At 33.9% G+C, this 144,179-nt stretch overlaps 4 protein-coding genes and 1 pseudogene across 6 annotated transcripts; 2 read left to right on the top strand and 3 right to left on the bottom strand.

Moving 5' to 3' along the window:
• Positions 1 to 4,890: 4,890 nt before the first annotated feature.
• LOC112127425 lies at positions 4,891 to 5,010 on the bottom strand (annotated as a pseudogene).
• A 26,686-nt stretch (positions 5,011 to 31,696) lies between these two features.
• On the bottom strand, positions 31,697 to 36,230 carry LOC106663403 (cysteine-rich with EGF-like domain protein 2). The gene is made up of 8 exons (XM_014388224.2): positions 36,062 to 36,230; positions 35,798 to 35,986; positions 33,519 to 33,665; positions 33,165 to 33,359; positions 32,718 to 32,892; positions 32,513 to 32,647; positions 32,350 to 32,445; positions 31,697 to 32,146 (listed from the first exon to the last, which is right to left on the bottom strand). Exons 2-8 carry the CDS (start codon positions 35,954 to 35,956, stop codon positions 31,926 to 31,928), a joined length of 1,128 nt encoding a protein of 375 aa, XP_014243710.1. The 5' UTR covers positions 35,957 to 35,986; positions 36,062 to 36,230; the 3' UTR covers positions 31,697 to 31,925.
• Positions 36,231 to 44,121: 7,891 nt separating this feature from the next.
• Positions 44,122 to 55,346, top strand: LOC106663351 (ubiquitin-conjugating enzyme E2 L3-like). Of its 2 annotated transcripts, XM_024228408.1 has the most exons (5): positions 44,122 to 44,415; positions 49,795 to 49,854; positions 50,152 to 50,247; positions 51,085 to 51,271; positions 53,831 to 55,346. In XM_024228408.1, the coding sequence occupies exons 1-5, from the start codon at positions 44,389 to 44,391 to the stop codon at positions 53,983 to 53,985; spliced, it is 525 nt and encodes a 174-aa protein (XP_024084176.1). In that variant the 5' UTR covers positions 44,122 to 44,388; the 3' UTR covers positions 53,986 to 55,346. The 2 variants fall into 2 exon arrangements, with proteins under 2 accessions (XP_024084176.1, XP_014243630.1); XM_014388144.2 differs by lacking the exon at positions 49,795 to 49,854 and having other exon boundaries at positions 44,126 to 44,415.
• Positions 55,347 to 96,536: 41,190 nt separating this feature from the next.
• LOC106663384 (polynucleotide 5'-hydroxyl-kinase nol9) lies at positions 96,537 to 103,604 on the top strand. Of its 2 annotated transcripts, XM_014388198.2 has the most exons (7): positions 96,537 to 97,303; positions 100,354 to 100,567; positions 100,729 to 100,871; positions 100,931 to 101,141; positions 102,362 to 102,472; positions 102,571 to 102,770; positions 103,209 to 103,604. In XM_014388198.2, the coding sequence occupies exons 1-7, from the start codon at positions 96,640 to 96,642 to the stop codon at positions 103,454 to 103,456; spliced, it is 1,791 nt and encodes a 596-aa protein (XP_014243684.1). In that variant the 5' UTR covers positions 96,537 to 96,639; the 3' UTR covers positions 103,457 to 103,604. The 2 variants fall into 2 exon arrangements, with proteins under 2 accessions (XP_014243684.1, XP_014243685.1); XM_014388199.2 differs by lacking the exon at positions 103,209 to 103,604 and having other exon boundaries at positions 102,654 to 102,756.
• Positions 103,605 to 104,348: 744 nt separating this feature from the next.
• LOC106663399 (m-AAA protease-interacting protein 1, mitochondrial) lies at positions 104,349 to 107,953 on the bottom strand. Its single transcript, XM_014388219.1, has 3 exons — positions 107,472 to 107,953; positions 104,922 to 105,123; positions 104,349 to 104,726 (listed from the first exon to the last, which is right to left on the bottom strand). Exons 1-3 carry the CDS (start codon positions 107,784 to 107,786, stop codon positions 104,482 to 104,484), a joined length of 762 nt encoding a protein of 253 aa, XP_014243705.1. The 5' UTR covers positions 107,787 to 107,953; the 3' UTR covers positions 104,349 to 104,481.
• Between the last annotated feature and the right edge of the window lie 36,226 nt (positions 107,954 to 144,179).

Raw genomic sequence — 144,179 nt, 5'->3', positions numbered from 1 at the left:
AGAAATGGTCATCCCATTACGTAACCACCGTAGCCAATAGCCCATTAATAGTTGCCATCCGTTCCTTCAGCACCATCTTACCTAATTTACTTACATTATTTAATTTTACCGGGTTGCGCTCCTCCTTTGTTTATAAATTGAGTACTGGCAGACCCAGAAATCAACTTAACCAAAAGGGGGAATCAAATCCTCTTGTCCTATTAACCCTCGTTATTCTTCCTGAATAAATTCATGAGAAAGGTCGATTTCGAAAACCTCTGTGCCCTCTGTTTCCGCAAATTGGTTCTCTCTAGATAGAGCCTCATCCCAAGTTTTTTTTAAAAGAAATATTTAAATTATATGAAAATAAAAAGAACTTCCAGTAACCAAATATAAACAAACGAGAGCTGGTACATGAAGTTTACGCAAAAACCTATTTTTGACGTTTTATTTAAATTGTTTTAGGGAAGTTCCAATGGTATATACCATAACAGGGATTTCTGCTATCTGTTCAACATTCTTACTATAGAAGCATTTCAAAATTTACAGAAATATTTTAAAAAATTAATTGAGTTGGGAGGTGCCGGTGATATATATGAAATATATATGAATATATGAAACATAATATAATTATTTTATAGACTAATTATTATTTTTAAATCTCGAATTAAGAAGAACCATTTGTCTTTTATTTAATTTTAAGTGTAATAATTTCATTTTTAACTGGTCTTAAGAGGGGCCAATTATTTTATATTTAAAAAGAAATACGCAAATATACAGGGATTTTACTTTACATGCTCACATTTCATACTGTCTGCTAAATTGTTTAGTGCTTTAAAGAATTATTTGTTCATTTAATCAATTATGATCCATCAATTATGGGTTCATTTAAAATTGAAGTGAAAAAAGGTTCAGTAGAAATTAAAAAGGTTAATTTGAATTTAAAAAGGATTTTATTAGTCGGAGAAAAGCTACATCACTTATCAGAGTTTCAATAATGTAGGGGTGTAAATAAATATTTAATAATACGCCATAATATTGTCATTGTTTTTCTTTGGGTAAATGAAATAATTATGGGTCTTCCGTAAAACCAATTTTTAAAAAGTTAGTTCATAAAAGCGTTGAGTTGTTGTCGGGAAGAAAGGCAACTTATGCCGTATGTCATTTTGCTTGATTTCCTTTGTGGTTTTCTCGGGTCGATTGAATGCCTAAAAGAGAAGAGGGATGGTGCGAGGTATGTATACTACTTGTAGCAGGGGGGCTATAAACCAGAATCGGAGGCTCAGATGTGTTTAGCACGCAGGCTTAATAAATAACACGCAGAAGGAGTCAGGTAAACAAAAAAATGGCCCAGTGTTCTCGCGTGAAAAGTGCGGATCTACACGATCCATACGGTAAGTTATCGGGGGTCGAGGATTGATGTGGCATTTTATCGGACTGGCGGGGTGGAGCAATCGCGATTTAAGCTCCCCTTCTCCAAGCAACCCTATCATACCATTCCCGACCCCAAACCAATAGTAAATGCACCAATTTAAACTTCCTCTTCCTTTTTACTTCGACTTTTTAAATGACCCCCAACTTTATCCCGACCCAAAGGAAATGTTTTTGTTTTCTGTATTAATCTGTCCTTTCTCTCAATTCATTTAATTTTAATTTGTTTTTACTTAGTTACTTCATCTTGATGAAACTACCAGGCTCTGGAAGAATTGCTACCTTTTTTAACCCATCGTTTTATTTATCTGGTCAGGTAAAACCTTCCTCCATTCCTTTAATTTATTAAGGCAAATAATGGTGATGCCGACGTCACAACCGTTTAAAATAATTGGAAGGAGAGAATTGGAATTTCTAAATGTTTAACCAATAAAACTTTTTTTTTATTTGTAATGTGAGGTGATTAGTGACCGTTAGTCGATGATTATTCAGAAATCATGAGATGCGGTCTGGTGTGATGTAGGTTTCAGAAAAACATTTTCTTTATCGTGCCAACGTTTCGATCTTTATTGAGATAATCTTGAGGGCCTGGGATTTACAAACACTGTTTAAATTTAACAAATACATGTAGGATGTGGAAAAAAGTGAATTTATACAATGCAAAAATATATTTTTTATAATTATTCAGAAATCGTGAAATGCGGTCTGGTGTCACGATTTCTGAATAATTATCGATTAACGGTCACTAATCACCACACATATATTTTTTATATTCACTCAAAGTGTTTGTTTTCTGCGTAAGTGTGCCAGTCGTGTTGATAGTGCCAGTGAGATATTGCTGTTTTATGTTTATATACGTGGGAAAGGAAGTCGGTATAGAAAGACATTTTTGTATAAGGAGTCGGCGTCTTTGAGGTGAACAGAGCAGACGAAGGGAAAAAACGTTGGTAATAGTTCGGCCAGATTATCCTTTCAGGATTATATAGACGGGGATAAATAGGAAAAAGAAAGCTAAATTGTTGAAAAATTAGACTATGTAAAAATGTTTGATGTGTGGAATGTTTTATATGTTAGATTATACGTTTTGTGTGATGTTATGATATTATGAAATGTTGGCACGTTAAAGAAAATATTTTTCTGAAACCTACATCACACCAGACCGAATCTCACGATTTCTGCATAATCATTTATTTGTAATGTGCGACAGTTTAAGCATCGGATACTTTAAGTCGGCTTTGAGGAGGCCAGCAGCAGGACTTCCACCGATACACGAATTAGTCGAGAAACGTCGTCGAAGTTTAGAGCCAGCAGAATAAACACGATTAATGGGGTTAATGCAATGTGCCTTGCCCTGATTAATGCCAAAAGTAAGTAGATGAATCTGCAAGGTAAATCTATCGTGTTCTCGAATAATCTGGATCACGGTATTGTCTTGTTGAAAATGAAAATTCAATTGGTACTGTAACAAACTGCTGTTAAGTTTTCGACCTACTTTAAGGTCATCGTCAGTGCCTACATTAATTACACATTATGAATACATTTGTACAGTTGATTCAACAATCAATCTAACTATATGGATATTACAAAACAATCGTAAAGATGTCTACAAATTGACATAATTAAGTTTTTAACAGACTATTTCAAATTTCTTTGAAGACCGACTCAGTCTCAAGATTGCCAAGGTCTGTAACCGTATTGCGCCCTTAACCATGTTAATGAACATGTGTATGTTAAAACGTTTTCATCAACACAATGTACCGTGTTCCAGATTATTCGTGAGTCAGTCAAGTGGTCAATACATCTATCGTATTCACCCTCTCTTGCCTTCATATTCGCATTCTTTGCAATAGTTTACAACAAAAACGTCAATAGCGTTTACATTTTTTAATTAATTCTTCAAAATGAAATGATCATTCTTAAAATTAAAGCTAGATAACTCCGGGTCACTAATAAATGAAATAGAATTTGAACTTCCCCCTCGACCAATTTGAAGCCCCGACATCGCTCCTATGAGGTCTTCTGACGGCCGAGAGAGGGTTTAAAGAAGAACAGGAGAGCAATATATGATTTATTATATTATTATATATTTTAACTTCGGAGAAGCTATGGAGGTTATGTGTTAAGTGTTATGGTCTGGGCAGGCGTTTCTATGTAAGGTGGCATAAATTTGATCTTATCAAGGATTCCCTAACCACTGCGCGATACATTTAAGATGTGTTATCAGAAGTTGTTCCTTATATGCCACTAATTAGCAGTGGTTTTATTTTTGTGCATGACAATGCAAGGCACTACACAGCTAGGATCGTTGGTGACTAGTTGGAACTGTTTTTAATTCAATGTTTGCAATGGCCAGCATGTAGTTCCGACTTAAACCCTATCGAACACCTTTGGGACGAATTGTCAAAGAGGGTAAATACTGCCCAGTGATGCCTGTGAATTTGCAGGAATTAAGAATGGTGCTGTTGGAGAATTATGAAAAGGCGTGAAAATATTCCACAGCATGAATTCAAAACATTTTAAAATCGATGCACCACGGTGATGAACGCAAAAGGAGGAAATACTCCATACTAAATTGAATATTTTCTTCATTTTCCATAGCAACATTTTTAGGAAATTGTTTTACTCAATTTAATTTTTTATTTAGTTATATCTTTTTTTTAAAGATCCATTAAACAACAAGAAATAATTTAATAAATAATAATTGGAAGTATTTACTTAAAAAAACGAGAGTGGCCACTTTTTTGCCTCTCAGTGTATTTAAAATTATATTTATACATTACTTAGGATTTAATATAAGAAGATCTCTAAACACCAAAAGAAAATATCTTTAGGTTACTATTTACTTTTTAACTCCATTAATATTACTCAATTTAGCTTCTAAGTAAGCACTAAAGTCATCTGAGTACGAATTTATTTTACAGGATTTTAAAGCATCTTGAATGTTATTAATAAAAAGTGAGGAAAATCAGCGCTAACAGGGTTGACTCATTGATTAATTAATTACGATCCTGGATAATTGTACCTTGTGAAGTGTATGCCACCTATTTTCAAAAATACGAATAAAGTCAGTTTAAAACTGTAGCACATAAATAATTAGATTTTGCAATTTATGATTTACACAGTTAAAGAACTGACTGAAATATATTAATCTATCTAATTTACTTTTACCTGCCCTCCCCAAAATACATATATATATAATGTACACTTGTTTCTGGACAGTTATATTTATAATGAGTGGGTGTAGATTTGTCCAAGTGGTTTACAAATGATTATATTTATTATTAATTATTCGTATTCGATACTGATATTACATTGCTAATAGTTATACTAATTGTTAAGAGTATGGATTGAAATGATAAATTAATAATTTCGGCAAAAGTGTTGTTTAAACTCCTTTGTTTTTAGTTTCATTAATCCTTTCGTTTCCTTCCATATTCAATCCCTAGTCTAGAGTCAGCCGCAGGATGATCCCTTTCTCTGCATCCAATATTAACTTCAAATTCTTTACCGTGTTTTATTAGTTCTGTAGAAATTATCAACTAGCAATATTCGCATCTCAGTAGAACTTCATTGATTACGAAATTGCTACTGCACAAGGTTGATAGAAGTTATCATTTTCGTTATTATTTATTTTTATTCTGGCGAGTGTCCTGGAGACTATTCATCCGGCGAGTCAACTACATCTATCCAGTTTCAAAGACGCCCAGCGAGGTTCGGCCTGAGCCCAAAGGTATTTATTTTGAAATCCAAATCATGAACTTTATCTAGCCAGATTTAGGGCGGGTTTTGAGCTTCAACACGGCTTTTAGGCCACAAAAGGGTAATCTGGAACTGGCATGTGCTTGTCGCCCTATATACAGCTAAATTCTAATTTCATTTTTCTTATTTTTACTTAGTCATTTTTTTCAGCCGTAATTTTCATGCTTGCGGCCGACGAGTTTCCCTAACAAGGAAAAGAGAGAGGAGAGAAAAAGAGAGAGGAGGGAATAGAGAAAGAGGCAAAGATAAAGTGAGAGAGAGAAAAAGAGGAAAAGGTAGAGTCAGAAAACAGAAAAGAGAAAGTGTTTGTTTTAGAAAGAGAAATATGAAAACCTGTGAAACAGAAAGATAAATACAGGGAAAAATAATAAGAAAGAGATTTGGCCATAGAGATCGTCAAAAAGGAATAGAGAGACAGAGTGAGAGGGGGTGGGTGAGAAGTGATAGAAAGAGAGAGAGAGAAAAAGAGAGATATAGCAACAGAAAGCCATAAAAATAGGTAGGGCTCAAGAAATAGAGTAAAGGCGATAGTCGTAGAGTTAGAAACGGAAGAAAATAAGAAAATCATAGAAAGAGAAAATCAAAGAACGAAATAGAAATTGGTAGAGTCAGAGAAAATAATTCGACAAGCAGAAAGCGCGACAAAAATAAAGTGAAAATTATATAGACACAGTGAAAGAGTCAGATAGATAGAGATAGTGATTGATAGAAAGATATGCAGATAGATAGATAGATTGATAAATTAGAGAGAGAGAGAGAGTGAAAATAGAGGTGAGAGAGAAATATAGTCATAGATATACATACAGCTCGAGAAATAAAGGGATAATGCAAGATAACAAAATGAAAAGAGAGGGAGAGAGAGAGAGAGAGAGAGAGAGAGAGAGAGAGAGAGAGAGAGAGAGAGTGATAGAGAAATACAGGCATATTTTTAAATAAAGTCCGAGAAATAAAAAGAATACGAAAAAAAAGAAAGTGAGAGAATCATAGAAAGAGAGAGAGTGAAGGGGGGAAGGTAAAGAGAGAGATAATAGTGCTATTTGAAAGTAAAGATGGATTGATAGATAGATAGGTAAATAGATAGCTAGATAGACAGATATAGAAACAGAAAGGGAGAGATGGATAGAGGATAGATAGATAGATAGTGACAGAAAGAAAGCTATAAAGTGTGTGTGAGAGAGAAAGAGTGAGAGAAATAGATTTAAAATGAGGTGTGAGAGAAATACAGTCATAGATTTAATTAGAAGCCTATCAATAAAGAGAAGGCGATAGAGTCGCAGAAAAAGCAAAAAGTGAGAGAATCATAGATAGAAATATAGGAAGAGAGGGAGAGAGAGAGACAGAGAGTCGGAGAATGATAAAAAGAAAGTGGAGATGTATAGTCAGACAAATAAAAAAGAAAAGCAGAGAGAGAGAGAAAGAGAGAGTCAGAGAAATAAAGACGAAAATCGAGAGAGAAGGAGTGAGAAAGATGAGAAGCCAACATCAAAGTTATAGAGCAACAAAGAAATATAGTCAGAGTGAATTAGAGGGATAGATAGTGAAAGAGAGAAAAAAACGAAGAAAACAATGTACTCCGACAGTTTAAAAATCTTTGACTTTTATTTTTAATGAAATGTTTCACACATTTTACGGCTGAAGATATAATTTTTATCAATCATTAGATAAAGGGTGCCGGCGTTATTTCGATTAGAACGGTCCTGAAACTTCAATAAGTGAATTCCGAAAGACCTTTGGCCAAATTAGCACTGAATTCGGTCGTTCCGCCTCCCCTGCCCTGAGGCGAGAGGGATTCAGATTCAGGCTTGGCAAAGTCCCTGGCCTGTCTCAGAGCAATTACGCCACTGACACGTGAAAAGCACAAGGAAACGTAATTTTTGTATTTAAAAAAATTAAGCTAAAAATGACAAGGAAAAAGCAAGATTCAGTGATGTTCGCTCCGGGAATGTTGCTTAGGAATTTTCAATAAGACGTGACATCTGATGAGAACGCGTCCTAACATGAGCTTTCTTTACTGAAACCCTCTACTTGTCAAATTACAGCAAGGGATGCTTTTAACCCTGCGTATTATTAACCACAAACTCTGATTACAGCAGTGGCGTAATTAACAGGAAGAAATGTTTTAGTTAAAAGTGTACTGTTTTATTTGAAAGATTAAACTTTTTAAACTAATTAAACCCTAACCACCCCTAAAAGTTGATTGTGATACTTTCTTAAGTATGTATATAAATAAAGTTTTTTCTTCTTCTTCAGTCTTGAATGGTTTAATATGTTGGATAAGGAAGAAATTAGAATTCCAGTCTGTATTATTCATTTTTGAAGAAGACTGGCGTGAAATGCGGCCCATTTTAATTTTTCATTCTCCACATGGCATTTCTTCGGTTAACCAAGAATAAACAACATGACCCTCTTGTCAAACTCTTCACGCCTTGGTGTTGAAATAGACCCCTTTTCATAGCAAATCCTTCAAGAAAATAAAAATCAGAGGGCATTATCAGAAGAGTAAACACTTCAACCCGCTGAGGCGATTATCCGCGAAAGGTACTTCTTCAGCCCTTGAGAGGATTAATTCCGGTTTACATTAGCATGGTAAACTTTAGCATTTACAGCTATTCTACATGCTTCCCAAAACTATGACGGCCTGAATTTACTTTTAAACCTATTTCTTCCTTTAGTTCAATTTTTGTAGGCAATGAACCTTTAGTTTTTATACCCTTAAAACGCTCACTTTTCATACAGTTCTACACGCACAATTACACATTTCCATCTCAATCTCGCTAATAAATACTTTCTCCCAACAACCCAATTACTCTACTCACACATTCCACGCACTAACTCCTTTTCCAGACCTGTCGTATATTCCTAAATTTTGATATACATTCAAATATCTTTTTAATAATGTAATAAATTTCAACATTTTCCGGCTTGTCTCCCCATGCTTCCAATATTAAATTTGAATCATCATAATTTTCCCTATATTTCAAGAATAATAACATTCTATTATTATATGACTAACTGACAAGAGGACATTACACCTTTCACATCGTGGACCCCGCACATCGAATGTTCATGTGTTATGGACGGGTGTGGCCTATTCTCAGTCGTTTTAGTACCACCTCTTCCCTTCGTCTATTCCTTAATGATGGGGACCAGACTCGCACCGTATTCTTAATTGTCCTTAATTTATTTTCCGATAGTGATGTCATTCCTGTAGCCAACTTTGTTCTATTTCCTTTTTAATTTTTCGTACCAATCCTCTGGGGCATTCACCTACTTGTCACGTCCACAATTGCTGTTTCCTTTGCTGTTGTTTCTGCTAACATACTCGTTTTAATTCCCTTCCATATAAATATCACTCTTGTCCCTTCTGTTTTAAGTTAGATGACATGTACATCTTGAACAATATTGGGCGAATAGAAAAGATTGTCTTAAGTAAAAAAAGTTCACATTTTAAACCAACACTGCCAATTTTTTTTTTTTTTAATTTCAATCAACTACCATGTCCCTGAACATATTTTAATTCTAAATATATTGAATTTTATGCGGTTTAAAATTAAAAAACTAATTGATTATTTATTAGAAAAATAAGTATGTTTTTGTACTATAATCTCAGTGATTCTATTCAAGTATTAGATACTGACGGAAGAATTTCCATCAAAAGGAATCAGAAACCAAAGATTTTCCAATTTGGTGGATCTCAACCTTACAGAATCATGAAGATCTTTAAAAAGGAAACATAATAAGCTAAGAATATGTTATTTTTATACCCGAAAGTGTCAGCATAAAAGACTCATCACCTTTTATAAACTGTTCAACACAAATGATTATTCTGCCTGCAGGCGCCTAATCTCCCCTTAGAACTTCTGAGACATGCACCCGGACATCGTACTCTCGTACTTATTTCAGATCGTTAATTAAAACCATGTTGAAAACTTTTATTTTTTCCTTGACTAATAACAGCAATTATTGAAGAAGCTTCGTTGCATCTTTTTACCACAATTTATTACCACGTAAATTAAAATAAATTATAAATTACAAGGATTATAGAAGCTACAGATTACCCAGACTAAAAAAATTATAAAATAAGCACTACTTATAACTAATGCTTGGTGTGTAATCTAATAAAAAAAGGTATGCAATATGTATTTACAGACGGGTTGAAATTTGCATGGGGTAATGTGCGGAACATACTTTCTTCTTGGGTTTCACCATGTACTTTTATTTCCGTTTAGTGTCGACTTCCCCATAGATCCTTCAATTATTACTGACAACAGATAAAACTAACCAAATTGCATGACATTTTATCGATAATAAATATTGTTCATTATTTTATTGAACGTTTTAATTTAGCATATTACAAACCTAAAAAAGAAAAATTCAGCTAAATATTCACATTGCAACTAATAATTTTCAGTTTTCTCAATTATAAAAACACCTGCAACAGTAATAATATTTGAGAGCAACCCTGGAGCATTCTGCTCTGTATGATCTAGCTGCTTGGGTTGATCCCATTCTTCTTCTACAGTTTTTGTACAAGAAGACTTTATGAAGCCTTTAGTCAAGTGTTAATAATCTTTTATTGTTTTGAATATGAAATAAAAGAAGCTGACGCGTCTGACAGCCATCACAGCGGAGATAGGCAGACAAAAATAATGAACAACGACCAAACTACGTCACCCGCAGACCCTAAGAGGAAAACTCATAATTTTATATGTGATTATTAAATTGAAACCTATCATTAGGCAGATCGATCTGCGACCTGATGGTTGTGTCCGGCCCTAAATAGAGAAAAGAACCCAGAATCGGTGTTAAAGAGTCGCAAGAAAAATTAAAGAAGAAATAATACGAAGTTATCCATGTCTCCATGCAGGAGGACAATCCAAACTACCCATTGGGTGTTGCGGGTGAGCGGCCAAACCAGTTGCCAATACTTAATACTTTTATTACCAATTAAAATCCCATTGGATCTGCCGAGATTCAAACCCAGAACCGCTGGGCAAGTACAGATCGGGGTTATTGAGTAAATTTTTATGTAAACTAAATAAGCAATGATTAATTACTTGGTGTATCATCTTCTTAGGAAACATGGGACCCCCTCCCAACCGGACGTTCAGAAGCTTCATCGGCTGAAGCACATTTACCACCACAAATTGAGAACAAGAAGACACCTGGGCCATTTAAATGTGTGACTTCCCTTCCAGTCGGAACTTCTCTCTTGACCAGTAAGTTTAACATCTCTCACTCAAAAGTCTGTCAGCGACTCCTCTTACTACCCCGCATTCCACACCAATCTGCAAAATTATAGACATTTCAATTACACCTATTAATCCACTGTCCAAATCAATTCTTTTCTTAAAGTGTGAAAGTGGCAGCTAAAGATTTTGGCTCATTGGACGGCAATCTGTCGAAGCACTGCGCAGTTTTGGCTCTGACATTTCAATGCAGGTTTTCATTCGAACTTTTAAAATGCGAAAAGAAAGACCAAGAAGAAAAATCTTGATTCGAGTTGTTCTGAGATTTAGGTCTGCAAAAAACAAAAGTAGAAATGAACAAACTGGCAAAAAGCATTGTTAAAGTTACAAAGGGTAAAACCCCAAGTAATAGGATTGTTGCAGGTCACTGGCATACGAAAAAACACTTACACCACATGGGTATATTTAATGATGACCTCATTTGTAGGGTATGCAATTGAGGAGGAAGAAACTGCCACTTATTCTTCGAATAGAAGCAACAGCTCAAAGGAGATAAACCTAGGGTAACAAGATGATCTGGGAAACAGAATTACAGTGGTGACACTCAACGACCTTCTATCTCTTATAATTCATTTGAACTGAACTAAGAAACAAGGGAAAGTACAAGCCAAAAGACTGCAATACTTGGAGAACACAAAACCCCCGGTATCATTCATCATATAATGCTTGTAAAAAAAAGGCTGAAGAAACGGTCGAATCACCTCGATCAGGTCACCATATAGAGGTTGGTGATGCTTAAGTAAGTACAATAAGTACTCCAAGTAAACTTCCAATTCCTTATTATCGGCCAGAATTACGGCTAATCATCTTATAAAACTTGGTGTGGGCTAATAGCGCCCCAAGTCTTAAGACTTCATTCAACAAGAATAATAATGATAATAAGTTTATTGTACTAACACACAAAAAATAAAAACAATTCAAACAAAAGAATTAACATAACTCGAGAAGGATAACTATCTGGCAGAGTTTGGATTAATTATTAAATAAATCCTACAAAGTAAACATACAAATATACTAGACTAAATAAATATAATGATATACTAAATAGTTACTAATACATGGGCAGTATATAAATGGAAATAAGCAAAATATGAATAATAAAAATAATAAATAATATATACAGACCAATCAGACTCAAAGTAAACAGAAAGAGAGTGTCAAGGGCAGTTTCAATGAGGAGTACAAGTTGGTGTGCAGTTTGGGAGACTGTTTTCAGTCTTTCAGTTTTCAGTGCAGTTTTCTAATGAAAAACCACAACACTCGTTCCACCTCCTTGAATTCCTCCGTTCCCCATAGTATACAGGGTGTATCATCTTCTATAGTCCACCCATTTAATTCGGGAACGATTAACTTTAGCAAAAAATCATCTTATACAAACCCAAGTTAATTTTGGCTAGGAATCGCGTGGTAGTAACAGATTTAACATAACTTTCTCATCTAGCTGGGAAATGACACACGGTATGCTTTTTGTAACAACAGATGGACCTCCCAGTTTTAGATTTATAATGCAAGGGTTTTATACTGTGCCTTTTTGCTCATACCTGAGCATTTATTATAAACATAAAATTTAATAAATGGCCAAATCTGCAACAATACATAATTACAGATGAGAGTCATTTTAGAAATGAAATGGGATCTATGATGATAAAAAATCCTTTTTAGCAAAAAGAATGCTTTTTTTCAAAAATTAATGTAGGCTAAGCGTAAAAACAACCCCATGATCCCTACCCTATTCTGAGACGATTCCTATCCTAAATTAACTCGCTAATACTAATTGTTTTAGAAATAAGCGGGGAGGGCCATCCTCACGCGTCTTCCGTCGAGCATAACTCGGAAATGGTCGATCCTATCAAAATTTGACTTTCAGTAAAAGTGGCATAAAGTAAGCTCTAGAATTGAAATTTACAATAAAAATATGTGGATTCTCATTTAGAATAACAAAGTTACTGTCTTTCCATTTAGAAGAGAAAGTTATGTTAAATCTGTTACCACCACGCGATTCCTAGACAAAATTAACTTGGGGTTTGTATAAGACAATTTTTGCTTAAGTTAATCATTTCCGAATTAAATGGATGGACTATAAAAGCTGATACACCCTGTATATATATATGGTAATATTATTTTTAAGCCTCGTGGATTGCCAGCAAGGATTACAATGACGTCATCGTACATGATTTTTGTCTCTTCTTCCCACCACTAATACATCCTCCAAATCTTTCTATAATGACGCATAGGGCACTTTAATAAACTTGTCGAACCCCACTGCCAACGTTGGTTACTATCATGGCCCATCTTACTATTGGCCATGATAGTCCCCTGGGCTTGACTCCACACACTGACTCCACACACTGACTCCACACAATAGACAAGTAACGATAACGAAGACAAGTAAATCGCTTCTGCAGTTTTGTGTTTGGCTAGGGTGTATAATTGCTATTTACATGTTATTGACTTAAACCTGGTTGGAAACAACAAACAATGGTCGACCAATGTTGGCCCAGTGTGTGGACCTATCTACTGCACACATTGTTCTCACATTTTGGCATCCTTTGATGTGTTTAGTGAGACCGCTCTCAAAGCCCGTTTTTAAGTTTGTCGGATTCGAATGCACGGTCCCTTTATGGCCGGGACCTCTACCTACAGTAATGAGCGCCGTATCCACGCCTAACCGTTGCGGCCACCAACTATTTCTTTTTACATCTCCAAAACATCTGGATTACATCTTGTAGCGTTGTTTACAATAAATACCTCTTTCATTTTGCAAAATGTTATTACACAAATTATTATTAAAATGAATATTATAGTGTACAGGAATACATCCCACAAACTTGGGTTAGAATAGATAGTAGGAATTGTGGGAAATACATTTACAATGTTAATAAGAATTTTTTTCAAACCAAGTCTTTTGAGGGTGACTCTGAATTCTGGAACTTGCTGCGGCGAAAGACTCGTTAATAGAACCAAAAGGTGTAGATTCATAGATGAGTGGACTGCCCCTGAAAACAAGGCTTTCGCTTTGATGAGAAATACGCATGTTAGAGTTTTCGTTTCTGGAAAATCAAGCTTCAAACATGGAACTGTTTCCGGATCTACAAAATAGCCAAAAATTGATTAATCCGCAAAAAAAGTTAATAGATTGTCCTGAATTTCCAATTCATTGTATGTAGAGATTCAGATGGAGCTTTTGTCCTTCTTGCATGGGGTTTGATGGATGGAAACCAGTGTTTATGGAAAATGATATGCCTTGTTCTTTCAAATATTATTTCGATAAACAATTTTGTTATTTTCTAATTTTAATACATAAAGAGTATGTGGGATAATTGTTTCAAATTTATTCACCTATTTATTCCGGACAGATTGCATGTTAAATTGTTCAAAATGATGTTCAGAACAAATTGGATGTTGCATGGATCACTGATCCACTTCAACTTTACAATATATTTTCATCATATTTTCATAAAAAAGGATAATATTTATATGAACATCTAGGTACATTTTATTCCATAATGATTCTCAACTTTCTTTAATCCTGAAAACAATACAGGTACTCTAATAATGGAATGGTTAATTGTCCTACGTTTACAAAAGACAAGAAAATTTTCAATTTCTTCTAGTGTTCAACAGAGGTGACATAATGTCTGCATATCGACCAATTAAATTTATTTTTATTTCCAGCTCTTCACCATTCGTATGAAGTGTTTTAATAATTTCGTTGAAATCGATTATTATTTTATTATTTATGGAATACGTTAAATTTAACTGATTCTTCAAATTACTTTCATTGGATTTTACACTACCCATAGATTTGATAAAGGCTTCTCCATCAGAACTATCGAGACTTGCGTATATTACTTCTATCAGGATGGCAATCCCATTAATAAGACCTCTATTATTTCTGTTTGTTGAGTGAGCAAGTAAATAATTAATTTTATTTACTATAAACGTTCTAGTATGGTTGAGAAAACAAAAAATAGGTTTGGTTGTAAAAATAAGACATTTAAAAAGAAAATGTTTATTACCTAATTCCAAAAAATAAAATTATTGAGTAAAGAAAAAACACAGAAAATTCAAAAACAAATAAAACGAAACAATAAACTTATTTTGTCCCCTTTACTTCAGAGTATTTCCACCTCAGACACGAATCATGTAAGTTAAACGCCTTGCATTCCTTGGAAAAGATTTCTGGTAACATGCTGAAGAATTCTTCTCCATTCAACAAGAACAGCTGTTTCCATCTCTTCTAGAGTATTAGCACCTGGGTTTCGCCGTCGTACTCGTCGCTTAAGTTGGCCCCAAATGTGTTAGATTGGAATCAAATCTGGACTTCGAGCTGGGCACACCAAGCACTCAATTACAACCTCATTCAGGTTGTCATCCACAATACATGGTCTTTGGGGCCTGGCATAATCATGTTCTTCGATTAAATCCTGTAATTAAAGAATGAACCTCTGTGAAGTTAGAGATCTTCGGGTCCAAGGATATGCCACCCCAGAACATAGATGATCCACCATGGAATACCACCTGAGGGCCAACTCTCACCTCAATTCACTATTTTTCGTGGTCCGCTTGACCAATTAATATCTTTCAAATAATTAAGGTTTTTAGTTGAGATTAAAAGGAGGGAAAATTCCTCCAAAAAGTTGGTGTTGAGATAGGAAGTTAGTGTCCGAGTGGATCGACGTCACGATAGCTCAAGTGGTATAACAGCGGCATATCTAGCCGAAGATCGTGGGTTCGAATCCCGCTCGTGACACTGAATTTTTAATCTCAACTAAAAACCTTAATTAATCTCACCTCAATTGTTAAGTGAACTCGTTCCCAATCTTCCAATGTCCAATTTACATGTTCCAGTGCGAATTGAATCCTGGACATTTTGTGAGTTGTGGTAATTAGTCCACGAGCCGTGTGCCGGGCCCTGAGGTTACTTTCATTGAGCTTCCTGCCACACAGATTCTTGAATGTAGCGTGGCGCAACTGCGAGAAAAGGTATTGCAGCTATCACAGTCGACACAGTCTACGTTCTGCTTCTTAAATGAAGAATCAATTTAACTATATCTCAGGAACTAGGAAAAATACAATAAACCAGAAAACTACAGTGCTTGGGTAGTACCAAACCCCCACTTTCTAGTATCCTACCCTTATCATCATCATCATCATCATCTTTACTATTTCATTGTTTGAAAAGATTAAGCAGATCGAGGAAAGGCGCGCCTTTAATTTCAGTGAATTTTGCCTGCATCGAGAGGGTGATCTGCAGGAGCAATGCTGCAACATTCAACGTTATATCGGCTGATCTGTGGAAGTTATTCTACTTTTAAAACAATTTTGTACTTTATCGATTGGTGAGGTATAACCTGATCTGCAAAGTATTTTGACACTTCTACTAAATCCTAACCTCTCGTTGATTAATTTTCCTTGGGGCACCAAAGGGTTAGGGGTTCGTATCACTTTAAAAATCGATACTTAACATCGATCCGTTTGGGCCTGTATTATTCCAAAAATTTTATAATTTGATGCTACAATTTCGGACGACGATCCACGGTTGATGTTAAACCAATTTAAGAGAATTTAAGCATCATCTCAATGCTTGTATGATCGAGTGTAATCTCGAATGTTTGCTTTGTTCAATTTCTTAATCATCTCCTGCCGCAAATTATCTTTCATGTACAGTCGTAGACGTTTTTTTCTTTCTGACCTTTTCTTTGCAATTTTAATAACAAATGTAATGCAAAGAAAGCCAAGGTACATAGATGAATAAAGTATTAGTCAAAGCAAATAATGTAATAAATTATATAAACAAAAAGAGTAAAAAAAGTATTAATATTTGACTAAGGATCTAATAATGTTTTCATGCACAAGGACTTTTGTATCAACTTAGTATAACGGTCGAGATAATTTCAACTTGCCCTTATACCGGAAAAACCGAAAAAACACGATTGCTGTAATCCTTAATATATTCTTATTAACAAAAGTATTCAGAAGTCTTATTATGCCCCAATTTATAATTAGTATTACTTATTTAAGAAAGATTTTTAAGACTTTAGTAAATATTATATCTTAAAATATATAATGTTTGGTGTTTAGTGACCGTTAGTTAATGATTATTGAGAGATCGTGAGATGCGGTTTGGTGTGACGTAGGTTTTAGAAAAACATTTTCTTTATCGTGCCAGCGTTTCTATCTTTATTGAGATCATCTTCAGGGCCTGGGATTTATAAACATTGTTTAAATTTTACAAATACGTGTAGGATGTGAAAAAAAAGCATTTATACAATGCTAGAAATTTTAGATTTAATCAAAGTATTTTTACTCACTCGAAGTGTTTATTTTCTGTGTAGATGTGTCATTATTGTGTGTCGTGTTGGGAGTGCCAGTGAGATATTGATGTTTTATGTTAGAAGGCAGCGAAATTGTCATACGACGGTTTTCCTGGTTTAGGGGTCATGATGACCTCAGCGATCTCCTATGTTTGTTGCGTGATTTTAAGACGGAAGGCTGGCATTGATGATCTGGTAATCTAGTCAATTTTTCAAGTTATTAAATTATTTCAGTATATTTCATTAAAATTTTGATAAAAACAGAATTGGTGAGACACTTTGATGTCTTGTATTTGGGTGTTTTACTACCCTAGTTCGTCTAACTTCCCTGTTTTAATCTGTCAAATTGAAATTCAAAGTCTACTTGTGAATAAATTCAACCGCCTCTCTCCACCTTCTCAGTAATTTCATTATTCCTTGTTTTCAAACCTTGCCCATCTTTGTGGCGGTGTAATTCCTCAGTGGCGGAGCGTGTGTTTTTGGCATCCATCCAGCGAATCTAAATGCTTAACGTTAAATGAATTTTATAGATTCATGAATAGGTCGGATAAGACAGTCCAATACATATACTAATAATTGTCGAGGTGCGCGAATACGGACTTTTTTTCGTGGTACCAAAGGATTCATCACTTAATTGATTGTCTGACATATAGTAAGCTGGGGGAACGATTTTCGGTTAGTTTTGGAATGAACTAGATAGGAAACAAGTCAAAAGATTTTCTGAGTTTTCCTTCGCTTTTCCTTTTATAACTCATAGACGGCTTCTTCGATTTTCGTACCGTTTTTCTGTTAGTTTTCATCCGAACTAAATGGGAAGCCATTCAAAAACAGTTTCTGAGTTTTCTTCCGCTTTTCCTATAATTACACTGACGGACAAATTTAACACACCACTCAATTTATTTAGTTTAAAATTAAGTCCATTATCTTTCTACATTAGTTACTGGTAATTAGGTGCTATCGTAGTCCAAATAAACAGTAAATAGTGCTTTGTTTACGTTTGTACTGATTAATCCCATTTGCACAAAAAGTAGCATTGTACCCTTCCATTCTGCTACGCCTAAAGATCGCTTTCAGTTAATCTTTTTCCTTCATTGATTTCATTTGATATTATTCTAATTATTAAACATTTTTTCAATGGGTCCAGTCAGGCATTTGAGTGAGTATGACAGTGTCAACATTATTAGAGGAAGGCTTACAGCCAGCGCGAAGTCGTCAGGAGGGCTGAGTGTAAACAGGCAACAGTAGGAACTTCGGCGCTACAGAGAAACAGAGCTCCACTCTAGAAGGCCAGGAAAAGATAGACGATAAAGTCATCCGTCATCAGGCTCTACGAAACCGCAGCATTACGGGAAATGAGATAAGAAATCTTATAAGACTTCCGAAATACTCCAGGACTGTAAGGAGAAGGTTCAATGAACATACCCTCAGGGCCCGGCATCCCGGCTCGTGGACCACTTCCAACTACAGCTCAGAATATGGCCCGGCTTCAATTCGCACTAGAACGTGGACATTGGGGACGAGTTCTCGTTACAGATGAGGAATGAGGTGGTCGCAAATCTTCAGATAGGCGTAATTTCATGTTGTGTGGTTCCTCAGGTGGCGTTCCATGGTGGATCATCAATGTTCTGGGGTTGCATTTACTTGGATGCCCACAACAAATTGGTTGTTGATCTCTAACTTCACAGAGGTACTTACAAGATATATTCGAAGAACATGTAGTGCAATTTGCCCTCCCCCCCACTTCAGTGAGAGATTCTTGCTGATGCAGGATTGTGCCAGGCCTCATAGACGACGTATTGTGGATGACAACCTGAATGAGGTTGTAATTGAGTGCTTGGTGTGCCCAGCTCGAAGTCCAGATTTGATTCCAATCTAACACATTTGGGACCAACTTAAGAGACGAGTACGACGGCGAAACCCAGGTGCTAATACCTAGAAAAGTTAGAAACGCTGTTCTGGTTGAATTAAAAAGAATTCGTCAGCATTTTATCAGAAATCTTTTCCAAAGCAAATGCGTTAAACGGGCCTGATTGTGCCAGAAGTGGAAATTCTTCTGTATTAATCGAGTCAACAATTGTTTTTTCTACATTTTTATTTGTTTTTGAATTTTCTGGTTTTTATTGTATTTATTTATTTTTGTTCTTTTTCTCTAGAATTAGATAATAAACATTTTTTTTAAATGTCTTATTTTCCCAACCAAACCTATTGTTGGGTATGCAAAATAAGAATAAACCTAAATACGTGCGTTTGTTTTGTCCATCGGTGTTTTACACACTCGAACATATTTTACTGAAATGTATATATTTCACCTGTAGAAAGAACGTTTATCGGTACGCCCGTCGACATTGTTTACGAAGAATTAATTACAGGATAATATACTCTTTTCCTTTAAATCAGAGGAGCTTTTATACGAGGTTATGAAGAGTACTCCTGAAATCTACAGTAACCATGCCAAATATCTGCGTTCGAATTATTAAATTATTATTAAATCTTCGAATGAATTATTTCACTTGTGTTTATTTCGTGCAAATAAAACTTTACAGTTTAGAGGGAAATAAATAAATTCTTACGGAGATCAGCAAATATGCAGGATCTCATGAACAAATTATACTGCCTACTTCATTTTTATCCTGTTTCAAACCTTTACAATAAAAAAATGCACAAGAATTTAACAACTTGAACAAATTAAATTAAAAAACAGAAGGTTTTACTGGTTTTAAACTAATCATGTTAGGAAACAAATTCAATTACGCCTTAAGAGACCAGACCAAGAGACTCCTTGATGACAAATGAAGAAGCTTGTACAATGTCGTACAATGGATTCGATCAGAACGACTCAGAACCTGTAATGCATGTTAGAAGACATAGAACTTGGATAATAGCATTAAGTTCAAGTTGGTGTATTACCTACTTAAGTTGGTGTGTGATTACCTAAATATTATTAGGTAATTTTCCGTTCCAAAGGGGACGGTCGTTAGATTATTATCACATGCGATTAATAGTAAGCAAATAAGCCCTTACGTTATTGGAGATAAGAAGGTGAATATCTAATGCTAATTTCTAAGTTGGTAAATTAGAAGGAAAACGTAGTCAAGTGTTAGTGAAATTCCGAAACTATTCATTGGTTTAAAAGAGATTGAAAACGTACTCTCTGTACAAACTGGCTAATATTTTGTGCAACTTTTTTTACCAAGACGACTTTAAAAAGAATTTTGATGTGTTATATGGTGGAATTTGCATCCTTAGAAAAATAAAATCTATTGAGAATAGTTGACTACTTCAATTCGTAGTATTACTGAGTATCTACTGATTTTTGGGGGGAAACTGTGGTGTTTTATTGTATATAATACGGAAAGAGATCTCGTTTTCTGTTCACTTTTGTGTATATTGAGAGTAAATGTATTTATTTGCGTGAGCGTGTAGTGTGAGATAGATGGCCTATAATGGAAACTCTGTCACATGCCTGTCCGGTCTTTTCTATGACTCATAGATATCGCTGATCCGTTCTTTCGCAGTCAGAGTTTATAAGCATTTAATTTACAATTCGCGGTCTAATTCTAAAGGACATATTAACTAATCGTAATACTATACCTGCAATATACGCCAATTTTACTTTTAAGCTTAGGTTTTTATTTAAATGTATTTTTTATTTACTGACTGTCTTATGTGGGGATGAATCCAGTTTGCACTTCTTTTTTTTTCATTTATAGCCTATACATACATATACTTATTACAGCCTATACTTATTACAAATGTGATCACAGCATTACATAGTGCATCACTAACACTAATGCCAGCGCTCCACCCGTAGAACACATGCGATGAGAAATCAGCCAATGATGGCACTCAGTATGAGGTATTAAGTGATTAAAGGGTAAGGAGGTCTCGAGGCCATCATCGCCATTAAGGAGAGGCTTAGGATGGATCGAGTAGTTGGTGTGAAACTTTTGTAATTGGAAAAAGATCACTTTGTTGACAAAAGGAATGTTGAGGTTGCGGATAGTGAGGTTAGTGACGAAGTATGGAACTTTGACGATTTGTCTGAGGACTTTTGATTGGAAGAATTGTATGCGCTGGAAGTTGGATCCCTTGGCGGAACCCCATAGTTACACTCCGTATGTTCAAAGTAGTAGCTGTAAAGACTTGTATAAGATTGGTTAGGTGTTGACGGCCAACACGGATTTCGCTCCTAGAAGTCTTTGTAGTTGTCCAAGTATTATATTAAGTTGTTGTCTTTTAAGTCTTGTGTGGGTAATCCACGTCAGTTTGCTTTCTAGGTATAGTCAGTCTTAGTATTTGACTTTAATAGAAATCAGTAACTTTTTGTTGTTGTTGTACAGTAAAGGTCAAAACTTCTTCAATAATTCTTCAATATTCTTGTCCCCCACTTTTTACACCAGTCTTTGATAAGCTTAAAGTGTTATTGGATGTAGGAGGTGGCTTGCATGGGATACAAGTTGGAGGACATAATTGTGGTGTCGTCCCCGTTGGTGGTGGTGATGGTATTGGGGTGTATAGGTAGGTCAGCAGTATAGATTATATGAAGTATCTGACCCAGAATGCTCCCTTGTGAGATGCCAACTTGCATCGATCCTACCTCCGAGAACTTGTTGCGCACTTCACTCCGAAGCAGCGGTCGGTTAGTTTGGATTTCAAGATAAAATAATAAGGACTGGGTAGGAAGCGTTTTATTTGATAAAATTTGCTCGGATGCCAGACCCTATCACAAGCCTGTGCTACATCTTTATAATAAAAACTCCCGGAATTATTCAATAGAAATAAAAATTTAAGGAATATTTTAAACCTTTGCAATACCTTGTTTGTAACTTAGATTGATATTCAAACCCTCAAATATTTATTTTATGTGTGACAGAATAGACTTAGTGCTTGTCACATTAATGCCAAATATTACGATATTAATTATATTATATTATTATAACCATCTTTTCTCTATGCTGATGGTTGCTTTCTTTGTCGCATTTTTCTTATAAGATTTTATAATTTTTTGTTTTATTGTCACATTACAACAGAGCTAGAATACTTCAACAAACTTTGTTGACTTTATGAATTTTATATTTTAAGAGTGGAGATGTAACCTATTAATTACACTCCTATTCACTTTCCTCACTATGGAGGGAATCACAAGGTTCTTGGCCCTTTAAGTGTCTAAGGGTATTGTCATGATGGGTTCGGGATGAAAGATGATGGTCTAAAGGGTTGAGATGAGGGTCAAGGATATTATGTAGGCGTCTGTCTTTACAGAGAACAAATGGAGTTTGAAGATCTGAGTAGTAAGGTTGGAGGATGCGAAGGATGGAGCTTCGGCAATGGTTCAGAGGATTCTGGGCTGGAGTAAGTGGATTCTTTGAAGGTCGGAAAGATTGAACCCCAGATTGATTGTAATGGTACTTTGTAAATAAGGAGTTTGTTTTGTATTGAGAGTATCGATCTGTCATGTAGTTTTTAGTAGTCTGAACCTCCATTTCTTGAACCCTGGAAGAATCCAAACAGGAGAGATAGTCCAAGAGGTTTGAATGCCATTATGGGGTCGGGGCTGGGTTTGCTGATGATGATGAAAGATGGGGTATCGTCTGCAAGCAAATGTGAGAAGTCATGATTGACAGGAATTTCTGCAGTGTATATTGAATGGAGAATGGGCCCAAGGACGCCGAACACCCGCTAGTGCATGGAGAAAAGGATGATCCGATTCGTACTTGACATAACCTATCGGACAGAAGGATTTTAGAAAGAGGTAATTAGTGAATGGAAGCATTTCAGTTTCCAGAAATTTAAAAAAAAATCAGTGGAAACGTCTTCCGAAATTCCAATCAAGTATTGAGTGCAATAGGGTTCCATACTTGGTCGTTTCTTATTTTTAATATATATTAATAACTTCGTACGGGCACTAATGGTGTACATTTTTATCTGTTTGCGGATGAAGCGGTAAGCACTTCCGATGAGTTACGGTTCGAAATTAAACACACAATGGATAAAGTCGTGGCTTAGGTTTCGGAGAATGGTCTTTCTCTTAAGACGAGAGTCTCCATCGGACCAGTCTCACAAAGGGTGGGGTATTGTCCCTGACAGCAAGTTAACACGGGCGAAACATTTTTTCCAACCGCAACCTAAACTCGGCCGATTTTGTTTTGCTGTAAGACTTGTTAGGCAATTGACAAGTGTGAATTATCAGAGTAGTTAGTTATAGCAGTTTCCAGCCAATCCCCAATTACGGACTGATTTTTTGGGCTGTAGCTCGTGAACTTAACACAATTAAATAAGGTTTTTCTAATTCAAAAAATAATTATTCGTGTTATGTGGACTATCGCGATTCATGTAGAGAGCTTTTTAAAAAATTAAAAATCCTAAAACTGCCATGCTTTTTCATTCTCTCCTTGGTCAGGAACAGAATGGGTATGAAAGTAGAAAGGCAAACGATTTTCACTACACAATAAAAAACACGTGAATTAATAGTAGAAATATGTTTGATAAATATGGGATAATTTATAACGCCCTCCCACCAGATTAAAACTGTGATAACATGTCTTCATTTAAGCGTCGTTTGAAGGATTTTTTTATTTCAGAATGCTTTTTACAGTACGGAGGAGTTCGTAAATTTTTAATCCGTAGTATTACATGTAGGCAATTTGTAAATTATGTATTTTAGTTGACTTAGCCATGTACTTTGTATTTTACGGCAATAAAACTTTCTATTTATTTACTTTTGTATTTCACTAGGAAAGCACCCGAGCAGAATTCCTTCCGCTCTAGAGAAGATGCGATGATGTATATCTCTCTGGCACTGTTAAATGGTATAATGATGTGTGAACTGAATAGAAGGGGCGGAATGATATTGGAGCTTTCAAGGGCAGAATATAGGTGTTTCAGGAGAGATTTTTTTTAAAGGATTTTGCTATTAATTGCATCAAATTGATAAGGCGATATGAAGTAGAGAAAAGATACTGAGCTTTTTGAGGTTTGGGGGTTTTATGATTTAATAATTTTACCTGGATTGGGAATTATGTATTTGTAAACACTGAATTGTAAAATGGTGGCACGGAAAATGATAGCTTTTTTAGGAAGTTATTCAGAAATCGTAAGATGCGGTCTGGTTTGATAGGTTTCAGAAAAACATTTTCTTTATCGTGCCAAGGTTTCGATCTTTATTGAGATCATCTTCAGGGCTCAATAAAGATCGAAACGTTGGCACAATAAAGAAAATGTTTTTCTGAAACCTATCACACCAGACCGCACCTCACGATTTCTGAATAATTATCGATTAACGGTCACTAATCCACACACTTTTTTAGGAAGATTTCGGGGATATGGTCAAAACCAGGAGAGCCGAATTTGACGTCTGATGGAGTGAAGGGTTACAATTTTTTTTTATATATTCATTTACCTTGGTAATTATAACTGATGTTTTCTCTGAGGTAAAAACGATTTTACGTTGAATCTTGCTGATATCTGCCACGAATTTTTTTTTACGTTGAATCTTGCTGATTTCTGCCGCGAAAAGTTAAGGACAGATAAAATTAACGAACACGATTGAAAAATAAATCATAATGTAAAAGTCACTTACCTTCAAATGTACGAAGTTCTAATATGGCAAGAAGTGGTTAATTTCGTAATAAGTGGTTAATATCTCATACTCAGACAAAAATGTTCTACTAGAGAAAACATTACAACAAAGACGCATCAAATATACAACTACGATCCAATTGTTCATATTGATTACTTTTTAATTTTACGAAATATTTACTGTGTGAAGGAGTTAGATGATAATAAGCTCGACTAATTAGTCGCATATTTCTTACAATAAAATCTTAATGAGCATGCCTTTTGTGTAATTTCCAGCTTTTCGTGTGTGAGAGATCTGACATTTTTCGACTGACATTTACTCCGTCCAACTGACCTTACGGAAAAATGCATCCACCAGGTAGCCCAACAACATTTAGACCATACAATGGTAAACTACTCTTTTGTCTTGATTCTTGCCCTTAACCCTTCTTTGCTAAAATTGGCGTTAAAGCTTGTACCCACTCATTTTGACCAAAGTGAGTCAGAAAAGAGTTTAAAAAAAGTAAAATTATTTACATATTATTTTGTATCATTTACCTTTAAAAAATAGCAATATAAATAAATTACACTTAAAAATTAAAAACTCACAACTGAAGATGTCCAAACCCGCCTTACGGCTGGGATTAGCGAGGTAATAATTCGTCTGACATTCCCACATTTGTAGCCCAAGGGAAAATCCTAGATCCAACTCTAGATTTCAACTCTTCAATTCAACCCACATCTCATATCATGCATTATAAAATTATTGAAGGAATCAAAATCGTTGTAAGGCTTGACAATCTTACTCATAACATCAAATTATGCATCAATTCATGGAGACTGGAAGGAATAAGGATCACCCACTCATATTTCTTCCAGTTTCTATGTATTAATGTCTAATTTGAAATGGAAAAGTGACAATGTTAAAAAGATTATTTTAATGCCATATTATTTGCCTAGGCAAATAATAACAATTCATTAATGAAGTATGAAATCATAGAGGGATTGTTTGCTATAACTAGGCTTAAAGCATTATTTCTTATCATTTAGTCTGTTTGTTTGTCATTCATTCAGTATACAGCTTTTTTCTGTCAAATTAACCCTTTTTAACTTCAAAGTAGCCCTTTCTTTAAAGCAATTAAAAGTTTTACAAAATTAATTATAAAAATTAAGGTAGGCCTCGAGAAGCACCCACCTCGGGTGTTGGCAGTCCAGGGTCAGACGTCAGTTTTATCCATCTATTCGCCAAGGCTGGGTCTGGATGCTACAGCTAGGCCAATTCAGCAGTGCACCCTGCACACATACAGTTCCAAACCCATTCACATTCACACTCATTTACATACCATTCATTCAATTAGGGTGGTGGTGTTATGTATATTAGTTACAACTAACCTAATTGAGGGTCAATGGGGTACTCGATATTCCACCATTGGCCTTCTCACATTACACATTCACGCTAATAAATGCATTCATTCACTGCCATTCTTAGCACAATTTTCATATCAGGTGGCATTCCATCATGTTCTTGGAATGGAGCCAAGGAATCACACCTTCAGTTAGATGTGACATATTGAACAAGCTTTTTCTGCATACCGAACACTTACACAAGTTTTGGTCCAAAAGTAAGTATCCATGTGACAATCTCACCTATCCTTTATCAGGTGACGATGAGCCTTCTTCTACGAGTTAGAAATCTCTAGTCATCCTCAACACACATTAGTATACAACTAACCTAATTGAGGGTTGATAAGGTACTCAATATTCCACCATCGGCCTTCTAACATTATACATTCACACTAATAAATGCATTTACTCTCAACACATGCTAGGGACACAAAACTATGTACAATAGTTTGTAGTTGGTAGTACAACCCTGTTTCCACCAAGAACTGGAACAGGGGATCTAAATACTCACTGCCGTGCTCAAGCACAATTCTCATATCAGGTGGCATTCCTTCGCAATCTCTGTATGAAGTTTAAAAAAAGTTAATTTTAATTTTTTTAAAAGTTAATTGAAATTAAAAAGGTTAATTTGAAGTTAAAAAATGGTAATTTGACGTTAAAAGAGTTCATTTGACGGAAAAAGCAAAGCAAGTGCAGAATGACTACAAAGCAAAATACTCACAAACTTTATGCATGTTTAATGCTAATGCTTCTTCTTTTAATTCTAAATTTCTGACATCATACGCAAATCATCAACGATCAATAGTTTCAGCTTGTTAAGTTAACCAAGTTCACCAACTTGTAACTTTTCACCCGACTTTATCAATTTCACTTAAAAGGTAGTATAAAGTGAATTATGTCACTAACATTATTAGTAATACAGTTAACTTACAAGACAAATAAATACAAAAAATTCAGTATTTTTATTACATATTAAATATACATAATATAACAAACACAAACATCTAATTCATTTTTTTTCTTTCAAAATTTACATAATTTCTTTGAACAAATATGATCCTTAACTTAATATCACAAATAAATTAGTATAAAATGAGAGCAACTGTGTCACAATTACTATAAAATTTTAGCCATATGATATTTCACAGTTTAATAAACAACAAAAACTTTTATCTCCAAATAATAAATCATAAGCATCTATATTTCTATAACAAACAACTAAAGTTTGCAAATGAACTAAAATGTATAACAATTGTGGAACTAGCTACACTTTTAATGACAATTAAACATAAAACAGTTGAAACTTGTTTATGTTCATGATATCCTTTTTCTTTAAATAGTATTGCATGTTTTTAAGAGAATTTACTTTTTAGTTAAATAAAAACTGGTCACTTTAGTTTCCCATATTCATTCATCTTTATTCTCTTAATCAATTACATAGATACACATTGAAAAAGTTGTCTTGGTTTAATTTCATACCATGTAAGAAGAGAATTATGTTTTGCCCCTACATTAAAAAAACACTCATCATACAAATCAAATCACCCCAAATTTAAAAAAATAATAATACATCATACAAATCAAACCATAAAACCAATAGGGGTACCCTAGGCTAGAGCAAACAAAAAATTAATTTATAAATGTGACTGTACATGAAAATTCACTGATAAAATCGAATTATCGTTGATATAATATTTAAATAAGAAGAGGTACATTAGAAAGGTACAAGAACTCTTTAGTAAACAATGTCTATATTCAATTATCTTGTTAAAAGCAAACCATATTCAATTTACTTGAAATAAATATACTCTACCAAAGTTAATGCCAAAATTATAAGAGGCATTGCTCCTGTCACTAGAGGCTTTTCATATGTTCCTAGCATGTTTCTTCTTGTTCCTTTATTATAAATTTGACAAACCAAGGTAACAATGAGAGGTCAGCAAGTTAAGAAAACAAGATAGAAAATTTGAGTCACTGAGAAAGATGCATGAAAGAAAATGCACAATTTTCTATTTTAGGAGCAAAGAGTCAGTGATGATCACTCGGTACTAATATTATACTACTATACTATAAACAAATATGTGATGAATGAAACTTTACATTAAAATGGTATTTCTTAAATTTTGTTAAGTAATGGGCTTGTCAATAGAGTAGAAAAATTTCTCTAGTTTACTAACTTGGTTAATCACTTTTTAGTTGGTTGTTTGTTTGTATTTTGTTTAAATTTTTTGGTTCTTGAATTTGAGTTCTTTAAGTCAGAATTTTGTCAGGCATTATTTTTTCCCCCAAATTCTACCTGAACAAATAAAAAGCAAGAAAAAAAGACACAATACAAAATATACATATGTAAGTAGGTATAAAATAATAGTATTATATTTTTAACACCAATGAATGAAGCTATAAGGAACAAGGTTATTATTGTTTATCTATAATTTGTTAGAACAGTTCGACAGACTGTTTTATATCTTTAAAAAAATTGAAGCATAAAGTCAATTAAAACATAAATGATCAAATCTAGAGGAAAATTGAGTTTGTATGAATCAAATATCTAAAAAACAAGATAATCACTTGGTCACCTGAAACAAACTACACTCATGCCAAGACAAAATTTGGAACTTTGATAATTATTATGCAGCAGAGAAATGTATAAATTAACAATATATATATGAAGCTTAAAATTTAAATTAAATTTTAACATAAATGCCACAAAATGAAAGTCAATAGATATAACCACTGAATTTAAAGTTGAAAATTAACCTTATAAATTAATATTTTTATTATAATTTACAGTAATTATAAATCACTTTTCCATTATTAATGGTGAAAGACAGAATTTCTGCTAAAGAGCAGAAATTTTTCTTTATTAGTTATTATTACATTATCTGTACCTAATTGCACATTATACTTGACATGGCCAAGAAATATTTGATCTTTACAATTTAGTGACACTAATACAATGTATTATAAAAAGTTAAATATTTACTAAAAAGAAAGATACATCATTCAGCAATGACAAATCCAATTAAAATTATTACGGTAATTTTTGTTTGCTAAGAGATTATTGACAAGACAGATATCTAATAAATAGAAATAAAAACTTATACTCTTGCAATTAGCACTAGAATAATTATACATAAATATAATCCTACATGTAAACTAGTGCAATGTTTCATTTGAAGTTAGCTGAATATAAAATAGTGCCATTAAAAACACAATTGAATATCTCTATTGGCAATCAAACCGAAAAAAATCAATTGTATAAATTATATTTTTTTCCTCGCAAATTTATATTTTTCACACTGTTGAGTGTAAGCAAAGAGGAGTATCTCTGGTATTCTGGAAAGAATTATGGTTAAGGGGGTTCTCAGAATCCAAGACTGTCTGACTTTTGGCTCATAATTTCCTGAACGCTCCCTTTCCTCTCCAAAAATATGTACAATATGATTCAATCATTCCTGGCTAATATGCAAGACATAAGAACATTAAAAACAAATTAATTTTTAAAACTATGACGAACATTAGATGTTATCCAGATCAAACTGATGGAATAACAGAATTCGAACCCGACATACATTCAGCTTATGACAGTGCTTACAAATGGGATTTTTCTTTCAAATACACTGGCCCTCTGATGGTTCATGTAGCCTCATAGTTTAAATACCCACTAAAAATAATAATAATAATAAAGAATAAATACAACCAATACTTGATTGTAATTTATGATCATTCAAAGTTTAGAGGGAAAATAAAGTTCATTTTTAACATTGATGTGTTTGGGCTGAAAACCGTTTGGGTGGGTTAGGTTAGGTAGGGTAATGGTTAGGTTATGTAGATTAGGGTTAGGTTAGTTAGATTACGGTTTGGTTGTTTACACTATTGAGTGTAAGCAAAGATTAGCTTAGGGTTAAGTAAAATAAATTAGGGTTAGGTTAGGTAGATTATGGTTAGGTTAATTACGTTAGAGTTAGGTAACATAGATTAGGGTTAGGTTAGGTAGATTAAGGATATGTTAGTTTAGGTACATTCAGGTTAGGGTTATGTGAGTTAAATTACATTTAGGATAGTTGGATTAGGGTTATGTAAGATAGATTAGGGTTAGGTTAGGTAGAATGGGGTTAGGTTAGTTTAGGTAGATTAAGGTAGGTTAGGTAAGGTGATTAGGGTTAGGATTACTTTATATATCTATAGTTCAATGTCTTTCTGTAAAGCAGAGAAAATGTGTGAGTGTAAAGCATGTGTTTTGTATAGCACTTCAGAAGTCACGGACTCCTCACCCTTGCTTTGCACAAACATAATTTTTTTAACTATGGTTAGCAATTATTAGGCTATATCAACCCCTCGGGTTTGGATTCAAAGCCACTGTGGACGTTCCATTGAGTCGCCTTGTCAATGCCTTAACGATTGCAATCAACAAGCGCCCCCCAAAATAAAGCTTCATAATTTCTTTATAAATGCTTGTTCACCAAATTTTAAAAGAAAACTTTTCTCAAATAAATTATACTAACATTACTTGGATTAGTACATTTTATAATACCTCTTCTTTTCTAGGTGTGCTGTTAAATCAGGTCGATAAAAGTGATGGTTAATATTAAAATAGTTTTCATAACTAAAATACATTTCTTATGAGGAACATTTTCTTGAACAAATTGCTATGTACTGCCTTTTTCTTGGAGTTACAATACTATCACACTTTAAAACGGTGTACAATTATCTTGTCCTTTGCAGAAGACAACAAGAAGTACAATTTTTGTTAATACTTACATAAAAATGCACATTAAAATTACTTCATTTTAATATTGTAATTAAACTTGAGAAAGTTGGATTTTAAAATGCAACTTTTAACCCACCATGGGGTGTGCTATTTGGGGGCCTCTACATAAGACACATTGGTCAATTACAATATGGCATGCCATGGCCAAAAAACTCAGTGATATATATATATACACATACAGGGTGTCCCAGTTCCTTCTGATGAAACTCAGGGAATCGATTCTAATCTTCGTTTGGAGCAAAAAATGCTCAGGAGAAAATTTTCGGAAAGTTCTCTATTTTGAAGATATTCGTCAATTTAGGTTTTTTCTACTTTTCACTACTTTACCACATAAAAACTCTTAGACTTCCAAAATGTTGAGACTACAACAAATCCAATTACACCATTTGAAAGAACGCTAAATTTGCTGTAAGATACTTCTGTTTGCAATAATCTGAATGACATAAAATGTTAGCCAATATCAGTTGGAACATGTCAAAATTACAAAATTTAAAACAAATAAATAATAAATTTTATTTCACAAAGCGAGCTCTAATTGATTTATTTGTACACCCCCTTCAAATTTATCTTAGCTCACGTTTTCGAACATTCAATTGTTATTTTTCAACTCTACTAGAATGTTATTTAAAAACCTGGATATATCAATGTAAAGTATATTAGATGAAGAAGTTTTTGTGAAATTTGACAAGTTGTAGGTATTTTTTGTAACCTCAGTAAAACGTGCAATCATGACCAAAATTTTAAATTTTGTAATTTTGACATGTTCCAACTGATATTGGCTAACATTTTATGTCATTCAGCTTATTGCAAATAGAAGTATCTTACAGCAAATTTAGCGTGCTTTCAAATGGTGTAATTGGATTTGTTGTAGTCTCAACATTTTGGAAGTTCTAAGCGTTTTTATGTGGTAAGGTAGTGAAAAGTTGAAAAAAACCTAAATTGACGAATATCTTCAAAATAGAGAACGTTCCAAAAATTTTCTCCTGGGCATTTTTTGCTCCAAACGAAGAGTAGAATCGATTCCCTGAGTTTCGTCAGAAGGAACTGGGACACCCCGTACATCATCCAAAGATACTGTGATGTACGAGTAAAAGACTGTAAGCATGCCCCAGGGCAGGTTAATGACTATATTATGTAAAGCAAGTTTAAAAATAAAAAAAAATACTCTGTACACAGAAAAAGCAATGTTTACATAGTAATTTTAACAATCAGGCTGCATATTATATATATTTTTTTTTTTTTTTTTTTGTGTGTCTATGTGTTAATTATTGCATCCCTCTTTATAATTAAGGTAACTTAAGGTTTTAAAGAAATTTAACATCTTCACTTGAAATAATGTGGCACAGGGTAGGAAATATGGAATTATTCCAGAAAAACTGTTATCAATCATTTTCTTACTTTCACTGAAACATATATAACTGGACATTTACAAATCGAATGCAAGACAATAAATTAGTCTTAGTTCATATTTTTTAAAAATGAATCTATGCTATTTTGAAAAAACTGGTTTTGATTAGTTAAAGTACTCAGCATGTACTCAGAAACTGCAACATAAACAGCAACCGATAAACCTATAACACTTGCAATGAGCGTGTTCTTTTGAAAAATTATGCAGGTTGCTATACAAAGCCCAAGATACGTTAGGTATCTAGTCCAGTCTGATGAACTTGTCTGAACACCTAAATTACAAAAAAAAAGTTTGAAAAAATAGGTATATATATTTTGTAATTTATATAAAATCTTAACATATGTCTAAACAAGGTCATTTGTTTTTAACCACTTACACGCAATGTCTTGATTCTAATAGTGAATAGAATTTTATCAATGATAATAAATATAACTACTATAAATTTTCTACAGATGAATAAATGCTTTAACTTACCAATACAAAGACCATCTTTGAGCACATATCCACTTGCACATTTGTTGCACATGTCTGGCCCATCACCATGACATCCCTCACAAGAATTATCACAAGCTGTAAACAACATATTAATAATAAAATGATAACATTAATGATATTTTATAAATAGGACATAACATACCAAGACAGGAATATGATCCATCGTTATTTACACAAAACTGGTTTGTTTTACAAGAATCCTTAGAAGTACATTCATTTATATCCACACAACCACGTTCTCCATCCTTCATCCAACCACTATTACATTCATTGCATCCTAATCAAATAAAAAATATAGGTCTTTTTGTGATGGTGAATAAATCAATTATATGTGAAATATACCTTACCTTTATGCCCAGCTTTTGAGCAACTTCCTTTGCAAGCTGGGTGGCATTTGGAGCAAAGCAGTTTCTTTTCATCTCTATACGATTCATAATATTTTTCTGCACATTCGCTGCAAGTTGGACCACTGTAACCAGCATTGCATCTGCAATCACCATTTCCTTTCCTAGTGCCAGAACCCTGTAAACATAATTGAAAATAAATTTCAATGTTTGAAGAGTGATAATTTTTTTAATGTTTTCTCAAACATCTTTCAAAGGATTTAAGTTTTTAAAATTATTTTTGTTATGATTGACTTAAAAAGATCCAAATTTGTAAATTGAGGATTATTCATTAATCACCTCAACAAGTTCCATGTCAAGATGTTTTATGTAAGAAAGTACTAACGAATTGTTATTTGATGTTCTATTTTATTTCATATTGTGTATTAAATGAAAAAGAATGAATTTTACCTTGCATTGGCCATTGTTGTTACACACATTGTCCGGAAAGCCCTCACATGGTTTGCATTCCGGCCCATAATGATTATCGGGGCAACAATATTCTACTTTTTTAATACAAAGCCAAGAATGAAGATCTCCAAGTTCTTTCTGTTTAAACCACCATTCTTCGATTAGCTGTTCCCATTCCTCAGCTAATGAGTAGCACTATAATGTTTATAACAATTATAACAACATAATCAAACAAGATTTTATCGAGAAAGTTTAAAATGAATAATTTACAAAACTTGCTAGCAATCGGTATTGTGATTTCAAATCACAAAACGTACATGTTCTCTAATGTCTACTTTGAAATGGTAAATGTACCTGATTTTGACCTCTTTGAACTTCAGCACAAAGTTTCTCTTGTATTTCAACTAATCGTACTTCACTTTGGGCATAATCACCTAGTTTCTCTTCCTCCCAAGCCGTATCACCTCCACCAAAATGCCTTTTATTGGTCCTTGCCATGCCCTGAGAAATTTGTTTTTGGAAATAAAATTATATAATAGTAAAAAAAGCCCATATTCATATATTCAAAACAGGTAATACTTTTCCTAATTGCATAAGTACAGATGTATATTTAATGCACAAAATTTACACCCACAACCACTCTTATAAATAAAATAACTAAATAAATAAAATAAAATAAAACTAAATAAATAAATAAAATAAATAAAACCCAACTAAGGTGGATGGGTCTGCGGTGTACTGTATATTCTGGCACAGACCACTCATACATACATGAGCATTCAATCTAAGAAATACATTCATTCAATATGTACAGATAAAGTTAGGGGACTTACTGGGATATTTGATATTATGCCAATGGCTCCGCCCCCCCCCCTTTCAGGCTAAACATAATGGTTAATGTGCTCGTATTTGCCAAGCTAGTGACTCTAGGTTTGAATCCCAGCACTGACTTTGAAATTTTATTTGAGATTAATTTGCAAAAAGTATTGTAAAGTTGTTCTGCCCCTTGTCCATGACACCCAATGGGTAGTTGGACGTTAAGCCTTCTGGTATGATAGGAATTATTTTACATTTGTAAGTTAATACCACTAAAGCTTTTATGCTAGATATCAGCATATATTTTAAAATAAGCAAATACAGAAGAATATTTTTAAAAAAAATATTATTTGTTATACCTACCAAAACTTTTATCACTAGATACTCAAATTAACGCCGAATTTTCACCCAAGGATTAAATTTTGTTATTCAAAGGCTAGATGAGCAAAAAACCTTCAATTCTCACTAAACAGCCTTTGAATATCCACAATAATCAAGAAATTATCAGATTTCTTGAGATTGCAAGAATACAAAAGAAAGATAGTTCTTGAATACAAGTTCCAACAAGTTGAAAATGTTCTACATTCGGTGTTTCTACTACAGCATCTAAAACTAGGACGTGTTGGGCTCAAAATATAGTAGGACTGCTTAATGAACACTGAATTCTGGAGGCATGTATATAGACTTGGAGCAGCAGAAACAACCCTGTGCAGATATTATCAGGAAAAAGAAGAAACATCACAACAAAACATCACCTGCCCTGTTGGTTCAAAGAACTATGCAGGCAGAAATTCCTACTCCTGGGGTAGGAAAAGCTAAGGCCTGAAGGAAACATATGGGAGCCCCTTAAAAAGCTTTGGGATCTGGTAAAAAGCCTTAAGCTTAACAAGAGCTCTAGATAATAATGGATATTGCATAATAGACCAACATAGGTCATGAAGAGGCAACCTTATTTGACCTTTAGCACGTCCTACCTGCAATTTGTCTTATGATAGAGAAAGTCAATTACCCATATTTAACACAAAATTATTTTTCCCAATAACATTAGTAAGAAAAGTATCAGTAAAAACTATTTAATTTAAATACTCATTGTCCCATATTTCACACAAACATACTTGCAGTAAAATAAAAACAGGTTTAGAATGAATTTTAAAAATACTTCTAATTTTGTATTGTTCAAACTTCACATGACATCAAATTTTGCATATTGCAAAAGTTCAATTAGTACGGAAAGTTGTACTAACTACCGAATCACTTGTAATTTGAATGAGTTTCTATTTTCAGTTCACTGTTTGATTTAGTAATAAATTTAACAAAAAACTTACATCTTGCAGTGCAATTAGTAAGAAACTGTTGACTAACTGCAAAAACCATTTGTAATTTTGTATGCACAACATTTCATAGCATTATTTGATTATTTATGAGTTCTACCTGCACTTCACTGCATGATTGGGTAACTAAATAACCCATATTTAACACAGAAGTACGTTTTGTAATATAATAAGTAAAAAAAGTATTTAACTGCAAAATGGCTTGTAATGTTGTATTTGTTGTGTTTGTTTATTTCTTGCACTTCTTGTTTGATTGGGTAACTAAATTATTCATATTTAAAACAAATTTTCTTTTTGCAGTACAATTAGTAAGAAAAATACTCCTGACATTAAGATTGTTTGTAGTTTTGTATGCACTGTAGCTGCAATTCACCACATAATTTAGAAAATAAATGATCCATATTACATGTCACCTTACTTCTTGCAGCAGAATTAGTATGGCGATATTACTGAATTGAAATTTCATATTACTAAACTATTACTCACATGTTGAACGCTGTTCACCACTGTTTTACAGGCCTGGCACGGTGGAAGTTTTTCTGCTTCCTTACTATCCGGGTTCTTCGGTTTTTCAATACCGTTTATGTGGCTAACAAATGACATCACCAGGATTGCAATGAAGATGCGGCATTGCATTAAGGCCATCGTAGATTATAATTTTCCAGTTTTAGGTACCTGTAATCGCAATTAATTGAGTTTAATTGGATTCGGTATGTTATCAATTATCATCGTGCAAATGTCAATTCGTACCTATTTTTGAAAAAAAAAACACAAAACCACTACGAAGGTATGGTTGGGAATAATTAGAAAAGGCTACGGCAATGAGAGAAAAGGTGAAATGAAACCAAGAATTAAATAAAATTTAAGATGACCTGCCGTGTGAGGATTGGAACCTACGATGCTGTGTCAACAGCTGAGAGGCCGGCTGGAGGTAACGAGAACAGTACGTCAACCTGTCCCCTTACAGGTTGTCTCGACCACAATATCATATGACGTCATTTTTAAGGAATATGAATAAAATAATCTAATGGCTTTCATCTTCATTATTTTAAATTGAGTTATTTTTAAGCAAATTTAAAGACATAGTTTTATTCCGTCAAATTAACTCTTTTAACTTCAAATTGCCTCTCTGAATTTCAAATGAACTCTTTTTAATTTCAAATTAACCCTTTCAATTTCAAATTAAACCTTTTCAATTTCTCATTAATTCTTTCTTTAAAGCATTAAAACAACATAGATGGTATGAAGTATAAGAATTAAAATAAAACCACCAATCAATTGTAATTGTACGAATTCCATCTGATCTATTTCTATTTCTGTAAAATAAAATTCCTAAATGTACTGACAGGCAAAAAATTCCACCCACTTGCAACTGTGATACAACTTGATTCGTATATATTTTTATATATTTTTTAACGTGTAATAATTTAGTCTTTGTCTAAAAATAAAAATAAAAATGTAAATTGCTAAGGAAAATGAAAAATGAAAAAAAGACGGACAGATAAAATTTGTTTTAATTTTGTTTTAGATTTTTAATTATCATTTCAATTCGCGTATTTCCTCCTCTTACCTTAATTACACCTCGAAAACGCCTTGGTATACTTTTTACCAGTCTGGAAATGTCTCTTTGCTGGAGGTTAGCCCATTCTTCACGAAGAGTCGTTTCAAGATCGTGGAGTGTAACGAGAAGTAATGGACATTGTCTTACTCGTCTTTTGAGGTTGTCCGATAATTTTCGAAGGGGTTAAGTCTGGAGAACGGGCTGGCCAGGCTAAGACCCTGATGTTATGTTGTTGAAGTACGTTTGTACGATGCGAGCGTCATGTGGACGGGCATTATCGTGCATTAGAAAAGGATTGTCGCCAATTTCATCGAGGATAGGCAACGCATTATGTTACAATTACCCTCGACGAACAACAACCAACTCTGTGCGACTCTCCCTCCCACACCATCACTGAGCTACGTTGGATTGGTTGGCTCTGAGAAAAATTCCAGGCTTCGTACCTTTCATTTCGCCTTCTCCACACTCTTTCACGCCCATTTGGAGCCCGTAGAACAAATCTACACTCATCTGTAAAAAGTACAGCAGACCAATCGTCCAAAGACCAATGGCCGCGTTCTCGAGCAAATGCGAGCCGTGCAACTCTGTGTGCTCTGGTCCATTTTGGTCCTCTTACGAGGCGAAAAGCCATCAGCCCATACTGATTTAATCTTCTTCGAACAGTGCGTTCATAAATTTGGACACCTCGAATATCCTGGAGCTGATGAATCGCTTGAACAACAGTAAGGTGCCGATTTGGAATGGTTAATTATGCTATGGTTAATTATGGTTGCATTAATGTTATATAACATAATTTTAATTGTAATTAATTTTCATGTAGTATTTTAGGTAGAAACCCATTTTGTAATTTTTAAATTCAAATTAAAAGAAGAGTCGATTTTTTTGTATTTAACATTATATAAATTTTAATTTTAATTCATTTTCATATGGTCTCCTAAGAGCCCAATTACTTTATATGGAAAAAATATTCACAAATATACAGAAATTTTACTTACATGCTTACACCCTTAAACATAAAACTGGACAACGGCGTATTTTGTTGTTTATCTCAAACTAGATGTATTTTTATCGTTATATTAATTACAACATACTTATTTTAATGTAAGCCTAATTAAACGAGATCACAAGTTCACGAGTTTTAATAAAAAGTGTTTAATTCTGATGGTTTGAAAGAACACCAAACACCGGAAAATGATTTAGCGATAGAATACTTTAACTAAAATTTATTACCTGGTTTTGCTCTTTGCTGAATTTTTTATGACGATAAAAATACACAATGATAAGCAAAAAAGCGGATACCCTTAATATTTTTAATTATCCTTTAGACAATCGTCCATTGATTATTATTAAAACAATATTTTGCCCGTTTTTTCCTGAAGACCCCCCCCCCCTACATTTACAGAAGGTGACGCGAGGAGACTGTACTCTAATTCTTCGTTTATGGGAGTTGAGGAAGGTTCGGAGCCCTTCTCAGTTCCATAGGTTTGTTTTTGGAATCTTCCTTTGCAAGTTCCCTCGGTAATTTTTGTTTTCTCTTGGTTTTTCTATATGGTTCCCACGAGTATGAGGATATAAAGGTCCGCACCGGAGGAGCCCTCTCTCCGGTGTAAGGTTGATTACTCAAGGGGGTCACCTGGTACACTTGAGGCTCCGTTATTGGTACAGTTAACCCTGTATCATCCATCCATCCATCGGCACGGGTCGCATAACACCGTAGATTGAATGTGAGATTAGGATTGGGTTTGAGGTATGAAGAGGGGTAGGTAAGGTGTGGGGTGTTGGGATTAGGAGGTGACAGGTCATATCTCCTCTTCCTCCGTACCCCTTTTTCCGTCTATTTAATTAACAGGGTACACCCGCGTAAGCTTCATAAAGGTGGAAAGTCGGAGTTGAGTATTAGAGGCCGTTAGATGCGCACAATACCCGTTCGTACCCCTGTCAAAGAGGGTAAAAATTCGCCCAGTGATGCACACGCATCTTCTCCTGGTGCTGGAGAAGAAGCTTTTTGGAGTATAAAAATATTCCACAGTACCACATTCAAAACTTATAAAATCGATGCCACATCGAATACATGCGGTGATTAACGCAAGGGGAGGAAATACTTAATTTAATATTTTCTTCATTATTTCCATAGCAACATTTTTTGTAAAATTGTTTCACTCAGTTTAATTTTTTTTATTTAACTACATCTTGTATTTTTATTTAAACATATCCAGTAAACAACAATAAATCAAAACTATAACGATAGAACGCTAGTATTAACTAAAAATCGAGAGTGGCTAATTTTTTGCCTCTCAGTATGGTTTGAAATACACAACAAAATACGTCCAGTGTACGGTTTTTTGGCCTTTGAAAATATTTCATACATCTCCCAAATTTTTATTAATGCTTTAAAGAACGGGTAAGTTGAAATTAATAAGGGTTCGTTTGAAATTTAAAAGGGTTAATTTCAAGTTAAAAGGGGTTAATTTGAAATTAAAAAAAGTTAATTTAAAGGTAATATGACAGAAAAACCTATGTTCCTTTTTTATAGGCCAGAAAAATAAAAATTTTCACAATGGAAAATAGAAGGGCAAAAAGATAAAGAAGTCTATATATATATATATATATATATATATTAAACATAATACAATAATAATATTAATTTTATTTATATTTTACAGATATTTACAGCTATAAAAAATACAAACGTAAGACAAAGTCGTTTTGTACATTACGTACTGAGGCTTAACAAAGTTAATTAAAATATGAGATAAAAAATATATAACAGAACTTAAAGAATAATATAGTATATCTGCACCCTCAGGGAAAAAGTTCAAAAACACGTCTGTTTCAGGATTACAATTTTAAAGTTTAGACCATTGGTACAAATTCACTTTTTCTACCGTACCTAATTAATTTTTGTTTTAACTGTTTTTATTGTGTTCACGTTTCATCAAATTCAATGTAGGTCAATGTATCTTGCTAGGTGGGTAAAATGGGACAAAGTCAAGTTGTATAAAAAACGACTATAGTTTACAAGTTCATTTGCTATCGACAAAACAAATGCTAAAACAAAAATGAATAAAAACATATCTAAACTATGTCGCACAAAGTGGGGAAGAAAGGGTTATTTTGGGCTTCAGCATGTAACACAAAAACATGGAAAAAGTCCAAGTATATATGTTATACGAGAGCTTAACACAAATGTGAAGTGGGAAAGTTTGGTGGGTAAAAATAAGAAAAATTTAGAAATAAATTCTATTAGACGGTTAGTAAAATTTTATGAGGTATACAGGGTTCAGAATGGAAAGATTTGTCCTCTCCTCAGTCTAGAAGTTAGGGAAGACACCTTCACATCATTGCGATTTGCAAAATTTAGCCTATCCGAATACAGAAGGTTATTTATTCTTCATATGCAGTCTGTAATTGAGAAGGGTCTTTGTAAATTTGGTGGATGTATCCAAAAGTGGTGCACTGGCGCAGCAAGAGCAGCTTGGATTTACAGAAAAGATCCGAAACATGAATTTATCTATTTTTTTTAAATTTAGTTTTATACTTTTTTAATTTTATCAATTCTATTTATAACAATTCATTTATGTATTTGTTTTCAGAGGGATAGCTACATATATGTATTTATATATTATTATTCTTATAATTAAAACATTTCATTAAAAATATCCTCTGAATCCTTTTCAGTTCAATGGTATTATTAAACACATCTTTAAGAATTGGGTCGGTTTTCCGCTACAAACATAGGGTGTCAAAAGCTTGAAAGCGTTATGAAATGAATAACATTTCAAGGCAATGGAAAGTTTTTGCAACGCCGGTTTCTCAAGGTGCTTATGGAAAGCTGAAACTCCTCTTTGCCAAATAGTTTAAAGAAAATGTATTTTCTTTTGTATAAAAGCAAGTTGTTGTTATTTTAATAAGTTTATCGTTTGTATTATTTAAATCGTATTATCGTAACGTTTAAAAAATCGCCAGTTTTATTCCCGTTAACAAGTTTATATATTGGTTATACACAAACGATATATTTTTATAATAGGTAAGTAACAATTGTCAAAAAAAAACAACGCTAAATTTAATTTTATGATTTAAAGCCAACATTGCAGAGTTGGAATCTTACTTTTCTTTGAAAGAGTGACAAGTCTAATTTTTTTAAATACGAGGATGTATGATTTTAAATCAACGAAGCACAATCATCAAATTACGATAACATTTTTTAAATTAAATTTAAAGCCCATAATTTTACAAGAGGAAGGCTACGGACGTTTGGATTTCGATGAAAAGTTTTTTGGTGATACTAAATAGGTCTAAAAATATTAAAGCGTGTTCGAGAGTTCTTGCCAATGAGCCCTAGGAGTTGAAAAAAATTAACTAAAGATGGTGTTCTGCTATTGTTGTACATGTATTTTAAGGTTATTTTATAGCAGTCCATTCATTTTTGTACGTTGGATAAGAAAGTATGAAAAATCGTTTAAAATGAGATTAGATAAATAAAAAGTTACAAAAACGAAAAGTAATAGACATTTAATAATAGACATATTTGGGCTGGAACAGCCGGGGGCAATTTATTTTTCTACTATGTCCGATGTTCCACTTAAAAATTCCTGACTCCACTTAATTTTGTCCTATGTCCAGGTTATTTTACAACCGTTGGAAAGATGAAGTTTTCTTCCCTCAGCCTGTGCTAGCAACATTTAGATTTTTGTTATTATAAGCGAGAAAAATAAGGATGAAATCAACAGAAATCAGCTTAGGCTTCATTCTCGCTGCTAAGGAGCTAACTAAAGGGTTAGTAGGATTCTGGTTTAACGTCGTTTAAGGTAACGTGGGAGATTCCGGAGATGAACGATAGTGGTCTAAATGTCTGATTTTGGCCCAACCAATATCTGTTCAGTTCTTGTTGTTGGCATATATAGTTTAGCGCAAGTCTGTATTTTTAACGTAAAAATGAGTTTTGGTGCGTAGCGATATTTCTTAATAATTTTGGTAAAGTTTGGAAAATATGAACAGTCAAACTCATTAGGGATTTATGCTGACAAGACCTCATAAGATCAAACAGCCAGCCCTACAAGCATTAGCATGTAAAATGGTCACATCCAAAATCTCCAAAACCTGGAAAAACATAACAAATTGACAGTCAGTAAGACCAGCTATTGGCCCAGAACCTATAATTGGGATAACAAGATCAAACCTTGAATCTTGCATCTCATAATCGGCCTACACATAATTAAAGGAGCAATAGACGAACTCCAGAGGTGCAAGGCGTAGTAAACTCGTGGTTAAAGAAACCTCGCCAAAATACATTGTTAGAGTTAGATAGAGTAAAATAGGAATATACACCGGCATCTAAGCGAACACCTACCCAACATGAATATGTTCATTGGTGACCACCCATGATTATATTCCAATAATTTAAATAATGCGAAGCAGCCGCACAATGGAGACATATCCCGTAGTACTAGGAAGACACCGAAAAAAGAATTGTAGCAATGGCAGTCAATAATCTAATTCTTCTTAAAAGAAGGATCAAGTCAACTGAACTGAACTAAGGAATTAGGAATATATAGTACTAAGGCAAATGGTTGCAGTGCTCGGTAAATACCAAACCATAGTTTCCTGGTATCCTCAACACCATCATTACTATTTCACTTACTAGATCTGTGTCACACAATAAAGTTGTATGTCCTTGCTCCCAAAATAAGAGGTATTGTCATCACCAAACTAAATAGTATTCCATATTTCAACCAGTTATCGTAGCGTTTGACAGAAAAACACAGGATAGACAGACCTCGGTAAAGGTCAAATAATAGGTTCATCGCCCCGCAGACTGCAGGAAAAATCTCACGAAGTTATCCTGAGTGAAATAGATCGAGATTTTTAAATGTATAAAACGTTCGATTCAAGCCACTAGATGTATCAACGCAATTGCATGTTCTCTATGTTCAAAAACGAGTAACCATCATAAATATTTTTCAAACTCTAGATCCCACCCACTAGAACTTTAAGCAACATAACTGCAGCTAACATAACTGCGTAATAAACTGGAACCCTCCAGATGATGATGGACTTACTAAGAAGCGGGGATTTTGTATTCACAAAGCACTGCAGCCATACTATCCAGTCTTCTTATACTTTTCCAAGTTTCTTATATCAGAAACTTATTGCTGCAATTATTTTCTCTGGGTCTTCTTGATTTCCTTGTCCATTGTGCGATTGCCTCACATTCCAAGATGATATGGATGGTATTTTTCCTCATCATTGCATAACCTACAAATGGGGTCATTGTTGAATAAGCCCATGTTGTGTATCCATATAGTCCTACTACTCCTATAAGTTTTACCCTTTCTAACTTAAGCAATGCGGTTGCGAGTTTTGGTGATGGTTCTTTAATCATAAGTTTAATGTGGCTGGCACCTCTAGAGTTCGTCCACGTCTCCTTTTGTTTTTGTGAAACCATTATGTGATGAAGGAGTCTGAGGTTGCTCTTGCTATCCTAAGAAGGTTCTAGGCCTATATATGGTCTGCATGTCCTCCTTTGGCCAGTTTGTCAGCTTTAGGTAGCTAGGAATTAGGTAGCTTCACCTACATGCTAGCGAAGAAACACAATTATTGAATTACATGTTAGATACATATTTCATGTATTTGATGGGCAAGAACCTGTAACTATGCTGTACTGCAAACAGGTTTGACTGACGTAAAAATCCTCATAAGCTGCCAAGCTGCCATAAAAGCAGAATACTCATAAAAAAGTCACATATGAACCCTCGGGTGCCCGTGAAGCACATTTTAAAGTGTGTAGGTTTCGAATGCACGGCCGCTGGATTCGAACCCGGGACATTTACCTTGCTGTGATGAGCGCTGTTTCAACGCTTAAACCGTTCTGCCACCGGTGCACCTAAAGTTCCTTTTGAACGTTAGATTTCTATTTTCAACGGTATAAACGCGCACTAAAACGACAAATTTTAAATTTTTACTTTTTTCAATCTATATATTTTTAAAATGATTTAGTTTATCTAGAAAGCAGAGAAATTTAAATTTTTATAAAAATCAGATGATTTTGTGTAAACAGTCACAACTGTGAGCATGTCAGGTGCCCTTCCGAAATTTATCCTCGGCTTAGCCGGAGCTAAGTCCCGTTCAAGACCCCCAGTTTTAACATCAGAAGGACTTAGAAAGGTCCATGTTTTTCCCCTTGCGGTTTCTAATCGGCCCTTAAAAAATACAAAAATGAAAAGCGAAAAGGACTTAGTGCAGACGAAAGGACGACACGTCTGGTGGGGAGCCGGACGAAAACGGTTATTCCCGATTGGAAAAGTTGTCGAAGAAAAGTCGGAAGTGCATTTCCAAGAGTGAAAAAAGAAGAAAAAATACAATACGAAAGAAGTCTTTATATTATCGGACCTTTTTAAAAGGGGCGTAACGGGACGAGTCGGATTTCTCAAATTACGTATCTCGCGCTCGCTCTCGCCTGTGACTAGGCTCCCCAGTCGCCACTCGCCAGTTCCAATCCCACTTTTGACACGGAAAGATGTCTGCAACGCGTAGGTTACAAAAGGTATTAATTATTTAAATCTACTTGTTTTCGTCTTGGGATGAAGGATTTCGTTTTATTTAAAAAAAGAAAAACAGATTTTTCGTTTACCCAGTCATTTTTCATTTAAAAAATGCTGGGATTATTGGTTTGTATGTACTGTGAAAGTGACTTTTTCCTTTTTCAACGGTCCGAAGTGGTTTTTTCCAAATTTTCGCCTTGTTTCGAAGGGAATTTAAAGAAAATAAAGTGTTTTCGAAGTTCCGTTGGGCATTCGTGTCTCCAGCTCTTAACAAACGGATGAAAAATCACGATTCATACATAGCATTTTTATTATTGATTTATCCCCTGTATTAACCATTCGATATTGGCTGAACACGATGGCCTTCCACTTCACCGGACAATCGATAAAAGCTTTAATTTGGAAACTTTCTTCTTCAATTTCTGTTAGTTGCACATGAAAATAAGAAATTGGTTTTCTCTGAGTTGGTGGTATGTCAAGACTCCCACTGAGAATGTCTTGAATGAGTGTCTTTTCTTGTCAATTTCCATCTAAATGTAACTATTTAACAGCCTTCAAATATATTTAAAAAAATATTTTTTTATACCCACAACCAGGAACACATGTACTTTTTTTTGTTGATTTATTTATTATGTTACAACAGTACCAGAGCAGAGCAAGTAATCTCAGTTGTCCGCTATCACAACACTACTCTCATTCCTCAGAGTGGAAGTCTTTAGGTCTTGGAGATTTATGCGTCTTAGAGGATTGTCGAGAGAGGTTCGGATTGAAAGGGGTTGAACTAGAGGACTGGGATAAGGTTCCAGGGTTTCATGGAGGCGTTCTTACAGTTGCAAGGACGGGATTTGGAAGTCTGGGTATACAGAGGTGCATTCGAAGTAGGGACCTTGGGCAGTCATTCTAAGGATTTTTGACTGGATTCTAAGTTGAACAGACGGACATTATTTTAACTGACTGGAAACCGAAGTTGCATGTTATAAGAGGAATTGTTAAAGGAGTTGATTATTCTGTTTTTTCTTATTTTAATGTCCTTCAAACATAACATATTAGCCAAAGAAGACATGTGTATTTGACGATGCATTGTATAAATGGGGGAAGAATATCATGAAAAAAAGGGCCAGGGGAATCGAACCCATGACCGCAGGGTTTATGAGCCAAGAGTCCTATTACACTGACCACTCGGCTACGCTGTTTTAGTTGGTGTGTATCTGGTTATAAGCTGCAGGGCAAGTACTTTTTAATATAATTGAATATGTTAAAAAGTGTTTATTCACGTAGCAATTAACAAGAAAAGACACTCATTCAAAGACACTGTGGGAGTAATGACAAATCAGAGACTTTTATAGTCTTATTTCTAAGATGATTAATCATGATTAACATAGTGTTTTTGGTATAATAACCATTATTAACCAGAGTAATGATTTTAATTGATTTAATTTTTTTTGCAAAGTTTGGTTGAGTTGAAAAACTAATGTTATGAGCGGGACTCGAACCCATTACATCCAAATCAGTAGCCGAATATTAATATTTAATTATTTTTAAATAAATATATAACTATGTAATATAGTGATATTTGAATATTGGCTGAAAAGAGGGAAGAAGTCATGGTAGTTCAAGTGGTTAGAACGCCGAGGTACTGATATTGATGTCGTGGGTTCGAGTCGTACTCATGACACTAATTTTTCAATTCAACCACACTATGCATAAAAAATAATAAATCAATTAAAATTACTCACTATGATTCCCATGCTTTAATAGGAAGGTATCTTGGTCTGGACTGACACATATTATTTTATTATTATTTATAAACATGATAAATCTTTACATGACAGTTACCAAGTGGGGGAAAACAAAAAAAAGCATTCAAACTTTTTCTTTGCGACTAGTGATTAAACTGGATGTTTGAAGTTCATTCAAATTGTTAAAAAAATGCAAAAATTCTCATGAAATATTGTTCTGGAAGAAAGAGTTTTAAATAACCAATGTTATTTGCAATCAGTGGAATTTGTAATGTACACTCCCCATCAAAAACAAAAATATCGCACCATCACTTTAGGCTTCACAGAGGATTGTTGAGGATGGTTCCGTTTGAAAGGTGTTGGACTAGGGGTTTGGCATGAAGTTCTAGAGTTTAATGGAGACGTTTATATCAACTTCGTATTGTTTCGAGGACAAAGCTTATTGAACGGTATCCACTGATGCACTGCAAGTCATTGTGAGGCAGCTGCTCATAGACATAGCGATAAAAAAATATGTGCATTATGGGACATCAGGAATGTTATAACACCCAACATCCCTGTCAGCGCACTGAAAGAAGCAGAGGAAGGGCCACAAATGAGAGGCAAACATGCTGGAATGCAAGCTGTAAAGGACAACACATGAATGCTTGACAGATATAAGAGAATGAATTAAAAATAAGATAGAAATTAACAATACTGTTTCACAATTTGTATTTATACATGGCGATTTTGCTGGAAGTTACATTTCTTTGCCAAAAATGATAGTCTAGAATACCCATGTCAAAGAGAAGTAGAAAACGTTAAACACAACGCAGTTTTAAGATGCAGTCTCTACTATCGAGAAAGAACCAGATTGTTAGCCAGAATGAATTTTGAAGGCATTCAACTATCTTGGAACGAAATGTTCAGCAAGGAAAACAAAGGCATCAATAGAATTTGTCATTAGTGTGATGGAGAAAAAAAGGCTGGTCTCAACCAAAAGGTGACCTAGTTAAATTTATTTCTGTGGTTAGTCTTATGAGCATAATTATTTATAACTATTTATTTATTTTGTTAAAAATATTTATTAACATAGAGGATAAATTATAATTTATTATAATGAAACAAAATTGTATTTATTACCCTTTTAATTGAAAAAAAAAAAAAAAAAAGTAGCCCCCTTATAACCGAGATACCTACATGTTGATTATCCTGTGTGCAATATAATTGCACCAAAGATTTCAGAAGGAATTGGATAATAACCTCAGGCAGCGCATATTTTGCTGAGGAGTAATCTCTGATAGTGCCTCTTAGGCCAAGGCAAGGAGCAGATAAAAAAAAAAAGAGAGAGAAAGATCTGACTGTATCAAGGAAAAATGGGATTCAGAAGTCGGTGTAGATCGAGTTGGACACAAAGTAGGAGCGTTGTGCACTGTTTCGAAGGATTTTGGGCTGGAATGACTGGATTCTAAGTTTCCAAGATAAATTAAATAGGCTGAAATGTTTTAACTGACTGAAGTTTCTTATATCATTGGAATTATTAAAGTCGGTGTATACTTTGCCATAAACTGCAGGATAAGTATTTTTTTATATTACAAAATTTTAATATAATTGAATATGTCAAAAAGTGTTTATTCACATGGCAATTAACAAGAAAAGACTCTAATAATAATAATAAACATTGTTTTGACTAAACATTTTATATATAATAAGTTTACACATTACTAAAAGAATCATTCAAACAAAAAACTATGATAGAAATTAATATTGCACAACAAAATAATAAAAAGATTGAAATACTTAAAAATTAAATTTCTCGATGAATATATTTCTGTACAATGATAGACATTTTAAAAATAGGGCCAGATTAATCCAATTATTTACATTGTCTAAATCGAAAAATTCTGTCTGTGGGACTTCTTATTAAAAACTGCACCATATAATAGTTGAGGAGTGGGCATTCACCAACAAAGTGGAAACAGCTTTCAGGTTTAATGGTTCAGGTTAAATGAATACTTAAAGTTTACTCCACTAATCCACAGCTTGTAATTCGGATTTATCATTTCATTTCTTAGCCTAATAATGTTTTTTTTTTTCATGACATTTAATTTTAAATTATGATAGATTTTGTGATGCTGGTAGTATTTTGCTGAGAATAGGAATCCCTCTTTTTCTTTTGTGTTAATAGCAGCTTATTAGAGTTGGTGTGCTCTTTCCTCTTGTAACTCGGCCTGTCATCTAATTGCAAGTATCGGCCAGCTGTAGACAGCTTTCATACCAAGATGTTATATGTTTTATAATTTCTGTGGTTACTAGATGGGTTAATCTATCCCTCGAATCATTTGACTAGATCTGTAATACATAAGAGAAGTGCAGCTTAGAAAGAAAATGAATGTAGTATTCCTTCCCATTTCCAAATGTAAAAAGGACATTAGTGTATCATTAGGCAGACAGAATAACTGTTTTATAAATACTCTCTGCATTATCTCAAGCACCTTTTAGTGCTCATGTCCCTATACCTGACAAGCATAACAAATAATGCCCGCAGCACTGCGTCAAAAATTTTATATTTCAAAGGAATACTTATTTGATAGTTGTTAACAAAGTTACGCTAGATGGAACCCATCGCCTGCCTGTTGTTAATTTATCTTTTAAATTAAATTCAAGGAAATAAAACTATAATTGAATCTTATTTGTCACTACTCCCACAGAGAAAGGTTGAAATGAGTGTCTTTTCTTGTTAATTGCCATGTGAATAAACACTTTCTAACATCCTTCAATTAGACTTGCCCTGCAGCTTATAGCCAGGAACATACCAACTTAAACTGAGAATAATCTAACTCCTAATGATTACTCTGATTTCGAGCAACTCGAATCAGTTAAAATAATTTCTGTCTGCTCACTCACTCATGGACACTTTTGTTCCTTTTAACAATTTTAATACATCTTCAAATGTCCTGATTGTAATTGTTAATTGCTGAGAATTGGTGTTCATATGTATATTTATTTGCCATAATCAAATAATACTTGTCAGTCCTAACCAAGAAACAGCCAGTTATAAATAATTAATGATAAAACTTTTTAGATGTAAGAATATATTGTCACTGAGCTGTCACGATTCCCCAGAGAAATTTCATTTACATTTAAATGTGAATAAACCATTAAATTAATTAATTAATTAAACCATTAGTAAAATTTTTACTTACTTCAAATCAAAAAATCATCATACAATTTGCTGCCTAAAATGTGCTCGTACAAAGATAATACATGTTCATACATTTTGAAAATTAAACTCGGTAATTAAAATAATGCTATTCCTGTCTCTGAACTGGTGAGTTATCATGGTTGTTCCAGAGAAAGGATGGTGTGAATAAATATCATTTCTTGTGCATTTTTAATTAAATAAATACTTATTAACTTTTTTCAATTATAATTTAAAAATATTTGCCCCCCCACACACACATACACACACCAACCTAAAAGTGTAATAATAAAGTCAAAGATTTTGACCAACTTTGACATTGCTCCTGTTAACAATTTTAACAAAGTTTGATATGGCATGTTTCCCCTGTGCTGTGCTACTACATACTCCCCCCCCAAAAAAAAAAATAAATAAAGCTGTTTATTGACATTTAAATAAAAAGAAATATTTAATTTTTTCAGAAAGCGACAATGGTTAACAGCTGTCTGTCGCCCCCAAAAAATATGTTGGCAAAAAAAAAGGTTGGAACAATCTGTTAATAATTATATTAGCCACATCTCTCATTAGGGTTTAATTTTAATTTTAATTATAGATTTTTCATGTTATCACTAAATAATGATTTTCTGGTTACCAATACTTTTTTTTAATAGGAGTCAAAGGGATTATGCCCTTTTGCACTTAAAACAATTGATCTATGTTAAAACTATTTCTGAACATAGTGTAAACATTTCACATTGCTTTTAAATCAAATTGTCATAGATTTAACAAAATACATACATTTTTATGAGATGTGTAATATTTTCAAATTTTTTTTACAGGAGTTAAATGACATACGGTCATCTGGCCTTAGGTCCTTCAGAGATATACATGTAGATGATACCAATATTTTATTATGGACTGGCTTAATTGTACCTGTAAGTATAATATAATACATTGTACAGTAAAAATGATAGTTGCCAATTATCGGCATTTACAAATTGACTGCAGCCTATGCTTGTCCATTTTGGTTGCTCACAGCGGAACCCAATTTATCATGTAGGCTCTCTAGTCTGGTGCTTTAAAATAACGTAAATGATTTTTTAACATATTTTATTTCTTTTTTATTATGTTTATTGAAGTGATATAAATTGAATGACACAACAGTTGTGTCCCCGAACCTCTAAGTAAATGAAGTAAACTACTTGCAGAATGTTTGTTCAGTTTGGGTGTGTAGTTGAATAAAAGTTGTTAACACATTCTACAATAATTTTCCTTTATTTTACACACTCATACAAAATGGGTAAATAATTAATTTAAATAACCAAACACACACAAAATAATAAAAAAATAAAAAAATCGCTTCCAATAAATTAATAAATAAATAAAACAAATTGAAATGAACGCAGGCAGTGACACCCTTTCCAAGGCAGCTGTAGGAATTTTTTCTATAATAATTTTTTTTTAAATCTTCAACCTTGAGGATCTATTTTATTTCACAATATGTTATTATAAGTGTCATGTTTATTCATTATTTTACATTATTATATTATTTATTCATTATTAAGATACATTATTTTACAACATTACAAAACCAAAAATACAATATTAAAAATATAATGACAAAAATACGAATGGGAAAAACAGAATTTGTTTTATACCTTATTATTTTAAATAATAGAGATTTTCCACAAGAGAAAATAATTAATCCCATCATCATTTTGTCTGACTTGTTTAGGTTTTAAGTAACAGAATATTATGATTTGTTGTTTTAGGATAACCCACCTTACAATAAAGGCTCATTTAGGATTGAAATTAATTTTCCTGCGGAGTATCCTTTCAAACCACCAAAAATATGCTTCAAGACTAAAATCTACCATCCTAATATAGATGAAAAGGGCCAAGTATGCTTACCTATCATTAGTGCGGAAAACTGGAAGCCAGCCACAAAAACAGACCAAGGTGATGAATGTTTTACTTTTTAACTGATTACTATGATAATTCTAAATTAACGTTTAAAATAAATATATTCATGTCATATGTTATCGATAAGTATTTTCCAACGATTTACGAAAAAATATTTAAAAAATCATCAAATTGTTGGCATTCCGGTCTTGATCGCAAATAATTTTAAATTTATTTGACGGATCATACCGCAATTTTTTGTCCTCTAACCCAAATCTTATCCAAAAGTCAGTGTCCCACAAAGGTACTCTTGGTCTCATCCTGTAAAACATGTACACTGCTGAGTTTCTTACACATCCCAATACCATCATCACCACCTATGCAGACCACAATATGTTCTAACTTGAATCCTATCGAACCTCCAACATCCAAGAACACCTTGAATTTATTAAAGACTGGTGCACAAAATCAAGCAACTCTGTATATACGCAGTTACATTTACATTGAAAAACAGTTGCTCTTCACTGCACATCACTAACAAGGAACTGACTTCCACTCAAATCAGACTTTACATAGACAACAGACTACTGACGTAGAATCACATAAGACTTAAAAGGCAGCATAACAGAAGACTTGAACAATTTTAAGACCAAAATCTGTTTTGACTGTTGCATCTTAATTAACTTTATACAAGACGCTGTGACATAGGCTATGAAGTGGAACTGTGGGATCCATCATTCAACACATCCAATCCTTCCAATCAAAAGAGTTCAGGCAAATTGTCAAAGCTTCTTACTATGTTTCTAATCTCCACACTAACCTCAACATTCCCTTTGTCAATGAACAGATCTGATCCCAATTTCAAAAATTTCACATGAAGCCCTTCATCCATCCTAACCCCACTGCACAAGCCCACTCTACACTTTCCTATTCAAAAAACCCACCATGTCACGAGATTTCCTTGTGCATTAATCCTTCATATTAAGTACCAGTGTTGGCTGGTTTCTTTTAACATGCTTCCTTCGGGTGCAGTGCTGGCCATAGTGTCATTGTTGTGACTGGGAGGAAAAAAATACACATATTTGTAATAAGTATTGATAAGTGCAGGCTACAAATAAATTATTTTCAATACAATCCTGTACTTACATATTTAATTTTAAACGTATTCCTTATTTTTTGAAGTATCTCATCTTAGGCCTTGCGTCCACTAGGAGTTGAAACATTCAAAAAGGCCTGAAGTCAAATTTGAGTGAATAACCAAAAACAGGTGAACAATCTAAAATAAAAATGACACTTGTTTGACTGGTTGAATGAAAAATTCTGGATGGGATCGAAGTTTAAACAATAATCATCACAGAATGTATCAGATAGGGTGTGTAACTGAAACATGATTTTGTTTGCACAAGTGTGTGTGTCATTTTTATTTTACAAAGCGAGTTCTAATTGATTTATTTCTATCCCTGCCCCTTCAAATTTACCTTAGCTCACGTTTTCGAATATTCTATTGTTATTTTTCATCTCTACCAGAATGTTATTTAAAAACCTGGATATATCAACATAAAGCATATTAGATGAAGAAGTTTTTGTGAAATTTGACAAGTTGTAGGTATTTTTTTGTAACCTCAGTAGAACGTGCAATCATGACCAAAATTTTAAATTTTGTAATTTTGACATGTTCCAACTGATATTTGCTAACATTTTATGTCATTCAGATTATTGCAAATAGAAGTATCTTACAGCAAATTAAGCGTTCTTTCAAATGGTGACGAATATCTTCAAAATAAAGAACTTTATGAAAATTTCTCCTGGTCATTTTTTGCTCCAAACGAAGAGTAGAATCGATTTCCTGAGTTTCGTCAGAATGAACTGGGACACTCGGTATATAAAAGCGAATTACCACTTTTATTATTATTATTATTATAATTAATTTTTAAGGGCATTTTAACGGCTAAGGTCATTTCACGCCCTAACATCCCAAACCTTCTATCTTAATTTAGCTATATCCCTTAAGACTCCAAACATTCACTCGTAGACTAATTTATCCTATTGCCATCACTTTTATTATTATTATTAACATAAATACTACCAGGTAACCAAAAAAGTTTGTGTGGTTTTTCATTAGTTAATGTTTTTATACCTTTATCAAGGTTTCTATTTACATAGGAGGATTAGGTGTTTAAGTCATGTAATACCAAAGAGATAACGCGCCAGTTCATAAAGAAAAAGTGTCTTGAAGGGTTTACTGTAAATTATAAAACATTTTCTTTCTCATGGCTTCAAAACTTGTAATTGGTGAGGTAATTTTTGTATGTATCTAAGCTAAAAGTTGTCTGCGATAACCCCTTCCATATTGCCAGTACAAAGTTTGAACAAATACTGCTGAATTGACAAGGAACGTATGCACCATTTAACACATAGAGATTAACAAACATTAGCAGTTCGTAGCATTCTGCTCTCAGTGGACATGAGGTCTTATATGGCAATGTAATATTTTATGGTGATAAAATGTAATACCAATGATAACTATTTGTTACATTGCTTGTAATTGTGTAATATTCAATATTTAATTTAATCATCTAATATTCAATTGTTGAAATTAACTTTTATGTGTTGCAGTTATTCAAGCATTAATTGCTTTAGTGAATGATCCAGAGCCAGAGCATCCTTTACGAGCAGATTTAGCAGAAGAATTTAGCAAGGATAGGAAGAAGTTCTTTAAAAATGCTGAAGATTACACAAAAAAATATAGTGAAAGGCGACCGACCGATTAGAACTAAACCTAGTCAAGCCTATTGTGATTAATTGATTAAAATTTTTAAACTTTTGTCACTAAAATGGAACTTTAATTGATTGCTACACACTTGAACACAATGTGTGTAAATGTGAGTGGAAACTCAACCACAAGCACAAAACACTGGTATTGGGAAGAGACATAAAAAAAATAATAAAACAAAAAACTTTATATATGTGTATATATATAAAAATGGGGATCACTAAAGATACAATTTGGCTGTCTGCTAAATAACTCCCAATAATACAATTTATTTACATTGGCAATATAAATTTTATTTGTTGTTAAACATTAATTTGGTATAATAGATATTTATATTAAAATAAATAAATCATTTCATAAACAAAATAATCTTTCAAAAGCATATCATTAGATTTAATTTAGTAGTATGTAAATGAATGTACTACATTTAATTACAAAGGGTTTTAAAAAAATGGAAATACATAAAAATAATGGAAATAGATGAAGATAGTTTCTAAAAATATTAATATGAAATAATAAATAATTTCTAGACAGCGTGGAACACCTGCGCTGGGGCTCTGGCACTTACACATTTTATGAAATGAATTCAAGCCTTCTGGGCAAAGTTGGCATTTTCACCAAAAATATGATTTTTTTAAATCTATACTGTCAGTAGTACTTAAAACAGCATAAATTGAAGTTTAGAAAGTGGTAAATTTCTTTTGAAATATGTGTGTATAATTAATATAGCATGTGTTACAACACTTAATGCAATACACCAAATGCAATAATATGCTGTGCACACTGCCCATAGTTCTGTAAAAAATGCCTTGTAAGATAAAGAACTTGTGTTGTACAACTTAGATTATTTTCCCAATACCTGATTTGGGCAACAAAAATAAAATATTAACATTTTTTCTGTGTATATTCAATTTATTATGCCTAAGCTTGGCTTTTAATCTTCTACAAAACTATTTTTATCTGCAATTTTTTTTTTTAATAGTCAATATAAGGCATTTATCATATTGGGTGTAAATTAATTTGCCATTCTATCTAGAAATCACATTCAGTTCAGTATATTTAGAATGGATAAATATGGTTGAATGATTTGATTACACTTTTTGCCTGAAAACTGTTCTATACATGCTCAAGGCCAATTTGTAGTGTAAACTGTTTTTAATTGGAAACTAGTTATAACACAAGTCAAATACTTTTTCTACTTTTTATAACTGAAGAATTTGAAATTGAGTTTTGTTTTACAATAAAATGTTATAATTTGTGATATTATGTAACTAAGTTTTATAATTGATTAGTTGTTTCCTGTTTAAAAGTAATGCAGATGTGTAGTCAAAATAATAAAAAGAAATTAAGTATGTTCCATCTTCAGTGCTATTGACCGATACATCATTACCTTCCAACCAAAAAACAATGCTCATGCAGCATATAATAGTCTATTTGACCATTTATTTAAAACAATGGGCTTAAATATTTTTGTCAATAAATATATTTCCACTTTGGTAACATGGTCATTATGATTCAAAAATGTTTTTTTTTATATTGAAAAAATTGCAATTCTTTCCAAATTGAAGTGAAAAACTCCTTTCATATAACAGGTAAGTTTGAGCAGTTTTTTTATTTGTCATTGTTTTATTGTTAATCCACATTTCTATTAGGAGGATTAGGTGTGTACATAATGTGTAGAGATTAGTGACCGTTAATTGATAGTTATTCAGTAATCGTGAGATGCAGTCTGACCGCATCTCACGATTTCTGAATAACTGTGTACTAATGTAATACCAAGAGGTTAGTACATCAGTTCATAAAGAAAAAAAAATGTATTGAGCAGTTCACTGTAAAATATAAAATATTTTCTGGTTAAAAAACTTCTGTTTTTTATAATTTCCTGATTTATTTTTACATTAAAATTTTTGGACGTTTTGGGGATTTACTTAAGTAGTTGCCAACACTTCTCCCGACATGAATTGTAAGAGTGAGAATATTGAGTTTGTAACTCCTTCAACCTGATAATGATGAGTGTTTAATGTGCAAAATCCAAATCATAAAAAATAAAAAATAACTGTTGTTTGGAGTACTAGTATATTCTTTAGACAAAATATTTGGAAAAAAATACTGTTACATTTTAATTTAATTACCATACAAAGCTTAATTAAGTATGTTCAATGAATGAAAGAATCTCAAAAATCATAAATCAAAATAAATTAGTTTAAGAAAATAGATTTTTTTTAATGATCATGCCAAACTTAATAAAAAATTTCTCTTTTATGATTTGGTCTGATCTCAAGAATCTATTCTACATACTTCTTTCTCTTAAGATAGAAGAAGTCTTCTTAAGTAGTAATCCACTTTTTACTAGTGGACAGCAAAAGTGATGTTATTCATGTCAGACAACAGAAGCTATATGTTTTCCATTTGGAATCGTAGGAATTTCCCCCATTAGCATATAAACTTTCGTTCTTCTCAGGGGTTTGGTATCAAAGTCTATATTGCACAAGGGCTTTCCTATATGTTCTGTTATCTCTGTCTCCCTAGACATGGGTCATCTGCTAATAGTCCCTCTCTTAGGTTGGAGTGAAACTTTTGGAATCAGTAACTGATCAAATCATTGTCAAAAGGAATGACAATTTGTCTGAGCCCTTTTGATTGGAAGGATTGAATGCTGTGATGTCAATGGCTTGGCTGAACTCCACAGTCCAACTCATTCTTGGTTGACCCACACCAAGTATATCCCCACTCAGTATGTCCAAAATGGTCACAGTAAAATCTTGCATAGGGTTAGTTGAGGTTTGACGGTCAAGACAAATTTTGGTCCTAGAAGTCTTTGTAGTCGTCCAAATCTTAGGTTAAGTAACAACTTCTTAAGTCTTGTGTGGGTATTACACGCCAGTCTGCTGTCCTAAGTATTTGACGAATGGAAATTTGGACCTCTTTGTTCTTGATGTGTGAGGGCTGTTTTTTTTTTGTCCCCCACTTTTAGCACCAATCTTCGATACACTCAACGTGTTCATGGATGTTGGAGGTAACGTGGATAGGATTCGAGTAGTAGACAAAATTGTGGTATCGTTTGCTAGGTGGTGATTATGTAGGATGTATAAGAAAGCCTGCATTGTAAAAGTGTTACATGATGAGTCTACAAATGTATCCTTGTGGGACAATGAATTACAATTGAAATTAAATATAAAAACAAAAGATTCTTCTATTAATTCGTGTTTTTTTTAATATAAAATAACTATTTTATATTTTTATGAAATCTCACATTAATGAAAGAATGATTTGTTTTTCATTTATTTTTATATCATTTTATCTTAAATTAAAAGATAAATAATTTATTTTTATATTTAATTTTATATAACATTTAATTTTAATTGTAATTAATATAGTCTTTTAAGAGCCCAATTATTATTATTTTTAATATGCACATATTATTTCATGCCATCTTTTAAGTTTTTTTAATGCTTTAAAGAAAGGGTTAATTTGAAATTAAAAATGGTTACTTTGAAGTTATAAAAGGTCAATTTGAAATTTGAAAAACTTAATTTGAATTTTAAAGGTCCATTTGAAATGCTAATTTGAATTTTAAAAAGGGGTAAGTTGAAATTAAATAGAGTTAATTAGTTATAAAAGGTTAATTTGAAATTTGAAAAGCTTAATTTGACGTTAAAACGGGTCAATTTGACGGAAAAAGCTATCTATGTATTAACGAGTGATTTCAGTGACTGGCCGATGTAGCTTCTTTAGAAAGTTCATTAAAAATGGGTTATAACAGAACAGAAATAAATAGACGTCTATGAAAACTAAATATTTTACTTTTGAAAAATTTAATTACGGGAAGACCAAAAGAAAAAATAGGTAGAATCTAAAAATCTGGAGAATTTTAAATTTTATTCATTGAAAAGTTTAAACTGACATTCCGTTTGGGCCAAACGTCTGCTACGAGGACACATAGACACATGCACCAAAAAAAAAGAAAAAAAAAAGAAATGAAATCACGGGCTTTCTGTCATTTTAGCACGGATTTTGTGGGATTGGTTGCGGAAGTGGGTGAGAGGGGGATGAGGAAGTATAGTCCCATTGAAATTTCGTTGCACTGGTTGAATAGAAAAAAGGGATCCGCTCTCCCCTAAAGGGTGGACTAGTTAGTCACTTCCTAACGGATTTCTGCCCACCCTTTTTTCTTTTTATTATTATTTAAACAAGTCGAATGGAAGGGTAGCCCAGGTGGCCTCTGGCACAAAGATGCAATCACCGCGTAATGTAACACCAGACATGCACCCCACATCTCTCTATTGTATGCAACGTGAAGGAACATATTTACAAAAAGTGCCCTTAACAACGATACTTACTAATTTCCAGTCTTCTTCTTGTTCCCTCTATATTTCGTTTGTTTAAACGGTCGTAGCAATTTATTTATTTTTTTCAAAGTGCAAAAATTATACTGTAAAAAATTCTGACTTTTTGACTCTATGTTGTAGAATTGCATTTTGCTGTTGTTTCAAATGCCACCAAAACGACAACTTATTGTTAGTACAATAATATTAATATTCTTACAAAAATTCAAAGGAGAGGATGTGCTAATACAACCTATACCAATGATACCAACAGAAGTGCCTTTCCAATTCAAACGATTGCAATTTCCAAATAAATTGGCTTTTGCAGTAATGATAAACAAATGACAAGGTCAATCAATGTTATTATGTGGTTTTTTTTAGTTTGTTGTTTAGTTTTTGTTAGTAGTTGTTTAATAATATGTTGGATTCGTGAGGAGCGGTCAAGAATGAAGTAGTTTAAGAAAACACCTTTTTCATTTTTTGCCCTTGTTTCGACCTTTATTCGAGTCATCTTCAGCGCATAAAGTGTGGTGCTATTCTTGTGGAGTCATGTTGGCGTTGTGTGAAATTGTTGTGAAGCACACATTTGGATAATCCATGGTTTTCTCATGGACAATTATACATGCTCCAGGCAACCAAGGAATTTGTTGTTTGTATATATGCCAAATGGAATCACCAAAAACATTATATATCCAAGAACATTGCAATGAATTTAACGTTTAATACAACAGTAATTACAATTTAATACAACGTAATCCAAAACAAAAATAATATTGCATATGTAAATATCTATACCATGACTACATACAATTATTGATATCAAACATTCAATTGTGTTCATTTAATTTATGTATAAGCTCCTATCTAGCAATAGCAATTTTCATACTCAAAATAATGAGTTATATAATACTTTATATTATCCCCCTGTGCAACGCCGTGTTGTAAAGCTAGTTCAATATCAAACCACAAAAACATGCACTTAAAAAGTAGAGGTTAAAGAATAGACGACAATTTGGGCTATAATAGTTCTCATTTTGCGTATAATAATAGTATAAAGTGAAATTTAAAGTATGGATAAGAAATAAAGATAAACAAGACCATTCATTTTATTTTTAAAAAATAAGCACACATATATAAAACAAACAACATTTATGAAAGTTTGACAATTTTAACTATTTTAAATATAATACACAGTAAAGTATAAACACATTCGATTTTAAAGCTGTTGTACTTTCACCCCGAAGTTTGTCATTCCTCATATGCTGTCCTTCTACCTGAAGGGAGTACAGCTAACCCTTTTATGCGGTTGGGTCGCTAATATCCCCCTTAAGCCAAATGCCCAGGAGATTGTCGCTTCGCGACCAACGGGGTTAGACTCCGGCAGGGGGTTACGACAGCTAGGTCATTTCAACCCCCAACGCATGCAAACTATAATCTAGCTTAAAACTAACTTCTATAATACAGTCGCGCAAATAAATACATTCACACCTATGTACATTGCACTCATTCTGATTAGTCGGTAGAGTACTAGATATTTCTCCATCGACCTACAACACAATATTAATAATTTAATCTAAATTAGGGTCGATGGCGTACTTTTATAAATATTCCTCCATCGACCCTAATTTTAAAGCAATTTTTTTTATCTGTTTGTCAGCCCATCAATAAAATAACTATACATTAAAGAAACATTGTCACATCAAGATGACTTAAATTTTCGTATAGAAGACAGGAGAAAAATACAATCGAACGATTCCCTGCATGGCGAAAATGGCAACAGATGTAGAAAAATTGTATTTTGAACATGGCCATTGTGACTATTTCAAATTTAGACACCGTCTAAAAGTCTGCTAGAGCTCCAAGAAATTCAATGGTGGGTAAATAGCTGAAACAGTCAATCTTAAGCAAAAAATTATAATTTAAAACTCGCTGTCGAAAAAATAAATTCAATATCTACCATTATAAATGGAAATTAATTGATGTACATAAATAAATAAAAATAAAAAATTAGGATTTTGACGTCGTGGACTTATTTTCAAGAAGATCGTCGAGATTATTTTTCCATTCAGAGATTTTATTGATATCTTAATTTATGTGGGGTGGAATATTCGCTTAATAAGCCTGTGTGAGAACCAGAAGGCATTGATTGATTTTTACAATTTCATGGATTTTTAGTAGTAAATTACCTGCGCAGTGACTGCTAATAGTTGCTTCTTACCTAGTAATTAGTCTTAGTAATTAGTTTCAAAGGTACTAATATAAGTACTATACTTATTTAGTATTACTGACAACAGTGCTAACTGAAAGAAAAGATAGATTGATAGATAGTTAAATAGGTAGCGAGTCAGATAGATATGGAAAGAAAGAGAGAAAAAGAGAGAGTCCTTATTCCCCTCTTATTGTTAGCGGGTTGTCGCTGTACCACTTTATCCACGGTTTTTCAATATTCCGTTGGTCAGACGGACTAGTAGACATGTGATAAACGTTTTGCATCCTGGACACACCCGACACGACTTCACAATTAGGTTGGAAATTACCACTGTTCGAAAGTACAACAATAACAGACAAGACAATATTCTAGAAAGGTGAAATCTAACGATTATTCGTGGTCTAATTGAAGTATGTTGAAAAAAAGTCTGTTTATAATAAACATTCTTAGACGTAAAGAGATGATCAAGAGCAGAAGAATCGTGTAGAATTAAAAACACCTTGGTATATTTGTAAAACCACTAAAATACGAATGTTTTGTTTAAACAAGTTTTATTTGTTTTTAACAGGCATTTAACTGTTAAGCGGCCCTTACACGATCAATGTTATTGACAATATCAGTATTGTCAATACAGTCGCTTACTCCTTGAGGGTACCACCGTCAATATCGTCATACCCTACACGGTCAATATAAGTGTCAATAATTGTATCAATAAATGTGCTCAGTACGTTTGTTTCCACCATTCGGACAAGTGAATTTTCGTGGTGTTTTGAAAACATGGACAATCGAAAAAAAGGTTGTGTAGCCATAAGTATTCGTCGAGTTCAGCGAAATCGATGGATGAAAGAGTGGTTGAAGAAACGTGAAGAATATTCTCATATGAGGCTGCTGAGGGAAATCAGATTGACAGATGTGCAAGATTTTCACAATTATTTCAAATGAAAGAAATTACGTTCATAAAATTATAAAAGTTGGTGGAACCATTTTTGAGAATGCAGAACACAAAGGTAAGGTAATGCATTCCTGTTAATGAGAGATTAGCATTAACTCTGAGGTACTTAGCTACAGGAAGAAATTTTGAAGATTTGAAGTTCTCTGTCATCATGTCGGCGGCAACTATCAGCGAAGCTATAATTGAAACGTGTGAAACTCAAATTACTCAATAAAGGTCCGTAGGGCTTCGTCTTGTGGACGCTCAGTCCCCTCGTCGCATACATTATTTCTTCCACCTGACTCGTTTACCGTTTAAAAGTCTTCAGACATTGTCTCAAGGTCACTCGTATACTCATACATAATACTCCACACAATACATACGCATAATACTCCGCACAAAAATCAATTCCTTTCCTACAAAACGCGGCAACAACTGAGTATTGACAATATTAAATTCACTAATTTCATGGTACGCTTGACCAATTAATATATTACAATTAATTAAGGTTTTTAGTTGAGATAAAAAAGTCAATGGCATGAGCGGGATTCGAACCCAAGATCTTCGTCTAGATACGCCACTGCTCTACCACTTGAGCTATCCTGACCTCGATCCACTCGGACACTAACTTCCCATCTCAACCCCACCTTTTGAATTTTCCCTCCTTTTTGCCATTTTTCAGTTTTATCTCAACTAAAAACCTTAATTAATTGACAATATTATTGAATATGCCCATAGACGCTCAATAATATTGACAATATCCTCTCCACTTCTAAATATTGACGCCCCGAGATCAGAAAATCTGGATATCATCAATGTCGCTTCAATATCGACCGTCAATAATCTTTTTTTCAGCTTAAATGATCTATATTATTGTCAATATCATACTGTATTGTCAATATTATTGATCGTGTAAGGGCCGCATTACGCGTGTATCTCGGTATTAAACAAAATCTTGAACTGCAGCGGTATCATATCGACAGTATAGTTTTATAGCTCTGTTAAATTTGGAAAAAAACTGCTGATTTTTTAAAAATATAGATTCCATGTCAATCTGCTGTCTAGGTATCGTCGTATTTACTTGAATGTAAATCGGTATCTCTTTGTTGATGATGTACAGTATGCAATGTAAAATAACATTGAGTACATATTTCCTCATTCAATCTTGTCCTCCTCTTTTACCACCAGTCAAACTCAAGGTGTTCTTGGATGTCCGAGTTAGTTTGGATAGGATAGGATTGGAGTTAGAGGACAATATTGTAGTATCGTCCGCGTAGATGGTGAGGATGGTATGTATGTACGTAGGTCAGCAGTACAAATTAATGCTATACAGGATGGGACCAAACTAATATTTCTTCTTAAAAGTAATGCATTTTTTGTTATGTAAAATACTTATTCCAATAACAGACAACATTTTAAATTGCACTAGTTTTAAAAAGTAGGAAGTTGATTTTGCGGTAGCGTCGGTCGTGATGGGGGTTTTGAGGAAGGGGTAGTGTCGGCAGATGGAGATAGGAAAGCCCAGCACACCCACCCGTCACCTCTATTCAGCTTAAAAATCGATGCAGGCCGGAATTAAAATGATAATTGATGAGAAAAAACTGAATGGGATTTAGAAGGCGGAAGGCTGTTAGATATATTTTAGGAAGCGTATTATCTAGAACGTTAGGGTGACGGCGGAGTGGAAGAGGGACGAGGAGGAAAATACAATGAAGAACCGAAGGGTGGTTCTAACCCCCTCCCGCTAACACTATTAATGATTTGCACCCACCTCTCTTTTTTATCGTTTTGAATCCTTTGTCGCCATTCGGTTTAAAAACTATGGCCTAACGTACCAATGACTTCCCTCTCGGCCCCGGACAACAAACTCCCATTATTCACTCACACCGAGTTTATTTCCGGAAAATTTCTGTCGCGGCCAATTCGACTGTCGGATAAACCGTTGGCCACTGAGGGGAGGGAGAGGGACTCGGTACTTCATTCGTGAAATAGTTAATTCTGCGACAATGGGATACGAAAATACACATTTTTAATTTAAATCATTTTGTAAATAATAAGGAGACCACTTCATTTTGATTGGACGCAAGTAACGTATGAGACGCTTGTCCGTTTCTTTGTCATGCACACTTCAATACCACGTTTCTCATGGCCGGAAGTGTACAGCAGGGATTAAATTCAACTACAAATTCCACTAAAATCAGTGAGTAAGAAAAATTTCATTGAAAAATGAGTTGTCCTTAAGAAGAATTTATAATTTTTAGGACGGTTGCACACTTCTGGCTGTACGATTGTGTGAAATGCTTGTCGGATCTGATGAAGGCTGTATAGTAATTTGGACACTTCAGGACAACCGGAGCTGACAGTTAGAACGTGTACGTTGTGTACTTTTACACGAGTGCAAAAAAATTACTAAGGCTCCTGAATAAGAAAAAACAAATTTAGGCAACGACTATGTTTATGCAGCATTATGTTTGGGGACACTTTTTCACATACATGTCGCGACGAGTGTTTGTGCAACTAAATTCGGTCTGGTCCTATTTGTACGAATTATTTATCTCAATTAGTCAATCCGTGTCGCAACATGGCTTTATACTTTATCCCTTACTTTTAATATTATTGAGAAGGAGGGTAGTAATTGTGAGAAAATGGCCTTAAAACCTAATTTAATTGATTCAAATCAATTAAATTCGTCAAAATCAAATCAAATTCACACTGAAATTGACTATTTTTGTTATCAGTTTCAAAGAAACTAGGTTGATTAAAATGGATGTGGTTTTCCGGAAATATTTAAGTCATAGCCCGCGAAGGAACTCGTTTCTTGACGAAATAATTAATTCAGTGAAAATGGGAAAGGAATTTACAATTGTTGCTTAATTGTCATTGTAATTAAAATTTATTAATTTTAATTAGTTGTTACTTATTTTTGTAAATAATCAGAAGAAAACCACATAATTTTTAGGATAGATAGGATCAAAATGTACTTATAATGTCTTATAATTTTTAATAAATAAGCAAAAAATAACAAACTATGTAAGCCTGGATCAAATTTAATAGCCAAATTGAAGCGACACTATATTGAGGCCCTTTAGTTGAAAAAATAAAAATAAAAAAAATAAAAAAATAAAGAAATCAATATGACTGGATTTAATTATCAGACAGTATGGAAAACAAGACACTATAATCTCTGAAGAAAATGTTGCAAAGCATTTTTTCACATTTTTTATGTAAATATTCTAAATTAATAAGTCCAACAAGTTTTATGTATTTTCTTATATGTTTATGCATTTTCTTTATATAGGAATATAAGTAAGTAATAATAATATCTATAGAATTATAAAATATCGAATTTTTTATTAGTACATCAAAAGAAAAATGGCCTTTATGTTTGGATGTTACAATAATATTGACGTTTTGTATAAAAACCTAAAAAAATATATAATTTGTGCAGTTTTTGTCATTGTAATGGTTGCCAAGAGTTGTATTAAGGGTGGGCAGACTTGGTCATCTGTCGGGTTGGTATGCGTGATCTTTTAAATAATCCATTAATATTCGATTTTTAAAAGGGGTTACCTTTTACTATGAAAATCGGATTAATTCAATAACCCTGTTGCCACGTAGGACAGTGGCTTATGAATTAAAGAAACCTTCCTGTGCAAAGGAGGGAGTTTTGGCCTAAGGTCGTTTATGTCCATTGAAAATTCTAATTTTCAATTACCAAAAAAAATGTCCAGCTTTTGTAAAGTAAAAATGTGCTACCTGTTTTTAAAATTATTACATGTAGAACTTTGTATAGACAAATTTAATAAATAAAAAAACTACAAAAGTCCAATTTTGTTAAAACAAAGCGAAATATATATTCTTTATGAACGTTCTTATTATACCGTACTATTTTTATATATATACTAAACAGCTTATAATGGTTGGAAGTATAATATACTGTTAAATATGTTTTACTTCTATTTAGGTTTTATAAAATTAAATTTGTTTCCGTTCTAAATTAATTGTTTTCCGTATCTTAATAAAAATTTAAAGTGTACAAATGAAATAATTAGTTTACGAACGTTACTCAGAAATATTGAAATTGTCACAGTACATTGCCTTTTCCATTAACCTTTTTCTTCATATTATTATTTATTTAGAATATCTTAGACTTTTTACTTTTTTTAGGCATTTTTTCCAATGTCTAACGGAACTATAAAACTATATTGTGGATTCGACCTGCTACAGTTTTGTTTAATACCTAGACATACGCGTAACCATTTATATGAGTAATTTAAAAAAAGGTAAATATTATATGGTTAGTTGTTAATGATTTACTGGTGTTGAACCTGAGCTGTTTATTGCAAACTACAATTAATATACATTATAGTCAGAGTTCTTTCGTTTATCTTCCCTAACTACTGGGCGTCAGAATGTTTTTTACCTTGGCTAAACTCGACCCATATGAGTAAGGAGGTATGTGCTCTTGTTACATTAAATTTTATATACTCGTTCATTTATTTTTTATTTTATTTTTTTACAAATAGAAGCATAGAAGTGTCCGCCAACACGAAATTCAGTTTCATTCATTTTGCCTATTGTCAGTAAATTATAGTATTTTTAGTCATCTATTGTTCGACAAAGAGAGGTACAAAAAGGGGAATGAAAAGTTTAGGGGTGGAGACAAGTTCACACGGTAAGGCCAAGTCAACCAAAAGGCCTTATTGACAAGGGGCTGTATAAAAAACAACTGTTTAAAAAAAGAGCGATGGAGGGTCAGAGAGAGAGAGAAANAGAGAGTGAGAGAGAGAGTGAGAGAGAGAGAGTGAGAGAGAGACAGAGAAAGAGTGAGAGAGAGAGAAAGAAAGAGAGAGAGAGAAAGAGAGAGAGTGAGAGAGAAAGAGAGAGAGAGTGAGTGAGAGAGAGAGAGAGAGAGAGAGAGAGAGATCTTACTTACTAAAAAATTTGCTGGGTTTTGACTTTTTCATCTCATTACATCGTCCACAGACCCGTGTGCACTGTAGTAAATATGGAAAGGGCAAGACGTTTGCCAGACGGGGCGAAGATTGCCCAGTAAAATAAAGAAGCTTGTACAGGTGGCACACACACACACACACACATCACACACTCACACCCCTCGTCTCCCCAGGGATGTAAGGCCTATTCAAGTATGATATAGGGGATGGAGTTACAAAAACATTTTTTCACTCCTTACTCGTGGTAAGTAGACAAGTTGACGGTTTTTAAGTCTGTCGACAGGCGAACAACGTATGCCGTAATTTCGACGGGTTCTGTTTTCTTCCCTAGTTTTTACCTAAAAATAAAATAATAGTCTTTTCTAAATTTATGTTATTTTTTAAAGATTATTTTGAAAAGGATCTATCAACATTGTTGAAAAGTAATTTACAAATTTGCAAAAAAAATTTGTGAAAACGGAATGAGGTTTTTTACAGTTTATAAAAGTTTGTTTCCCATCACTTAAATATACCCAGAAAGCGGTTTATAAATGTATATAAATATGTGTTATTTAAAGTGCAACTAATCTTCTAGTAAAAATGTGTAAAGAAAGATAGATATTCAAATATTCAGTATTTTCTTTTACAGAACCTGGTAATAATTTCGGAATAGTATAAATTTAAACAAAATATTGTATAATTTACTTAAAATCCTGATATGGATATAAATTATGTAAAGTGTGAACTGTTTTAACTAAAGAACTAATTTTTAACAGTAAGGAACAGCACGACCTACCATGTCTACTTCAATCTTTCCACATCTGTACCCATTCCTTTGTTTCTTGTATTTTCATTATTTGAAACGTAAAGTTAACAAATAATTATTTGTGAGAGTATTTGTGTAAAACAGTTAAATGTTTCCATAAGGATATGTATAAATTAATTAAGACGTTGGAATTTAATTGATTTTTGATGTAAAGTTGAACATTTCTGCAGGAGATATGTCTAGCTATCAACGTTCTTAATTCGTCAGTATTTTACTGTTCAGAGAAGCAAAACCAAATTTGATTTTTCACATATCCGTTTTTGTCCAGTTTCGTTTTATCAGAGGATGGATAAGCTCAATGTTTTATGGGATTAAAACGACGGAGAGGCTGAGATGGCAGGGCAAGTTCCCATTTAGATCTATTGGCTATTAATTACGGCCGATTCCGCATAAAGATCTTTTCAAACCTTGCTGTATAACGTAAAAGTCAGTCGTTCTTATTTTTAACGATGAGCTCACAAAAATTGGGCATAAAAGACGTTTAACAATTGCTGGAGAAAATTAGTGTCAAGCGTATTTTTGTCCGTCATGGAATTTCGTCGACGCAGAAAATCGATTTTTTTCGCGCCACGGATCTGTTCTGCTTTCCTGAAAATAGAAATCTAGTTTCATGTGAAGAAAAAAAAATGGAATGACTTACAGAATAGCCAGTATTCTGAAATATAACTATATATACTACTACTACTACCCATTTATATAAAGGATTCTTCTATTATGATTTTGTTTTATATATGGTCCTCTAAGTGCTTAATTACATGTTTATATTTCATACCATCTCCTAAGTTTTTTAATGCTTTAAAAAAAGGATTAATTTTAAATTAAAAAGGGTTAATATGAAATTAAAAATGGTTAATTTGAAGTGAAAAAGGGTTACTAAATTGCAGGTGTATCCATTTTTTCCCTTTAAGTTGCTGTTCATATAATCAGAGGACATGTTTGTTAAAAACTTGGAACAATAACAACCAGCTCTCTTGCATATGTCGAATCTTGCGTGCCAAGAGCAAGACCAGTAGAAGGCCTGAGCCGGAAACGAGGAATCGTCCGCATCCGATTGAGAATAGGTCATAAGCGGTCGACACACGGGCACCTGCTCTTGGGCCAATACCCACGCAGGTGCACACAGAGAAAGGTTGCTCGACGTGTCCCACATAATAGAAGCTTGTCGTGCCTTGGCTCTTTACAGAGAGCGTGTAGGCATGCCACCGAATTTAAGAGTGGTTCCCGGCCATTGTAGAGAGTTTCTGTTCCACTTTTTGGAGGACGTCGATTTTTTAATTGTATATAGGTATGGTTTATGTGTTTTGTTTGAGTATTAGTGTGAGTGGAGAGGGGTGATGATGAAATATAGCGTCGTTACCATCGTCCCTCTAGCAATGTGTTGTGTGTAGGGTGGATGGAGGAATATTTATGAAAGTACCCATGCACCCTAATTTAGATTGGCCATTAATACCGTGTGTACGTTGATGGAGGAATGTCGCGAGTACTCCACCGACTAGTGGACTAGTGCAGTCAGTATGAGTGCAATGTATGAATGTATTTATTTTTGCGACTGTCTTACCGAAATTAGTTAGTATTGAATGACCTTGCTGTCAACAGCTCTCGTATGTCGCTCTCTAGTTGGAGCCTAAGTCCGTTGGTTGGGAAGCGACGATCTCCTGGGCGACAGGTTTAGGGGGACATTAGCGACCCAACTACATAACCGGGTAGGTGAACTCCCCTGGCTTATAGACCCTAGGGTCAGCCCATCGGGGAGTGACAACCCTTCGGGCTGAAAGTCCAGTAATAATGTAAAGTTTACAGACGAGAATGGAGGCAAATTTAAATGATTTTAAATTTTTGATGCAGTTTATAACATAGTGCATATATTTTATAGATTTTTCAGATAATTTTGTTTACTGAACGAAAAACCAAGATTATAGAGTTCCAGATAATGTAATTTTTTTTGACGAATGTTTAAAAAAACTGTATAGAGCAGTTTATTCTCTATTAAATTTTATAAGTATTTTTGTCTCGCTATTTTCTTGTTATTTTATAAAGATTTAATCAATTTATTTAGAAAAACACAAAACAAAATTGATGACCTTGACAATTTCTGACCTATACTGTAGCTGGCAATGCAATATCAAGAGAGAAGTATTAACGTACGGATTAAAACAAACTAAGACAAATCTACTTAACAATGATTATTAACATTTCAATAAAAAATTAAAGAGTTAAAATTAAATTGAAGATTTAAATGGAGCCGAAATTACAATAGCATTGATAATATAAATTGTTAATAATTACATTTTTTGTTATATATTGTAGTTTCTTTTAAAAGATATATGACCATTTAAATTACAGGCGCAAAATATCTATAAGTTCTTTCAATTAATTAATCATTATCTATGGAATTGGTTGAAATGCAAAAGTTAGTACCACGAGCGGGATTCGAACCCACGACTTTCGGCTAGATACGCCGCTGCTCTACCACTTGAGCTGCTTAATTTCGATCCACTCGGACACCAACATCGGCGTATCTGGCCGAAGGTCGTGGGTTCGAATCCCGCTCGAGGCACTAACTTTTTCATTTCAACCAATACCTTACATAAAGATTAATTAATTGAAAGAAATTATTTGGTCAATCGGACCACGAAATATAATGGATTTAATATCTTTAAGTTTTAAAAAGGTAATCCTTATAATAAAATGTAAAATACTAATATCCTTTGTTATACTCATGTATTTTAAAAATATAGATTTTGATCATGGCTTTAAATTCCCGAAACGTTGAAATAAATGTAATAAAATAAGTAACGAATTTATTTTGTTTAAAAACCACGTAGAATTTTTTTAAACAAAAACCAAAAAATGTTTTGCTTATACACTGCCCATCAAACCAACTCGACCACCTGGTTTTTTCACGGAAAATTGGCCAACTTTGGAATTTTATATTTTCTCAGCCTTTTAAGTCACTGACCGGCGCTTGGTCTCATTTTTTAGAAAATTTTACGCTGAACAAGATAACATTTTAATGTTTTCCTAGCTTCAGTCATTCGTCAGCAAATTCAAAAATGAGGGAGCATGTTAATTTTTGTACTTTTTACGAAAACTTCAAATTGAGATGTGGAGCCAGGAAATATTTCTTGGACCGGCGCCCTATAGCAATGGATAGGAAATTTTAATGTTTTCAATTGGTTCCACTTTGTGTTTTCGAGTTATTCGCGATTTTTGGGCGATCGGTTTTTTCTATGACCAACCAGTTTTTTGCTAAACAATCGTGAATAACTCGAAAACAGTTGAGAAATCGGGCATAGTGGAAAGTGACCAATTGAAAGCTTATTAAAATTCCTATCGATTGCTTAAGGCGCCAGCCCAAGAACGATTTCCTGGCTCCACAGCTCAATTTGAAGTAGTAAAAAGTGCAAAAATTAACATGTTCCCGAATTTTTGAATTTACTGATGAATGACTGAAGCTAGGAAAACATTTAAAAATCCATCTTATTCAACGTAAAATTTTCTAAAAAATGAACCCTAGCGCACATCTATGACTTAAAAGGCTGAGAAACACCATTTTTTCGCGCAAAAACCAGGTGGTCGGTTTTTTTTATGTACAGTGTTTAAACGCGAATTGTTAATAATTTGATCCCATACTCGTAGTTTAGTTTCATTTCAACGTACAATACGGAAAAATCGACTGTTTTTAAAATTTAAATAACCGTGGGTGAAAGATAATTATTTCGGATATTATTCTCTTCAAACATTTTTACCTGCTACAGTTTCACTATCTATCCGTTCTTTATTCTCCATTTCTAATTGGTCCAATATAAAAAACCCATATAATTAACTAATTTTTTTTAGTCCATGGATATCACAAAATTATTGAAATGATGAAAAATATTCTATCAGAAGATTCTAGATAAAAGCTTACCGAACATTTTTGTTGAGATTTTTTCGTTTTCTTGATTCTGGTGTCCATTCGCAGAGACGCTTTTGAGCCCACTTCTGATTATGATTATTGCTAGAAAGCCATTACAATAAACAAGGCTTTCTGAGCAACAATCAAAACCATTTTGAGCTCCACATGTCGAATCGTGCTCCTTTTAGTACTTCTTACCTAGATGAACAAAAATTCTTTGAAATTATTTTTTCGGTACACGGCTAAATTAAAATTCAATATTAAAGCCTGGATGATGTTTTTATTATTAGTTAACATACGATAAGCCTTTAATAGGTCAAGCATTAGTATATTATTTATACTGTTGAAACATATTAATTTAATTCATAAATCGTATTATTTTTGTGATAATTCAAAAATTTTCAACATATCGATCACATTTTGCAGTTAAACAATCGATATGTATTCAAATTTTAAATTAAATCGTGTACAATGCTCAAATTCGTGTTAACTGTACTTCCATGGCTTCACAGACTTTATTTTATCATAAATTTTCTCCCGTCCATGTTAGCTTTCATCGTCTAATTGTAAATGATATGCACGAAATACCAGTTAAAGAGTTAGCCATTCCAACTGTCATAAAAACCGGTTACCCCTCTTCATCCCAACAACAAAAGCATTATTATAACAATAGGATGTTAGGCCAGTTTTATTCAATAGTAGGACTCAGTTTTTTTAAAGAGATAAAACAAGTTCCACGGCGCTTTAATTTTAACGAAAAACCTCCAAACGAATTAAAATTCTGAGCCTATTCATTACAAAGCACCTGGAGGTTTATCCAAGCCCGGGGGTTAAGGGAAAAAAACCAGAGGACTTCCTTCGAGCGGTCGGCGTCACGCCGTCGAAGCCATCTTCAGAAGAGATTCACCCTTTTTGTCAAGACTTCCGTCACGAGATTCTCCGAAGTATCCGAATCGAATTCAAACGACAAAAAACTGTATAGCCTTGGTGAAGAAGATTGACCTGAGAATAATAGAAGTAGGCGATTGTTCTCCAGCCCCAACGAGTCATGCTAATAGAAGGAACAATACCTTTTGTCGGTTCATCACTAATCGTCGGCCGAGTAGCCCCAACTTGGACGCCCAACATAAATCGAGCGTTTTATATGATATATTAAAGCAAGGCACTCCTTCGCCTAACTTCCACGTCAAAGTGCCTTACTGATAAATTATACTTTGCATTATGCTTCAAAGGCTTTTCACTTTAAGCTCAAAGTACACTCCGCGTTTTAAACAAATCACACAACATTCATCAATATCTCTCAATGTATTCATACGATCCTTTCGTGTTCCAAAAAGCAATTTACACGTTGAATGGATCTTTGTTATATTTATGAAAAATTGGTCAAAAATTTCGTATGACAGTCGTCGGAAGGCCGTACAAAGTTGAATATTACACAAGAATTATCCAAACGTGCGCCTAAAAGGAAAATTAAATATTTAAGTATTTTCCTTAAAGTAAGTAAGTGATAAGGTTGATAAGAGAGGTTGGTGGGGGTGTACCTGCACGATGTGGACGGTTTCGTGATCCAATGGTGAATGCTTGATTGCAAGGGGAGCACAAGTACATCTACCCCCTCTTCAATTCCTCGACTTGACCCCCACCAAAAGCAAACCACCATTTTTTTTTCTTTGGCCATTTCTAACAGGTAGGGATACTAGTTTCATTATTTATCCTTTTAAATAAAGGATAAGTGTATTAAAATTTAAAGTGAGACCTTTTTAAAAATCTGATTTAAAAAATTCCGATTTTTGTCTACATTTTCTTGATTCAAGTACTGATGCTTCCATCTCGTTAGTTCTTTACTTACATATCAAATTAAAGTTTTTTCTTTCTGTAACATCGTTTTGTCATTTAACTTGTATTTCTGTAAATCGAGAAAGAATGCATGAATTTATACAACTGCATTCTGTACTTTTACTGATTACTCATTTCTATAAGCTCAAATCTGCACATGCACGTATACACATACCCAAGTGCACATACTTGATCATATCACTTCTCGTAATCCACCGGCAATCCCAGGTTTGTAATTTACAATAAATTGCCCGCAGGCTTCAAGAATCACCCACCTCAACCTCAGCTGTCAACAGATAGGTCAATTCAGCACCCAACGATCATTCAGATCAGATTCAAACCCATTTGCACTCTCACTCATTAAATACATTCTTTCCTATTTAAATACCTTTCATTCAATTACAGTAGTGGAGTACTCGATATTCCTCCTTCTCCCTCTACATATGTTAGTCGTTAGGGTACTCAATATTCTGCCATCTACCCTCTCACGCTAGGTACACAAAACTATCAGTACTACTGTATAAAACAACCCAATTTCCTCCAAGAATCGGATCAGGGACCTAGATGCTCCCTGCCGTGCTCAAACAAAATTCTCAAATGGGGTGGCATTCCTCGCGCTCTTTATATGCACCCAAGGAGGTCCACCCTCCAATTAGGAGGGACACATCGTGCAACCTTTCTCTGCATGCTGAACGTATTCGCACTTTTAGAAGAAGAAAGCTAATTATAATTACAAACATTTCATATCAACCAATTAACTTTTCTCAATAAATTGCGGTCTCGAGAATTGCCAACAATGATAGAAATAGGAAAGAATTATTAAGATCAACTTTTAAATGATGGAGGTGTATTATGGTATCAATTGTAAGTATAAATAAGTGTATGTGTGTGTGTTTTTTTGTTTTCATTCTGTGCATATATATGTTTTTTTATTTCCCTAGGTGCATTAACGTGTTAAATGTTTTAATTTGCTCTGCATGGCATTTTATCGTGGGTTTGTAATAATAATATTAATAAAGGATATAAGGTTTTGTAGACTAAGAAAACATCACGAAACACCTCGGCTTTTCCTTTCTGGGTTGAAATAAAGGAAGTCGACGTTGTCAGATATTTAGGCGTTTCTTTCGACAACGCCCTTCGATGGATTCCGCAAATAGCCCAGTTGTCTAATTCAGGAGGAAAAATACTAGGTCTAATTATAATTGGGGAGCGAATAGAGACATTCTTTTAAGAATATTCAGCATGTACCTAGGAGCAAAGTTTAGATACGGAGCAGCAGGTGACTCTTTAGCACGAATATCAACTTTAAAACTACTAGATAGGATTTATTACCAAGGTATCAGGATTGCAACAGGGGCGTTTAGAACAAGTCCTTTATATAGTCTCTGCAATGCTGCAGGTGTCCTACCTCCGGTTCTTTACAGGGAGGAGGCAATTCTTAGGTTTGTGCTAGGCTTCGGTCTTTTCACCCTCTATTTCCTTCAGTTTTCCATAACCCTCACCAAGATATGTACTTGTTCCTAAGAACTAGGACGAGTCCTTTGGAAATCCGCGGTACTGAAGTATTGAGATTAGGAGGGGATACCTTGCCGGCGTTGAAGGTCTTAAATTGCTAGACATTCCACCGTAGCCGCTACCTACTGCCACAATTATTGAAGATCTGGCCTTATGGAACAAAAGAGAAACGCCTTCTCTCATGATCAGGGCAAATTCTTGCGAATTTTAAATGGCTTTCCCAATTATAAGGTTTTTATACCGATGGGTCCAAAAATGAAATTGGTGTAGGGTGTGGGATATTTGCTGATGAGCACAGCTTTAGCTGGTCTCTATCGAATGTGGCTAGATGATCATTGATCATTAAAAAGGAATCGCAAGCTATGTGTAATGCCATTATTTGCTCTGATTCGAAGAGTGGTCTCGAAGCCATCACAAATATATTCTCGGTTGATCCATACATCTTAGAAATTCACATGAAATCAAAGCACTTAACAAACATGTGGTACTAGTTTGGGTTCCTAGTCAGGACGGCATTTCTGGAAATGAAAGAGTTGATCAACAGGCAAGGAACTCTGCAAACGAACCACAAAGAACAGATAAATTTCCTCTCCACCCAAATGACATAATCGTTTATGTTAGAAACATCATCAAAGGAAAGTGGGCGGCAAGATGGCATGAAAAAAATTAAACCAGTTGTACATAAATGGCCAACTGTGGAACTTGAGAGAAAACAATTTGTCCTTCTCTCTAGATTGCGAATAGATCAGACTAAGCCATAATAGGCTTTTAATAAGCAACAGCCTTCCAACTTGCCCTCGTTGTATTCGAAGTGGAGAACGTATCATTTTGACTATAAAACATATTTTGGTCGACTGTCGCACATTGCGACCCTTTAGGCAAATGCTCAACCTTTCGAGTTAAAGGAGTTACTAGGTCTCCACTGTTTGCTTCGGAGAGCACTTTTCAACTTTCTTAAATTTATTGGAATTTATAATGAGATTTAGGCCTTTTCCCGAATTCTTATACCTCAATTAACGGTCACTAAAGACCACACAATTCTTATACCTTCGAATGTTAGTCTGACAGCGTTTGAATGAGAGTTTTGCGTGCAAGATCTCTTTTTTCAGGAACTTTTGAGGCAGCCAGGGCGGAAAATTGTGTTTTATGTTTTAATATTGTTGCTAAGTTGCATTAGTGTATTTTTAGTATTTGAATGGAAAAATAAGGAGAACGACGAGCGTATACTTATGCTGAGACATTTTGCTAGTCTGACTCCATTAATATTATTGACCATAAAAGCCTATGGGAAATGTTTAAATTATGGAACAAAAATTCGAAATTCTAATTAAAGAAGAGGAATAAGTTTTATAATATAAAATGTTTCTTTTTTGTATATATTTGGCCTTCCCAATTAAGCTTTATAGCACTCAGAGAGGATACAGCTAACTTAAGGTAGAAGTTTTAAATGTATCAGTTAGGGCGTGAAATGACCTTAGTAGTTAAAACGCCCTTAAAAATTGTTGATAATAATAATAAAAAGTTTCTTGTCGACTTTATATTTAAAGGTTTAAAAAAAGTCACTAATTGGCGACGTTCCGACGATCCTCGGTCATTTGCAAGTCTATATTTTATTTCTGGAACACTTTTAATGTTACATTATTTTTTTCAAAATATTTAATACAGCATTATAATTTTGTATTTTAAACATTATTTATTAGATAAAAATGTAGGATGAAAGCTTTTTCAAAAATAAACTAACATACTTTCTTTACGTGAAAAAAATGTATTTACCTGTGTACTTCTATTTATGGAATTATTTTAGCTTTTTTTCGTCAAATTAAGCCTTTTTCATTTCAAATTAACACTTTCTTTTATGCATTAAAAACATAGTAGATGGCATGAAATATTAAGCATGTAAAATAAAATTCCTATATATTTGAGAATTTAAAAAAAATCTAAAATTGGAACATATTAAATAACATATGAAAGTTAATTACAATTAAAGTGTATATCAAATTAAAAAGAAAATTAAAAAATTCTAGATTTTTTTTATAACAAAATATTTATTTTTTAGACCAATTATGTTATATTGTATTTTAAAAAAATTCGAATTAAAATAATCATTTCTTTTTATATTTAATTGTACATAACTTTTAGTTTTAATTGTAAATTCCATATTTACAAGTTTTTAATTTTTTTTAAAGAAAGGGTTAATTTGCAGTTAAAAAGGGTTAATTCGCTGGAAAAAAGGTACAAACATTTCCACAAATGTTACAGAACATCAACTGGTAATGAGCAGTGTTTAATTGCGCAAGACTTTAATTTCACAAAAATAAAAAATAACCACAGGAAACAAAGAATTTCAGTAGCAACGCTTCACATAAAAGTCGACAACAAAGGATTTGATGGAATTGGACATGTACAATCAACAACAGATCAACCTAATTTACCAAGAATAAGACTGTTTTGCAGAGTGGTGCTGGAAGATGTTGAGTGTTCTTCGACACTTGGTAATATATGTAGATCGTTTTTGCTTTTCTCAAACTAGAAATCTAGTTTCATGTAAAAAAATGGACTTTCTCTCATGAAATAGCAGTTTTCTGAAGTCGCCTTTGTATACAATAATTGGTTGGATTCGTGAGGAACGGTCAAGAATCAACAATCACATGAATTTCACACAACACCAATATGACACCATAAGTATAGCATCACTCTTTATGCCTTGAACATGACTCGAATAAAGATCGAAACGTCGGCAAAAAATGAAAAATTGTTTTTCTAAACTACCTCATTCTTGATCGTTTCTCACGAATCCAACAAATTATTAAACAGCCGGTCCCTAAAAAAAACCAGATTTATATACAATGCTGGTCCAGGGGTGATTTGCTATATTTAAACAAAAGTTTTTTCAGAGATCCTAAGCGTCATCCCTGTACTGTATTTAACATGGGATCAATTGAGGATCTGTACCATTTCTTGGCCCTATTCTAAATGAATGTAGTGTGACATATTTAGGAAAAACTAGATTGTCCAGAGATTTTATTGTCCTTATAGAATATTTGAATGTAAGTTTTAAAAATGTGACTGAAAATAAAGGTAAGAATTAGTTAGTGAATTCAATTATTACGTTTATTAATTCATTGTTTAATTCACTATTTATAATCGCATATATTGTTTAAATGAGCATGTGGCAATATTCTTGCTGATAAATTTGGTCAAGTGTAGTCTTTTTGTTTTACACAAATCAATTAAAAAAATAAATACAATGATGTTTGTCCGTTATGCCTATTTATTATTTGTGTTTAGTTATATCGTTTTACTTAATTTTTGTTAAGACGTGCATATTGTAAAAAGGTGTAGAAGGAATTAAATTTATTATAATTCTTTTTTCGTTATTGTTGTCCTTCTTTTTTCTTTTTATAGTTGAAAATTTATTTTTGTAGGCCTTATTATTTGAAGGTGTTTTTGTAATTTTTTTGCATACTTATATTTCTTTCTAATCTCTTAAGCTTGTTAATGCTTTAAAAAGACGGTTAATTGGAAATTAAAAAGAGATAATTTGAAATATAAACTGTTCAATTTAAAAATTAATAAAGGTTAATTTCAAATTAAAATGGGTTAATTTGGCGGAAAAAAGCTACATAATCCACAAATGTATATATACCGATCAGTGCTAGTGTATCCCGTTCAGAAAATTATACGGACATTTGGTTCATCAGGTTTCTACAATTTGTGTGGGCATTTTTCTATTTTCTTAGTTCAATCGAATATTACCAGCGTATGAACAAAAGTGAAAAAGAAATGAATTTAGAAGAGAAAAACTAAGAAAGGAATCTCACTCGATATTACAATAAAAAACCGTTATTGGTAATGAGAATGATTCCATAAAGCGAAAACATCCAAATTCATGTCACTGCGAGTTCGCCCCTACAATTTTCGAAATTTCCAGTCCAGTTCAACAAACCTATTTTGACTTTTGTTTCAAATTAGTTGAGTAAATAATCAAAATTAAATTACGGAATTACTCTGGGTCACTTTTCTCTGTAATGGGGTTTGAGTTAACTCAACCCTCTGACTAAACGAGAATACTATTCAAAATAATCATTATTGACCAAACCCCCGACAGCAACTCACCATCTTACAGCTGATTAACACTCATCCAACTGTATCATTACAGTAATAATTCTATCGTAACATCGAACCACTTTAAAATATAATTTTCATTACTAACGCAACAAAACGAACATTAAAAAAATTACAATTAATTAAGGTTTTTAGTTGAGATAAAAAAGTCAATGGCACGAGCGGATTCGAACCCACGATGTTCGGCTCCGAGTGGATTGAGGTCACGATAGCTCAAGTGGTAGAGCAGCGGCGTATCAAGCCGAAGATCGTGGGTTCGAATCCCGCTCGTGCCATTGACTTTTTATCTCAACTAAAAACCTTAATTAATTGTAATATATTAATTGGTCAAGCGGACCACGAAATTAGTGAATTTAATTTAAAAAAATTGTTACTGTTGCATTTATTTGAATTAGTTATTTGCACATACAGGGTGGTGCATTGTTGTTCCTATGGTGCGTTGAAAAATGCACCATCCTTTATATGTTGTGTTCTTTCTATATACTCGTAAGCACGAGGGGTAAAAAGTGTTCTTGTTGTTCTAAATAAGAATATTGAACTTCCATTAAATGAAAAATTCGCTGTATTATTTTAATATCAAAAACGAAAGAATTCTTCTGCTATTTTTTTATATATGTATACATTGCTGGTACATGTAACGTGCTCATACTTTATTTACGTTTTTTATCGCTAGTTATATAATCCAAGCTTAGGCTGTTAGGAATGTAGATTACAATTTATGTATTAATTAATTATTGGGATGGATGGTTTGTACTTAAATTGAGAGATTTTTTCTTTGGGTCTGAGGAGTGACGAATTGCTTTTCTCATCAAATTAACTTTTTTTAAGAATTCATTTTAAGAATTTAGTATTGGGATATATGGTTTATACTTAAACTGAGAGATTTTTTCTCGAGGTCTAAGAGGTGATGAAACAGCTTGAAAAGAAATAATTGTGATAGTAGTAAGCAGCAAAAATTTTTGCTTCTGTAGACCACCCAAACATAGATCTTTTCCCAGACAATAGAGACCTAATATACAAGAAATTACACGCAACAACAAATTTACAGTATGTGCATCTGCCTTTGTAAATATCAACATTATATTAATGATAAACCTTTTAAAAACAAGTGTAAATCGGATCCCTCCCTGCACCCTATCTCCCCCAAAATTTCGACTAGACCTAACACGATTAAGCAAAAATGACATCTCCACTTACATCTATTGAAATGAATTCTTAACCTTAAAAATGATTTGACAACCAACTGAATTCTAATATACACATACGATTCAAAATCTGCGGTAGGAGAAGGAGCTGCATTCATTTTTAATGAAAGGGAGTATGGGTTTGCTCTTTCCTCTATATGCAGCAATTATAGGCGGAATTAATAGCGTTAAAAAAATCTCTTAATATTATGGACCCAAATGGAAAATATCTATTAATTTGAATCAACTCACTTTATTAGTAATGAAAACACAATTTACTACCTTATTTATTACCTTCGTTACAAGACATATTATATGCCCTTATATGCTCAAATAACAGTAACATTTTTGTGGGTCCCTAGTCACTGCAATATTACTAATAATGAACAGGCTATAGCGCCATAAAGAGTTTTCTATTCCTCAGAAGGTTCTCCTTTGATTGTTTTACCTTTGTACCTTGTTTTTTATTTCACATAACTTATTGTATGAAATATTTAGCCATCTCATTTCTCATAATGTAAGAGACAAAATCCTAATACGGGATATGTCTAATTTTTGGCCACCAACTCTTCTGCTGTAGATTTTCTAAATCCAAGCACATACAAGGGTGGATCCAGGTTGGTCATCGGTGGGGGGGGGGTTAAAAACTTTCTATTTTTTTAAGGCACGGAAGACCTAAAAACGTACCAATCGAGAGAAAACTCTACACTCGTTTTTCGGCCCAACGCAATACTTTCTCCTCCTTCAAAGGCACAAACTGAAAAAAATAACTTGATTTAAAAGGTTCAATACTTTAATTTCAAAAAGAAACTTATTTTTCATATATTTTCAAAATGTTTTTCTGTCATAGTATGCAATGGAAATGTTTTTAGTCACCAACATTAACGAATATAGAAAATTAATAACCAACTTAGAGTTCATCACATCGAGAGATCGAATAAGAAGATTAGAGGCAGAAATCAGAAAAGCACCAGAAGGACATGTCTAATCACGAAAAAATCATGGTCTGTAATGTAATTTTTTAGCATAAAACACAAACGAACAAAAAAACCCTCACGGCAGTAAGGAGCGAGAGGAAGATGTCTTTCTTCAAGATGTCAAGATCCAGCGGTGGTACAAATTTGCTACTTTAAAAATTATAGAATAATCTGAAAACCATGGGTATATATTGTTATTTATTTTATACAAAACGTAACATCATAAACATATTGCAATAGGATAACAAATTAATCAATTGTTTTTTATCTTATTAACAGCTGGCGTTAAAATAAAATAGATTCGGCCCATTTTTTCTACTGAAAATAGTGGAAATAATATAATGGTTTACTAGTTAACTACCTAATTATAAAGTTTATTTAAGCTATTTGATTAATTATTTTCTCGGGTTACTTCACTATTACTTTTTGGTATCAATGGGAGATTTATGGAAAAAGACGTGATGGCCATGCCATATTTATTAATAATATACACAATTTTAAGGACTTTTGCTTTTTACCGCGATTTCTCAGTTAATTTAAAAGAAATCTTGGCATATTTGGTAACAAAAATTAAAAAAACGCCTACGGTTTCATTTTATTACAAAAAAGAAACTAATTTGACCTTTTAAACGAAAGAAATTAGGTTTAAAAGTACCTATTTGAGAAAAAAAATCCTGATTAAAAATGGGATTTTTTCAAATTATGATAACATGTAAAATACTACATGGATTTGAGCCAAACCGAGCTTAAAAGGTACAGGAAGAATCCAGCTTAAAATCGGTACCAAAAATGTGAAAATCCATTAATGAGGGGCGTAGCTAGGATATAGTGAAGACAAACAAACCGAGCTGGTTGTTGTGCGGGAGAAACGCAAAAATTTTGATTGAATTTTTTAGTTTCACCGCCTATAACTCTGCGACCCCCAGTCGATTTGGCTGAAAAACAATCCCAACCGTTCTTATGGGATTCTTAACCACCCTGCCAAATTTCATTGCAATGCTATCAAAAATGCGGCAGCTAGAGAGTGTTAGAGTTTTGAAAGAAATCTACCTAAAATAAAACATAACATAGAGGTTTCTTGATTGCAAATCGAGTGATCGAAGTATCGAACCGGGAGACAAAAAAGCCAAAGCATGACCGGTTAAAAGGAAACTAATTTATTTAGGAAGGTTATCAGAGCTAATAGATCAAGTTTTCTTCGCTGCAGTACTGTAATTGTTCAGCTTAATGGTTTTTAGCCAACATACCAAGGGCTGTCAAAACTGCGCGGTCTAGCCTTATATTTTTTGGGGTCCTGAACCCTCAGCCACAGCTTTGGAGGAGTCTGTAAAATAACTAAGTCTATAAATATGTGACAGAACTTCAACATGTCTGATATGAATCGGTGATCTGTCTTTGTATTTTACAACAGTAAGGCCCAACTCCTGAAATTTCCTTCCTTTGGCAGATAAAAAGGTAAATGTCACTGCTCTGTTGTAATTCGTCATATTATTAATAAAAGTTATTAATAGTTCCTTTAAATAAACTGATTTATGATTCTGGAAGCGAAAAAAAGGCCATTATGACAACAGGAGTTAAAATGGCCGCTGGTTTTTTCGCCTTCTAAGTGTTTAGCATTGCAGTGAGCACATCTTAGATCCATTAACTCTGCCGTGCTCGGGTTTGAGTTTTCGTTCAAAATAGTCTGTCGTTAATGTCAGTTAATTTGAATTTTTTTTCGTTAGTCTATAATCCATTGATATTAAAAAGGGTTAATTTGTCGGAAAAAATTATAGATTTGCTATATAAAGAGAGAGAGAGAGTCCTTGACCTCATGAGTTTTCATGATTGCTTCTACTTACTATTTCTTTACCTTAGTTTTATGGAATATGGGAAAAACATAGATTTGGGGACAACGGTATATCACAGGCACTTTTAACAACATTTAAAAATGTACGTAATGCATATCGAGGTGAAAAGAGCGATTTTGTGCTCTTCTTTTCCTTGAAGCGCAATTCCGTCCGGGATTCAGATTAACCTTTAATTTACCATCAACCGTGAAGACGACGGTGAACGGTGTAAAAAACGGTGAATAGAGAGAGACATCCGTGACCAAACGCGTTGCAATTTTCTCTTAGTTTAAAAACCGTCAAGAATTGTTGTCCAAGCTCCATTTTAAAGACGAAGTTCGTTTGACTTATATAAGTACATTCCGCCCCACAAAAATTATAAATTCCAACATAAATACGCTTATGAGCTTTAGTCTCTCGTAGGATTGTAATGACAACAGTAATTTAAAAATCAACAGAATTTTTTTAAATCATAATATTGATGGGTATTGAACTTTTCTAACTCAAAAACATAACAATTAATGTTCTACTAGGTTTGATTTATTTTCTGTTAGAGAGCGTGTGATTTCATCTAGGTCCGCCCATTCTCGCTGTATTTCACAATTTGACATTTTCAGTGAATTTATGTTGTACTACAAATAGCATAGTATAGCTGATAGGTTGACCAATACAAAAACAAACAAAACCGAATTAAAGACTGAAGACAGAAGCAATGTAGACAGCTCAATAGCAGAAACATTGTTTTGGTTTATAAATAAAAATAAATTTTATTTACAGAGTGTGAATTTGCATTATATAAATAGCATCATTCTCATTGTAAAAAGTATGTGCCCAGATTTTGTTTACTTAATTTGGCAATATTAAAATCGGAAATTTGGTTTTAATCAAATTTAGTTGACTCATATCGCTTGGGCTTGTACTTTTTTGTAGGTTCATGTTACACATCAGGCCATATTAAGGCAAAGTTACTATCTGTCGACTATGTATGGTAGACGGTTTTTCCAAAACAATAACCACCAAATCAAAAAGGAGTAACCTTTGAAATGTGAACGGACAATGAGCCAGATATGCTAAGCAGATGTATGTGCATAGATTTAGCAAACCTACATCAGAATTTGATAGTTGGAGTTTTCTATTTTCAGAAGAACGGCCAGTTATCGACACATCGTTGTGCACTATCGTCATTTAATAATGAAAAAAATAAGGATGATAACACGTGGTTTATAGTTTTCTTACCTCCTGTACACATTCCTATAGAGTTACCATTATTTTTGTGATTTTCGAAAAAATAGTAGGCTTGAAGGCGGAAAATTTGTAGAAAAATATTATTTTTTATTTTCCCAAAAATTTGTACCTCGGTCACAAAATAATAATGTAATTAATTTCAATAGAACCTCGAATTTTCCTGCTGGCAGATTGATTATTTTCGTGTGAACCCGAAAAACCCCAGAATATAAATTTTAAAAAAAAATCAACAAATGTTTGTTTCTCAAATTTTTTTTGTTCTAAATGCCTCCGATTTTTCGAAAATCACAAATATGTTAACATTTGGAAACTACTGTATCGATTTGCAGGAAACTTTACAAGGATTTAGAACTCTATAACCTACAAGTAATGGCGCAAATCCTGGCCTAGTAAAACTTTTGACGAGGTTTAGTTAATTTCATCCTTATTTTTCTCATTGATAATCCTAATGACATAATGTAAATGACTATATGATAATCGTAATGACTATGTAAATCGTGTTGACGTGTTCTAAAAAAGAGAATTCAACCTTGGAACGGTCGTAATAACGTTGAATTTGGATAAAATCCAGATGTATTATGGATTTTTAAGCGGAACACCAGACATTGGGGAGAAAAAATTGTTAATACCGCTAAAAAAATGCTATGAAATTTCATATTTAAGGGTTTTAACGGCTACTTAAGACGAATCCAAATTATATGTTTGTTTTTTAAACAAAAACGTTTTTGTTCTACTTTACTAGAAACGTGTTTTCGTTTTTATAACTTTTTATATATATTTAATATCATTTAATACATTTTTAAATATTGTTTTCTTATCCTACTAAAATTACGAACCGACTGATATATAATAACCTCGAAATACATGCAAAACAAAGGCAGAAAACCATATTTAAAAAAATTGTAAAACTACTCAAAATATTTTATTTATTTATTTTTGAATTTAAGTGTAATATCACTAAAATTGTTTGATAGCAGTCGATGATCCTTCGTCCAGCCACCCCTTGTTAGCAATAGAAGAGAGAAAAACAAAAATAACAAAATGAGTAGCAATATAAGACAAAACTTTAAAGAATAATTTGAACCAAATACAATCATTTTTTTGAAAATATATTTTTAAATTTATAAATATTTACCTTCTGCAGCACTTCAATTTATTAATCAGTCCTGTGCCAAAACAGTCGAAAACAAAGCACAGCTCTTTGCAGACTACTGGCCTGAAGTCTCAGTCATGCCCTACCCAGATATACAGATACGACCGCACATTGCAGAAGTGAACAGCAACCTTACGTTACCTCCTAAGCTTTTTCTTGCTTATACATAATTAAAAACTTACCTTCCGGAAAGGCCCCTGGACATGATCTAACTACGATGAACGTATTATAAAAATTCTCAACACAGTGGAAATATTCCATAATTAAAATTATCCCAAAACCCAACAAACCTATCAAACACCCAAGCTCCTATCGACCTGTTAGTCTCCTTCCTCCTCTAGGCAAAATCCTTGAAAAGCTCTTCCTAAAAAGATTTACATCTGTTCGCGCGCTGGTCGGTCGCAAAACTAAATAAAATATTTAAATTAAAAATGACAATAATCAAAATAAAGAACCCACCAACTTGAATGGCTTCGCCGTCTCCTGCCTTGCTCGTTCCAAGCGTCCGCTACAAGGATCTGTGGCTGGCTAAAATGCAATCTACTTGGCCAAAGGAAAGATGTAAATTTGTAAATTTAACCAACCTTGCCTACATCCGCGTGAAGAGATTTGAATTGAGTAGCGATCTTGATGCGGCACTGCGTTAATTTACTCGTGAAACTTCTTACTTGGCGAGCGATTCTCGAAAGTAAAGGGATGCGAAAGGCGAGATGGTGACTACAACGCAAAGAAAACTAGGTGCTAAGGGATGAAAAAAATTGCAACTATTTTCGAGGTTGGAAGCTAATTCGTTGAAAGCAAGACTCGAATAGAACAGGTCTAAAAACTAGGCAAAGGAAACGAAAATAAAGACAGGGCTGATGGGGGACCAAATAGGATTTAAGGGCTCAAAACGTAACAAAAAGCCTCGCGAGTATACAGCGCGAACATATCGCCCATCAAATTGGACATAATTTTTTAATTTACACATTAAAAAACATAAATAAATAAAGAGGGAAAACCGTGCATATATAAAACCGTACAAACAGACAAGCAAAATCCTTAAAATTAAATTAATATGACTTCAATTACTGGAAGCGTGGGGCAGCGGCACAATTCCCACCACGGAACGGGTGTAAACGTCGGTGGCTGTCCGAATAGTCACCACAGGAGGAACTTTGTCGGGCTTATGATGGAAATTATCTATAATGCCGACAGACAAGGGTTGGGACTGCACGCCTCGGTAAACACTACGTCTTCCACCTTTGGCAGAGTAGTGGAATTGGCGCATTTGTTGCGCTGTATCAACGTATTTAGGTATTTCTTGCACTATCGTCGCCAAAGGTTTGGAACGCCCGTCTTTGGTTGTCCCTACGATCCCTAACATTCAGATTGTCGAGAATCTGAGGAAAGGACAGTAAGGGTGCTCCGATCAGAAAATACCCTCCGCTGAGATAATTGATGGCTTTTGTGGGATCATCAGAATGAAAAACCCTAAACCTCTCACATATCAAAGCTTGAAATGTTTTAAGTCCGGAATGGAACGATGACATATGATAAAAGGAACATAGTAATTTGAAAAAATAGGAGTCTTTGGAAAGTAATAAAGAATGCCTGGAAGTGGGATGCAAGGAAGATTGGACGGACTTTCTAGCCACCATGAGGAAACCACGAGAATCGAAGAAAGGCGAAAGGGATCTTAGATTTTGACAGGTTAAAAATTTTTTAAACGGTGAATATCGGGGTGAAAATGATGTTGTTGGGTTACCGAGATTAAACAGCAAGGAAACTACGAGTTTATCAGCAGAAAGAGGCCAGAGCGAGTAGTGGTTGCGTTTTGCCGGCCTCTACAATTGTCACGACACCTCAAAACACGCGAAAACTCGCTGCAATCTCCGAAACTAAGAGAAATTTCGGATTTTCTTAAGAAATGGGTTTTCGGGAGGACTCTCGACTGGCAGACAAACTTTGGTATCCTTAAGTTCAGGCAAGAAATTCAAGCAGCGAAAGGAGGAAAATGGAGGTGGACGAAAAAGTTGGACCTTGAACTCAAAATTGCGTGCCGATTACCAAAACTTGCTGCGGAATCAAACCTCTAGAAGGTAGGTCAGCAGGATTTCATTGGGAAACGCCGTCAAATGGTGTCGGGTACGGATTCGGATACTGAAACGACTAGATTCGCCACGAAAGTCTTTAATTAATGGGATGGTGTGCTGAGCCAAGACAACTACAGTGAATCGGACAACAGTCTGGTCGCTTTTATGATTGCCAGCAACTGGTCGGACTGACTTTACAGGCCGGGCTAAAAGGACAGCGGCACTAAGTTAAGTTGAGGACAGGAGCTACCTTCATTTTGCCCTTTTATAAATGGATCGATTTTCACGTTAGGAATTTTCGAAACGAGACCAGCATAGGCCTAAGATGACCATGTGCCGAACCGGTCCAAACTGCATCGCGCCACTCCAAACATCTACGGCGCGACGACGGCATGGCGTGAATGGTAAATCCCACTTTTATTTGGCGCAGTCTCCGTCTTTCTGTCACTGAGCAAACATCTCCGTCCTACATTCTCAAAAAGTTAAAAACGTTTATTCTTTATTGGCAATGACATCCAATCGACATTTTATTGTTGAGATGATTGAATTGTATGAAAATTTACCATGTTTATGGAAAGCGGTGGACAATGATTACCACGATAGAAATAAAAGAAATTCGGTTCTCAAACAGTTGGTCGACCTTTTCAAAACGACATTCGGCTAAATACGCCGCTGCTCTAACCACTTGAGCTATCGTGACTTTGATTCGAGCCTTTTTGATAGCTTTCGAATTTTTTCTCTTTTTGCCATTTTTTGGTGTCCGAGAGGATCGAAGTCACGATAGCTCAAGTGGTAGAGCAGCGGCGTATTTATCTGAAGGCCATGGATTCAGATCCCGCTCGGGGCACTAGCTTTTCACTTCAACCAAAACCTTACAAAAAAGATTAATTAATTGAAAGAAGTAATTTGGTCAATAGAACACTAAATATAATGAATAAATAAGACGTTTCATCCATCCTTAAATAGTTCCTCCAATCAGCGGGTTCAAGGAAAAGATCTTTCATCAAATTGATGTAGGTATTACGGCTTCTGTTCAGGAGCCACTTCTTACACATTTCCTCTTCGGTTTTTTGCTCTTAATATATAAACAAACAGCAGCGTAGAACAAGAGATCGTCGTCCATTTTGAGAAGGTAATTCCCTAGATGACGTTCGGAGCGACTGGCTGTGGAGTGGTCCTGAATGCCCCCTCAAATTCCAGGCACTCCAAATGGCTCTAAATACGGCTTGGCGCGGTTCGATTTGGGGCGATCGTGAATGGCCACCTTAACCAATGTCGGCACACAAACTTAACATGCAAACGGAAAGTCAGCAAAATGCCAGCAATATTCTTTTGTAATTGGGGTCAGCTCAGTAATCGCTCATTTCGCCGTTCCTTTTTATGGCTGGCAGTTGAATAGTTCAGCGTTTTTTCATCCGAATTTTCTCTGCCTTCAGCTACTCCTAACTATTTAATGTATTTGGAAACCTCTCGTGGTCTTGTTTTTGTTCATACCCTTAAACGTCCTTTTAATTTTGTTTAAACATCTCTTCGTTCTACTGTTGCACAGCTCTCTAGGAATATTGCAATTATCAAGTGTAACCTATCATGGTTCTCTCATTGACGGAATATTTGCAACGATTAAGATTTCCACTTTTCTCTGCTTAAGATAAATCTTCAGAGCAGAAAGACAATCTTCATAGGTTGCTGCTAAAAATAAGTCAATATAAACAAATGCCTTCTTCCTATTCAATCAACCTATCCATGTGCATAGAAACTGATCATTCTTCGCCATTATTTCATTTTAACAAACCCAATTTTAAAAGTTAACATTTAAAAGAACTCCGTTGGCGGATTAAGCTGAGGAGATGTAAGATATTATTGGGTTGTCCGGAAAATAATGCAGGATTTTGGTATTAAACAAAAAAAAAGAAACTAGTTACTTTAAAGCAATGTTCTTTAATCAAAATAATTTCCCATACTCTCAATACATTTCTCCCAACGTGTTGGTAACTTATTAATTCCGTCTGAGTAGAATTCAGAATTTTTAGAATTGATAAAGTCAATAAATGCATTTTCCAGTTCCGTTTGATTTTTGAATATTATGTGTTGTAAGTAGTGGTCCAGGTGTCTAAAAAAATGGTAGTCAGTAGGCGAGAGGTCCGGAGAGTAGGGTGGGTGAGGCAAAGTTTCATAGCCAAGCTCCAATAATTTTTGTGACGTTACACGTGACACATGTGGTCGGGCGTTGTCATGCAACAAAATGGGCCCTTTCCGATTGACCAAAGAGGGCTTCATTACTGCCAATTTCTGATGCATGGTATTAATTTGGTTACAGTATGATTCAGCATTGATGGTTTCGCCAGGATTTAAGAAGCTGTAGTGTATTAAACCAAATGAAGCCCACCATACCGTAACCATTACCTTTTTTTGATGAGTTAGGGGCTTTGGAGCTTCTCCTTTGTCGAGCCACTGTCCAGAACGTCTAGTGTTATCGTAGAGAATCCACTTTTCGTCACATGTAACAATTCTGGCCAGAAATGGGTCATTTTTGTTTCGACAAAGAAGTGATGCACAAACATCAAAGCGCTGATTTTTTTGGCGATCGTTTAATGAGTGTGGAACCCAATTTTCGAGTTTTTTCACTTTTCCAATCGCCTTGAGGTGGTCAGCGACGGTCGTTTTACTGACTTTGAGTTGCTCTGCAAGTTCTCGAACAGTTGTTTTGGGGTTTTCTTCCACCACTGATCGCAGAACATCATCATTAAGAGAGGAAGGCCTTCCACGACCTTCTTCATCTTCAAGGCTGAAATCTCCCTCCCGAAATTTTTTAAACCACCTTTGCACAGTGCACTCATTAACACAACCCTCGCCCCAGACTTGGTTAATGTTTCTAGCCGTTTGGGCTCCGCTTCGGCCGAGTTTAAACTCGTAAAAGAAAATCGTACGAAATTCTCGCTTTGACATTATAAGGATGACTGAATTATTTCCAAGTAGCGGAATGCTACAGAGGTAAACAAACAATATCATTTGGAAGAGGATTAATAAGTGTTGACATTCATACAAATGAGTAATCCTGTAAACGTAAACAGAATATTTTATATAGATTTTTTTTAATGAAAACTTAAAATCCTGCATTATTTTCCGGACAACCCAATACATTAATAGAGGTACATATTTGAATTAGTCCATCAATTTAATTATCAATACTGATACGACACACTACACCTCTGGTTTGTTCTCCAAAGTCAGTCTCACCGTAGTAGTTCTGTTTTATTTTAATCACTTATTTTTAGTCACTAACATTTTTATTCTGTATTTTATATACCTTTTGTTATGTACCTACAAACTTTTGAAATAATTTTTTTAAGATATTTTTTAAATTTTCATATTGTTTTTATGATACCCGCAACAACCTCCGGCAGATGGTTTTAATCCGTGCTTTTATATACTTATAAATTTCGTTTTGGTGTAGTTGGTGCTCAGTAAACCGTGCAGAGACTTTGGATAGTCATTGACCAAAAGAGTGGAAGTCTCAATTGCATTTTCAGGGGCTTAATAGCGTCTTAGGGAGTAGAGTTAGTAGGAGGCTAGGACGCGTTTGACTTCGACTAAGGATGCGAAAAGTGTTAACTTGTGTCGGTTACTTTTGCGAAGTTAACACGAAGCCGTGTAATTGCAGTTGAGTCGTGGATGGAGCCCTAGACAATTAAAACGACTTTGTTTTCTCGTAGGGATCAATATTTATGGTCTACGGCCAATCTTAAATATGCGGGGCAATTGTTCAGTAGATAAAATGGATATTTTCTAGGCCAGAAGGAGGTGGTGGTGGAGGTGGAATCAGGGGCACCTCCCCCCTCTCCTCCAGCTTTATGGTGACTGACCACATCTCACAGGGAGGTAAGCTCCGTCTTACCTCTCTCCTTTATCTTCATGGGGTCTAACGGGGAATATATACACTTTTGCACCTACGTTTCCGCTTCACCTTCTTTGGGACCGATGGCATGTCGCCGGGAGGTGAAAAAATGTATGGTATGGGGAGGTGGAGTGACGACGCTGCTAGATTTATATGGTTTGATGTGGTAGGGAGGTGATGATGAAGGTGGAGGTGGAGTCGTCGGGTCCACCTTCCCCTCTCTTTCAGATGAGATTAGATTATATAGGACCGGCCTCTTAACTTTGCACCGAGATCTATTACTTTTGACCAGATCCCAAAGCTTTTTCAAGTGCTCCCGTGTGAATCCTTCAGGCCCTGCTTTTTCCCTCACAATTAGGAAACTCAGCCTACATAGACATTTGCACCAACAGAGGACGTGTTCTGCTGTTTCTTCTTCTTCTTGGCAGTATCTGCACAGGCTTGTTTCTGCCACTCCGAGTCTATACATATGCCTCCCGCGACTGCAATTTCCAATTAGCAGCTCAACTATTATTCAAGTTCTAGCACGGCCTAGATTTAGTAGTTCTAGTTCTACTATTAGTTTCAAAGTGGCAGGAAATTCTTTGATTTTAAGACATACGTACAGAATAAAAGTAGCTTTTTTTCCCTTGTAGTTACTTAAAGAACCAAGTTTTTTCTGTTTGGAATAAACGTTTTTACTCGAGTAGAATAAATCTCCTCTGATTTTCATCAGCTCCTCTGTTTTTTATTAGCCAGAGTATAGCTGTTTATGACAAAAGAAAACCAGTCACTTGGATTTATTTGTTTATTTCCATAATAAGTCAGTATAATTATTATTTCAATTAATTATTCTTTTTATCTAAGGTCTTAGTTGAGATAAAAAGTTAGTGTCACGAGCAGGACATTGAGCCGAAGGTCGGGGGATCGTATCCCGCTCGTGACACTAAATTTTTTATTTCAACCAAGAACTTAGATAAAATTAATAATTAATTGAAATAATTAATATGTCAATTATGACCGGTAAACATATATGGATTAATATAATTATTAATAGTTGACTTAAAACGTAAACACAACTTAATAACTTGTTGTTTACCTTTATAGAGTGTTACTCAACCTTATACACTCTTTAGATAAAAAATAAAATAAAAAAATCAGTCCTGGGTGTGCCGCACTCTACCTTCCACCATGGTCTACAGCAATTTAGGCCACCGGAAGTCTCCGTCCAAGTGGTACGCCACCTAGAGAGGATTGCTCGTTTTATTGTTCTTATCGCACTGAGGATTCGTCATCAAACGGCTTCCTAGATAGGTAGTCAATTCCAAACGGTCCGGAATGTAAGGGTGAGTTCTGAAACAGTCATCAGAAGGCTTCGTCAGAATAGCCTAGATTCTAGAGGTTCTGCATCAGATTCTTTACTGGAGAAGAAAGAATCTAATAGAAAGGCGACTATTTGCAAATCAACATTTCGCTTGTACACTTGAACAATGGGGCGGGGGTGTCTTCTTCACAGATGAGGAGTGTCGGCTTAGTTTGCGGCAATCAGATGACCGGGACCGTGTGTGGAGAAAGCTTTAGAAAATCAATGATTTTCCGGTGTCTTGGTGAATTTTATTTCAAACCATCATAATTAAATAATTTTTATTAAAATACAAGAATTTATGATGTTTAATTTGATTTACATTAAAATAAGTATAACGATACAAATACATATAGTTTGAACTAAGCAATAAATTATGAGTGTCCGGTTTTTGTTATAAAGATCTACAAGCTTGTACAATACGTGACGCTGACTAGTTCTCAATTTATGTTCAATATGTGATATTAAGGAATCTATTATTTTATATAATCATATAAAAAAACCTAAAAATTTAACGGTAAAATTTTTCTTCAATTCCTAAGATAAAAGGAATATCCAGAGTTACTACAACTCTTGATTCTTTGCAGTAATTTCTTGATTAATATTATTCTATTGAAGCAACAAGCTCATTAATTCATCTGTTAGGACATTTAATGGAGAACAATACTGGGCCGCATATAAATCGGAGGGCGAGTAATTAAAGGCGAGAAAGTTCATCAATTTAAAGCTTGCCTATCGAGTTTGAAACAAAAAACTGTATGCATAGAAAATTGTTTTTAGGTACATTACAGTATATCACGTGGTGTTTAATCGTTGCTGCACTTTCAGACAGGTAAATTGATGCTAGAGATGTTAAATGAAGGGTAACATGGAACGACAAAAGAATCATTGTGAAGGAGGTGAATTGTCTCGGTTGGGAAACTCGTCAGGTGATATGAATATGTGCTAGGACGTGCTTGGTAAAAACTCTTTCGAGCCTTCTTTGTGGCTGAGAAAAGCGGCAGCCAGAACCAATAATAAATTGTTTCGGTGTCGATCCGCTCGAGGAGACAATTCGTAACATGTTGCTTTTTTTATCCACTGCTTTAGCAGCTAGTTACAAGGGGCATTGTTCCGAACGTAGTCCAACCATACCTTATCGAATCGGCGTCACCACGCTCCTTTGCCTTTCCCATCTACCAAGGAAATACCAATTAATCTTGGGCCGTTTCTGAAAAGAAGTCACTATCTAACTACAATATTCCTCAGGAAATATCACTTTTTTTAACAACATTTACTATTCTTCTTCACGCCATTTAACTCAATGGTGAAATTCCATTATGAATGGGTATTTTGTTTAAATTCTCTAGCCTTTCAATCGTGTAATGTTAAAACAGTACAGTTCTTTTTTTGTGTGTTTACATTTCAGAATTATTTTCATATCAACAGTTTTTAACGTCCCGAGATGTCCCTGGGGGCATTTTTCGGGACGTTATAAGATTCATATGAACTGTGTACAGCATTTCCTCGATTTTTTTTTTATCTTTCCGCCCGGACCGGAGGATTTTCGTATTACATGTGGCGTGTCTCTTGAGGCGTGCTCTTACGTGTTCACCTTGTGAGGTATTCTTTCGGTTCTCTGCCTACCTCTTTCTCTCTCTTCAAAATCCTCTCTCCCTCTCCAAAACCACCTTCCTCGGCATACCACGGCGAAGCGACAAAGGGAGCAATGGGATTGGGCCCGAAGTCCTGCATCTCCTCGACGCCTGCCTACCCGGAGCCAGGAGGTTAAGTTCCCTTATTCTTTCTTCATTCCAGTTCCTTATAATTTCTTACGTTATTTTATTTTCTTTAAATTTGTAATCGTTATTATTTTAATTCGGCACCCTGCCGAAACAACAGTTAACAAGTAATTAATCATAGAAATTGTGTGAACTCATTGGTTTAAACTGTTGGCCGTATTTGGTCTGACAGTCTCCGCAGTTGGCCTTTTGTCAGACACCTTTCGTCATTTCACTATTTCAGAGAAAGTGATTTGCCGATCGTTGACGAATTAATTTTAATTGTAAAACCCCTGTAAACACAAAAATCATGCCATCGCGAATGACCTCATTTCAATGAAACTTCGCATATTGATAAAAACATGTGCTTATTTAATAAATTGTCGGTTTTACCTGCGCAGCTTTTGAGCGCACTGCCCAAAGCGGTTCAAAGCGTTTGCTTGATTGGGAATGAAGGGATTGATGATGTACCATGTCTGGTAGGTCTTTTGTCTTAATGAATATGAATTGAGGGAAGCTATCGAACTTTATTCGTGTCAAACATATTAGAGGGGAGCCAAAGTGTTTAACGTAAGCAAGGAAACCATTCTCTCTATCTTACATCAACTTGGAAAGACGTGGATGCTCAGCAAATTGGTTCCTCACAAATTGACCGACGGTAACAAGCTTCAGCGACGAAACATTTGCCTTTCATTGTTTTCACGGAAAAAATTGGATACGTTTTTTGAGCAGGCAGTCATATGCAACGAAAAATGGATCGTGTGCAGTAACACCAGGAGGTCCCACCGTTGGCTGATATCAAATGATGCGAAAACCAAATATTCACCAACAAAAGGCGTTTAGTGGAGTAAGGCAGGGATTGTACACTACAAACTCCTGCCTCCTCCTCAGACCACCACCACAGAAATCTAATCAAGCCAACTGCAACGAGTATCTGTTCCCTGGCCCAGAAACAGCTTGCTATCAGGAACAGAAAAGCTGTAATTTTTCACCAGGACAAAGAAAGACCTCATACAGCCAGAACGACAAGGGAGGTGATAATGAAGCTCAATTGGGATGTGCTATCTACCACACCCTCGATATTCTCCGGACCTGGCCCCCATCTGATTTTCATATTTTCTTAGCAGTGGACAATCATATGCGCAAAAGTGTTCGATAATCGCCAACAGCTGGAAAATGAGCTGATTTTAATTTTTAAGTGCCGAGACTCAAACTTTTATGAGACGGGCATAAATGGGCTATTAACTCGTTGGGAGAAGGAAATAGATAAACGACGGAGACAATTTCCCAGAATAAAATTTTTCTAAACTAATTTTAGTTGTGACCAATTAAACCCGCACGAACTTTTCAGGTTACCTGATAATTGCTCACACCTATCATGGAAACTACTCAACATTACGAAATATAGAAAAATTGAAAATAAAATCAATCAAAACGATAACGAGCGAGTGCTAATGTGGTAACAGGCTTAGAAAGCTTGACATTCTCCGCAATGAAAACTAATTTAACTTTACTTCACGTTTCTGCAGATAAAGAAGATAAAATAAGCATATAACGTTGGCCGTTCTCATCGCATTACCTTGCAAGGCCTGAAACAAACAAAATAAATAATCTAATAAATCAAAATTGTTATTCAATCTCTAGAGGGATGAAACCAGAATCTATTTTGATTGGAGGATACCCTGACAGTCATAATAATAGTTGGAAAATATAAAGACTATTAATAAAATGGAAAAAGCAACGAAGAGTTATTTTCCTCCAACTATCCTGGATCAGACCTGGTAGTCCTCATTGGTCTGTCAGACCAAAATAGCTATAAACCAACCAAAATGAACAAAAAATTCCAAACCACATGTTCATCACCCAGTGCCACGAAAGAGGAAATCAAAAATACTTTTTTTTTAAAATATAATATATATAATGCATCGTTCAACACAAGCCTTCCTTGGGTAATATACTATGTTTATAAGGCCATTAAAAAAGTATTTTTTGATTTCCTCTTTCGTGCTACTGGGTGATGAACATGTAATTTGGTGTTGTTTTAATCATTTTGGCTTGTTTATAGCTTTTTTGGTCTGTCAGGCCAACGAGGTCTACCTGGTCAGACCAAAAGGATAGGTTTAAGATTAAATTGACCATTTTTAACTTCAAATAAATTTTTTCAAATTATCCATTAAAGCACTGATCTCTGTATCATCTTTTAGATGGTAATCAGTGGGTGTTATTTTTTCTCCAATCAGGATTTGCGTCCGGCACTTGTCTGAGGTAAAATCCATCGAAATGTCGTCCGTAAAAAGTGGTTTATTTTGTATAACTTATTTGTAAATTAAGTATGTGATGTATAATGGCGATATGCCGTAGATAAGACTTTTTTTCTTCTTTTTATTCAAGTTGTGCACCACAAAGTAGGTAATGACGTTTAATAATCGTCGAGTCGTGTCAAGACGCCATCTATCTTCTTGAGTTCTTTGTTTCATGTGTTGGTGTAACCTACGAGTTGGGTTATCTTTTCTTCGGTTGTAATCATACCGGCGAACCGTCGATTTTATCGGAACAACACTCCGACTCCAGCCGAAATTACAAAAGTTCTACGATGAAAAGAAGGTGTAAAACCTCTGTCGGCAGGAAATCAGTCGTGTTCGGAGACGTGTTGGACGTGATCGACGATCGATCCGAAGAGAGAAACCCCGACACGGGCCCGGACGAGAGCGATTCCATCTACACGATCAGGGTTTCACTCGATCAAGTAGTGGTTGCGTTGAGGCATCCGTCGGTGCTTTATTTCCGTGGTGTCGTCGAGGCGAAGGCGATCGCCGGCTCTTTCGAGACTATGGGCTACCAGGTGAACGACGACGACGGTCGAACCTACACCCTATTCTCTCTGGAGGACAGCAGTGCCAATTACATATCCACAGTGAGGTACACGGTCATGACAGGCCGATATCTGAACGTTCTCTTTCAACTGGGCCTCAACGAGGATGTCATTTACAAAATTGTCAATCATGTTGGCTGCATGGGCACGGTCGTACTTCTGAGCAATGCTGTAGAAAGGTTCCAGCGATGGAACGAATTTCTTACGAGTCTCGACATTCAAGTTTTCCCTGCCAAGCTGAGAAAGCGGGGCTTCCCCTTGTTCCCCGAAGCTGAAGAAGCGTTGGGTGCTGTGTTCGACGATGCTGGTGGCACCAGGATTCCAAAAAAGCTCAATATTTGCAAAGATTGGGATGTCATCATGAGCGCCTTTCCAACAGACCAGCGTAAGTCAAATGCTGCAAGTTTTTTGTATTTTATACAGAGTATACATTTCAGATAGCCTGGCTAAATTTCTTTTGAACAGATAACTGACTTATACACTCAAAGAAAAAAAAAAATTATACTTATTATACTTTTATAGAATATTGCTAAGACTTTTACACACTTTAGAGTAAAGATAAAGAAAATCTGCCCTGGATGTGCCACACTCTACTATCCATGATGATCAAAAGTGGCCAGAAATTCTTTGATTTCAAGGCATTTGAAAACAAAATGAAAGGAGCCGTTTTTCCCCCATGCAGTTACATAAAGAACAAACTAGACACTAACTTTTTCATTTCAACCAGGACCTTATATACAAAGAAGAATTAACTAAAAGAAGTAATTTGGTCAATCAGACCACTAAATATAATGGGTTTAATAAGTAAAACGAAGTGTAACTTCACTAACAGCTCCCCGTGGCCAGTTCATAGTTCATGTGTCGCCGAGAATCGAATCCTGATTACACGACATTCAAAAAATGACAAAAAGGAGGGAAAATTTGAAAGGTTGTAGGTTGAGATGGGGAGTATGGTGTCCAAGTGGATCGAAGTCACGATAGCTCAAGTGGTTAGAGCAGTGGCGTATTGAGCCAAAGGTGGGTTCGAATCCCGCTCGTGACACTAATGTTTTCATTTCAATGAAGACCTTACAAAGAATAATTAATTGAAAGGGGTAATTTGGTCAATCAGATCACTAAATATAATGGATAAAGAAGAAAGTTTTATCTGTTTGGAATAAAAGTTTTTATTTGGGTGGAATAAATCTCCTCTTAGGACGTGTTCCGCTGTTTGTTCTTCTTCTTGGCAATATCTGCCCAGGCTTATTTCTGCCACTTCGTGTCTATACATATGCCCCCGGAGTCTGCATTGTCCAGTTAGCAGTCCAACTATTGTTCGTCCTAGCACGTCTTTGATTTAGTAGTTCTGCTGTTAGTTTCAGCAGTGGTCTTTTAATAAATTTTTTCGCATGCCTCTTCTCTTCATGCTCTGGGCTACATTCCCATTGAGTGGAGACAATCCATTGTCTAATGGTTCCGCTGTTTTGGCAGTTTGGTAAGCCACAAAAGGGTTCAGGGCCAATAGGTGTCCTCACTGAATTTTCCGACACCACTTTATCGGCCTCTCCTCTCCTTCTGCTTCAATTATAATTAAACAATACAGGTTGTTTCCATTCGAAAGTGGCCCGAATTTTTTTGATTTTTTGGCATTTGTGTACAATATGAAAGGAACGGTTTTTCTCTTGCAGCTACATAAAGATCACAGTTTTATCTGTTTGAAATAAAGGTTTTTATTTGGTAGAATAGATCTCTGATTATCATTAGCTCCTTTGATTTTTATTAGCCGGATTATAGCTCTTGTTGAAGAATGGGATTCTGTTGCACAAGACGAAATCCGATTGCTTATTTACTCAACAGCTAGGAGTCTTAAGGCCAGAGGAGATAATAGGTGTTAAGAGCAAAACCAAGTAATAATTGTTAATTATATTTTAATTAGGGAATGTTATTACAGACCAATTTTCAATTCTACCCCCCAGCAGTTATTAAAATATCTAGGAGTTTTTTTTTTTATCTGGGGTTGGATGATCCAATAACTAAAATCTTGTTAGATATCTCCTCTGCCAAAAATAATATGGCCTCTGGGCTGGATAGGATCCTAAATGATTCGATTCTCGACGACAAATTAAATGTTCACGGAGAGATTTAGTGAAGTATACTTCATTTTAAATCATTAAATTCACTAATTTCGTGGTCCGCTTGACCAATTAATATATTACAATTAATTAAGGTTTTTATTTGAGATAAAAAAGTCAATGGCATGAGCGGGATTCGAAAATTCAAAAGGTGGGGTTGAGATGGGAAATTGGCGTCCGAGTGGATCGAGGTCACGATAGCTCAAGTGGTATCTAGCCGAAGATCGTGGGTTCGAATCCCGCTCGTGCCATTGACTTTTTTATCTCTTCTAAAATCCTTAATTAATTGTAATATATTAATTGGTCAAGCGGACCACGGAATTAGTGAACTTTTGTGTAATTTACAGTAAAATACCTGCAGGCTTTGAGAATCGCCAAACCCTGGGATCAGACCTCACTCTTGCCCGTTACTTACACATTCTCCAGATCCATACCCACTCGCTCTTAAATACATAGGGGACCACGGTGGTTGAGCGGTCATGGAGTCCGACACATAATTTTTAACCTTCGACATGGAATAATGCCATCAATATACCTACATCATATATCCCTCCTTATAGTCAGGTCCTAGGGCTGTATATCGACAAAAGACTAATCCACATGCAAGACTAAAAAAGCAGGAACTGACAGGCCATTACAATACACTTTCATGAACTAGACAAACAATCAAAAGTGATTTTGTTCTTTAAAAGTAAGTGATAAAGTAATTCCTTTTATACTGGAGGGTTTAACATCCAACTATGTTAAACAAGAGGGCTTAAAGTCCAACTACCCACTGGGCGTCGCAGATGAGAGGTCAAACCACATGACAATACATTTTTCATGAATTAAAAAGCTATGAGCTCTGCTAGGATTCAAACCCAGAACTACCAGCATAGCAGATACGAGTCAGGCACCCTAACCACTCGGTTGCAGTCCGGTGTAACTTGTTCTTGTTTCACATTTCATCAGATTCAATGTAGTTACCGGTGTGAGAAACAAAACATGTCAAAGTGATTGTTAAATTGTGTATTGTGAGATTTCTTCTTGGGGTGTGTGATGTGATGAACCTGCAGTTTAGAAATTTTCAATCTAATTTGTGTACATAATAATCTAATAATGTAATATATATACATATATAATATATATAATGTTCATATATAGTATTGGCGATAATAATCTATATTTTGAATAAATAAAAATTTATTGTTCAAATTTTCCTGTTACTGTATTTGCGGTTTTAAAATTGTTTACAATGATTTGAAATTTTTAATTTATTTGTCAGTTTTCCACATAACTCTACTTTGTATGAGTAATTTATTTATTTTTTTTTTTTAATTTCAAGATTTCAAAGTTCTATTCTGTGGGGGAAAAGGAGTTGGGAAATCCACCACAATGCGATATATGATTAACAGAAGGCTACAAGTTTCTCCAAAAGTTTTAGTCATTGATTTGGATGTTGGTCAGAGTGAATTTACCATTTGCGGATCTGTTTCAGCGGTAGTGGTTTATACGCCACTTTTAGGCCCGAATTACACCCACCTGAAAAATCCATCTAGGTACATTTTTTGTTTTTTCTATTAGCTATTACTACTTAATATTTTATACATTAAGATTTAAATTTTATTAGTACCTAACATGCAAAAAACATCGTGTATTTGTGATTGAATTAAAATATATCAACAGTTATGTTTTTAATTGATTCATATATTTGTTTCAGATCGTACTTTGTTGGAAATATTGATATTGCAATGAGTATATCCAGTTATTTAAATGCAGTTAGAAAGTTGCTTAACTATTGTCTGTACAATCCACAATTTTCTAACTGCACTTGGTTTATTAATACAATGGGTATTACAAAAGGTTGGTGTATATTTTGTATTGTTTTTACAAATGAGAACCTAATAAAATATTATTTTCAGGAATCGGACTTGGTCTACTTGCAACTATTATTAAATTAGTGTTACCTGATTTTGTACTTCAGATACAAAGCAATGATAACCAATTGAATTTTGATGCTCAACTTCAACCTCAAAATATACTCGGTTATGGAGCACCAAGATTATTTGACATTAAAAAGTATACATTATTTACTGTAAGATCGGCTGTGATATCATCGTATAAAGATAGAAGGTATTTTTTAAATACTTAAGCTAGTACTTATCTTTGTCATTACATATTCAACTGGATTAGGCTTTTTATGGGTATTGCTGGCACTTTACGTTTTTTAATTAACAAAATTTGGCTTTAACGGCTGGGCGAGTTTACATTTCTGATGGAACTTCTGGGACTTTATTATCATTTGCAATTCCCTTCCACACGTGATGAAAACGCTCAGTTACACATACGTGCATATGCATATATTGTGGCATAACCTTAGTTTGGTACTGGTTATACCTGTGAGGATCTGCCATCATTCATGCTAATAAATACATTCATACTGATTAGAAACTTCCATACTGGTTGGTGAGTCCTTGAGGTACTGAATATTGCGCCACAGGTGCATAAACATTCAATCTTATAAATGTCATTCATACAATATGTGTACAGATAAAATTTGGGGAATCATTGGGGTATTTAATATGCCAGTGCCTCCCCTTCACTGTACTGAGTCTACTGACTACCACTGCATCTACGATCACCTCTCCCCATAACACCTGCCCTTCTCAGGCCCGTTGAAAACCCTGGTCACTAAAAGTATTTTACATTTATTTGGGTGCTACACAAGGGGCATCTCCGTGTCCTTTTATTAATTAAGATATGCCTACCCGTTAGTCTGGTGTGGCTAATTCATAGTCAGTTCATCACTATTCTTTGTTTTTTGGTCCATGTTCATGGCAGTTTTATTTTTCTTAATGTCGGTTATTACAGCCCAGGGTTTTACCAATCTTCTCAACATAAATTTTTAAAATAATTTTTAGCATATGCTAGGCTCACTGAAGTCTCAGAATCCAAGCAATAATGATTTCTTTTCTCTCTTACTTTTTTTTATTGTCTTAATGGCAAAAAATGTCACAAATGAATATTAAATTACATTAATATCTTAAAAAAGCCTAATCGGCGATTTTTTTGTGCCATAGGATTTATTTGATTGTCAGCATTGTCCTTAGAATTTTCTTTAGTGATTTGTTAGTCCATCCCATGATACCTGATAACTACAAAGTTGAGGTAAACTCTTCCCGTCAAGACAGGAATCAACAAAAATAACTGGATTAAGTAATAATAGTTAATGTTCTATTTTAATTTTTTCTTTATCATTTTGATAAACTGCATCAATATATTTTTATTGTATTGATTATTTTTCATAATGTCTACCTTACTTTTTTTGTAAATTTATTATTGTTTAATTTCAGGTTTTCAAATATAATAGGATTGACTCCCAAAACCCTCAGGGAAATTGTGATGTTGGTCTATCTAAGACGAGCTGCAGTAGATAACAATAAAAGATCTCGTTTCTTTAAATAGTAAGTTAAACTATACTTTCAATTTTTGAGGATGTTTGAATTGTAATGTATTTTGTATATCAGAGAATGTAAGTTGTAATAATTAATATTTTTTATAGTATAAAAATAAGTGAAAAAAATTGGAAACCACCGCCTCCGCGGATATATGATCAACCTTGTGAACAGGTCTCATTGTTTTCAGCCGAATGTGCAACAAATAAAGAACTAAATGGAAAAAATCTTGTGTGTGGATATTGGGAGTTAGTAACTCTAAGTAGTTCCTCTGTAGAAGAGTGCAACCCAATTGTTCTTGGTCATGGTAAATATAACACATATTTTCTTATAATTTAAATATCCAATCTCAGATTTTTCTGAAGATGGCTTTCTTTCCATATCTTATAATACGGTTACAGGTACAGATCTTTTTGGCTTACTCTTCTTCCACACGAAATATCTTTTCCTTATGATGTCAACTTTTTGTGAACTTAACCCTTCACCCTTTTTAATTTTAAATTAACCCTTTCTTTAAAGCATTAAATCTTAGGAGATGGTATGAAATATAAAGCGTGTAAAATAAAGTTCTTGTTCATTTGCGAATTTAAAAAAAATATTCCGTAATATTTCAAACTATTTCCTTAAGCTGTAAAGAAAGGGTTAATTTAAAGAAAAAAAAGTTTAATTTGAAATTAAAAAGGGCTAATTTTGATTGATACAAATTATTTTATTTGTAGTTTATAATAATTTTATTTTGTTTCAGGCCTTGCAAAGGAATGCTTCGAAAACGGCCAACGTTATATGCTTATTTTGTCACCTTTGTCGGCGAAAACGTGGTGTAAAGTTAAATCAGTTTTCCTCGCGGAGAAAGTCAACCTTTCTAAGACTCTTATAACCTTAATAACACGTGTATTCGATTCTCATGGATTGGTTCCAGGTATGATTGTATCTGACTTTAGAGATACAGATGGAAATGAAATACCAATTAAAAAACAATTATTTTTTGACTAAAATGTTTAGAATTGATTTTTTTCTTTTGATTTTATCTTCTGACAAAAAGTTTCAAATATTTTGTAATTATTGGCATACGTGGTGTCATGTAACGAATTGAATTAGATTACTTACATGTAAAAATGAACTATTTTCAATTATATATATTAAATATTTTGTACATTTTTATATAAAATATTTTGTTAGATTTTATTTTTTGTTTAAATTATACATATAATTATTGCAATTAAAATTCAAATAGAAATCTGTATTTTTTAAATTAATTTTGAACTGATATAGCTATTAAAACAATTCCCTTTCTTTCCCTTATGTTAATGAGACAAGAATTCAATTTCTAACCAAATTTTTGCTACCATTGTATTTACAAGTTTAATTTCAGCTATGATCAATTTTCATGAATCATGTCGGTATTAATAAATTATAATATTACTCTCAAATAAAACTAACTACTCTAGCAGAAAATCATTTGCTTTTCAGTGCATGCAGACATATTTTTAAACAATAGTTCTGGTGTTAAAAAAGCCCATTTATAAGTATTCTGGGTTCGAATCCCAGCATCCCCCTTTCCAGCGATAAATCACTATGTCATTGTGTTCCGACCGTTGGGGCAACTGAAGCCTCCTATAATTAATTGAAATGGTAATTCAGTCAATGAATAATGTCAAAATTATGCTAATATTACTTTGACAACCAAGATTTCTTTAAAAGTTCCTGATTCTTTGATAAATTTGAACATTTTGGTAATATAATTAATTTGTATTCATAATGAATGAATACTCTTTTTATGATTGATACAGGAAAAAATATGAACATACACAACAAAAAATAAATACAATTAAAAATTTTTTTTAACTGTCATAAAGAAAATTACCAATAAATTAAAAAAAATTAATTAAAAATTTTAAACACATTTTTATTCGTTAAATTTTCATCAGTCTTCAAAACAGTAGTGTATATTATATCTAAAATATCACATTTTTTTCTTATGGTAAAAAAACACATTAACAAAAAATTTACTCGATACTTCATGAATAATGGGCCGATCTCATCGGTCTGAAATGATTTAAACCATTGATGATCCAGTCTGGCTCCACTCCTTTTGTAAAATCTCTACGAAATCTGTAATTCAAAACATGAAGCCGTTCTGTGAGCTCTTGATTTGGAAGCCAGGGTTTTAACTCAGAATGGGCTGCATTGTTCAATTCATTGAATCCGGTCAGAACATGGTAAACCATAGTTATTTCAACTATACGTTTTTGTGGTTCTTCATCTGCAACAATTTCCAACAAAGATGAGTAAATGCAAATAAATTTACAGTATTGTTTTGTTTAAAGGAAAAACATTGTATCTTCAATAGTTGATTTGTGCAGTTTTAGAAAATTTTGCACATATCATGAGGTTAAATATCATTTGTTTATTTTTACTGAAAGATACTAACAGTGAATTGTAATCAAGTCGCAATTACCATTATCATCTGGGAGAATTATCCCAACTTCATACGGAAAACTAAAAACAATGTCGTCTTTCTTTATAGCAAGTGCACTCTCAGCTTTAGAAGAGAAGTTGGTTAAGCATATTTTAATTTCTGCTATAACATCAGGAGTGACCAACCCAACCAGGTGCCTAAGCTCATTCATGGACAAATGGTGGGACACTTTTTCTACAGCCTGTAACAAACACATTATATGCAAATATACACAATTAATTCAGATTTTAATAGCAAAATTAATTCAACAAATATTTCCCAACAGGAAAATAATGTAGGAAAATAAATTTTTTGGCCCCAACTGAACATGGAACACAGTAACAGAGAAGCGTTCAATTACCAAGGGCAAATTAGCCCCTGAGAAGAAAAAGTAAAAAAATAAAATAAAAAGAGAAACATGGATACCTACTTTTGAGCAACTTATACCTAAAAATTATTATTGCAATTTATTTGTTCAATTTTTGCTATTTCTAGACCCTTTTTCTTGAAGGTGTTTTGAAAAAATTCCTAAAATGTATGCATCAGCATCCTGTGCCATTTTCTAGTACATGGTTTAGTTCTGGAAAAATTATTTTAATTTAACATTATTCTTTTTCCTAATTGGAATTCCTAACCTAAAAATGTAAAAATAATTTAGAAGGTACTCCTCTCCTTGTGCTCTTGTTGGAGAAATACCATGAACTGGAGTGTCTTGGCAAAATGGTTGTGGTTGTTGCTTGGGTAAACATACACAAAAGTCTGAAGGGTAATGAAAGGGCAGATGAGGCGATTAAGGTGGGACGTCCCAACCTCTGTACTTAAACACCGCAATCTGGCTCTCTGATGCAATAAATGCAATAAAACCAAGATTAAAAGTATGAAGCATTGGTGGGCAGGATCGGCAGAGAAGCTCTCACTTATCAAGAGTGCTAAAGAGTTGATGCTCCTCGGAGGATTTGACCCTTAGAAGAAGAGTCATCCTCACCCGGTTAAGGATAAAAAGGCCATGCAAAGTTGACATGGCGTGTTAATTAAGCTTCTATAGGGCCAAGTGAGTGTGTCCACATGTCCGGCATGTACAGAAAGGTAGCTCAATGTGTCCCACCTTATTCTTGAAGGGTGCAATTCATTGTCTCCATATAGAGGGGTACACCAGAATGCCACCTGATAGAATTGTGCTTGAGCATGGCAGCGAGAATTTGGGTCCCCTGTTCCAATTCTTGGAGGAATAAGGTTGTTTTAATGAATATAGTAATGATAATTTAGGTTCGCTAGCCTAGCGCTGAGAGTGTGAATTGATGTGAATGTTTAGTGTGAGAGGGCTGATGGTGAATATCATGTACTCCAACACCCTAACTGAATGAATGGTATGAAATAAGAAAGAATTTATTAGATTGTGCGAAGAGTGAAATGAGTTTGGATCTGATCTGAATCATCGTTGGGTGCTGAATTGACCTACCTGTTGACAGCATCCGAAGCCCAACCTTGGTGGCTGGACAGATAAGACTGAGGTCTGACACCCCAGGCTGCCAACACCCGAGGTGGGTGTTTCTAGAGGTCTACCCTTAATTTATTTTAAATCACAAAAATTGGAATTGCTGGTGGACGGTGAGAAGTGATAGGCTCAACTCTGTACATGTGCATATGTACAGACAGGAGCATGTGCAGATTTGAGCTCATATAAAACAGTAAAATGAAAAATGTTGAATATTAATTGTAAAAGATTAAATGTATTTGGAATGGGTTTAAATATAATTACAAAAGGATGAAATGAAAGTAAAAAAATCCCTTGAGAGCTTGATAAAGGAACTTTTTTCTTTGTTTCTTCAAAATCGCCTTTTCTTTTATATACAATACCTAACAATACTTTTAAGTTAGCCTAATTTTATATTTGAATGAGGGATTTAAGAAATCAAAATGTAAAAAATATTTTTAATAATAAGTTATGTATATATAAAAAACGACTCAATTTTCAATTCTTACAATTGAAAAGGGTACATATGCAATTTCTATCAATTTATGAATGTCAAAATTTTGTATATGTTGTACGAGTATCTGGGTCCTAGGAGGTTAACGTAGAACAAACTCAAGATGTCAAGCTACAGGCTTATTTAATGCCTTCATCACGATTACAATCTTGAATTGATATCATCAGCTGTTTCATGGCTTCAATACGAAATGATAATTTATGTTCTTGATTATAGTCCTAACTGAAGGCATTAAATATGCTTGAAGGCTTGACATCTTGAGGGTTTTGGGCATCAAATGGCATCATCTAAGCCTAAAAAGTGATGTCATATTTATTAAGAGTTAAGATGTCATTTTCCTTTCCTTTAAAAAAAAAGCAACGTAAAAATAGGTTATATCTTATGAGCCTAAATCTTAACAAAGGGCAGGCTTAAAAAAAAGTTTTAAGTATTTCAAGTTATTTTCAAATAATGTTAAGAATTAAAAGAGAATAAATACAGAATTTGAATTATTCAAAAAAAGAAGAACGAAACTTTTCTGCCCGATCCAGTCAAGAGAAATATTTAAAAAAATTTTCCTTACCTGTTTTGAAGCCACTGTAAAATCTTTCATGTTAAACTCAGTGTCGAAATATTTTGAAATAATGAGATTAGTTAGTATTACATTTTTGAAAGTTTTGAAAATATTTGGCCAAATGTAAACAGGAAAGTCCATAACCTGTGGGCAACCGTCTCGCCTCTGAGTCGTACTGTACCCGCGGGATGGGTCCGTTTCGTTCTGCTTTTTCAAAATCGGGTTCGCGTTTGAACGATATATTATATTGAAGGGATGTTGGCACGCGCACGTCCTGACGACTGAAGGCGATTTTCTCGCGATGTGGTAACTCAAAAGGGACATGATTAAGAATAACTAGCCGATTGGAAGAAAAATGACAAAATTTCAAAATCGGCGTCGACGAGGACGTGAAGATCGACCGAGGGTTACGACTTACGAGATGCGGTTGGCTGGCTGACAGAGCGGATAACAGCGGATTTCCCGGGTAGACTTCCTACGGTTGAAAACAATTGCAACATGTGACATGTGACTGTCGGTTGGGGGGGTCTCTATCCGCCCGCGATTCAGGACTCCGAACGGCGGCTAAATTCGAATGTCTACAAACACTTAGGAAACCTGTCAAAAAAGTATGTTTATTTACAAATAAAGCTGATAGCCTGATTTTCTAAAATACATAACGTATAGATCAACTATACAATTTATACACAATATCATTAGAAACAATAGATATTTCCGTTGAATTGACTTTTTTTTAGCTTCTAATTAACCTTTTTAAATTTCAAATTGCCCCTTTTCGACCTTAAATTAACCCTTTTTAACTTCAAATTAATCTTTTCTAACATAATTTTTTTAAAATTTAAAATTAACCACATTTAACTTAAAATAACTTTTTTAAATTTCAAATGAACCCTTTTTAACTTCAAATTGTCCTTTTTTAATTTTCAATTAACATTTGGTAATTTAAAATTAATCGTGTTTTACTTCAATTAACTTTTCTTAACTTAAAATCAATCATATTTAGAATCAAATAATAATTTTGAACTTTAAAATAACTTTTTTTTTCATCCAATTAATTTTTTTAAATTTCAAAAACCCTTTTTTTAAAGCGATAAAATTTTTTGGAGATGTTAAATGTACAAACAATAGGCTCTTAGAAGACAAAGTAAAAATTACAGTTAAAATTAAAAATTATGTAACATTATATATGAAAGTAAAGGATTGTCTTTTTAATTTGAGAATTTTCAAAAACTTTAACCTTTCTTAATTTCAAAGTAACACTTTTGAACCTCAACTGAACCTTTTTTAAAAAATTTTTTAAAATTTATTTTTTTTATTTTATTTACGAGGGTTCGCAACAGCAGAGGTCATATCAACCCTTGCTGGTGCTGGTGTTTTTGAAAAAAATGCAATTTGTATGTAAGTCGGGTTCGAATGTAGGGCCGCTGGATTCGAACCCGGGGACCTTTACCTTACAGTGATGAGCGCCTTGTCAACGCCTAAACCGTTGCGTTTTATTATTTCTTCTTACTATATTAATTTTAATAAACTTAACAGATATATTCTTGTTAGTTGGATAAAACAAGAATGAACAACATGATTCGCGAACAATATGATTCGCTTTTCTTACTGTATAGTGATAGCAGGGCGCCAAAGAGTCTCCCGCGAACAGCGGATGCGTACAATGCTCCAACTTCTGCTCCCTTCAGTGCAGTTTGGAGAAGACGGTGTAACGGTCTGGGCTGGGATTTACATTGGAGGACGAACTGGACCCCATATTGTTGAACCTCCTCGCAGTCCGTTATATCCAAGAAATTATCGAGGAATACATCCCTCAAACCAGTGATCTCATTGGCAGAGATTTTTGGATGAGAATGACAGACCTCGTAGAGGCAGAGTTGTTCATCAATGTTTACAAAACCTGAGAACTTCCCATCTGCCCCTTCCACCATTATCTCCAGACCTCAATCCCATTGAGCACATGTGGGATGCGTTGCAGAGAAGGCTTTTCGATCACCATCCATCCGAAGCCAGTTGAATTTCAACAACTGAATGCAGCGTTGCAACAACTATGGAGTGAAATTCATTATGAATTGGTGACAACCTTATTAACATTATGCCTAGCAGGTACACAGAGGTTTTAGCTAACAGCGGACGTTATTCACTGTATTAATTGTTTAAAAAAAATAAATATTGTGTACAATAAACAAAATTATGGAATTAAAACCTTTTATTTTCAAAATCCCTTAATTGCATTTTCCTTCAGTAAAAACATAATAATTTCTAATAAATTTTAATGTAATTTATAATAAAAATAAAATAAAAAATACTAGAGAATTTAAATACTACAAAATTGGCAATATCCCTATTCATTTTTGAACAGTTTAAAAGAAAAATAATGGTGCACTGATTTACATACTAGTCGCATAAGACCATGTTTTGCTAAAGTTAATCGTTTCCGAATTAAATGGGGTATGCCATCTTGTTGTTAAAAAAGCCCTCTCACCCCCTCTCACGCGTCTTCCGTCGGGCATAACTCAGAAATGGCAGTTCCTTTCAGTAAAACTGGTATAAAATAAGCTCTAGAATCGAATTGTACAATAAAAATATGTAATTTTCTTTTAAAATAACAAAGTTAGTGTCACTTCCGAGCTATATGAGAAAGTTATATTAAATCTGTAACCATCACTCGATTCCTGGCCAAAATTAACTTGGTGTTTGTAGAACATTTTTTATTAAAGTTAACCGTTTCCGAAATAAATGGGTGGACTATAGAAGTTGATACACCCTGTATATATATACTACATACTATATACTGCTCAGAAGTAATGATGTATCTCCAAATTTTTTAATTTTCATTTTCTTTTTACATTATATTCTTAGGTTCGCTTTTTTGAAAAACATGATAAAATCGACGTACATCGATACAGAAATATTGAAAGCAGTTCAAAATATCGACGTGTTGTATGTAGCTTAAAACGTTTTGGATAAAATATATTTAAAGAAAATATTAGGAAAAAAGTATTTCCAAAATTTTACTTTATCTTGGTAAAAAGTGATTGTATTACTGGATAAATTTAACGCATGGCCCACTTGCGTTATTTTCCACTCGTTTTACGCCTCAAGAACTCGTTTCACGCGTAAAACGGATCGATTTATCTGCTCATTGCCTTCAAATTGCATATCATTCTTGCATTAGATGCTGTTATGATCTGAAGCCAAGAGATCATATTTCTTCCTATATTAACGTCTTCAGCAATCGTAGCTTTTTTATTTATTTATTTATTTTTATTTTTTTAACGAGGGTTCGCAACAGCAGAGGTCATATCAACCCTCGGGGTGCCGGTGTTTTTGAAAAAAAAAAAAAAAACCGTTTGTAAGTATGTCGGGTTTGAATGCAGGGCCATCTTAACTTTCTAAGAGTCTAGGCGTCGGTTGCAGCAACGGTTTAGGCGTTGACACGACGTTCGTCAATGCAAGGTAAAGGTCCGGGGTTCGAATCCAGCGGCCCTGCATTCGAACCCAACATGTTTACAAATGGGCTTCTTATCAAAAACCCGGGGTCCCGGAGGGCTGGTATCCTTCTGCTGTTGTGAACCTTCGTAAAAAAGCACTTATAAACTTAGAGTTTTAATATACATATTTAAAATTAAATCAAATAAATGTGCTCAATATCTATCAACTGTTTTCCCAAATTCCTTAACCCACCAATCATATCCCAAGACTTCAACACTCCTCTATCTGGAATTTGCTTATCCGGGCTTATTTCAGGTCCATGGCATCTGAGTTTTTAAAAACGACGTGAATCGTCTTCGGGGGTAAAAAATTCCGATTTTTTTTTGCACAGGGGTCCTAAAAACGTGCAAATTGAGAGCAAACTCTGCACATCGTTTTTCGTCCGAACGAATACTTTCTTCTCCTTCAAAGGGAAAAACTGAAAAAAATCACTTAATTTAAATGTTTGAATAGTTTAATTTCAAAAGGGGACATAATTTTCATAAGTTTCCAAAATGTTTTTCCGTCATAGTCTGCAATGTAAATGTTTTTAGTCACCAACATTAACGAATATAAAACATCAATCACCAACTCAGCGGTTATCACATCGAGAAATCGAATAAGAAGATTAGAGGCAGAAATCAGAAAAGCACCAGAAGGACAGGTCGAATCAAGAAAAAAATTGGTCTGCATTGTAATTTTTAGCACAAAACAAAAACGATCAAAAAACCTCTCACGGCACTAAGGAGTGAGAGGAAGATTTCTTTCTTTTGCGGAATCAATCCAGCGGTGCTAAAAATTTCCTATTTTAAAATTATAGAATAATTTGAAAACAATGAGTATATATTATTATTTATTTTATACAAAACGTAACATCATAAACATATTGCAATAGGATAAAAAAATTAGTCAAATGTTTTTGTTTATTATTAACAGCTGACGTTAAATTAAATTAGATTCGAGCCATTTTTTCCTACACCACTGAAAATAATGAAAATAAAATAATGGTTTACTAGTTAAATACCTAATTTGAAATTTTATTTAAGCTATTTAATTAATTATTTTCCCGTGTAACTTCACTATTACCATATTTTTTTAATAATATACACAATTTTAAGGACTTTGGCTTTTTACCGTGATTTCTCTGTTAATTTAAAAGACATCTTGGCATGTTTGGTAACAAAAAATTAAGAAACGCCTACGGTTTCATTTTATTAAAAATAATAATAATAATTTGAGCTTTTAAACGAAAGAAATTAAATTTGAAAGTACCGTATTTGAAAAAAAATCCTGATTAAAAATATTTTTTCAAATTATGATACTTTGAATATACTGCTTGGATTTGAGCAAAACCGGGCTTAAAAGTTACAGGAAGAATCCAGCTTAAAAACGGTACCAAAAATGCCAAAATCGAATAGTGAGGGGCGGAGCTAGGATATACAATAGTATAACCAACCGAACTGTTGTACGGGAGAAAACGCAAAAATGGCAAAAATGTTGATTGATTTTTTTATTTTAATCGCTTATAACTCTGCGACCCCCAGTCGATTTGGCTGAGAAACAATCCCAACCGTCCTTATAGTATTCTTTACCACTCTGCCAAATTTCATTGGTATGTGATGAAAAACGCGGCTGTTAGAGATCGCTAGATTTTTGAAAGAAATCTACCTAAAATTAAACATTAACATACAGGTTTCTTGATAGCAAATCGAGCGATCGAAGTATCGAACCGGGAGCGTGACAAGTTAAGAGGAAACTGATTTAATTTTGGGAAGATTTATAAGAGGTAACAGATCAAGGTTTATATAACCCTGAAATATAAGCATCTTCTCTTAATTAAGGCTAAACTAAGACATAACACTGCAACAGTCTGTGAATAATAGTTATTTATTGTGAGTGAATCCATCTGAGTCAATACGCTAGATTATTTTTTGCAACATGCTACGTTATTCGTCTACCGTCCAGAATTTTCGACACAGTTTGCTAAGGTTCACCAAGCGATTCGAGAACAGTTTCATTGAATTCAGCGTATAGAAAAACATACCCATGGTATTTTATAGTTTTAGAAAATTAGCAAATGTACAGGACTTTTTCTTTACGTGCTCATATTTCATTCCATCTTCTACGTTTTTTAATGCTTTTGAGATTAAAAAAGGTTAATTTGCATTTAAGAAGGGTTTAATTTAACAGGAAAAAGTTAGATATCGTAAGGAAAAGAATGAAACAAGTATTTTTTCTCGAAGAAGAAGGAGAACTAAAAGTTATTGTAAGATAGTGGGAAAACTTCTTCGGAAACGTCGTTCGTGGTATCTCTCCAATAGAAGCACAACGATGGGGTCGACGGTAACCTGTCACGGTCAACAATAACCGCGCCTAGGGTGCCGATCAGACTAGGTAGACAGTGCCAACATCGTCTCGTAACACCCCAAGTGTCAAATCGCATACATTTCTGCCGTGTACAGTACTGTACTGTGGGAGCGACCACGATGTAGTACTCGATCTAAGTTCCAAGAACTTAGCTCTTCAAAGGTATGGTGGAGTGACTTATATAACAAGGCGAGATCGTCCCGGGCGGAGTCGGCGGTTGCCCAGCTCGAGTACCGTTCCCAGTGTCATCCCTGCCCTCTCTATGGTTTTCCGAAGCGTATTCCTAGGGCCGCGTCCGGGTCTGAAGTCGTTCGTATATTTTGCTGTACTGGCATGTAAGGATCGCACCCGAAAGCGGATGTCCCAGTTTGGCAAGGAACTCCGCCGCATAGCTTAGAGTAAGCTGTTCCCTTCGCAGTTCAGGCTGGCTAAAAGGCTTGTTCTAAACGCGCCAGAGACTGCTCGAAGACTCTGATAGCAGAGCTTCTGCAGGCGCAGATGTAGAAGTAGGTGTAGATGTAATTTTCAGGGTATAGTATACTGCGCCATTTAAGAGCTACGCTCCCCTGTACTTTGCCTAAAGCACATCGGTGAGTCCTATTTCATCAAGTAACTTGATTAATAGGTCCGGTTTCAGTGGTTGAAGCTCTTCTATTGTCACATTATACATCCCAAAACACTTCCTCCTGCGGGCAAGTGCAGCTCCGCAGTTTGTCTCTTCTGCCTCTTTGCAGAATCTGTATGTGCCGTCTCGGATTATTCCAATCTTCTTTAAATGTCCATTTAACTTGCAGTGTCCTGTTAGGAATCCTATTAGGTTCGCAGTTTGTTCCTGCTTCCCTTGACACATTCTGTAATTTCTTTTCTTCCAAAATTGGTTAGGAGATTCTTAGATTGTCTGTATCCAATGAGCGAATTCCATTGTTCCTTCATTTTCTTTTTGTCCTTCTGTCTAAGATACTCAGTAATAGTGTGGTTCCTATTCCACAGAAGGGTTCAGGTCCTGTCAGCTGTGTAGTAGTTCTTTGCCTTGCAAGGGTGTTTTCTGCAGGCGCGTTTATCTTGCTGAAGAATAGGCCATGCAACATTGAAACAGAGTCGAATACAGCAGCAAGTCAAACGTTTGGCGTCGTTGTTGGCCGCCATCTTAGCCTTGATCAAGTGTGAGGCCAAGGAACCTCACCGACTGTACTTACCTTATTGCAAGCAGAGTTGCGGAGGATGATTGCGGTCCCTCCACAGTCTGCAAAAGTGGAAGCACGGTTTTTGTTGCTGAGAAGACGAATCCGGTTTAGTCTATATTAGGCCGTTCACCATGAAAAACATCAAAACTCAATTTCCCAAAACTATCAAAACAGAACGTATCAATATCAGAAAATATCAAAAACAGTAGATACGTCATTTCTTCTGAGCAGGAGACGCATTGAAATACACACGGTAAATCTGTATTAAAGACTTATATATAATTACATATCTTTTCTTCATCAATAATTTGAGAAAACTGCAAAATTCTCTGAACAATATTGCCTAAAATAAATCTTCAGGTCGTTTAGTTCAATAGAAAACCAACAGAATGCTCTTGGACATCGATAATTGATATATTATGTATTATTAACTTTGCGTCTTTGTATTTTATATTATATCGTATTGAATTAATTTTTCAGTTGATAATCGTTTATAAAATAATAAATTTCAGAATATAACCTCAAAATAAAACTGATAAACTGTAACTTAACTGTAATTAATACATGATAAAACCATTTTTTCTACTGGAAAGTTATTTTTGTTATAAAAATAGTTTTGCTAATTTAAGTAATTTTGTTTTATTGCTTAAAAAAATGGTGGCAAATACGATTTTGGCGTTTTCATTAACGAAATATCTCATCTTTCGTTGCTATTGGGGGAAAAAATCATTTCTTCTTGTCAGCATTCATTAATTACACTTTTAGGTACATTTGGTGCTTTTTTTCGTAATTGGTATGCCATGGATTAATTTTCATTGATTCTGTTGCTGGCCCGCCAGAGAGGTCTTTCAAAGTTGGCAAACAATTTTTGTCATTTTCACTCTCTAGCAATATCTTCAAAATAAACAGCCTTTCCTTTTAAAATCAAATTAACCTTTTTAAATTTGAAATTAACCAATTTTAACATCAATTAATTAACAACTTTAACTTCAAATTAACCATTTTTAATTTTAAATGAACCCTTTCGTTTAAAGTTTTTTTACCTCTCTTAATTCCTCCAAATCCCTCCTATATAATCACCTTCTCTCCCTTCAAACAGAGCCGTTTTCTTAAGATTCTTGTAAAAATTGGAATATTTTAATTTTTTTAAAGTCTGTTTGCCAGTTTATTTGATTTGTATGCATTTACCTTCATTTCATTTGTCTTACCAAGAAGTTATTTGCTTTTATGCTGTTTTCACTCTGTTCTATTTTATACTTTATGATTAGCGGAACTTCCATTCATTTAAACCATTGTATTATTCTAACGGGACACTGTCCCAGAATAAAGATATATTTCTTCTTCTTCTTAAAGCATATAAATAACGCAGAAGACAGGAAATATAAGTATGTAAAGAAAAATTCTTTATTATTTGAGAATTTTTGTATGTTTTAAATAATTGGGCTTTTTATTTTTATAATCATGTGAAAATTAATTACAATCAAAATTAAAAATGATGAAATAATAAGCAATATGGAAATAAAGTATTCTCCTTTTGTTTATAATTGCTAAACATTTCTTAGCCAAATGAAATATATAAATACACCTGAAATTAAAAGAAGAAAATGAATACATGTATAAATTTTAATATAAAAACAAATTCTTCTTCTTTTAGTTAACTTTTTTTTAAATATGAAATAATATTTGGCTCGTTGAATACTACATGAACATTAATTAAAATTAAAAGTTATAAAATAGATTAAACGATTGGTCTGGAAAAGCAATTATAGAAAGTAGAGTGAATGCGTTACTGGAAGAAAGTATTTATTAGAGAGACTGAGATTGAAATGCTTAACTGGTATTGTAGAACTATTTAAAAAGTGGGACTTTTAAAGGCATAAAAACCAACAGTTTATTGAATTGTTTAATTTTATATGTATAATGTGGGCGGTCATCGTCGGCCCTCTGCTTGTTTTTACTTATTTTTTCTGGCCTTTCAAGCGCATTCTTTTTATAACCATTTAGGCCTCTCGGTCTGGGTACTGAGACACTGTGCTTTTATACGTGCAGTGAGTCGATATCCTAAAATACTAGCCTCACATTTGTACCTCAGGCTGTCAACTATCAAATAGAAATGAAAAAAAAAAATATATATATATATATATTTATATACACAGACACATGTGCCACCCACGATTTTTATAATCTTTAATTATATTTGCAATTGATCATATGATTTTTAAGAGCCCAAATATTTGGTATTTAAAAAATCTCAAATTAAAAGAAAAATCATGTTTTTATTTTGAATTTTAATTGTAATTAATTTTCATATGGTCTTCTAAGAGCCAAATTATTTTATATATAATATTTTTCCAAATGCAGGGATGTTACTTTACGTGCTTATTTTATACATATACTCCTAGGTTTTTGGGGTTTAAAAGAAAGAGTTAATTTGAAATAAAAAAGCTAATTGAAATTAAAAAGGGTTACTTTGAAGTTACAAACCGTTAATTTTAAATTAAAGAGTTAATTTAAAATGATTAATAAAAAAGCTACAACGCTATATTTCATGCCAGGCTTCCATCTTTTCCGATGAAAAACCAATGTCTAGTAAGAAAAAAGAGAACTTGTAACCAACTAACGTAGCGATAGTTAGATATAATAGTTTTGGTCGTCCGGCGCGTTTCGATTTCTTGTTTGTTATTCAAAAACGTGTTTCGTAATTTCCGTTGTGACTTAATTGTAAGTCAATATGCAAATTTCATTAAAAGTCAGCATATAATATACAAGCATATTTGACCCTCCCCCTTTTTCCACCGGCGACATTCTAGGTTAAGGTCCAAGGAATTTGAAGGATAGGGATATATTACGAGATAAATGAAACAGATGTTGGTTTTTGAACACGGGTTCTGCCAAAGTGGCAAGGTCTCTTGTACTAAGTGCAATAAAAAATTGTTACATATAAACCGTTACTACTTATAATTGTTCATTTTAACATTTTTTAAAAATCATGGATTGTCGAAATCATTAAGCCAATTAGCAGAACGCGGTAACCGAGCGGTTAGGGAGTGAGACTCCCGGCTAGAAGACTCTGCAGTCGTGGGTTCAGCCCTTGGAATTTCTATTCTTTCCTCCCTCAAAAAGTTCTTTTCACCAATATACACTAAGAGGCCAAAAAAAGTGGCCATCTTTAATATTTTTAAGAACTCTTAGATAACCCTTCGTTGGAACGTTGATTATCTTACAACAATATTTTAAAGGATTAGAGGTAAATAAAACACAGATAAAACTCCTATTTGTGTTTACTATTGGATTTTGTAAATAAATCTTTGAATAGCCAATCTCTTTTTCGGTTAGAATCATAGCATTCTTGGAAGATGGAAGAGATCAAGCGTACGTGGCCAGGGTGCTTAGCATTCCTAGAAGGGTCTTCCATCAGGTTGCCATCGTGTCACATTTCAGAGAAATGATCGATTTGTAGTTTCGAATGTCCTGTGCAATCGACATTCTACTGCTGTTGAGATCAAGCAAGGACTTCAGCAAGTTAAAAAGGTTAATGTCGTTTATGCACTGTAAGCGAAGTCTTTCAGAAACTGGATTTCGGGCAAGAAGGCCAGCCGCTTAACTTCTGACAAGGCACAGAACAAGTCGGCTAAGTTTCGCAAGAAATCGCATCAATTGGTTTGTGCGAGATGGAACTAAAATCTTGTTTTCGGATGTGTCATGGTTTTATGGTCTTCTGACCGCCGAGATAGGGTTTGGGAGAAGAACCGATATATCCCCGCAACATTTTCATTCTGAACAGGTTATGGAGGTGGTGGCGTTTTGGTTTGGGCAGGCATTTCTATGGAATGTCGCACAAACTTCATCGAGGGTTCCCTAACTGCTGAGCGATACATTGAAGATGTGTTATCGGAAGAGGTTGTTGTTAATATCCTACTAATTGGCGACAGTATTTATATATGACAATGCAACCCCCAACGAGGATCGTTGGTGACAACTTGGAACGGGCTTTAGTTCAATGTTTGGAGTGGCCAGTATGTAGTCCCGACTTACTATCGAACACCTTTGGGACGAGTTGTCAAAGAGGGTAAAATGTCGTCCAGCGATGCCAGAGCATTTGTAGGAATTAAGAATGGTGCTGTTGGAGGAGTATGAAAATATTCCACAGCACTACGTTCAAAGCCTCATAAAATATTTACTTCAATGTTTTCATAGCAACATTTTTGGTAAAATTGTTTTACTTCGTTTAATTTTTTTTAAAATTTAACTGTATCATATTTCTCTTTAAAACTGACCAAAAAATAAAAATTTAACGATTGCAAGTATTAATAATAAAAAAAAAAAAAAGAGGATTGCAATTTTTTCGGCTTCTCAGTGTACGTACTCTGACTTGGCTAATGTAGATATGATGCCAGTAATTGATAAATAAATCATAATAATAAATTCAAAAAACTTAAAATAACTAATAATATCGGGTTGTCCGGAAAATAATGCAGGACTTTAAGTTTTCATTAAAAAAAATCTATATAAAATATTCTGTTTACGTTTACAGGATTACTCATTTGTATGAATGTCAACACTTATTAATCCTCTTCCAAATGATATTGTTTGTTTACCTCTGTAGCATTCCGCTACTTGGAAATAATTCAGTCATCCTTATAATGTCAAAGCGAGAATTTCGTACGATTTTCTTTTACGAGTTTAAACTCGGCCGAAGCGGAGCTCAAACGGCTAGAAACATTAACCAAGTCTGGGGCGAGGGTTGTGTTAATGAGTGCACTGTGCAAAGGTGGTTTAAAAAATTTCGGGAGGGAGATTTCAGCCTTGAAGATGAAGAAGGTCGTGGAAGGCCTTCCTCTCTTAATGATGATGTTCTGCGATCAGTGGTGGAAGAAAACCCCAAAACAACTGTTCCAGAACTTGCAGAGCAACTCAAAGTCAGTAAAACGACCGTCGCTGACCACCTCAAGGCGATTGGAAAAATGAAAAAACTCGAAAATTGGGTTCCACACTCATTAAACGATCGCCAAAAAAATCAGCGCTTTGATGTTTGTGCATCACTTCTTTGTCGAAACAAAAATGACCCATTTCTGGCCAGAATTGTTACATGTGACGAAAAGTGGATTCTCTACGATAACACTAGACGTTCTGGACAGTGGCTCGACAAAGGAGAAGCTCCAATACATTTTCCAAAGCCCCCAACTCATCAAAAAAAGGTAATGGTTACGGTATGGTGGGCTTCATTTGGTTTAATACACTACAGCTTCTTAAATCCTGGCGAAACCATCAATGCTGAATCATACTGTAACCAAATTAATACCATGCATCAGAAATTGGCAGTAATGAAGCCCTCTTTGGTCAATCGGAAAGGGCCCATTTTGTTGCATGACAACGCTCGACCACATGTGTCACGTGTAACGTCACAAAAATTATTGGAGCTTGGCTATGAAACTTTGCCTCACCCACCCTACTCTCCGGACCTCTCGCCTACTGACTACCATTTTTTTAGACACCTGGACCACTACTTACAACACATAATATTCAAAAATCAAACGGAACTGGAAAATGCATTTATTGACTTTATCAATTCTAAAAATTCTGAATTCTACTCAGACGGAATTAATAAGTTACCAACACGTTGGGAGAAATGTATTGAGAGTATGGGAAATTATTTTGATTAAAGAACATTGCTTTAAAGTAACTAGTTTCTTTTTTTTTGTTTAATACCAAAATCCTGCATTATTTTCCGGACAACCCAATAATAATTAAACCATCTTTTTTTATGGTGTTAATATTCTACAATCAATACGAAGATAACAAGAAGATTAAGGACAAGTTCGTACAATTGATTAGTTGTCATTTCAGAGCGGAATCATTAACATTTGAAACGGGCGGAATGGAAAAACCAAATTGAGGGCTTAATATGCCGCGAAATGACCCCTTAATTGCAAAAATACAAATTCCATTCATCTAGACAATATCGAAATATTTCTTTAAACGTTTCCATTTATTATATTTGATGTGTATTTTGTTAATTACAACTTGAAGCCGTAAGTAGAGGAAATCATCAATTTTTAGTGTTTTGCACAGCCACTTTTGGAACACATACAATATTTTACTATTATAATTGATTTTGATTAAAAGTTAACACTAAATGTCAAATATTTATTTAAATGTATTAATATTGTAATATTAATAAATTCTTGTATTGATTAACTTGTTTAACAATGGAACTTTTTATTCTTCTAGCATTTAAATCCACCAAAAAAGAAAAATCACACCATAAGTGACATTTTTCTCCATTTCAACCAGATCAGAATTATTTGGGTTGATGTTTCTTAACTTTACGTAGAAATAGTTAGAGATAGATAGATACAGAGGGAATGAGGGAGAGAAGGTGAGGGAGTGAAAGAGAGGAGAGTGAGAGTGAGAGTGTGAGAGAGAGAGAGAGAGAGAGAGAGAGAGAGAGAGAAATGTTAAGAGAAGGGTAAAAGAGAAGGGTATGTAACATCATATCATTGTTTATCAATAAGTTAGTTGGTTAGGGACGAATCAATTATTTCCCGTATACAAGAACATACGAGTTTATCTAGTGGGAGTCCTGAACAAATATCGCCGTCACGGAAGGTGCGATCAATGTATATATATCTACACATTGTTACCGTTATACAGGGTAAGGTCGTACTTAACTGTTTTTCCCTTTTGATGTAGCCTTTTAAGGTTAATAGCAACAACGATGTATCCTTTAATTTTCTCTTTTGTTCCTGCTCTAGTTTGAAACACCATTACTGGGCGACGCGTAAAGAAATTATTGAGCCCTTTGCAATTGTCAATTCAAAACTATAAAATGATGATGAGGATAGAAAGAAGGGATTTTACTATAATGGCGTTTGCATCTATCTTCTTTCCTAGACACTATTCAGAACTTCAAAGGTTGGAAAAAAAAACGCCAATCAATATTTTATATTTGGTTATTCCGATCATTTTCTCATCATCTTGAGTGGTATCTGCCTTAGTTTAATACCCAAAGTATACAATAATGTAATTATGAATGTAATTATGTTGGTACATACAATATATAATTATTATCAAGTTTTTATTAATAAAATATTCAATAATTAACAAGAATATTTAATCAGGCACGTCGGTATCACATATTTTTCAATGAACTTTTAATTTTTTATTGCAATACATGGCTGTTTTAATCAAGACCAACTTTAAATTGTAACAGACACACTGAATATTGCGAAATGCCGAAACGTTTCTGACAGACCAACTGAGCTAGGATACCCTGCAGACTACGCGAGGTTATCCCACGAGATATTATAATATTTTTTCTAACCGATCAATGTGGTAAAAGTATTTTTCTCCACTTAAACACTTTTGAAATAAATAATGAAATTTAAAAGATTTTTTATAAATAAAACTTCTTGTAGATTATTCGGAAATCGTGAGATGCGGTCTGGTGTGATGTAGGTTTCAGAAAAACGTTTTCTTTATCGTGCCAACGTTTCGATCTTTATTGAGATCATCTTCAGGGCCTGGGATTTACAAACATTGTTTAAATTTAACAAATACATGTAGGATGTGGAAAAAAGTGAATTTATACAATGCAAAAAAGTATTTTTTATATTCAATCAAAGTATTTCTACTCACTCAAAGCGTTTGTCTTCTCCGTAATTATGCCATTTTTGCGTGTCGTGTTGAGAGTGCTCGTGAGATATTGCTGTTTTATGTTTATATACGTTGGATTTTAAAGGGGTGGGGAAGGAAGTCGGTATAGAAAGACATTTTTGTATAAGGAGCCGGCTTCTTTGAGGTGAAAATAGCAGACGATTGGAAAAAACGTTGGTAATGGCTCGGCCAGATTATCCTTTCAGGATTATATAGTCAGGGATAAGTAGGAAAAGGAAAGCTAAATTGTTGAAAAATTAGACAATGTAAAAATGTTTGATGTGTGGAATGTGATAAATGTTTTATATGTTATATTATATATTAATTCACTACTTTCGTGGTCCACTTGACCAATTAATGCATGACAATTAATTAAGGCCGCTGCTCTACCACCTGAGCTATCGTGACCTCGATCCACTCGGACATCAACTCCCCATCTCAAACTCATAAGGTGGGGTCATTATGTTTTGTATGATGTGATGATGATATATGTATGTTATTGATATTGAATTTGATTAATGATATTGGTGTAGCTGCGACTGAGTTTACATGTGTTTGTTCTGTAATTGATGCTGTGTTTATTTCTATTGATGTAAACCATTGCTAAACAGTTACGTTTATGTTGTTTTTTTTTCTGTGTGTAATATTTTTGGATTGTTGAAGTCGAAATTATGTTTGAGTTCAAAATGGTCGGTAGCGAGTGCTGTAGGATTTTGCTTGGGTTTTTTGAATAGATATGTTGCTTTACTCTCTTATCCAGATATTGGGATGTAAGACCGATGTAAGTTGCCGGACAGTTTAAACAATTGATTTTGTAGATTACGTCAAATTTATTTGTTATTGGCGTGGGATCTTTAATTTTGGAAAAAAGTGTTTGAATTGATTTATAGTTTTTGAAAGCGATTTTAAAGTTATCGGAAGAATCCTTTCACATTACCCTTCCTCACTAACTACGTAGATGATATATTGATAGCAGTTCCCACATATCAAATTCCAACTACATTATATACATTTAATAGCTTTCACCCACGCCTACAATTTACATATGAAATCGAAAACAACAAAATAGCATTTTTAGATACATTCGTAATACAAATTATAACATAAACATAAATTGTTGAAAATGTCGAGGGAACATCTTCTAATAGTTCCAATGGTTGCATTTTTACATTCAGCTTATGTAAATCTTCAAAAGATATACTAGCTTTCGCCACTCTAAACACGTCGGTTTTTGTAAACATTTAAAAATGTGAAATATAGTTTCTTTATCTATGCTAGTTATTAATTCTTTCAAGAAGTCGGAATTTAGTCCGTCTAGCTTTAGTCGAATATATACTAAGTTTCGTAATTCTTGAATTCTGTTAACAAATTCTGTGGGGGATTCTTTAGGGTTGAGTCTAGTTTGAATTATTTCTTCTTTAAGAATTTCATATGAACTTGAATCAGCGAAATGTTGTTTCAAATGTTTAATTAAAGGTAGTAAATGATATATATCATGCGAAATAAGTACATTTCTGGCAGGGCCAATTAGTTTGCTTTTTGTTTTTATGAATAAAACATTATGATTGTAATCTCTTTCAATAATATTTTCTTCACACAATACGCTGTATGCAGTTTCCAAAATTTTACAAAAGAAGGCTAGTTCTGAAGGATTTCCATCGAAAAAGGAATGTGATCGTAGTCTTCTTTTGTTATTTTATAATTAATTTTTGAAGACAAGCTAGAAGGAAGGATTAATCTGGAAGGTTTAATAAGCGAAAGATGGCTACTTACTCCTACGGTAGTGTTATTCTGCTCCAGGTTGCTGGTTCTTTTTCTTCTGCCTTTGGCGATTTGCAAGACGTTTCCTCGTGGATGAGACGAATGGTCGATGCAGAAATTTCTTCTGTCTTGACTTAACGAAATGTTTCTTTGAACCGCGATCAAAGCACCGATGTACACGCTAAAAGTTCCGTTGAGTCAAATGGACGCAACTGCGGGACAAATGGTCACGACTTCAAAACTTTAGCTATTCGCGGTCCCTGTTCCTGGCGCTAGTTAAGTAATCGCTCGAAAAAGAATTTTTAAAAAAAGAAGAAACTTTATTGTCAAAACTGTACAACGTTTAATTTTAAACCGATAGAGTGGCGGGCAGAAGGCTATCGTAAGAGTAAGGGAAGGATATTTGGGGATTAGGGTTTTTATACTAGTTGCTGATGCTGATTAAGATGATGGGCGGCCGTCTGGACCCGCCAGACTTTGCTGACGTGTTCGTCTCTGGGACGTTTGGTTACTCCATAACTTCCATGTATACAGGGTGTCCTTTTTAGAAGGCCCGGCTGAATTTCTCTTGAACCAATGGGACTGTAAAAAAAAGATACGTGTTTAATATTTTTTAGTTTAGTTTCAAATTGTTCCCTTGGAGAAAATTATACAGGGTACCTCAGGCCCAGTTCAACCTCAAAATTTCAAATATGACCCATATGACCAAATATGACACATCATTTTAAAAGGTATTTTAGGCTGAAAACAATGGTGCAATCGGATTTTAATTTGGTCAAAAATGACAAAGTTATGGAAAAAAGAAACAGGCAACGTAATTTCGATGAGGAGCTGAATATTTTACTGTATGTTCGCGAAAATCCGATTTCCTCTTTCCGAAGTGTTGGAAGGCTTTTATGGTTTTCAAAAAATAAAATTAGAGATGTACTCCGGACTTACAATTTTAAGCCGTACCGCTCTCATCTTGTCCAGGGACTTCGGGATTCTAATTATGACAGGCGTCTGATGTTCCTTGCACAAATGTCGATTTGGGAGGCTGGAGAAAATGTTCTTCCATACATCCTATGGACCGAAAAATAGTGTCTACGCCAACCATAACCCAACACCCTCAGTTGAAGAATGAATCAATGATCCGTTGGAATTTTCGAACGTGGACAGCGGAAAATCTGAGAATTCGAACTCTTGTCATCATCAGTTCACAGTATCAACGTTTGGTGTGGGCTTCTCGGAAATAAATAAATTAATTGGGCCCTTATTTATACGAAAATAATTTCAATGGTGCTCAGCTCCTTAATTTTTTATGGATGTTTTACTAAGACTATAGATGATATCTTAAAGAGAAATGATTTAAATGGTGCTCAGTTCCTCCATTTTTGAGAGAGGTTTTACCTGCATTATTAGACTACGTTCCTTTGCAACAACGACAAAGAATGATTCGCCAGCATGATGGAATCCCCACACACAATTCTTTGCACGTGAGACGTTATTTGAATCGTCACATCCGGAATAGGTGGATGGGACCTCATGGCCCGATCTGTTGGCCTCCTCGGTCGGATTTACCTCCACTTGACTATTTTCTGTGGGGCCATTTAAAAACAAGTGTCCACGCCAACTATAACCCAGCAACCAAAGTTGAAGAACAGCAGCAAAGGATAGAAAATGCTTGCTCCAATCCATCTCCTCTGACTATCGCTCTGAGCACCGGTGAAGAGTGGTTAAAAAGAGGAAATCTTTGATCTTTGCATCTTACGCTAGGAAGCCAGTTCAAACATAGCAAATCAAATGATTTTTTTGCCTTAACTTTGTAATTTTTTGGCCAATTTAAAATCCGATTGCACCATTATTTTCAACGTAACCTCATTTAAAATGATGTTTCAGGATGTATAAGGGCCTTAGAAGTTGAACTGGGACTGAGGTATCCTGTATAATTTTTCTCCAAAAAAGGTAAAAATTAGAAACTAGAGTAAAAAATATTAAACACTTACTTCTTTTAGGTAGCGTCATTGGTTGAAGAGAAATTCAGCCGGGCCATCTGAAAAGACATTCTGTATATAATATATANTATATATATATATATATAGAGAGAGAGAGAGAGAGAGAGAGAGAGAGTGAGATAGATCGATAGAATAACGGTCGAGCACATTTTAAATTGTAGAATGATTGACGTATGTAGACCATATTTTGGCATGTCGCTGTTCCGTTACCTCAGGTCCATAAGGTTTTTTAAATTATATTGTGTTTGTGGCGTGTTGACTTTATGTTAATTTGTTGAAATGAATGTAATTTATTAGATTGATAGGAAGGGGTTGTTCAACCTCGCCCCGAGGAATATCGAGTACTCTGGGGTGAATGTGACCGGACTTCTATGTGTGTAGTGATAAAAAACAATACAATATATGTATTGTTTTGTAACTACTCTATAGTTGACAAGTTGAGGTACGAATGAGAGGTTAGCATTTTAGAAAATCGATTTAATTTTCATACAAAAGCAGAGAGTCAGTATCAGATCGGGGTTTTCGAATGGCCGTAGGCTGGAAAATATGCGCGAAAGACCAGAAAAAAAGTAAAAACACACAGAGGGCCGGCGATGACCTCAGCTGGTTGTCGGCCACTAAACTTCCCACATCATTATTATTATTATAGGAATTTTACTTTACAAGGCTATGTTTCATACTATCTCCTGTATTTTTTTAACTCTTTAAAGAAAAAGTTAATTGGAAAATAAAAAGGGTTAATTTAAGGGTTGAACCATTATTATAATTATACATTATCAATGTGTATTAATTCATATATATTTATTAATAATAATTGACATATCAATTATTTTAATTAATTATACTTTTATGTAAGGTCTTGGTTGAGATGAAAAAGTGTCACGAGCAGGATTATAGCCCACGGATCTTTGGCTCAAATCGCCGCTGCTCCAGCCACACGATTACGTATTGGCCGAAGGCCGTGGGTTCGAATCCCGCTCATAACACTAACTTTTTCATCATTCAAAGTTTAACTTATTAAAATACTTAATATGAATATTTTTCAAATTAATAAACGGTAAAAAATATTTATCGTTGACAAAAATCGATTCTGGAGATATATTTTGTACCTAATCCAAAGTTACATTCCTAATTCTAGTGTTTACTGTCGAGGCTTTTTGTCTGATTGAAAAATAGTTTAGAACGAGGAGGGGAAGCGACTATTTCTTAATATATCAAAATATTTACGCATCTATCATCCTTCGGTGCACACGATCCATCATTTCTGTTTAAAGAGTTTTACGTAATGAAATATATTGATTGACGAAGGAAGGGTGCGACCCTACGGGGAATTTTTTACATATTTGTTTTTTTTCTTCTTTCTTCCCTTCACCTTATTAGCCTGGTAAAGTCTTACGTAAAATATCAAAGTGTATTAAGACGTTAGGTGAAATGTAGATGTCTATTTATGTCTTCACTACCTAATTCTGTTCTGATGTACAATTGCACGTTTTCTCATTTATTCCATTAAAGGAAACTTTAAATAGGGTGGCCTAAGAATTTGCGAACATTTAGTCTCCCTGATCATCAGGTCCGCTTATTCTGAATGTTTTCTCCTGGTGTATCGACAACGTGGCGGGCCAGGATGATCTTGGACGATAAAAATGAGGACATATTTTCAAAAGGTCTTTGATTGTTTATTATATTACAGATATATGGTTAAATTACATAAATATTTTTCGTTTGACTGCATAAGCGAAACTGTAAGATTCAGATTTTAGAATAATCAAAATTTTTTAGGCAATAGAATTAAGTTGATATTTCAATTATAATTTATGTATTATATATTAGTTGTCAGGTAAAATTTTAAATTGAATTATGGTTGATGCATATTTGGTTGGAAATTTAACGAATTGTCGAAAGAAAATGTTATTTTGCGTTTGTAGGGACGTATAGTTATGAGTTGATTTTCTTCATTATGATTTGTTGTATATATTGTACAATGTTCCACTAGTATCATTGTAATACGTTAGAATTAGGAATAAAAGTCGGTAAAATAAAAAAACAATTGGAGATAAGATTGGACAAGGAAGTAGAAAATGGACTCTTCCAAAACTCAGGTGTCTCCGGTTTTACTTATCAAAGTGTATCTTCCAATATTTCAATCTTTCAAAAAAAAAAACAATAATATTTATTCCTTCATAATGAGTTGTCGGATATAAAATAATCGAATTTTTATTTTAATATGTACATCGGACATCTTATAATTAGATGGGCGTTACCCTGTTAATCATTCCAAAATTGAGCTGACTCATTCAAATAGCAATCATGAATGTTTGTAAAAATAAAAATGTATTTATTTTCTAATAATTAATTGTAAATGAAAGAATAAACTAAATCACGTTGTTATTTACTTTCTAATAGCTATTCCTCACTCCGACACGACAATCCTTACTAGTAGTCAGCCTCGTGTCTATTTAAATATATACAAGATAAAAGCCATCACAAAACGAAATAAAATATCACATCTGGCCAGCCTGACCCAATACAAGGCCAAAACAGGGGATGATGGTCCGCAGTGATATGTAAACAGCATATTAAAGGTGCAAGAGGAAATTCAAAATTTAAAGATTCAATCAAACAGACAGATTATTTCACCTTTTATTCGCCATGACATCACATCACAACATAAACATAAATACACCAAAATCATTAACATAGTTATAGCTGCACACGTAACCTTTTACATCCCTGCCTTCCCTAAGACATCCAAATACTATTCCCATCCATGTCTTTCATAAGGCATTCAGATATTTATTACATACGTGTCTTCCAAAAGACATCCAGATTCTATTCAAATTCATTCCTTCCATAAAGCATTCAAATACCATTCAAATCTTTGTTTCCATAAGACATTATAATACTATTCACATCAAAAAAGACCCTACCTTAAAATTAAAAGCAAGAGTTCAAACTGCTAAAAAAATGCTGATTTTCTATACTCAAATGACTAATAAAAACTCATACCGATGAACCCGAAATTCCAATTTTATATGGTACGGTCCAAATCCACAAAGAAAATAAACCTACAAAACCAGTAGAGTCCTTTTATTATTTTCCAGGCCACAAACCCACCATAACAATAGATAAAATAATTAAAATCCACTCTAACTTCCAATGTAAATTCAGTATTAACAATTCATTCGAATTGCTAAAACAACTAAAGAACATAAATGTACCTACAGCTGTGTTTAGTGTCATTTGATATTCCTACTGTATTTGATTGATTAATTAGTGAATCTACAATTCTCACCCCACCTTTAATATTTTTGATAATGGGCCGGTTTTTAGTTTTTTGGTAATTGTTTTTCTCCTGGGTAAGTGTAATAGTTATTCCAGAGCTTTACCGATGCCGAAAAATTCGGCCTGATAATTTGAACAACGTGAAACTATCTAAACTTGCATGTCGTTTCTGNTAGGTTTTAGAAAAACATTTTCTTTATCGTGCCAACGTTTCGATCTTTATTGAGATCATCTTCAGGACGCAGAGTGTTTGTTTTTCTTGTAATAAAGATCGAACCGTTGGCACGATAAAGAAAATGTTTTTCTAAACCTAAGTCACACCAGACCGCATCTCACGATCTCCGAATAATCATTGACTAACTGTCACTAAACACCGCACATTTGTTTTAATATTTAATTTTATATGACTTAATATTAATTGTAATTAATTTTCATGTGGTATTTTACTCATTTTATATTTTCCAGAAACTTTCACATCCATGTCTTTCATAATACATCCAAATATTATTACCATCCATATGTTTCATAAGGCATCCAGATACCACCCTCATCCATGTCTTTTATAAGACATACAGATACTATTCACATTCTTGTCTTTCATAAGGCATCCAGGTACCAATTACATACACGCTTTTCATAAGATTTACAGATATGAATTACATCCATGTCTTTCGTAAGACATTCATACACCATTCACATCCATGTCTTTCATAAAGCGATTGAAATATCATTCAAATTCTTGTTTCCATAAGAAATTATAATACTATTCCCATCCATGTCATTCATAAAGTTTCCAGACCAGTGCTACATCACCAGCTGCCCATCGCGCACTCAAAAACCAATTACGACTACGATTGGCGCATGCAGTGCAATCTTAACTATAATGCTGAATTTCTAGAACTTGCATTTCCAATGGACCCATCGACACCACTATCTGAAATATTGTCATCACGGAAATCAAGTTCTTCCCGAACGTCACTCGATTTTTTCACAACACATATGAGGTACCTCAACAGTCATAAAAAGCTATCCCTTCTTTCACGCTAATAAATTACGTTCATTCCATAAATTAACATAAACACAACACCCGATACAAACATAGAAGTCAGGTCGCAGTCACTCCCCCAGAGTCCTCGATATTCCTCGGGGTGGGGTTGATCTCGCTAATAATTTACTAACCATTTTTACCACCACTCACCCCAGCGTATTCGGAAAAGTGAAGTTCCTCAATAATCGTTCGTTGGATAACATCGTGGTTCGCAAATTATACTGTGATAGGTAAGAATGAGGAATGCAAGGTTGAATGAATGAAACAGGAATCGTTTTATTGATGATCTCTCAGTGATTACATCATTGTCATCCCGGCTTTATAGACTATCGGTGATTGATATATTTTCCGAATAGAAGTGTATCAATTAGACTGTAATTGCTCTATTCAGTTGAGTATCAACTAGAATGTTTTAGAATATAGAATATTTTGGGATTAGATCGAAGAGGCTGACCAAGAAATTCAACCTTACCTGAATAAGGAAAACTCGAATCGNATATAATATTAGTATTCGTATGCAGAGGAATCTTATTTTATTGTTCTATAAAACGGTCGAAGTTGATTTGTGCAAATAACCAAAGCAGGAAATAGTTTATTTCAATTTTCAACAGTTGTCTATGCTAAAGGTAAAGCTAAAATATTTGACCCCCTTCGGAAAAAATCCGAGGTTGGTGCAACGGAGGAGGCGGGATTTTTCTTCAAATCCATCCACCATGATGACCTCCGGTGGCATGAGGAGGGCGAAACCGACCTCTGATCACATTGAATTTTTAATAGATTTTTTTGCATTTGTTCATTTCTTTTTTTTCTCATATGGTAAACCACTGTAGATAAGTGTTGTTTGATAGACGGTGGTGTTTGTCCGACTGGGGTATAGATCGATATGAGAACGAGTTGGTGGTGTGGTGTTGGTGGGGCTCGGCCCCCCTCGGCTCTAACCCCCGACATCGCACGATCCTCGCCGCCTCCAGTCTTACACAGTCCTCGTCGGCGGGAACGACCGCTCCTTGTCAACATCGCCAATTTTAACTCGTCGTTTCGTTAAATTTTGAACTTTTTTCTCGCCCAAATCCTCACACGTTTCTAATTTCCCGGCGGCTCTACGCGGCCATACAACCTACTCAGAATCGTAAACTTTTTTGTATCAATCATGAATTGAATTTACTGTGAAAATAAACTTGTTTGTGAAAATTTGCGACAAATAGTTTTAGTGTTATGCTTTCGATTAAAAAAAAGTACTGTGAAAATCTGAGTGATAAGCGATTCTATTTACTTCAACTTGGCCAAATCTGACAATAACATCAAAATAAAAAAAATTAAAAATACATACTTTGGTGGAAATGGGTCTTATGTTTGTGCTACGCGTTTGAATAAAAATTCTTAGAAATTGTCTGGAATTGTTAGATTTCTTTTTCCCTGACTTCAGAGGAATGAAATACTAAGTGAAATTATACCCGATTCGTCATATCATACCGGGTCTGTAATGAGTCACCTCTCCTCCTCGGGTCCAGTGATCGCAAAACGCTAGAAGATTAACCCAGTGCTATATTGGATTGTTCTTATATTTTTTCGAAAGGAGCCAAAACATCGCAGACTGCACAACCATGTTTCTAGGAACGGCGATACTCTGTTTGGTCTCCACAACATATATAGGTGAGTCAAGTGTTTTATATTATTTTTTAAAAAGTGCAACAAGTATCGACACATTATTATGAATATCGTGTACATGGCCCAATTCATACATAAAAGTGATAATAAAGCTTTACAGTAAAACAATTTTCACATTTGTAACTGACGATGAAAAGTCACGAGACGCCAGTTATAAATAAGGAAAAAATGTGATGTATATTAACTACATATCACATCAAACATAACATTCCTTGTTTATTGAAATGAACGTAAATTGACTTGACAGGAAATTTTTTTTAGCATTATAACAAATAAAACTAAAAAGTGTTTTCAATATTTGTTTAGCATTGTTTAATAAAATATAAAACAAACGTTCAAGCAAAAAGCGTTTGGCGGCAAGAGTTGCGGTGCTTAAAAAAACCGCCTCCGTTTAAAGCGGTTTCAGCTGAGTGTTCTACGGTAAGAATGGGATCTAAAAAAATCACCAAGAGGGATGCGGTTGACAATTAGCCGTAGACGTAGAATTTACATCGAGGAACACTTTATTCTCAGGCCCGGTCTAAGGAGTTTACTTTGACACCAAGCCAACCTCCCCCACTATTGCTCCCCGTCCGTTCACTGGGCACAAAATCAACAGCTGTAAATCTATTCGGATAGTATGATTGTTGTGATAAATGTCAGCTTATCGTCACTTAAATGCGAGTTAATTACATTTGCTGGATGGGAACAACCGGATTGCTAATTAATCAGAAGGGTTTCTTAAAATAGAGAGAGATTTCATCTACCTTAGGCCTTCTGGAGTTTCTTCCGATCTCCGACTTTGGTCTACCATAACAATTAGGTCGAGCGTCGCCTGTCTGCGATCCGGGGTGGAATTAACCGTCTTCGAGTTTGTGTGAATGATTTGCAAATTAAAAACAAATCAAGATTTCGAGGTCTTAACATTAAACCGCTAAAATCCCCACGTTTCATAATTAAGTGGTGAAATCTGTTGCCGTTTAGTTTTTCGGCGTTCACGTCAGTGGATTGTAAATATTTGCGTAAACGACACGAACACAGTTGAAATTAACTTCTGACGTTTTAAAATTGACTGACAAATCTGACCAATTACAGAATTTTTATAAACGGGCTGGATTCAAACCATTAATAAAAAGGCAATGATTATATCTTGCTTAGCACGAAAGACCCAGGAATTGGTTTGGTCAATTAATATTAAAAATAACAAACATTCCTAACTGAAAATAGATTCAAACGCCCCGTTGAATTAAAAAAAATTACATTTAATAATTTCAAAACTATCAGCCGAATCTTGTTTTATTATTTGCAGTTCATTACAACTAAGGGCCGCTGTGACCGAGTGGTTAGGGCGTCCGACTAATATTTACAACGTTAGCGGTTCGAATCCCGGCACAACCCATGGCTTTTTAATTGAGAGTAATATAAAAAAGTATTGTAAAGTGGTTCGACCTCGTCCGCGACACCGAATGACTAATCGGACGTTAGGCCCTCCTGTATGACAGGAATTACTTTACTTTGTATATTACAATTACCTTCAATTCGGTAGTATGTAACTTGAGTGTATAAAATAAACAAGAGTGGAACAAATACCGATTTAAATGTATCAGAATAAGTTCTTGCTGAAAAAAATTGTGTTTCAACGTTTTAGTAGAACATCATTCATCAAAACTATTATTAAAAATCTGAACATCAATCATGAAAAAAATGCAATAGAATGAACAACGAGAATAGGTTCCGCTCTGAAAAATAACGCCACTGGTTAAAGCAGAATTTCGTAGACAATAAGTAATGATTTGCAAATCCCATAAATAAACTAAAAAACAAATGCATCAAAGGAATCCACGTGTTTTAACGAGCGGTCATTACCGTTTAAAAACTCAGCAGTTATCAGCCTGGCCTGTTAAAAATTAACGAACTCCATCGGTAATTATTAAAGAGATTAAATTGAAAACATAATGGAAAATCAGTAAAGAGCCCTGAAGAAGAAATTATAAATTATTTTTCGGTTCGCGCCATTGAAAGCTCGGTGTTTTAGTTACTACGTTTATATCACAGAGTGCAACTAAATCGTCGTACATAAAGTATATATATATTACGAATAAAATACCAGGTTAAATAATATGGAATTTTTTCTTATGATTACAAACAAAAATATGAATAAGTATGAATATGTTAACATAGAAAACATAAAGAATATTCCCTACAATTTTTTATATTTTTCTTATTTTCTTGAACACATGAACATTATTTTAAACAAAAAGATAAATGTATGTGTATATACGTTTTATCTTAATGTCTCTTTCTTAATTATCCTTACCTTTCTTTCACTTAGTTTTATCAACGTGATTATGTAACAAAACAACCCTTAAGATAAATTTATAAACACTAATTATTATATTTCAAATTTTTATAAGGCAATAGGGAGTCTTTTTCCTTTGATCTTATGCTTCGTGAGGTATGATAATTGGGCGAAAAAAGTTTTACAATCAAAGGTTGTTGTCTGAAATATAAAATAACTGTTTTTCCCCTTCGCCGGTAACTTCATTATATAACTAAAAATGAGCCACATTTTTTTGTAGTAATTACATTCTGTGGTCGTTAATGTTGGCATTTTTAAGGTTTATTTTACACTCTTTATTGATTGGTCTGTTACCAAGAAATAAGTCATCACCGTGGTGTCAGGTGTTAAAAGCGTATTGTTTATTATTATCCAGCATTAAGACGTTTATGGGCAAGTTAAAATTTTGATGTGTAACGATTCAAACGCTTTACTAGTTTTGTACAGCTGTCGTAGTTAGTAAGAGGAAAGCTGTTTATACGAAAAGGATCGGCTTGCCATTCGTTCAATTTATGATATAATCAAATAGGAATTTAAGGCTCTCTTTTATTACCTAGTTTTTGAGGCAAAGCAAGCCTTTCAAAATTTGTCAATTTGTATTCTTTTTAATATTCTCTCCACTAACTCTTTATTACTCTTTACTCGAGTTACTCTTTATTTCTATATGTTTTTATTGCATGTACTTATCCCACAGCTTACAATTTTAACCTACATGTTTACAATCTTGGAAATTTCATCATAGGGATACTTTGATTGTCCCGCCTGTGTCATCTTGAATTTTAACCTAAAATGAATCGTCTTCGTTCGATGGTTTCCCTTTGACAAAAATTTCCGGTAATGGCTCCAGAAGCTTTTCAGTCATCGTTCCAAGGTGAGAGAGCTTGTTCTTTTGGAGCTAATTAGTACCTAACTGTACCGACATGTGGATAGTCGATCCTGATTTTTGGAGATTATTGATTGCCTCACCTCGGTCATAGGGCTGGTCTTATTTTTTGTAAATGATGGTTCTACTCACAGAATTTGTAGTTTACACTCACCTGATTTCGAGCATTAAACGTTCATTTTCAGGTTGAAGGAGTTACAAACACCCGCCAATCCACCGCCAAATCGATATTCCAATGAAAAACAGGTTTTAGTGCCGCTCAATTATGAACGTGCTAAAAATTAAAACACAACTAAATATTATTCCTAAAAGATACAAGGACAAAATAATTTTAAATTAGTGATTAATATGTAGTCAAATTTTATTTAGGTATATATTTAAAGTAGTGGATAAATTAAAATTTATTGGATTATTTATACATTTATGTCCTTGTTTAATTTTACCATTTTTATTTCAATTTTTTCAAACCAACTTGGTTCCCTCCCTTTGTTGAAACAGTGTAATACTGTTTTATTTAAATTTAAATTGAAATAGTGTTTTGTTTCATGATCCTTAAATTCACAAAATTTGTTCGATTTAGTCAAGTGTTCTTTAACTCTGGTTTTAATTTCTCTGCATTTTTATTGTACACGGTCAAAAGGGTACACGTAAAATACTCATAAAGACCAAACAACTCTAATTAAATTTTATCCAAGGATGATAAACTTAACAAAGATGGTCCTAAATAAAGAAGAAAACAATTTCTTACATAAAGGCTTAAAGTTTATCCCAGAAACAGAATTTGATAAAACGAAGTTACTATTCTTCGGTTCATCGGTTGATTGTAGTAAAATAAATACAAATATATAAAATAAAATGAGGTGGAGTAATTTAACCAAGCTTGATAAATATAAACGTCAAAAAATAAATACCTTACGTACAATTAGATCTAGTGATAAAAAGTAAAAGTTATTTTAAAAGCCCATAAAGGAAATGTGTAGTATAGTTATCATAGGACACAAAATATAGGTTTCTCAAGTTGAAGAATTCTTAAAACATAATGATTGTAAAGAAATAAAAAAAGACCCTACCTTAAAATTAAAAGCAAGAGTTAAAACTGCTAAAAAAATGCTGATTTTCTATACTCAAATGAATAATAAAAACTCATACCGATGAACCTGAAATCCCAATTTAATATGGTACGGTCCAAATCCACAAAGAAAATAAACCTATAAAACCAGTAGAGTCCTTTTATTATTTTCCAGGCCACAAACCCACCATAACAATAGATAAAATAATTAAAATCTACTCTAACTTCCAATGTAAATTCAGTATTAACAATTCATTAGAATTGCTAAAACAACTAAAGAACATAAATGTACCTACAGCTGTGTTTAGTGTCATTTGATATTCCTACTGTATTTGATTGATTAATTAGTGAATCTACAATTCTCACCCCACCTTTAATATTTTTGATAATGGGCCGGTTTTTAGTTTTTTGGTAATTGTTTTTCTCCTGGGTAAGTGTAATAGTTATTCCAGAACTTTACCGATGCCGAACAATTCGGCCTGATAATTGGAACAACGTGAAACTATCTAAACTTGCATGTCGTTTCTATAGCTTTTTTCCGTCAAATTAATCCTTTTTAAAGTAAAATTCCTGCATATTTGCGATTTTGATTTAAATATAAAATAATTTGTCTTTTAAAACCCTTATAAAACAATACATTAATTACAATAAAAATAAATATTAAAATGATTTCAAAAATATAAAAAAATATTTTACATTTTATTTATAAAACAGTAATTATAATATTAATAAATTATATAGGTTAATAAACTATTTTATAATTGAAAAAATCTCGAATTAACAGAAGAATCATTTGTTTTAATGATTATTCAGAAATCGTGAGATGCGGTCTGGTGTGACGCAGGTTTTAGAAAAACATTTTCTTTATCGTGCCAACGTTTCGATCTTTATTGAGATCATCTTCAGGACTCAGAATGTTTGTCTTCCGCGTAATAAAGATCGAAACGTTGGCACGATAAAGAAAATGTTTTTCTAAAACCTACGTCACACCAGACCGCATCTCACGATCTCCGAATAATCATTGACTAACGGTCACTAAACAACACACATTTGTTTTAATATTTAATTTTATATGACTTAATTTTAATTGTAATTAATTTTCATGTGGTATTTTACCCATTTTATAATTTAAAAATTCTCAAATATATATAGGAATTTTACTTTACATGCTTATATTTGATACCATCTCCAAAGGTTTGAAATGCATTAAACAAAGTTCATTTGTTATTAAAAAGGGTCAATCTGATCTAAAGAAGGTTAATTTAAAGTTATAACGGGTTAATTTGAAATTAAAAATAGTTGATTTGAAATTATAAACGAGTAATTTGGTGGAAAAAATCTAATATTATTATCTCGGAATACCACGTATGAGGTCCAACTCTATTGAACCGGCGCTGGGTTACTTATTGGGTCCGTCTTCACTCGCGGGATCGTGGGTAAAAGTGATTAGTTTTATCTCATGGATGATAATAATGTCAAATTAAAGCAATTCATTATTTTTCCCAATGGGGCAACTTTATACAAGACAATACAGTTTTTTATACTGAATCGCTGTTTTTCAAGGTTTGTTGTTTAATTGCTATCTCGGAGTTGAACAAAAGCAACTGTCATGAACTTTGTGTTGCTTTAGTTTTTTTACCACTGAAAGGGCTCAGTAATTGGAAAACAGAAAAATCTGCATAGTTGCTCATTCGTTGATTTAAACCAATTAATTATAAAAATCTAGGATTGCTTTTTATTTTAATTACTGCATTGATTTTTTAATTATGATTATTTCATTCAATCATTTCTGGACGCTTTCTGGAGAGGTTTTGAAAATGTGTTAGAAGTGAATTTATTGAAACCTTGTTGTTTTCGTTAATCAAAAACGCACATTAAACTTACCGAATGTATTTTTGGTTGGGCTTGTAATGGTTCTAACATAAAGAAATTGTGATCTGTCGTGAAATATTTATATTTGGATATGTACAACTTAGAAAACAGAAAAACACAACAGCGTGGTATTTGTTTTATTTCCACCGTCCGTTCAAACTAATCGTTTAAATGCTATACAGGTTGTTCTTTTTAGATGGCCCGGCTGAATTTCTCTGAGCCAATGACGCTACCAAAAAAAAAATACGTGTTTAATATTTTTTACACTAGTTTCAAATTGTTACCTTTTTTTTGGAGAAAAATTGTGCAGAGTACTTCAGGCCCAGTTCAACTTCAAAATTTCAAATACGACCCTATATATCCTGACACATCATTTTAAAGGATCTTTTACGCTTTTTTAAATATTAAACCATACATCAATTTAAAAATTGAACAATTCATGAGTAGTACTTTATATACAGACTGTTTTATATGCCAAAAACACGGAGTATATATTCCCTCAAATCTATTTCCACTTATTATATTGAATGTAAGAAAAATTTCAAATGTTTTAATTGTGGTATGTTTATGTACAAGCAGGTTACAAAAATGTTTTTCTTCAAAGAACATGAAAATAGAGGCGTAAAAGATTTGAGCTGTTTTACATAATTTATTATATAGTATATAATCCGTTTTCCCGATTTTTTTCTAGCATTGAAGAGTTACCTAAACTATTTATACAGAGGAATAACTTATCTTTTGTACATTTTTAAGGTATATTTATAGCTGTTGCATATAAATGAAGTCTATGTGGCAGTATGTCTTAATTTCTCATGGGGTAAGGGATGGTGAGGGGTAAACAATATGTCACATCTAATGGGTATTAATGCCTGCAGAAAAAAAATTAATCCTGTTTTTACAGATAGCATTTATGGGCGATTTGTGATAGTGTGGAACAAATATAATTTTTTTCTTGCCAATTGTATTGTGTTGCCACCATTTTTCTTAATTGATGTTAAATTAAAAGAGAAGTTTTTATAGATATTTATTTTTAATTAATTTTTTATCAGATTATTTTCCTTTGATATTGTAATGAAAACTGACTTTTGGTCTATTTGTCTATAATATTTTCATATTTTTAAGCATTTTTTCCTACAAGTTCTTAACTATTTCTTTCAAAATAAGTCCGAATTTCAGATGAAACGATACGACCTGCTGTCATGTTCAGTAGCATAACTAACGTTGAAATGATTATAACGTTTGATGATTATAAGATGATTATAACGTTTGAAATATTGTTGACTACATGAAAAATAAATCATGTTATGAATTTAGTCGGTGTGAAATGTTAGAACCTGTAACTATTGGTTATCAAAAATAAGGAAAATGAGTTACCAAAATGTTGCTATTCACTATTCGTTACATTTAATAACGAACAAAATGGCACATTGTTTAACGTTAGTAATAAGTAACTACTTTGGCGATAATCGAAGGACCGAAAACGTTTTTTTGGACAAAAAATCAATTTTTTTGGGGACATTTAAAAAATCCAAAAAATGAAACAAAATCGCAAAAATCAGGTAAAAACTAGTTATGAGTTTAGGTTCTGTTTTATCTATATTTGTAATATCGACAATAATCAGCACCAGTTTTCTCAGCTCTGGTTCAACATATTTCAATGATTATTTTGTCTATAATAAAAGAAAATCTAACATTGTAACGATTATAACGTTTGAAATATTGTTGACTACATGAAAAATAAATTATGTTATGAATTTAGTCGGCGTGAAATGTTAGAACCTTTAACTATTGGTTGCCAAAAATAAGGAAAATGAGTTGCCAAAATGTTGTTATTCACTATTCGTTACATTTAATAACGAACAAAATGGTACATTGTTTAACAAAATTAATTTACCTTACATTAGAAATGAAACAAATAAAAAAAAAAATTAACCAACATTTTAGTGCGATTTCTCGGTTCTGGAGAAAGAGATATTAAGATTATTCGAGCATTATACGACATTATAAAGTGTGATGAGCGTAATAAAATAAACTTAATGCAAATAGGACCAGTGGGACAGGAGTAGATAAAAAGTCCGCCGAGGTCCCCTTAATATTAAATTGCTTTGTTAACCATAGTAAATATTTTTAAACCTAATTTGCTAGGTCGCTTGTTCACAAATAGTAGAAATTCAGCTTTTTTTTCAATCTCGATATGTTGAAATAACTGTTTTCCTTTCAAATGCTTTCGTTTTTTCTCGAAAATTACAAAAATAGTGATAACTGTAACCACTCCACCGATTCTCAGGAAAATGTGCAGTTGTTTAGAACCATATATTTATAAACTGCACCCAACGGTTCAAACTTGGTCTGTGTAATTTACAAAAACGAAAAGACACTTCTTGTATAGTAAGTTAAATTTTTTTTTATAAAACCAATTTGGATTTATTATTAACACCCCAAACGACAATTGAAAAAGTAACATTTTTGGACCGATGTTCTCTTGTTCTATATAAAAATTCATAATTCATCTGGATTTAATCCAAATTCAACGTTATCACAACTGTTGAATTGCTGAATTGTTTTACTTTCTGCCTATGTCAACGAAGTTTACGTCATGATAAATGAGAAAAATAAGGATGAAATTGACAAAAACACTTTAAAGGTTTTATTTAATATCTCTGGTTCTAATTTATTTATGGAAGGGAAGTTTGTGCCAATACGTGTGATTTATACGGTTCTAAACGCCAGTGAAGTTTCCGGAAGATGGTGGCGTGATTTCAATGATATCACCATTTTTGTGATTTTCAAAAAAAAGAATTTATATATAGAAAACTTGTGTAATGGTTACATAAGTTAGTTGGCTAAAATATTCTTTTAACCATGAAACAATGTTGACATTAATTTTTTCCCTCCCCTAAATCTCTTGAATACTAATTTTTGGGAAAATTAAAAACACTTGTTTACATTAAAATCGGTGATCCCAAGTTCGTAGCCTCCACTTGGTGGGCTATAATTGTCTGACCTTGTTTTTAATTAACTTTTTACTCAATGATACGTTTTTTTTTAAAACTCACATTATACTCATTTTAGTATAAACAGAAATATAAAAATACCCATTTATCGAAAACGTTTAACTCAGTAAGGCATGATTTCCTTGAACTATAATATTTTTAGGAACTATAATATTTGGCCATATTCTCTACAGTGTATTATGTCCTGTGAATGTTTTCATTTCATTTTATTATGTTTTGCTGTGCGAGTATAAATTTTACTTCTCACAACGACTCAGATGGTGTTCAAATTAATTTGTAGTTAGTAAGAGTGAAAATATTTTAATATGTTGATGTTTGGTTATCATTATTTATTGTAATTTAATTTGAAAAATAAATTAATAATAATATTAATGAAAACGTTATTAAATACGCCGAATTGTAGGCGAATAATGTTGTAAACTCCCACTTTCTACGACCTGCTAAAAGATACTTGATTTAACAGAATCGCTCGGACACACTAAAAATGGGGAAATGCCGAAACTCGTGAAGACCAACCAAACGAGGATAGACAGACCAAATGATCGGTAAGGATCAAATTACAGGATCATCTGGACGCAGACCAAATGATTCTAGAAATGATTTTTGGATTTGAATCTTTAAATATTAAATTTTTTTTATAATCATTCCATTTTAGTTAGGTTCTCAATTTATTTATATGGTTAAATTGCTTCACTATGAAGTAATAAACTGGGGAAAATATTTTTTTATAGTAGTGTCAACAAATATCAAAATCATCAATCCATACAGTTGTATATTAAAACGATAGTTCAACGCGTCAACTATCCTTGTCTAACTTGAATAATTTGTTAAGGTTGAAATACCAAAATGAAACCACTACGGTTTTTAAAAGACAAACAATTGTAAATTGAAGAAAATAAATTTACTAAGAAGGTGAAGCCAAGATTTGTCAGATAAACAATGAAAATAAATAAGACAGTTTATAATCTATTCTATAAGACTTATTAGTCCTGCTTAGACTTGTTTGTTCTACAATAAATATCTTATTGTGAAACATTGCCATAATTGGATACGCGGAGTACATCTCCTGGAATATAACATTAGGCATATCAACGTGATTTAAACTTAACTCATTGTTTTTGGAAGGGACAATTTTGTTGAGTCTATATACAGAGCATTCAATTATAAAAGGGGAGAGAAAGAAACAATTTTCGGCCACCCTTTGGAACGTTGCCCACTTAGAAGAGCTAAAGATGAAATCTTCTGTCATTGTCTGACCGATCAAATCGCCAATTCTGAAATGTTCTGTCATTCTTTATTCCTTGTCGACACCCGTTCGTCCTCAACTCCACACATTCACTTCGGAAAATGTCGCACCGTGCAGAACTCAATTCCAGCGTTTTGAAAATACAAAAAAAAATACAGTTGAAATATGTAAATTTTGTTTAAATGTTTTAACATATTATTAACATCCATATAAAGTACCCTTAAAATAAATCGACCAACTGGTTTTTGTACGAAAAAATGGCCAACTTTGGTAATGCATAATTTCTCAGCCTTTTAGGTCATAGGCTTGCGCTAGGTCTCATTTTTTAGAATATTTTACACAACAAAATGGCTATTTTAAATGTTTTTCTAACTTCAGTCATTCATCAGTAAATTCAAAAGCTCGGGAACATGCTAATTTTTGCACTTTTTACGAAAACTTCAAATTGAGCTGTGGAGCCAGGAAGAGCGTCCTGGAGCGGCGCCATATAGCAGTCGAAAGGAAATTTTAAAAAGCTTTCAATTGGTCACATTCCACTTTGCGCGATTTCTCAACCGTTTTCGAGTTTTTCGCGATTTTTGGGCAAAAACGTGGTTTTTACAGGCTCATAGAAAAAAACCGATCATTCTCTCTCCCGATAATACGTTATTCGAAGCCAACCAATTGGGGGCTACTAGGAATCAGCCCCCCTGGTTCAGTTTTATTTTTAAGTGATATTGATTTCTCACCGTGAGTTCCTAAGAACCTTTACTGTTTGCACCCGTTGCCTGAAGGAGCGGGTTCTGTAATCCAGGAAGCGTCCTCCAAAGTAGAAAGGGTAAGGGAAAGAAAGAAATGGGGATAAGGAGGGAAAGGCTGCCTCTATCATTGGCTATGACGGAGAGACGCCAGAGTTGATAGTAGGACTTGTCTTGGCCGAGGGAACGTACACCTGGGTAACAAGTGGTTGTTATTTAAAATAACAATAAAAATCCCGGATATAGACGATCCCTGATAAATAAATTTGCATAGTTTAGCAACTATTTCGCTACAATGTTAGAATGCGCTGATAAATATCGTGTAGGATAATTATAGCCCTTAAAACCGCTTTGTGGGAACACGTAGAATCTTAAATTTATTTGCTATTACAGATAAATTCAATAATACTCAATTAAAAGTGTTTACTTCTGTTATAGACTGAAGTGAGACGCAGTTGTTTTTGTTAGTTTGACGTTGTTAACTTTAACGGACCTGTGCAGGACTGTTTTTAACTTAAGTTCATAAGTATTTCTACGATTTCAAGTGACTGTTTAACAGTTGTGTTTATGGATGTCTGTCGTTGTTTTTAATTAACATATCGAACCAGTTTAAAAGAAAAGTCAAACTCATGCTCATTTTACCCAAAAATAAATATATCACGAATTTGTAAAAAATGTTTCGTAATCTAGGGTTTAATCCTTATAACAACAACTATGGTATGATGACGGCTTAGATTCTGAACTTAACATTTTATAAACGCCATGTGAAGATTTTGTTAAAAATTATATTATATAAAAATAATATGTTTAGCTTTATCAAATTAAAGTATGCCTATGCTAATTTTTAGAATAAGTTTTCAGTTGCGAACATAAATTTAAAATAATGTCTTACATTTACTTTTTTGCGAATTCTAATTTAAACAATTTTTTAGGTTTTTCTGCCTTTGTTGTAGATTTATGTCAAGATTGTTATGTTATATAGGTATCAGTTGATTTTTTTAAAGTAGGAAAATAAAATAATATACCAGAATTTTCCTAGCATTACACAAAAAAGTCATAACTTCTCTGGATTATGTCCAATGTCCGAGGTACAACTAAAATTAAATTGTTCCACTTTCGGCTTATTTCAACAAGATATAGATTTT

The sequence above is a fragment of the Cimex lectularius genome, unplaced genomic scaffold (genome assembly GCF_000648675.2).
Source record: "Cimex lectularius strain Harlan isolate CLEC.00 unplaced genomic scaffold, Clec_2.1 scaffold293, whole genome shotgun sequence".
Lineage (NCBI taxonomy): Eukaryota > Metazoa > Arthropoda > Insecta > Hemiptera > Cimicidae > Cimex > Cimex lectularius.
This window is presented reverse-complemented; position numbering and strand designations above follow the sequence as displayed.

What these genes read in the sequence shown, in the direction of transcription:
- LOC106663403 (XM_014388224.2), bottom strand. Translation starts at nt 35,956, where the DNA reads ATGGCCTTAATGCAATGCCGCATCTTCATTGCAATCCTGGTGATGTCA. An exon ending in TGGTGAACAGCGTTCAACAT is followed by an intron (nt 33,666 to 35,797) that starts GTGAGTAATAGT and finishes CAAATTTCTCAG; the next exon opens with GGCATGGCAAGGACCAATAA. An exon ending in TGGATCATATTCCTGTCTTG is followed by an intron (nt 32,446 to 32,512) that starts GTATGTTATGTC and finishes TGTTGTTTACAG; the next exon opens with CTTGTGATAATTCTTGTGAG.
- LOC106663384 (XM_014388198.2), top strand. Translation starts at nt 96,640, where the DNA reads ATGAAAAGAAGGTGTAAAACCTCTGTCGGCAGGAAATCAGTCGTGTTC. An exon ending in CACCTGAAAAATCCATCTAG is followed by an intron (nt 100,568 to 100,728) that starts GTACATTTTTTG and finishes TATTTGTTTCAG; the next exon opens with ATCGTACTTTGTTGGAAATA. An exon ending in TCATCGTATAAAGATAGAAG is followed by an intron (nt 101,142 to 102,361) that starts GTATTTTTTAAA and finishes GTTTAATTTCAG; the next exon opens with GTTTTCAAATATAATAGGAT.
- LOC106663351 (XM_024228408.1), top strand. Translation starts at nt 44,389, where the DNA reads ATGTCTGCAACGCGTAGGTTACAAAAG. An exon ending in ATATGTTGGCAAAAAAAAAG is followed by an intron (nt 49,855 to 50,151) that starts GTTGGAACAATC and finishes TTTTTTTTACAG; the next exon opens with GAGTTAAATGACATACGGTC. An exon ending in AGCCACAAAAACAGACCAAG is followed by an intron (nt 51,272 to 53,830) that starts GTGATGAATGTT and finishes TATGTGTTGCAG; the next exon opens with TTATTCAAGCATTAATTGCT.
- LOC106663399 (XM_014388219.1), bottom strand. Translation starts at nt 107,786, where the DNA reads ATGTCCCTTTTGAGTTACCACATCGCGAGAAAATCGCCTTCAGTCGTC. An exon ending in TTACAGTGGCTTCAAAACAG is followed by an intron (nt 105,124 to 107,471) that starts GTAAGGAAAATT and finishes TGTTTGTTACAG; the next exon opens with GCTGTAGAAAAAGTGTCCCA. An exon ending in AATTCTCCCAGATGATAATG is followed by an intron (nt 104,727 to 104,921) that starts GTAATTGCGACT and finishes AAATTGTTGCAG; the next exon opens with ATGAAGAACCACAAAAACGT.